General features: G+C 49.1%; 3 protein-coding genes across 14 annotated transcripts in view; all 3 read left to right on the top strand.

The window, feature by feature from the left end:
* The window catches only part of TMIGD1 (transmembrane and immunoglobulin domain containing 1), a 17201-nt gene extending 9482 nt beyond the window's left edge, over positions 1-7719 (top strand). For both annotated transcript variants that reach the window (XM_008270952.4, XM_070061165.1), the window contains exons 4-7: positions 542-820; positions 5554-5657; positions 6542-6582; positions 7152-7719. In XM_008270952.4, the coding sequence (XP_008269174.1) occupies positions 542-820; positions 5554-5657; positions 6542-6582; positions 7152-7155 (428 nt within the window). In that variant the 3' untranslated portion in view covers positions 7156-7719. The remainder of the gene's footprint in view (positions 1-541; positions 821-5553; positions 5658-6541; positions 6583-7151) is intronic.
* Positions 7720-25745: 18026 nt separating this feature from the next.
* Positions 25746-87276, top strand: BLMH (bleomycin hydrolase). 4 transcript variants are annotated; one of them, XM_070061163.1, is made up of 13 exons: positions 25746-25884; positions 29482-29623; positions 35789-35986; positions 39484-39593; positions 40302-40443; positions 41027-41115; positions 43714-43806; positions 57941-58096; positions 59443-59601; positions 59727-59794; positions 62539-62656; positions 68338-68407; positions 86312-87276. In XM_070061163.1, exons 2-13 carry the CDS (start codon positions 29563-29565, stop codon positions 86461-86463), a joined length of 1416 nt encoding a protein of 471 aa, XP_069917264.1. In that variant the 5' UTR covers positions 25746-25884; positions 29482-29562; the 3' UTR covers positions 86464-87276. The 4 variants fall into 4 exon arrangements, with proteins under 4 accessions (XP_069917264.1, XP_069917265.1, XP_002718949.1 ...); XM_070061164.1 differs by lacking the exon at positions 68338-68407; XM_002718903.5 differs by lacking the exons at positions 25746-25884; positions 29482-29623 and adding an exon at positions 35259-35548.
* A 10194-nt stretch (positions 87277-97470) lies between these two features.
* SLC6A4 (solute carrier family 6 member 4) lies at positions 97471-139089 on the top strand. 8 transcript variants are annotated; one of them, XM_008270955.4, is made up of 14 exons: positions 97471-97625; positions 111265-111691; positions 114419-114553; positions 115325-115544; positions 117921-118059; positions 119223-119357; positions 119707-119810; positions 120228-120355; positions 121330-121442; positions 122608-122739; positions 123739-123838; positions 126132-126232; positions 130401-130568; positions 138325-139089. In XM_008270955.4, exons 2-14 carry the CDS (start codon positions 111355-111357, stop codon positions 138397-138399), a joined length of 1887 nt encoding a protein of 628 aa, XP_008269177.2. In that variant the 5' UTR covers positions 97471-97625; positions 111265-111354; the 3' UTR covers positions 138400-139089. The 8 variants fall into 8 exon arrangements, with proteins under 8 accessions (XP_008269177.2, XP_008269181.2, XP_008269178.2 ...); XM_008270959.4 differs by having other exon boundaries at positions 97477-97625; positions 111268-111691; XM_008270956.4 differs by lacking the exon at positions 97471-97625 and adding an exon at positions 98328-98526 and having other exon boundaries at positions 111268-111691.
* The last annotated feature ends 2025 nt before the right edge of the window (positions 139090-141114 follow it).

Below are 141114 nucleotides of genomic sequence, written 5' to 3'. Positions count from 1 at the left end.
TTGTTGAAATCTTTACCTAGTATAGTTGGTCTTCTGTGTATGAAATTAACTGAAAATGAATCTTAATGGAGAATGGGACTGAGAGAGGGAGGAGGAGTTGGGGTGGGAGTGGGCATGGGAGCGCGGGTATGGTGGGAAGAATCACTATATTCCTAAAGTTGTACTTACGAAATCTTAAATATAAAATGTTTCTTTAGAAAAAAAAAAAAAGAAAAAAATCGCCTCCTTGGTACAGATTCATTGTCATATCTATTATGTTCACAACTATGTGCTGTTTCCCGGTTTGTCTTCACCACCACACTGAAAGTTCTAGGAGCTTTGGGATCAGATGTGCTATTTACCCTTTCCTGCCTAGCTCCCAGCCCAGGGCCTGGCGCACAGTAGGCACTCAATACTTTTCTGTCCAGTGAATGAAAGACTCGTGCCAATGGCAAATTAGTCAAATGACCCATCCGAACAAAATGGACTGGAGGCAGGTCTTGAATGTGGACAGTGGACTGCCGCTGTGCTCTAACCCAGCCTGAACCTTTGCCTCTTGCAGTCGCTCCTCTCCTAAGTGGAAATGACTTCCAAACAGTGGAGGAAAACAGTGACGTGAACTTGGTCTGTAATGTGAAATCCAACCCTCAGGCCCAGATGATGTGGTACAAAGAAGACAGCATCATTAACTTAGAGAAAGACCATCACCGGGTCCAACAGACGAGTGAGTCTCTTCAGCTGTCAATCAGCAAAGTCAAGAAATCTGACAATGGAACCTACCGCTGTGTCGCAACTTCACCTCTGAAAATGGAGACCAAGGACTTTCACCTGGTTGTTAAAGGTAACTGTCTTTGACACTCAGTACAGTACAAAACTTAGAATAGATGTTCTGTGTATTTTCACTGACAACAAATGATGATGACCATTATGATTAGTAGCTAGGGTTTTCTTTGGATAATTATCCCTACCCCAAGAAATTTCTACTAAGAATTCTACTTTTTGGATAAATATGTCCATTCCACATAGGATACTCCTTCTGTTCTTAAGATTTGTTTCCAATTTTAGTATATGTGCTGCCGAAGCAAGCACAAGATTTGTTTTTTATTTGAAAAGCGGAGAGAGAAAGAAGTCTTCCATCTACTGGTTCATTCCCCAAATGGCTGCAATAGTCAGGGCTGGGCCAGGCTGAAGCCAGAGCCAGGGACTCCATCTGGGTCTCCCACATGGGTGGGAGGAGCTGAAGGACTTGGGCTGTCTGCTGCTGCTTCCCCAGGTGCATTTGCAGGAAGCTGGATTGGAAGCAGGTGGACTGGGACTCCAACCAGCACTCAGATATAGGATGTGGGTGTTGCAAATATCAGCTTAACTTGCTGTAAGCAATACCAGCACCTGGACACTGCTTTTTGACCCAAGAACCTTTTCTAGAATCAAATGTAGAAAGCAACTCTGGTTGGCTTTTAGAGAACAGAGCTTTCATGAATTTTCCTGGGTACTAAGGTGTGTAGGAACTGAACTTCTGAGTTCACAGCCTAATCACAAACAGGAGTCAGATGTTAGGGGAGAAAGATGCAGATTAAATACCAAAATAGATCTCTAAAATTGCTCTTAACTCTGAAATTCTAGCCTGTAGCCTAATCAGATGAGGGCCTGGAAGAAACTAAGGAAAAAAAGATCTTTTTCTTGGCTTCAGATTTCCTCTCTCCAGGTTTACCACCTCTGTAATGACAGAAAACAAATGAGGCTCTGAGCGTTTTTCCCTTCTCATGTTTCCAGTTCATGCAGAAAGAGAAAGGCGAGATACCTGGGTAGCAGTTGCAGAATACACTCATGCACACATGGCCTGGGCCTGGGCCAGTACCGGCAGAGCAGCCAAACAAGCTGAGGCTCTCGTATCTTGTTAGAACAGTACTCACTTTGTCATTGCCTCCGGTACCCACTCATCACTATGCTTGCCAGTCCACAGGAAGCCAGCTGAACCCCTGTCAGAAGTGCTGGATGGTGGGACCATGGGCCATCCTGTTTTCTCCCCTTCAGAGGGGTCTGGGACATGAAGAGAGAGTCTTATGGGGAAGAAGAGGCACTGTTGGTTGAATGCCCATCGCTGTGATTTCTGGCATGTTCTGCAATTCATCCTGCAGAGCATTGACAGCTTGCCCAGGGGCTGCTTGCCTTAAAAGCCAAACCCACAAATATCCCAAGTACTTAGGGGACAGAGCAATGGAGGGGGCACCCTGTGCAAGCCTGAGGCTTTTCACCTCCTTTTCACACCAGGAAAGTGTGGTGAGGTAGGCTCTCCTGCCATGCCATCCTGATTGGCTGGAAGAGTGCACTTGGAGACTGGGGAGTCCTATTACCCCTCTTGGTTAAGGAGAAATCATAACTGCTCTATGTTACACAAAAAAAGCAATTGTGTGGCAATCAGCAATTGTGGCAATCAGCACATTGCCTTTTAGGTGGGCAGAAACTTGTTTTGGGTGGAGCTCTTCCAAACCAACTTGTTTTTCTGATTTCTCCTGGCTTTGTTACTTCCTGGACTGTTGGCTGCCTTCATGACATCAGCGCTCTGCTGCTGGTGCTCAGGCAGAGTGCCAAGCTTCCCACGAGCCTCTCCCAGCCTCGCTGCTCAGTGGGATTGCCTCCAAATGAGGCCACGCAGAGCTGGAAATGACATCATGGATCTTTCCTGAGCATACAAGTTAGCCCATGTGTTGAAATTAGTGAATAAGGTGGTCGGAGTGGGGGTGGCTACCAGGTCTGATTAAAAATAAGCACATGGCCAGCGCTGTGGCTCAATAGGCTAATCCTCCACCTTGCGGCGCCAGCACACCGGGTTCTAGTCCCAGTCGGGGCGCCGGATTCTGTCCCGGTTGCCCCTCTTCCAGGCCAGCTCTCTGCTGTGGCCCGGGGTGCAGTGGAGGATGGCCCAAGTGCTTGTGCCCTGCACCCCATGGGAGACCAGGAGAAGCACCTGGCTCCTGCCATCGGATCAGCGCGGTGCGCCAGCCGCAGCGCGCTGGCCGCAGCAGCCATTGGAGGGTGAACCACCGGCAAAGGAAGACCTTTCTCTCTGTCTCTCTCTCTCTCTCACTGTCCACTCTGCCTGTCAAAATAAATAAATAAATAAATAAAATTTAAAAAAATAAGCAAGCAAAACAGGACAAGAGGAGCCGTGCAGTTCGTTACATTTGTCAAAGTCACTTTCAACACAAACTTGGACTCCAGAGTGAGCCAGTGGTTCAGACAGCTTATTTCAGCTTGTTTATGGATGGAGATCCAGGGCTTTAGCAAAAGAGGGCTCATGGAGCAAAACTTCTCCAAAGGGTTGGCATGACCCACTTCTTTGCAGGAATCGCTTTGAGGAACAGCGTAGACAGAGAAGAAATGTAGGCTGTTCATTGTCCCCGACTATCCTGAGTAGGAGCTGCACACAAAATGATTTCAAGGCAATTGACTGGTGTGTTGTATAGATATGGGGGATGAATTCTATTCCATAATCTTGAAGCATTACAGGGCTTGAGCTTTGAAGTTAGATTGATTCAAAGAGGCTCCTCTTGGCCTTTTCCCCCTTGTATGACCCTGTCTTCGTCAAACAACTCATCTCGTCTTTAAGTTTTATATGTTTCTGTCCCCAACACCAGAATAGGAACTCCATGAAGGCAGAGGAGGCTTCTGGGTCTGTCCTGTGGTTTGCAAGGCTGACCACAGTGCCTCACGCCCATCAGTCACTCAGTAAATATCTATGTCTGTTCCTCAACCCGCACACTTGGTGGTTCACGCCTTATTTCCTTTAAATTCTCAAATGGTATCTAAGCCGTGATAGCAGCCCGTTGCTCCCTTCCTTCAGTGGCATCAGATCCCAGGTAAGGTCGTTGAAAAACTTATGGTGTGGGTCAGGTGTTGTGGCACAATGAGTTAAGCCTCTGCTGGGAGACCTGCATCCCACATCCAAGTGCCGGTTTCGGTCCAGGCTCCTCGGCTAGGCTGAGTGCCCGCCCACCATGCAGCCCCCTTCCCTGACGTCTTCTCATCTGCTTAAGGCACCATCACAATACAGGTACCAGGGACTCCACTGCTCCTCAGCCCTGTAGACGCCTCTCTCCTGCTCAGTTGAGAAAGCTCTGCCCCCTTTTTCTTGCTGCTTTCACAACCTTCCTCCCTCTCTTTCCCTGTCTGGGACGTCTCCTAATATCTTTCAGGCTTTTCGAAAGATAAGAAAAATACATTGACTCTGGCCTACTTCTGGTTTCTCTGCCACAGAACTTGTGGATGAAGAAAGCATCCATGGCCTGCTGACTTGCTTTGGGGGAGCTATTCGTATTAGAACTTAGTCTTCCGCGAAGGAGTAAATTGAAAAACTGCCTCTGCCAGTGACTGGTTCTGTATCTTTGGACAAGTAGCCTAATCTGTCAGCCCCTAACTTCTCACCTGTAAAATGGGACAATAATACCTACCTTTTGGGGTTGTGTCGCTCCCCCTCTTTGTGGAGGAACGACACTAAACCCTGCCTAGGCTTCATATCCGAGTCACGGCACCATTATGTCGCTCCCCCTCTTCGTGGAGGAACGACACTAAACCCTGCCTAGGCTTCATATCCGAGTCACGGCACCATTATGTCGCTCCCCCTCTTCGCGGAGGAACGACACAGGACCCTGCGCTGTTCTTTCGTCTGCTCGGCCCTCCCCGGGTTTGCTGCTGGTTCTTCCCGGGTTGGCTACTATCCCTTCCACCTCCGTGGAAGGGCAGTTCCCCCTGGCCACATTCCCCACTTCCGCAGGGGAGCGGCACACCGCCGGCCGGCTCTTCTCGGGGGCTGCACAGGTGTTCCTTCAGCTAGATGTTCCCCTTAGATGTTCCTGGTGCATGCCGGCTCTCTCCTCCTTTATAGTCCTCCTCCGCCAATCCTAACTCGGCTGCCCACATGCCGAGTACGCTGCTCTCCAATCAGGAGCAAGTCCTACAGTTTATTGGTTGAACTGGAGGCAGCTGTGCGGAAGCTGTTTACTTCTCTCCCAGCGCCATATTGTGGGAGAGCAGATGCATAGAATAAGTCTTAATTCCAGTAACTCAGTCTAGTCCGGTTTGCTCCCCACAGGGTTGTTGGGAGCACTTAGTTAAAGAAGATGACACAGAGGCCAGTGTCGTGACGCAGTAGGTTAATCTTCTGCCTGCAGCGCTGGCATCCCATATGGGCGCCAGTTCCAGTCCCGGCTGCCCCTCTTCCAATCTATCTCTCTGCTATGGCCCAGGAAGGCAGTGGAAGATGGCTCAAGTCGTTGGGCCCCTGTACCTGCATGGGAGACCAGGAAGAAGCACCTGCCTCCTGGCTTTGGATCGGCGCAGCTCTGACCATTGCAGCCATTTGGGGAGTGAACCAGCAGAAGGAAGACCTTTCTCTCTGTCTCTCCCTCTAACTGTCTATAACTCTACCTCTCAGATAAATAAATAAAATCTTTTAAAAAAAATGACACAAATACAGGTAGAGTGCAAGGTACTGTGTCTGGGACAGAGTAGAAACAAGTAAGTTAGAAGCATATACATATTTATTCCTTTTCTCTTGTTTGTCATTTCCAACAGATAAAACGACGAGAGTACCAATAGAACCCATTATTGCTGCCTGTGTTGTGGTCTTTCTGACCTTGTGCTTTGGAGTTATTGCTAGAAGAAACAAGATATTGAAGGTATCTGAGTATTCTAAGCTATTTAGGTTAAAAGTCACCTAAATGAAGGCAGAAACATGCTGTATAAATAACTTGCACTGGGAGTCATTCTCGGGCAAAGTTGAGCCTGATCTCAATGGTGGGAGCTAAAATGGAATCACTCAAGGGAATAAAACTTGCACATATATTATGAGTACAGCTTCACACAGAATAGAAGCACATATGGTCATGGCCTGAATGAAAATAGCTGTGGTGGTAGGGGTAGGGAGCTGGGGCTGATGTTTAATTCCTTGTGCATTTCCCTTTATTGGTGCTGTGGTGCCTGTGGATCAACAAATAACTGTAGGGTGGGACCATCTGCTCTGGACTTGGACACCTGCATGCTCTGCTCCTGACGCGGCCACGTGCCCCAGCTGCAGTGGGCTGGTGTTTGGATTGCTGAGCGGCTAGCCTTGCTGGCCAGCATGATTCAGAATAGGGACATGCACAGGTTAACGCCGTGCCCTTGACTCTGCCATTAGCCCCAGGGCCAAAGGAGGGCAGAGATGGCAGGGACAAAGATGTCCCAGGCTGAGCTCCCCACTCAGCAAGGGGCACTCGCTCTGAAACACATCACCCGATGTTATTCAGGCAACAGAGCCTCCCGAGGAGAAACCCTGCCTTCTTTTCCAGTACAGAGCCATGTTTTTCACATAAGAAGGAAATAGCCAACTGCCCACGAATCCTGGAAGCATCCTGACTCAGAGTTATATCTTCCCTAAGATCAGTGAAAACTATTCATGTGGCCAAAGAAATGAGATCTGAGCCAATGCCTGTCCCTCAGCCACCTCGGTGCATTTGGAATGTTTATCCACAGGCCTTGGAAGATCCAGTAAACTCATTGGCCTTGTTCTGCTTGTTTTCAGCTCTTCCTAAAGGAGAAGGACTCTCAGAAGGAAACAGCTCTGTGAGTACTCTGGCTGGTGTCATTTCTATAACAGTGGGGCGCAGCAGTGTGCGTTACAAAGCCTATTCCAGGCAAACTCCTCCAGAGATGGGAGGTCCTGGAAGGTGAAGGGGTTCAGAGGAGAACGCAAGGCAGAGGAAAATCGGTCTCCACTTTGGAGAAAGACAGGTTGGAAGGTTGCCCGGAACTGAGAACACCTTTGGTCTCACGCCCACTCTCTAAGCCAGTTTGTCTAATGCTTGTGCAACTGCATTGCCACACAATGCAAACAACTGAGAGGGCCTGCCCTGGGGGAAGCCGGGCGGGCGCACCCTCCCTCACAACAAGGTCAGGAGCCACATTCCTCCTCTGGAATCCCGCCTGCTCTTTGCAGCTCCCTTTAATCAGTCAGGCTCCAGCACATGGGAAGTGCGCCCTGTTGGAGCCTCCAAGAAGACAGAGATCTGTAAACTACAGTGCCTAGCGGCAGCAAGAACAAAGGCGCTCTGTCAGAGAGTGTGGATCTGGTCCTGAATTGTCTTCCTTATTGCTACAATCATCATGACAATTAATTTCTTGGTTCATTTCAGATGAGAAGGCTGAGCTGCCATCTAATACAAGAAGAGTATGACATCAAGAGCACAATGTGTATAGTCCCATCTGTATTTGTTGCTATGATTAAATTCATTCCTGTCAAATTGTCAGAGGTTACGAACAAGCGCGTTTCACTAATCACTTCCCAGTGGTTGTTATGACTAACTTGGTATACGCATGGAACGTTTTTATGGAGATAGATGCTCGGAATGAAAGATTTCCTTACCTCTTCTCCTTGAAGTATCTATTAATGAACTGAGATTGTTCCAAAGAGATTGGTAACCATTTACTATTTGGTATGGACTTTTCTAGGTAGAAGACTCACAGACATTGGGGTTTCACAAATCTGTGCAATTTCCTCCCAAAACAGAGGAGGGGACAACACAGAGTGATCAACTTTTTAAATTACCAAGAAGGCAAAAAAATAAATAAATCAACCAATTATCCTCCACTCCCACTGTCATTTCATAAAAGAAATGTTCTCGGACTAAAAAAAGAAGGTGGGATAGAAACTCCAGATATAAGGCACTTCTTTGGAATAAATTTAGAATCATGAAAAACTGCGCATATGTCCTTATTTTTCTCCTCTCATTGTGGTTGACGTGGTCAGGAGATTGGTGAGCTCTGTGCACGGTGAATGTGCGTGAGGCAGGGGAGGTGAGCTGGCCAGGATGTTCCCCCTGAGTAGCCTTTGCCACTTTCTCACAGTCACTTGCACAGCTCTTTCTGTATTGATTATGAGTCAGCTTCTACTCTTCTCGCGAATCTCTATGTTAAGCTGCAGCTCGCACCGTTCGTCTGTGACTTTCCCTCTCTCCCTTCTTTCTTCCTTCTTCCCCAATGAGAGCCCCTGCTTCTCTTTCCCACACAACTGGGATGAGTTGCGGAGAAAGGCAGCCCTGGCCAGAACTACCTTTGATGCTTTGCTCCTCCTCTATCTTCTACTTTAGCAGTAGCTAAATGTGCCACAGCAAGCGAGCGATCTGCTGCCAGACAGGTGGTTAAAAGCCTCTTATTGACAGAGAGGCAAAAAGAAGAAATGAGCAGAATGCATGAAACCTCAACAGACTTGTTTCTAAAAAGAACAGGCACAAAGCTCCGGTTAGGCTCTTGTTGCTTCCTTGGGAACTGCAGCACGGGATAGACAGAGACGGGGAGAGAGAACTCTCAAGAGTGGTTTTTCCGATTTCTCTGTCTTCCTGAGGAAGACAGAGTTTTGTGGGGAAGCCTCCAGCCATAGCCCTTGATCCAGCGATCTCAAAGTAGAATCTGGGAACTCTGTGAAAATGCAGTGAGGATAAAGTAGGAAGACTGCAAGAAATCTGCAAGCTTTGGCAATGAAGTAGAAGCTGGGAGACGGCAAAGGAAAAACAGATCTCGGGCAGTAGTGAGTCCAGGCAGTTTAAAATGGTAAGGAAACAGGAAAAATGCATGTATGAAGGTGGGCTTGGGATCCAAGCACCTGAGTTCTGCTGTTGGCTGTGCTGCCTTGAGTGAGTCTCTTTCATTCTCTTGAGCCTTGAGGTTGGATTAGGAGAGTTGTAAAGTGCACAGTAGCTTGAAAAATCTATGATTCTCAAAAGATTCTCCCATAGTTGAGTTGAATGCGGGAAGGTGTTGGCAAGACTGAAAATGTCCTATCTTCACCCCACCTAGCAGAATTATGAGTCAGCTTTGTTCAAGGACTTAGAACAATCCTCTAGAATGACAGGTCATCAGTAGAGTTTCTTCACCCTTACAAATTACTGTGGCCTTGGACATCAGTGCTGACAGATGACATCAACTGGTTTGAACAGAGCAAAGCCATGTCATAAATGGTCATTGCATTGCATTTTGCCTGCTGGCTTAGAAAAAACAGAACCTGTATTTAGAACTGTGCCTGCTATTTACATTAAAATCAGAAGTGAGCCTGCCTTAAAAGGACACGAAAGTCTGGATCTCCGAAGAGAATCTCGTTGCCTTTCTCCGCGTGCCTTCTCCACTTACTATGAGATACCTAAAATTCCAAATTCATTCTCCCGATCTGACTTTAGGATGACAAACACCAGTGGAGGGCTCATAAAGCTAGTGGCCCCATTCTCAATCTTTCCACTAGTAAGGACACTTTCGATTATTTTTCTCCTTTTTGGGCCCCATTTTTTCTCCAAGAAAACTTTTATTTAAGGAATACAAACTTCATTTATTTCATAAGTACAATTTTAGGAATATAGTGATTCTTCCCACCCCTCCTCTTTCTTCTCCCATTCCCAGTCCCATTCTCCACTAAGATCCATTTCCAATTACCTTTATATACAGAAGACCAACTCTATACTAATTTTCAGGCCCCATTTTATTTATTTATTATTTATTTATTTATTTACAGGCAGAGTGGACAGTGAGAGAGAGAGAGAGAGAGAGAGAGAGAGAGAAAGGTCTTCCTTTTGCCGTTGGTTCACCCTCCAATGGCCGCCACGGCCGGCGCACTGCGGCCGGCGCACCGCGCCTATCCGAAGGCAAGAGCCAGGAGCCAGGTGCTTCTCCTGGTCTCCCATGGGGTGCAGGGCCCAAGCACTTGGGCCATCCTCCACTGCACTCCCGGGCCACAGCAGAGGGCTGGTCAGGCCCCATTTTTTTTTTAAAGAACTGGTCTATTGAGCAAATTTCATTAAATCGTAATAATTGTCTCCCAATTTTAAAACCACTTATCAATGATATCTACTTGATAATCTGAGCTTTTTTTCTGACAGTTTCCCAGTTGATATAACTCTATCTGAGAAGAAAGAAAGCAGGTGCTTTAGTTAAGCTGTGCAGTCCTTTTTAGAGGTTATCATATAATCATGGCCATTGGCTTTTTGAATCATTAAAAACCACCAACAAACTCCCTACCTCACCAGCTTCATCCCTGTCATCGCTGTCATCATGACCATGTTCTTGAATCTGCTGTCCAGGAATGATAAACTCAAATTCTTACAAGAGCCAAACATATCTATAAGGGAAGTAGGCTGCTTGTAGGGTAACATGGAGTGGTGGGGACTGGCGCAAACAGAGAGCATATGTGTGTCTAGAAGAGAGCTGATTGTTACCAGCAGGAACAGTTTTCCGATTCTTTAAGAGAAGTCAGAAATCTGCATCTCGGTGTGTAATCCTCCTCCCTTTGAAATGGTGTGTGTTTGTTTGATTCTGTACATCTAGGAGCAGAAGAATCCTACCAACCCCCGAATATGCCTGACTGGCAGGTGCATTAAAAACCCAGTGTTGACTTCAGCTTTCATTGTCTCCTGGAGACTTCTATGAAGGAGATCTTGTAATTGTCATCCCTCATCTCCTCTCCCCCAGAGCTCAGGCTCAGTCAGACGACAGTTATGCCACACTAAGGGCTTTACCTGCATAACCGTGAGAAGTGCTTATGGTTGTCCCGACTTGGAAGAGGAAGACACTCAGGTTCAGAGTGCTGGACTAATGATAGACAGCGGCTAAGCTGGGACTGGCGCTCAGGCTCTTCCCAAGCCTAGAGTCTGGGCTAAGGGAGAGGATACCCCAGAAGGGACAAGTGCTGAGTAAAGAAGAAAATCTTTGTCCCAAAATGTGCCAGGAGTGAGGTCAGTGTCAACTCTGCAGCTGATGACCTGTAGAGAATTTGCTTTAAAGAGTAAAGAGAGTTTACAGTAATCTTTGAGCACATTTAGAAAATATTACAGAGCTCCCTGAGGCAGAGGCCATATTCTGGAGTTTTGCAGGACTGGAATCAGCAATTTGCCCTAAATATTTGCTTGCCCTCCTGATAAAAAGGATCACCAACTACTACTCTTTGCCAAAGGGTTTGCATAGCTTATTTCTTATCCTTGCAACAACCTAAAAGCTGTTGGAATCTCCATTTCACAGCTAAGGAAACTGGGTATTAGAAAAAAATGACGTGTTCCAAGTCTGATAACTAGAACGAGGAAGAGCTGGGACTCGAACCCAGGGCAGTCTGATGCTACAGTCTGTGCTCTTTGTCTACACAGCATGATTCCAGGGCGCGGGGCAAAGGGAAAGGTTACTGAACGTGACTGAGACCACCTCACTGCTGGAGGGGCCTGGAGATTTGGTCAAGATGTTCAACCTTCACTGGACACTGCGCCCTTCACACGTTGCCCTCTTGCCGCCAGGAGTCCGTGGGATCTTCTAGTTCCAGGCACTGTGGACAGAATTAATGATGTTGCTGCTGGGCAGAACAAAGCAGAACAGGTGCCTGTTCCATGTTCTTCAGGTTCTTTCTCCCCTTCAGCTGGCAGCTGTGGGGGCGACGTCAGCGCATCCGTCAGCCTGGGGTTGTGAAAATAGTTTCCGGCTCGCAGGTAAGAGAAAAATAGACCCTGGATTTCAGAGTTAACTTGTTACTGCAGCATAACTTAACCTGTTCTAACAAAGGCAGGCATTGTGATTACGAGGATTCAGGAGGAAGTTTCATCTAGTTTAATAAGGCTTAATTTCATGGGGGCAACTTCCTTAATAACCCCCATCCCTCCCACCAGGGACCCTGAATCCTATACATAAAACGCTGATGAACCTGCTGCAAAATCATGTTTTCCCATTCGAATAGACTAACTGTGGGGAGCAATCCGGACTAGACTAAGTTGCTCGAATTAGGACTTATTCTATGCATCTGCTCTCCCACAATATGGCGCTGGGAGAGAAGTAAACAGCTTCCACACAGCTGCCTCCAGTTCAACCAATTAACTGTAGGACTTGCTCCTGATTGGAGAGCAGCGTACTCAGCCGAGTTGGGATTGGCGGAGGAGGACTATAAAGGAGGAGAGAGACGGCATGCACCGGGAACATCTATGGGGAACATCTAGCTGAAGGAACACCCGTGCAGCCCCCGAGAGACCCGGCCGGCGGTGTGCCGCTCCCCTGCGGAAGTGGGGAATGCGGCCAGGGGGAACTGCCCTTCCACGGAGGTGGAAGGGATAGTAGCCAACCCGGGAAGAACCAGCAGCAAACCCGGGGAGGGCCGAGCAGATGAAAGAACAGCGCAGGGTCCTGTGTCGTTCCTCCACGAAGAGGGGGAGCGACATAATGGTGCCGTGACTCGGATATGAAGCCTAGGCAGGGCTTAGTGTCGTTCCCCCACGAAGAGGGGGAGCGACATAATGGTGCCGTGACTCGGATAGAAAACACAGGACGGATAGGAAACCTAGAACGGATAGGAAACTTAGGACGGATATGAAACTTAGGAGGGAAGAAACGGGAAGAAACGGGAAGAATTGGGAAAATACCGGAGAGAGAGACTAGCAAACAGCCTAGGGAAAAGCCGGACGAAAAGGGTGCCGGAAGAAGCTATTGAAAGCCTAGGCATAGACTCGGATACGGACTACGGGGGGAAGCTGGGAGAAATCTCTAAGGTCGAAAGCGAAAGTGAAAGCTAGAACAAACAGGCTCGGACGCGGACTGTGGGGAGAGGCCAGGAGAAATGAGGGAGGAATATCGTTGGAGGAAAGCTTGGGGAAACATACCGGGTAGAGAAAATTGTTAGGGAAATTGAAGCCGTGGGGGGCAGGCCAAGGTGGAAACGAAAGCCACTTTGGGGTTCTCAGGTTAGCCCGGGAATAGGGGGCGAAAAGTTGAAACCAGAAGCTGAGACGTAAGCCAGATTGGGATCCGTCTGATTAGCCCGGGGAGCAAAGGACGGGAAGCCAAATCGTGGGGCGGAGACGTACGCTGGGTTGAATTCGCCAGGCTAGCCCGGGGAACTTAGATTGAATCCTAGTGGCGGAGACGCAAGCTACGCTGTGTTACTCGCGGAAGCCGCCGCGTGCAGAGAGAGCACGGGGCGTGAATAGATGGGGAACGCTGGCGTAGGCCGTGGTTCAGACGCGAAAGGGTTAAGCGTGGAGACCGCGGAGCGCGCAAAGCCGAGCCGCGCAAAGCCGGGAAGCTGCGCAGATGAGAGAGGCGCGCGGGCTGAAGCGGCGCAGAGCCGGGAACCCGCCGGCGGGGCGAGGTGCCGGGAAGCCGCAGGGATAAGAGAAACAGAAGTTTTAGAAGTAAAGTGAGAGAAATAGGAATGCTGGCAGACAGAAGTAAAATGGGAGAAATAGAAATGCCCGGAGATAGAGAAATAGAGAAAAATAAGGCCTCCCCTCAACATGCCAATTAGAAGGCTTGGATTCGGTCTGCCCGATTAGTGAGGCAATGAGTACCTGGGCGGCTAGCCGCAGGTCACCGAAGACAGGCACGAATTAACATCAGTAAAGCTTCCCCACAATGCAACAATTAGGAGGCTTGGATTCGGTCTGCCTGATTTAAGGCGGTAAGCGCCAGCAAAGCTCGACCAGAGTATGAGCTGCAGGTCACCGAAGATAGGCACGAACCAACACTAATAAGTCTCCCCCACAATAAGGCAATGAGAAGGCTTGGATTCGGTTTGCCTGATAGGTTTTGTAAACACCTGCAGGCAGTTCTAGCAGAGCAGAGTATGCGCTGCAGGGCACCGAACACAGGCATGCATCAGCGCCTAAAAACCTCCTCACAATGGCGAAGAGAGGACCCGGATTCGGTTTTCCTGATTGATAGGACTTGTAAGAGCCTGTGGCAACTCTAGCAAGTACAGCAGAGTGTGTGCTGCGGGACACCGAAGACAGGCGCGTATCAACGCCAAAAAATAAAAAGAAAGGGGGATCTGTGGGGAGCAATCCGGACTAGACTAAGTTGCTCGAATTAGGACTTATTCTATGCATCTGCTCTCCCACAATATGGCGCTGGGAGAGAAGTAAACAGCTTCCGCACAGCTGCCTCCAGTTCAACCAATTAACTGTAGGACTTGCTCCTGATTGGAGAGCAGCGTACTCAGCCGAGTTGGGATTGGCGGAGGAGGACTATAAAGGAGGAGAGAGACGGCATGCACCGGGAACATCTATGGGGAACATCTAGCTGAAGGAACACCCGTGCAGCCCCCGAGAGACCCGGCCGGCGGTGTGCCGCTCCCCTGCGGAAGTGGGGAATGCGGCCAGGGGGAACTGCCCTTCCACGGAGGTGGAAGGGATAGTAGCCAACCCGGGAAGAACCAGCAGCAAACCCGGGGAGGGCCGAGCAGACGAAAGAACAGCGCAGGGTCCTGTGTCGTTCCTCCACGAAGAGGGGGAGCGACACTAACAGCTGTTGACAACACATTTTTGAGGAGATAGGGCAGCAACAGTGCAAGCAAGAATGAATTAATTGGTCTTATTTAAAAAAAAATCCAAATAATACTTGATCTCATGCCAGTGACTATAGAGAACAAAATCTGTGTGCTAACTGCAAATTTTTTTTATCATTCAGGTAATTTTTTTCCAAGAGTTGATCTCTGCAATATCAAGGTTGTTAGTGACAAATAATTTACAAGCATATTGTTTTTACTTACATAATTCTGGAAAACATGGACACACTGCTATGAATTCACACTGAAAAACTGAGTTTTCAGAGAGAAAAAAAAATCTGGAGTTCCTGCCAACAGATTCCTAAAATGTTGCTGTGGAAACTCATGAATTATTTGTCCTCATCTCCTCTGACGTTCTAGATGGCAACAACAGTGTTATCCTCTGCTTAAATTAAAGGTAGTAGGGTGGCATCTGGTGCAGTGGTTAAGATAACATCTCTTGGCACACCCATTTCATGGGAGTGCTGGGTTCGAGTCCCAGCACTGCTTCCAGTTCCAGCTTCCTGCTAATGCACACCCAGGGAGGAGCAGGTGCTGGCTCAAGTAATTGGGTCCCTGAGGGATACTCTGATTTAGGACTCCTGGCTGTTGTGGTTTGGGAGTGAATCAGCAGATGGGAGATCTCTGTCTCTGTGACTTTCAAATAAATTAAATATACAAGTAATTTTAAAATAAATTAACTAAAGTTAGCAATAGCAGTCTCCTCCGTTTTCATGTTACTTTATAGAAACATTTTCATGTTACTTTACAGAAACATTTTATATGGATGTTGTTTAAGCCTCCCAGCCCCTCTGTGAGATGGATAACAGGACCATGGTTGATGATTTGCAGCTGGATGTACTAGCGTTCAGAAAGTTTAAGTGATCTCCCCAAGGTCACACAGGCAGTAAGAAAGGTCACTTCCCCCACCTTGCCTTTCAGCCCTGAGCAGCTCTCTGTTTGACAGCACAATCACTCAAGCCTTTTGCCTCGTAGGTGATGGTGGGATCACAGTGGGCATAGAGTCGGGAGTAAGAAATTCAGCTGCTGTCACACACACCAGCTGTTCTCACTGGATACCATCGGGGTCATCAGAATTGAGTCCTCTGAGTTACCTGCAGTGGAGAGCCATCAGTAACCATCATCGCACTCCTGTAAGCGCTTACCATGCTGCCCTAAGTGCTTTAAATACGTTACAACTCACTCAATCCTCGTAACAATCACAGAACAGAGGCCCAGTTTTTATAATACCCAGTTAAAGGAGGATGAACCTGAGTGCGCAGAGGATTTAAATCGTGTATCCTGGGTCATACAGCTGCGCCAGGGCAGTAGGGCTGTTGGCTTCTTCCTTCCTTCCTTCCCTCCTTCCTTCCCTACTTCCTAAACATTTACAAGGCATTTGCTTCCTTTGGTTCTCAATCCACCAGCTGTTTCTCCCCTTCCTCAATAAAAAGCAGCCTTGTTGCACTGACTACCAGAAGCCATTTGGTCTCTGGAGATGCCCTCCTAAGGAATGTTCAAGAAAAATTTTGACTATAATCAATGTTTTGCATGGTTTTGGACTCTAATCCCTGAATAAGCCACACTCCATTTACATGTTTGAACATGGTCAGAGTCGAAGGGAGTAGCCAGATTCCTGGGTTTGTCATATGACTCTATGAATCATGGGAAAATTGCAGCTATTAGACATACATGGAATTGCTAGATGTATGAGGGCACTTCAAAACATTTGAAAAAAATGCAGTTAAAAGATAAGTTTATTTTGGTGCAAAAAGTTCTGAAATCCATGCATTTTTTTATATGCAGATTCCATGACCTTTTTGAAGCTCACATGTATAAACTGTTTAATAAAGAAAACAGGCTCAGCATTGTGGCTCAGCAGGTTAAGCCACCACCTACAAAAGCAGGCATCCCACATGGGTGCAAGTTTGAGTCCTGGCCATTTCACTTCCTATCAAGTTCCCTGCTAATGTCCCTGGTGGGAGCTGACACTGTGGTGTACTGGGTAGGGCCGCCACTTGCAGTGCCAGCATCCCATATGGGTGCCGGTTAGAGTCCTGGATGCTCCACTTCCAATCCAGCTCTCTGCTATGGCCTGGGAAAGCAGTGGAGGATGGTCCAAGTCCTTGGGCCCCTGCACCCATGTGGGAGACCTGGAAGAAGCTCCCAGCTCCTGGCTTCAGATCAGTGCAGCTCTGGCCATTGTGGCCAATTGGGGAGTGAACCAGTGGATGGAAGACTTCTCTCTGCCTCTCCTTCTCTCTCTGTGTAACTCTGACTTTCAAATAAATAAATATTTAAAAAATGTCCCTGGGAAGCAGCAGAAGATGGCTCAAGTCCTTGGACCCCTGCACCCTTGTGGGAGACCTGGAGGAACCTCCTGACTCTTGGCTCTTGGCTCCCGGCTTCAGCCTGGCCCAGCCCAGGCTATTGTAGCCTTTTGGGGAGTGAACTAGCAGATGAAAGATCTCTCTCTCTCTCTTTCTCTGTGACTCAACCTTTCAAAAATTAAATAAATCTTAAAAAAAAAAAAACTGACCTTAGGGCAGTAGTTTAGCCTACAGTTGAGATGCCCATGTCCCATATTAGAGTGCCTGGGTTCAGTACTGGCTCCTGACTCCAGTTTCCTGCCAATGCAGACACTGGGAGGCCACAGTGATGGCCCAAGTAAGCTTCTTGCTACCTATTTGGGAGTCCTAGATTGAGTTCCTAGCTCCTAGGTCGAACCCAGCCAGGTCCTGGCCATTGCAGGTATTTGAAGAAGAACCAGTGGATGGTAGCATTCTCTCTCTCTCTCTCTCTCTCTCTCTCTCTCTCTCTCTCTCTCTCCCCCCCTCCCTCCACCCCTCTTCCCCCTTCTCAAAGAAATAAACACAAGTTAAAAAACTGTTCTCTCATCCAGGCTCAGCCACTAGTGAGCTGCTGACTAATGAACTACTCATACATTGATTCAAAAAACTGAGAAATTAGATCAGAAGACAATCTGTTAGATCCTATGATCCTCAGTTTAAATGATTGATATTAAAAAAGTCAACGATAATGAAACAACTGTTAGGAGATCTTATTAATTCCTTGTGTGTCATGTTACAAACTGTTTCTTTTGAAACAAATTCTTAGTATCAGAAAGGTCTTTTTCACTCCAGCTGTTATTTGTAGATTTTATAAGCAGTTCAAGGGCATCATTAAACAGCTCCACCAAAGAGGATATAAACTTTGTTACTGAAATGGTTTTACAGTTATAGTACTTCATAAAAGTATTTAATAACAAACCTGGCTCACTTAGAAATTACCGGTCTGAAGGACTTTGCCCCAGTTTGAGATGTGAGTCATGGTGGATTTTCAGAAAATATTTAGTGATTTATTAACAAGTTTGTATTTCTGCTAAGGATTCACAATCTCTGTGGATCACTCTAAATGTAGGGATAATGCTTTTATGACCCCACGGTGCTATTAATCATCTAATTAAGGCTTCTGTCATTGACTCGTTGTTTGTTGTGTTAAGTGGTTTTCGTTATTCTCTACCTATGTTCTAAAAACGTTAAAATGGGCCAATGTGAAAACTTTGTTGCAAACATAGGTGCCAGAGAAAACCTTCATGGTTTTGTTTCACTTGTCAAAGCTTAGGAGGAAGGCACCAGGACACAACCCACAAATGCTAGCTTTGTGTTGATTTAAAAAAAATGGCACATGCCAACACTGGGCATTTTCTAAACCTGCAGGCTTATTATTTAAACTGTCATGTCTAAAGAACTTGACTTTCAAAGTACTCTCACTTATGTTGTCTCGAACCTGTGGCCGAGGAAGCTGGGAGTCTCTGGAATCAGTCTGGGTTTCTGTCCTGACTACCACGTTCTGAGCTGTGTGGTGTTGCACGATTACCCAGCCTTGCTGTTCTTGCATCTCCTCAGCTGTAAAGTGGGGCTAATGACAGAATCTTTCTTTTGACTTAGTGTTATTGCGGGGATTAAATGAGCTAATACTTGGCCGGCGCCGCGGCTCAATAGGCTAATCCTCTGCCTTGCGGCGCCAGCACACCAGGTTCTAGTCCCGGTCAGGGTGCTGGATTCTGTCCCGGTTGCCCCTCTTCCAGACCAGCTCTCTGCTGTGGCCCGGGAATGCAGTGGAGGATGGCCCAAGTGCTTGGGCCCTGCACCCCATGGGAGACCAGGGGAGGCACCTGGCTCCTGCCACTGGATCAGCGGAGTGCGCTGGCTGCAGCGTGCCAGCCGTGGCGGCCTTTGGAGGGTGAACCAACAGCAAAGGAAGACCTTTCTCTCTGTTTCTCTCTCTCACTGTCCACTCTGCCTGTCAAAAAAACAAACAAACAAACAAACAAAAAACTAAATGAGCTAATACTTATACAGATCATAGGAAAATGCCTGTGGCATGATAAGCACTCATAGATTTTGGAGTTAGTATTATTTGGAACGCCATTTTTTGGAAGAGGCATCACTCAGAGGTTAAATGGCCATACACACCTATGACTAATAGAACTAAGACTTAAAACAAAGACTCATAAACTTCAAACTTTGGCCTCTTTTCCTAACTCCATGTTGCCTGTCTTATTTAATCACATTTTCTAATTCAGGGTTTGTAGGGGACAAATTCTTTTTCTAAGTCCTAAAAAGAGAGACCAGCTTTGTCACCCACTTTCAGGGTGAGATGCGTGCTGTCCTTTTTTCTGGTTTCCATTAGCACCGTGACTGTGTCCCAGCCTATCTGATGAGTCACTCTCCTTGGAATGGGAAGGAAGAAAAAGAAAAAGGAAGTGAGAATAGAAAAATGCAAATTGAGGGGCAGGCATTTGGCTCAAGAGATAGGACAACAGCCTCCCATACCAGAGTGCCTGGGTTCGATCCCTAGCTCCATCTCCCAGTTCCAGCTTCCTGTCAGTGTCCACTCTAGGAGGCAGCAGGTAACGGCTCCAGTACTTGGATCCCTGCCATCATGTGGGAAGCCTGGTTGGAGTTCTCAGCTCCCAGCTTTGGCCCACCTGACTTGGTACTGGCCCAGGGCTGGGGGTTGGGGGGCTGGGCAGGGAATGAGCCAGTAGACTGGAGCGTTCTCTATCTGTGTCTCTTGAAAACAATTTTTAATGTTTATAAAAAGCAGAAATTGATGAAATATATACATTGGAAAAAGTGGAATTAAATTACCAACTTCTACCTATTAACTTTATTTTTTTGAGTTTTTTTATGCTTTGTCTAGAAAAGGAATTCAAAAAAATGATAATAACTCCATAATCACAGTACTCAAATATTTGCTTCAGACAGTAAAGAATGCCGTTCCCAAACAAACGAAGACTTAAAGAAAGCGCTGGTTTTGCAGCTGGAAGTCAGCCAGCCAGCAGCATTCCTAAGGGGAAAGCAGGGTCTGTGAGCACCAGTGCTGTTTAGTGACAGGCAGAGTGGACAGTGAGAGAGACAGAGAGAAAAGTCTTCCTTTTGCCGTTGGTTCACCCTCCAATGGCCACTGCAGCCGGTGCACTGGGCTGATCTGATGGCAGGAGCCAGGTGCTTATCCTGGTCTCCCATGGGGTGCAGGGCCCAAGCACCTGGGCCATCCTCCACTGCACTCCCTGGCCACAGCAGAGGGCTGGCCTGGAAGAGGGGCAACCGGGACAGAATCCGGTGCCCCAACCGGGACTAGAACCCGGTGTGCCGGTGCCGCAAGGCGGAGGATTAGCCTAGTGAGCCGCGGCACTGGCGCAGTTTAGTTCTTATTTTCTCTCCAGTCCACACTCTGGCATTTTCTCTTCCATTCGCTCTTCTTCTTCCTTTATCGTTCCAACTTGTCTGTGTTTCAACAACATGTAATTTTTAGTGAATGCGGGTGACTGTTGTATAAGAACCCTTAGCCAAGAGAAGTATTTTCCAAGTGGCCCATCCAGGATCTCCGTGTAACTACATCCAAAGAGCACTGAGGATCAGTTCCTTGTCTTGCTGTTTTTCAAAAGGCTCTTCTTTCCTTTCTGACAGAGTGTAAGAAAAATGAGGTATTTTTTCTTTCTTTCGAGATAAGGTCTCCGCTTTTCAGTGGGCATAGTTGGTCTTCCATGTTTGGCCTCTGACCTCTCTTTTATTTATTTTAAAGATTAATGTATTTATTTGAAAGGCTGAGTGATGAGGGGAGGGGAGAGAGAGATTTTCCATCTGTTGATTCACTCCCTAAATGCCTGTAACAGCCGGGTTGGGCCAGGTCTCCCAAGTAGGGACTTAACCCCCGATGCCACAATATCCATGGCTCTGCTCTCTCTTTTCATTCCAGCTAAACACAAGTGTTCTGATCACAAACAGACTTGCTGCCTGAAGATCACTGTATGAGCCATTACTTCCAACTGTATTCCTTTTGCCCAGCCATCATCACTGGACAAATTCCTAATTGTGCAAAGCCCACATGATCTGTCACGTCTTCCAAGCATGCCCTAAAGCTCCCAGCTCCCAGTCTGACGAAGATGGTCCTTCTCCACGTGACACATCACGCTGCACAGACCTCCACCACAGCACAACAGGCAGGGCTAGGCTTGGGCTGGTCCACCCACAAAACAGATCCCACATTTGTCCCCTTCTTTTCATTGCCACCACTGCCTTTTTGATCCAGGTGACAACTCACCTCTTTCTTGGACAAATGGGAGTCTCCTAAGAGGTCTTCTGTTTACATTTCTCTCTCTTTAGTGCATCAATTACACCGCAGTCACATAATTTTTTTTTTAAAAACAGATCTATTTATTTATTTGAAAAGGTAACAATGAGAGAAAGGGAGTAAGAGATCTTCCATCCACTGGCTCACTCCTCATGTGGACACAACAGCCAGGTCCCACCAGGCTGAAGTTAGGAGCCAGGAACTCCAACCAGGTCTCCTACATGAATGGTAGGAACCCAGATACTTGGACCGTCTTCTGCTGCCTTCCTAGGCACATTAGCAGGAAGCTAGATTGGAAGAAGAACATCCAGGACTTGAACTGGCACTCTGATATAGGATGCTAACATCACAGGCCATACCTTAACTGGCTTTACCACAATGCTGGCACCATGGTGATCTTTTTAAAAGGAAATATTTCATGAATACAAAAATATACATAATGTACCAAATTAACTATAACAAATAAAATGAACACCTAAGTACCCAATATCATCTTAAGAAATAGAAAACTTGGGGTAGGCATTTGGCACTGTGGTTAAGATGCCACTTGGGAAGCTCATATCTGTTGCTGCAGATTCATTCTGAGAGGAGGAGCGTGGTGGGTGCAAGAGGTGTGGAGTCACCACACAGACACCAGGAGTCTGGTGAAAGTGGGCCAGAGGAGAGCAGCCTGCAGACTTGTTTATTTCAGTTGGTGCAGCAGCTTATATAGTCGACGCAGCCAATCCAGTCAAGGGGCGGTTTATGCCCTTACCAATCACAGCCTGTTGCCAGGCAGGCTCCATTGTCAGGTGGTTTCTGTCGCTCCCCGTCTTCGTGGGGGAACGACACAGGACCCTGCGCTGTTCTTTCGTCTGCTCGGCCCTCCCCGGGTTTGCTGCTGGTTCTTCCCGGGTTGGCTACTATCCCTTCCACCTCCGTGGAAGGGCAGTTCCCCCTGGCCGCATTCCCCACTTCCGCAGGGGAGCGGCACACCGCCGGCCGGCTTTCTCGGGGGCTGCACGGGTGTTCCTTCAGCTAGATGTTCCCCATAGATGTTCCTGGTGCATGCCGTCTCTCTCCTCCTTTATAGTCCTTCTCTGCCAATCCCAACTCGGCTGAGTACGCTGCTCTCCAATCAGGAGCAAGTCCTACAGTTAATTGGTTGAACTGGAGGCAGCTGTGCGGAAGCTGTTTACTTCTCTCCCAGCGCCATATTGTGGGAGAGCAGATGCATAGAATAAGTCCTAATTCGAGTAACTTAGTCTGGTCCGGATTGCTCCCCACAGATCCCCCTTTCTTTTTATTTTTTAGCGTTGATACGCGCCTGTCCTCGGTGTCCCGCGGCACACACTCTGCTCTACTTGCTAGAGCCGCCACAGGCTCTTACAAGTCCTATCAATCAGGAAAACCGAATCCGGGTCCTCTCTTCGCCATTGTGAGGAGGTTTTTAGGCGCTGATGCGTGCCTGTGTTCGGTGCCCTGCAGCGCATGCTCTGCTCTGCCCGCAGGGGCTTACAAAACCTATCAGGCAAACCGAATCCAAGCCTTCTCATTGCCTTATTGTGGGGGAGACTTATTAGTGTTGGTTCGTGCCTATCTTCGGTGACCTGCAGCTCATACTCTGGTCGAGCTGCTTGCTGGCGCTTACCGCCTTAAATCAGGCAGACCGAATCCAAGCTTAATATTGTTGTATTGTGGGGAAGCCTTACTGATGTTAATTCGTGCCTGTCTTCGGTGACCTGCGGTGCATAAGCTGCTAGCTGCCCGCAGGTGCTCATCGCCTCACTTGATTAGGCAGACCGAATCCAAGCTCTCACATTGCAGTGTTGTAGGGAGGCCTTTTTATTTCTCTATTTCTCTATCTCCGGGCATTCCTATTTCTCCCATTTCACTTCTATCTTCCAGCATTCCCATTTCTCTTTTACTTCACTTCCAAACTTCTGTTTCTCTTATCCCCGCGGCTTTCCGGCACCTCGCCCCGCCGGCGGGTTCCCGGCTCTGCGCCGCTTCAGCCCGCGCGCCTCTCTCATCTGCGCAGCTTCCCGGCTTTGCGCGGCTCGGCTTCGCGCGCTCCGTGGTCTCCACGCTTAACCCTTTCGCGTCTGAACCACGGCCTACGCCAGCCCCGTTCCCTATCTATTCACGCCCCGTGCTCTCTCTGCACGCGGCGGCTTCCGCGAGTAACACAGCGTAGCTTACGTGTCCGCCACTAGCATTCAATCCAAGTTCCCCGGGCTAGCCTGGCGAATTCAACCCAGCGTACGTCTCCGCCCCACGGTTTGGCTTCCCGTCCTTTGCTCCCCGGGCTAATCAGACGGATCCCAATCTGGCTTGCGTCTCAGCTTCTGGTTTTAACTTTTCGCCCCCTATTCCCGGGCTAACTTGAGAACCCCAAAGTGGCTTTCGTGTCCGCCTTGGCCTGCCCCCCGCGGCTTCAATTTCCCTAACATTTTTCTCTACCCGGTATGTTTCCCCAAGTTTTCTTCCAACAATATTCCTCCCTCATTTCTCCTGGCCTCTCCCCACAGTCCGCGTCCGAGTCTGTTTGTTCTAGCTTTCCCTTTCGCTTTCGACCTTAGAGATTTCTCCCAGCTTCCCCCCGTAGTCCGTATCCGAGTCTATGCCTAGGCTTTCAATAGCTTCTTCCGGCTCCTTTTTCGTCCGGCTTTTCCCTAGGCTGTTTGCTAGTTTCTCTCTCCGATATTTTCCCTAGTTCTTCCCGTTTCTTCCCTCCTAAGTTTGCTATCCGTCCTAGGTTTCCTATCCAAGCTAGGTTTCCTATCCGAGTCACGGCACCATTATGTCGCTCCCCGTCTTCGTGGGGGAACGACACAGGACCCTGCGCTGTTCTTTCGTCTGCTCGGCCCTCCCCGGGTTTGCTGCTGGTTCTTCCCGGGTTGGCTACTATCCCTTCCACCTCCGTGGAAGGGCAGTTCCCCCTGGCCGCATTCCCCACTTCCGCAGGGGAGCGGCACACCGCCGGCCGGCTTTCTCGGGGGCTGCACGGGTGTTCCTTCAGCTAGATGTTCCCCATAGATGTTCCTGGTGCATGCCGTCTCTCTCCTCCTTTATAGTCCTTCTCTGCCAATCCCAACTCGGCTGAGTACGCTGCTCTCCAATCAGGAGCAAGTCCTACAGTTAATTGGTTGAACTGGAGGCAGCTGTGCGGAAGCTGTTTACTTCTCTCCCAGCGCCATATTGTGGGAGAGCAGATGCATAGAATAAGTCCTAATTCGAGTAACTTAGTCTGGTCCGGATTGCTCCCCACAGTTTCCAAAGCTATTCCTGAGTAACTGACGTTCCCTTGCCAGCAGCCATCTTGGCATGGCCTTCTCATTCTACCACACATATCCCATGTCAGTGTGTCTGAGTTTGAGACCTGCCTCTGCCCCATATTCTAACTTCCTGCTAATGTGCACCTGGGAGACAGACAGCCATCTTCTGCTGCTTTTCCAGCTGCGCCAGCAGGGAACTGGATCAGAAGTGGTGCAGTTGGTCTTGAACCACTGCCCACATGGGATGCTGGCATCACAGGTGGTGGCTTTACTCACTCTGCCACACCGCCAACCCTATTTTATTTTTTAGAAAGATGCGTTTATTCATTTGAAAGTCAGAGTTATAGAGAGAGAAGGAGAGAGAAAGGGAGAGAGAGAGAGATTGTCCATCCATTGGTCACTCCCCAGATGGCTGCAAGAGCTTGGGCTGTGCCAGGCTGGAGCCAGAAGCATCATCTAGGTCTCCCCCATGAGTGTCAGGGACCCAAACTCTTAAGCCATCCTTTGCTGCATTTCCTGGGCCATTAGTGGGGAGCTGGATAGGAAGTGGAACCTCCAGGACACAAACTGGTGCCCATATAGGATGCTGGCGAGTCAGGTAGCAGCTTCACCTACTTCGCCACAACACTGGCCCCTTAATTCAACTTTAATTTGCATTTCCATCATTATTATTTATTTGCCGTTCATGCTTCTTTTTTGTGAGATATCTGTTTAGTTTTCTGTTCCTTTTTATATTATGTTGTTCATCTCTTTCCTATGAATATTTAGGCATTTGTAAAATATATCTTTAAATTAAATGTGTCATTGGGCCGGCGCTGTGGTGCAACAGGTTAATGCTCTGTCCTGAAGCGCTGGCATCCCATATGGGCACCAGTTTGAGACCCAGCTGCTCCACTTCCAATCCAGCTCTCTGTTATGGCCTGGAAAAGGAGTGCAAGATGGCCCAAGTCCTTGGGCCCCTGAACCCATGTGGGAGACTCAGAAGAAGCCTCTGGCTCCTGGTTTTGGATTGGCGCAGCTCCGGCTGTTGCAGCCATCTGGAGAGTGAACCAGCGATGGAAGACCTCTCTCTCTCTCTCTCTCTCTCTCTCTCTCTTTCTCTGCCTCTCCTCTTTCTGTGTAACTCTGACTTTCAAATAAATAAATAAATAAAATCTTAAAAAATAAATTAAATATGTCACAGATACCTGCAAGGTATCCTTTAAAAACAGAAATTGAATCATGCCCTTTCATCCCTTAAAACCCTACAATGCCTTCCTGTCATACTTAGAATAAAATTTGAACTCTTGCTACGGTGCAGCAAACAGCAAGGCTAACTCTCAGTTCCCGCTCCTCCCCTGCAGGACTGCGAAGCAGCAGTGCAGGCTGGGGCACTGGCCGGCGCCCCCCACCCCCACCCCCACCCCCGGGGAAGGCCTGATTGGCATGAGAGTAATTACATTCCCCTTGCCAATGACCGGAACAAGAAAAGTCTCATGACCTCATTTTGGACAACAAAATTCAGAGAGAGAGAGAGAGAGAGAGAGGCTGAGAGGTCCCAGGAAAGTTGTTCGTACTCTTAGGAGAGACAGAGAAAAAGTCAGACGTTTTCCCACCGGACTTAAAAAACAAAGCATGAGGAGAGCCGGAGGTTGCCGCTTCCGCCATGGGAGGCTGATCCTGGAGCTGGGGAGAAGCTGATCCTGTACCTCCCTGGTGAGTGCTGCGTGCTGTGTGTTTCTGTTAAGGCCTGACACACGCTTTTCCTTCTGGATGCTTTCTCTCATAGACCCTTGCGAGCCTGGGTCTTTTCTCTCTTCAAAAAAAAATTAACGCTTTTTTACTTGAGAGGCAGACACACACACACACACACACACACACAGATCCTATCTGCTCTTCCGCCCTGCCAAATGCCTACGACGACTGGGACTTGGCCAAGCCAAAGCCAGGCACCAGAATCTGAAGCTGGGAACTCAATCCAGGTCTCCCAAGTGGGTGACCTGGCCATGGGCCATTACCTGCTGCATCCCACGGTCTGCATTAGCAGAAAGCTGGTGTCAGGAGCCAGAGGTAGGAATCAAACCCAGGGACTCTGACCTGGAACGCAGGGCGTCTTAACTGCATTCGCCTCAGGCTGGCTCCTTACTGAACTCACTCTCAGCCCAAACAGTCCCCTCTTCTCAATGGCTTTTCCAGTGACCACTACCCCTGGCCAGTCACTGTCACGTGAACCTGTTTTATTTCCTGTAGGCCACTAATATATTTGTTTATTGTTTGGGTCCACTAGGATGTAAGCACCAGAATGTGGAGGACGTCGCCTCCCTATTTTCCCTGTGTATTTCTCTACCCAGTATAGCTTAATCAGTAATTTTTTAAATTGTCTGTGTATTTGAAGGTCAGAGTCACAGAGAGAGAGAGAGGGAGAGAGAGAGAGATCCTCGGTCTGTTGATTCACTCCCCAGATGTCTGCAACAGCGGGGGCCGAGCCAAGCTGGAGCCAAGAGCCAGGAACCTCATCCAGGTCCCCCACATGAGAGACAGGGGCCCAAACACTAGGGCCATCCTCCTGCACCCTTCTCAGGCCACCAGCATGGAGCTGGATGGGAAGTGGAGCAGCCAGGACACAAACTGGTGCCCACATGGAATGCTGGCATCACAGGCAGTGGCAGCGTTACCGCTATGCCACAGTGCTGGCTCCCCAATCAATATTTTCATCTTATTTTTTTTTAAATGATGAATTTTGTTGCTTATTTTCTGCACTAGATTGGAGCTCCTTGAAGTCAGGGAGTACATCTTACTGGTCTTTGTGTCTCAAGTGTCTAGTTCACTTGCTGCCAGACGGTGGGTGTTCAGAAAGCAGTTGAGTGAATGAATCAGATGCAGGGAAGGGAGAGCGATTGGGGAGAAATAGAATCCCAGTGTATTGCTTTTGAACTTTTTTTTTTTTTTTTTTTTTTTTTTTTTGACAGGCAGAGTGGACAGTGAGAGAGAGACACAGAGAGAAAGGTCTTCCTTTGCCGTTGGTTCACCCTCCAATGGCCGCCGCTGCAGCCGGCGCACCGCGCTGATCCGATGGCAGGAGCCAGGAGCCAGGTGCTTTTCCTGGTCTCCCATGGGGTGCAGGGCCCAAGCACCTGGGCCATCCTCCACTGCACTCCCTGGCCATAGCAGAGAGCTGGCCTGGAAGAGGGGCAACCGGGACAGAATCCGGCGCCCTGACCGGGACTAGAACCCGGTGTGCCGGCGCCGCAAGGTGGAGGATTAGCCTATTGAGCCACGGCGCCGGCCAAGAATCCCAGTGTATTGCTTTTGGACAACATCCGTTGAATACAATTCTCTTTCATTTGTCTCACTGCCTGTAGGTATTCTAGTAGCCCTATAAATAAAGGATGCATGACTTTCAACATGCTTTGCTAGCTGGTAACCTTCTTTTCAACCTCATCTCTCACCTCCTACATATGTAACATTTCTTTTTTTTTTTTTTTTTGAAAAAATATTTATTTATTTATTTTGGAAGTCAGAGTTACAGAGAGTGAGGGATCTTCCATCTGCTGGTTCACTCCCCAGATGGTCTCAATAGCCAGGGCTGGACCAGGCCGAAGGTAAGAGCCAGGAGCTTTATCTGGGTCTTCCATGTGGGTGATAAGAACACAAACACTTTGACAATCTTCCACTGCTTTTCCCAAGCTATTAGCAGGGAGCTGGATTGGAAGTGGAGCATCTGGGTTATGAACTGGAGCTCACATGGGATGCCAGCATTGCAGGTGGTGTCTTCACCCGCTGTGCCACAATACTGGCCCCTGTATAAAGCATTTCTCACCCCAAATGTTGCAGGCATTCGGGGAGTAAGCCAATGGATAGAAGATCTCTCTCCTTATCATTTATTCTTTCTTTCTTTCTTTTTTTTTTTTTTTTGACAGGCAGAGTGGACAGTGAGAGAGAGACACAGAGAGAAAGGTCTTCCTTTGCCGTTGGTTCACCCTCCAATGGCCACCATGGCTGGTGTGCTGCGGCCGGCACACTGTGCTGATCCGAAGCCAGGAGCCAGGTGCTTCTCCTGGTCTCCCATGCGGGTGCAGGGCCCAAACACTTGGGCCATCCTCCACTGCACCCCCAGGCCACAGCAGAGAGCTGGCCTGGAAGAGGGGCAACCGGGACAGAATCCGGTGCCCCGACCGGGACTAGAACCCCGGGTGCCAGCGCCGCAGGTGGAGGATTAGCCTAGTGAGCCGCGGCGCCGGCCGATCATTTATTCTACACTCCTACCACAGCAATGTCTAGAAAAATTGACTTTTATGATAGGAATACAATTCTGAAGCCTTCACACAAAATTAAAAACTTCTATAATTTAGTGCTATTTTTCTCATAACATAAAATGTAGATTTACTGAGGGAAAGATACTATTTTTCTAGCTGAAATGGCTCCGCCATGTGGCAGTAACATAAATGGTTTCCAATTCACTTCAGTACCTCTAGCTCTGAAAGAATGCAATTCCTGAGAAATACTAATGCTTGTGAGGACTGAACGTTGCTTCAAATGTGCTGCATATAGTGAGGTGTTAGTAATGGTTTATAATGAACCATTTCAAGTGCGTGTACTACCAATGTAGTTGTCTTTCCACTTCATGAGTTCTGTATTTGCACAATCAATTGCAGATCAAAAATAATGGAAAAGGGAAGCAGGCATTGTGGCACTGCCAGGAAGCCCCTCCTTGGGATGCCCATGTCCCATTTCAGAGTGTCTAGGATCAGTTCTTACCTCTGCTTCCAATTAATGCTCCAGGAAGGCAGCAGATGATGGCCCAAGTACCTGATTTCCCACCACCCACATAGGAGATTCAGATGGAGTTCCTGGCTCTTGGCTTTGGCCTGGCCCAGCCCCAGCTGTTGCAGCCAATTGAGGAGTGAAACTGTGAATGGAAATCTCTCCATCTCTCTCTGTCTCTCCTTCTGTCTTTGTCATTCTGCTTTTCGAATAGAATAAATAAGCAAATAAGAAATACAAGATGCTTTAAAAATACTAGGAGAAAATTGCATCCGCACAGAACATACACAACCTTTTTTCTTGTCATTACTCTCTAAACAATATGGTATAACAACTGTTTATCTAGTACTTATATGTACTAGGCGTTATAAGTAATCTAAAGACGATTTAATATACACTGGGGGATGTGTGTAAGTTAGATGCAAAGACTATACCAGTTTGTACAAACAACTTGAGCATTGTTGGAAGGCCCTGGAACCACTCTCCCTTGGATACTGACAGAAGACTGTACTCAGAAAAGCTGACCAGATTCTCTCATTGTTCCCAAAGCACACTTTCAAGCCTGTCCAGTTCTCTGCCTTTGCATGTGCTGTGAAGTGCAAGCACCTGGGAAGCTCAGGATGGGCAAAAATGCCACATCCGGAGGCGGGAGCCACACTGTGGGTCCAACAGCATCATGTGAGAACACTGGGTAAGTTTTTCTTTAAGAGTTTTTTACTTATTTATTTAGTTGAAAGGCAGAGTTACAGAGAGAGTGAGGGAGGGACTGAGAGAGAAATGTCTTCCATCCACTGGTTCACTCCCCAAATGGCTATAATGGCCAGAGCTAGGCCAGGAGCTTCTTCCAAGTCTCTCCATGTGGGTGCAGGGACCCACTTGGGCCATCCTCTACTGCTGTCCCAGGTGCATTAGCAAGGAGCTGGATCAGAAGTGGAGCAGCTGGACTCGAACCAGTTCCCATATGGGATGCTGGCACACAAGCAGCAGCTTTATGTGCTATACCAGAGAGTAATTTAAAAAAAAAAAAAAAAAAAAAAAAACAGAAGAAAGACATAATTTATAACCGATGTCGACTAGGCTGAAACACTTAAAATCTGAATCTGAAGTGCCTTGAGCCAAGGGATAGAGAAAAGGGCTGAGTTACCAGAGAAGATAAGCCCTCCAGCCAGTAGTTCACCTGTGTTTAGATGGATGCACACTGCATTGTGGAAAGAAAATGTCCAGGAAGCAATATAGGCTCTTGTGGGCTCAGAAAGTCCCAGGATCCAGTGTCTGGAAGACTAGGCAATTCGACTCCTAATGGGGTTGCTCATCCCAGGAAAGCAGGAATTAGGAGGGTAAGGGTGAGGATGAGGGTGGAAGGGAGAGGTAATCTTCCCTGGGTTACTCTAAATCAGGGGTGGAAAAACTCGAAAGGCCACAGGCAATAAATGTAAATGAATAAAGCTAACTAGATACACAGTAGACAGGCCCCTCTGGCCTAGCTGTTGTTTCTTCTCTTGATGGAAAAATGACTATATCATGGGCAAACAACAATATTTTCCTCTTTTTAAAAAATTTATTTATTTTATTTGAAAGGCAGAATTACAGAGAGAGAGAGTTTTCCATCCACTGGTTCACTCCCCAACTGGCCGCAATGGCTGGAGCTGCACCTATCCAAAGCCAGGAGCCAGGAGCTTCTTCCAGGTCTCCCACACGGGTGCAGGGGCCCAAGGATTTGGGCCATCTTCTACTGCTTCTTTTTTTTAATTTAATTTAATTTAATTTAATTTTATTTTATTTTATTTTTGACAGGCAGAGTGGACAGTGAGAGAGAGAGACAGAGAGAAAGGTCTTCCTTTGCCGTTGGTTCACCCTCCAATGGCCGCCGTGGCCAGCGCGCTGCGGCCGGCGCACCGCGCTGATCCGATGGCAGGAGCCAGGAGCCAGGTGCTTTTCCTGGTCTCCCATGGGGTGCAGGGCCCAAGCACCTGGGCCATCCTCCACTGCACTCCCTGGCCACAGCAGAGAGCTGGCCTGGAAGAGGGGCAACCGGGACAGAATCCGGCGCCCTGACCGGGACTAGAACCCGGTGTGCCGGCGCCGCTAGGCGGAGGATTAGCCTAGTGAGCCGCGGCGCCGGCCCTACTGCTTCTTCTACCAAGCCATAGCAGAGAGCTGGATTGGAAGTGGAGCAGGCAGGACTCAAACCAGTGCCCATATAGGATGCTAGCACTGCAGGTGGCTGCTTTACCAGCTACGGCACAGCACCAGCCCCAAACAACAATATGTTCAAGAGAAGCTAGCTACCCAGATTTGTGAGTAAAACTTCCTGATTCTAAATATTGGTTCAAAAAAAGTTTAAATCACCGTGCAGGCACAATAGAACATTTAACAACAGAATGTTGTTCCATAGTCTGCCACTGTATGAACTCTGAAGTTTGCTGTCGGGTCTGATGAGATATCAAGAGGTCTTCCCAAAGCAAATTTCAGTTGGAGCAACATGTAAATGTGAATGAGTTCCATAGATTTGCAGAATGATTATTGTAGATTCTAGACTTTGATCCAACATAAAAATCTGGTCTTTTCCATCAATGCAGGAAGAGGTAACCAACACATATGAAAGACGGATAACAAAGGAGGGCCCAGAGATGAAGAGTTTGCTTTGATCCTGTGTGCTTTGACTGGGTGGAGCTTCCTGGGCACAATAGGCAGAAGACATGTTTTCAACAGCAGATGGTGCCTCTTTGCAGAATTTATAAAGATTTCCTAATAGTATGGGTTTCACACTAAAATGCTGTTTCTGGTTGCTTCGTCCCACCAAGTGTCCCTGGGCCTTCCGGCTGGAGTTCAAGGAGTAGGTCCTAAGAATTCCATTCTTGGGGGACTGCCTTCCTGGGTGGATCATTTAGGATGGACCCCCTGGGAAATCAGCGCTTGCTCTTGTGCCCACATGGGGGTTGAGTGTGTGGGTGTGAATTGCTGGGTGGAAAGCTGGCACAAAGGGTGCCACCCTGACAATGAGGGCAGAGCAGGAGATGTGGCAAAGAGGTGCTGATAGGAATCTCTGGGCATGGGGTGGGGAAGTGCAATTCCTGGCATGAAAAGGGTGGCAGCAGTTGTAAAACTGGTCCCCTCCACCTCCCTCCTCCTGTTTTCCTGAGCTCTTGTTCAAACAATTATACCCTCTTTGACACACGTTTAATCTCCCATCTGTACTGGCTCCTTCCTCTTATCTTCCGGTAGATGTAAGTTTTCCCTTTCTCCCCAGAGAGCTTCCCTAGTGTTCACCTCCCTCCCGGCTTCCTGCAGACTGGCTTCTGTGCACCTTGCCCCTCCACTGAAACAGCCCAGCTCAGGCTGCCTCTGAGCCAGCTGCCAGTCTCGGTCTTACTTGGCTTTTCTGTAGCTTGAAGTCCCATCCCCCACCTTCTCCTTGCTCCCTGGGGATTCCAGGATGCATCTCCCCAGGTCTCCGCATACTTCTGTGGCTGCTCTTTGTCTCCTAGCTCCTCCATCTTCCCCCATGCTTTAAATGTTATTGTTTCCAGAGCTAAGGCTACCCACTTTAAGAAGCAGCAAAAGGTACTCTGATTGGGCTGGGGGCGAGGCTTAGTCCACGCCCTGTGCTGTGAACACCCCGCACAGGTGCCTGCTGCAGCCCCAGGTAGCATCCCTGGTTCTCACCAACTTCTTGTTCTGTCCTCTTTCCTTCTGTAACATCCTGACTTTCATGGTTCCAGCTATAACCTATGTGTTTACCTAATCTCCAGATACCTTTTCACCTGCCTCTTGGACTTCTTTTGCTGGGTATCTATGGGTACCCCAAACTTGCCATGGTTCAAATTGAACCCAGACCTGAACATCCCCAAACTCCAAAATATCCTTTTTTTTTATTCCCTCTCTTGATTAACGACATGTTCCATCCTCTCATTCAGTTAAACACTTAGAGATTATCTGTGCCTCTTCGTTTCCACAGTTGAAAGCTTTTGTCATCTCCCAAGTACACAACTGGAATAGCCTTCTTATTAGTTTCCTTATCTTCAAGGTCTATTTCCTCCTCATTGCCACCACATTTCTTCTAAAGATTTTAAAAAATGTTTATCTATTTATTTGAAAGGCAGAGAGAGAGAGAGATCTTCCATCTGTTCGTTCACTCTCCAAATAGCCTCAACGACCCAGGCTGGGTCAGGCCAAAGCCAGGAACCAGGAGCTTCTTTCAGGTCTCCCACAAGGGCCCAAGCACTCGGGCCATCTTCTGCTACTTTCCCAGGTATATTGGTGGGGAGCTGGATTCGAAGTGGAGAAGCCGAGACTAGAACCAGTGCCCATATAGGATGCTGGCACTGCAGGCAGAGCCTTCATCTGCTACGCCACAGCCCAGATTTCTTTCTTTACATAGATGTGAGCACATTGCTCCTTTATTTAAACATCTATTCTGGTTTCTAATTAATGATAAGATAAAGTCCAGATGCTCAGATGTGGCACATAAAAACCTTCATATCCTGGTCCAAACGTATTTTTCTAGACCTACACCTTGCCTCGGAACCCCACACAGTAATGCCCTTAGCCACATCACACTATGATGCAGTCTTGAACATGACTTTGCTATGTGCTTTCATGTCTTTGTGCCTTTGCTGGTGCAGCAAATACCTTGTAAAATCCCGTCCACCCTTTAAGTTTATGCCAACTTTTCACCTCTCTTTTGAGATGCCTCTGACCCTAGTTAACTCTCTTCACTGTTTCTACATATAACACCAGCAGTATGCTAGTATGGATTGTCTAAAAGTTGCTTTGTGTCTTTTTCCTATTATATTACAAGTTTCTTAAGGGCAAGATTAGGCTTTGTGAGTCTCCATTTTATCAGCAACTTGCCCAGTGCCAGGTACATTGTATATCTTGAAAAAAACCTATGACTGGAATTGGGCAGGATGTTTGAACGTGGTTTTGTGAAAGGATTGATAATTTCTTTCAGTGTAATTTCCAGCCTGCTCCTTTTCTCCGGGTATTGGGAGAAGTTCCGGGTAAAACAGTGGATGAACCCTGTTGGAGATAGTTTGTATGTCACATTCCCAGTCCTTGGCTAAGTCTCCCTAGCAACATAAAGATTGCAACTTGTCTAACGACCGATTGGGGTCTAAGTATGGATTTTCCCAGACGTCAGAGTTTCTTAGAACCACTGATGATTTTCCATCTCAGACCTACATTCCAGGTTGCACAGTAAACGGATGTAGGACTCATCCTGGCACTGCATTATGGGATGCAGTTATGCAGCAGCTTAACCTGCGGTGCCCACTCCCACACACACCCACCCACACACACACACATATTTATATATATTTTTAATCACCTGTGGTTCTCACCCCACTCACTCATTAGGGTTCAGATTTCAGGGCACAAGAAATGATATAAACAAAAATGAAGTGTTCACTGCCTCAAAACCTCGGAAAATCACGGAGTTATCATGGAAGCTTAGAGTGGGGAGCCTGGCAGGAGCAGGGAAACCTTGCTCCCGCCAGGGGCCATTTGGATAGCTATCACATCGTTCGGGGGCCACACAACAGTACCAACTTAAGCAGCCTTCTGTATAAATTTATTGAATTTCCATTTCTGCTGCAGTTGCCTTGGTAAGGCCAGATCAAATGATTTCTCAGGCCGTATACCCGTGCGCGCCGGCCGGTGCCCACCAGTGAGCCTGACCAAGCTGTACTGAGGCCCGAGGCTGACCGCCGTCTTGCCCAGACTTTAGCCCCAGAGTTCGAGCTGGACTGTGCAGGAGGCACACCCGCACTCGGTGAAACCCGGAATACGTCGTCTTCTTGAAACGAGCAGATACACGCTCGCAGAACCAGGGTAGTAACTTCCGAGTGGGTGGCAGAGAGCGAACCATGCGTGGATTTCATTTTCATTTTTCTTGCACTAAAATAAACCTATCCTTGAATTCCATTTTCCACTAACTTTTTAAACTTAGCTCCGATGAGTTCAAGCAACAAGTTGCCGCGGAAAACGCAGCCAACGGTCAGCGAAGGATGCCCGCGGGGAGAGCCTCCGGGGCATCTCTGGTGGTTGTCAACCCACTGTAAGCGCTGGGCTTAATTTGGGAGGCGCTGGCGTCTTAACGAGGTCAGTTCTCCGATGCCAGAGTTTTCCGGGTTCGGGCCCTGCACACAACCCCTCACGCTCCCTCCTGGGAGCGACGGCCCTGAGGCCACGAAGCGGGAGCACCTATGACCGCGGGCGCCCGCGCTGCCCGAGCCGAGCGTGGGCAGCGCCGGCGACCCAGCTACGGGGCACGAGGGCCGGGGTGGCCTCTGGACCCGCCTGGGCGGGGGCGCCGGCCGCACGGAGCGCGTCAGCCCGGCCGCCCCCGTCGGCCCTCCCCCGGGCGGGGCCAGCCCCGACGGGCGCTGAGTCAGCAACGCGAGGGGGGAGTTTTGTCCCTCCGCGGACCCCGTTTCTCAGGGCCTCAGCCTCCCCGCCGCCACCGAGCCGGTTTCCTTTTTCCGGCGCTCCGGGTGCGAGAGGCAGGTCCGGCCACTTAGGCGGCGAGAGCCACAGTGCAAGCCCAGCACTCGCCTGAGGACCCCGAGAGCTAGCGTGACCCCGCCGGGCAGCTTAGGCGCCATGAGCAACGCGGGTGAGGCGCCGCTGTTCCCCGCCGAGGGCTGCCGGGGTCCTCCGAGGGGGGCTCCGCGGGACCCGTGAGGCCCGGCGGCGGGGAAGGCCGGGGCCAGGGGCGGTGGCGGGGATGGAGCGGCCTGCGGAGCGGGACCCTGCGGCGTTCCCCTCGCGAAGTTCGGCCCGGGAGGTGGGAACCCGGGACCGCTCGTCTCCAGCGTCTTCTTGGCGTTGAAAACCCGTTTGGTCTTCCCGACAGGACTGAATTTGGAGAGGGTGGCTGCGCTCATTCAGAAGCTGAATTCCGACCCCCAGTTCGTGCTTGCCCAGAATGTGGGGACCACCCACGACCTGCTGGACATCTGCCTGAGGAGGGCCACGGTGCAGGGCGCGCAGCATGTGTTCCAGCACGTCGTGCCGCAGGAGGGCAAGCCGGTCACCAACCAGAAGAGCTCGGGTGAGGGCTGCCGGCGCCCCGTTGGGGTGGCTTAGAGGAAGCGTGGGCTTAGGGGAGCGGAGGTTTGTACCGAAGGAACTTGTCGCTCCGCTTAGAGACTAGGGAAAGGCAGGTGTCGGACGGGACCCGTGTGGCTTCTTTTGGCGCTCTCTGTGACTAGTTAGCACATTTGGTCGGAGCCTTGAGTGTAACTCTTCTGTGTCTTGGTCACAAAACAGAGCGTGCCACAATTGTGCCTGCCCCACAGGACTCCCCAGAATTGCCCTGAGAGCCCTGTGCAGATGGATACAACAGAAGAGACACGGTGTGATTACATCAAAATGTCACCAGATATTTTAAAGTACGCTTCTTGGTTACGACCGGAGCTCATGGGCTCAGTTCCCACCCGTAGACCAGTTTGTAACACAGAAAATTCAGGCCTTGCTGCCATCTGTTATTCCACACCACTGTCAGAAAAAAGGCTGCGTCAAAGACTTTTTGTCCCAGAAGCTCACTAAGGAGAACATTGTCACAATGAAAGTGTGTTAAAAGGGTTTTTAAAGAAGTTTTTACCCATTTAGAAGCGCTATTCTCAGTGTGTCGACAGAAAGCACATTGCGCTTTCTCAGAGCCAGTTGACACCCGTGTATATGTTATGTATTTGTTATGCCTCAGTAAAGTTGATTTTTAAATTTTAAGGAGAATCATAACTTTATAGTAGTTAATATTTTGCCGTACTAGAGAGCCCGTGGCATGGTGTGGGCTGTCAGGCCACAAATGAGCCACTTAGTCATGTCACAGTGGTCCTGAGTAGTTCAGAGTGCAGTGACCTCGGGAGAAGCCTGGAAATGACCGTCTGGAACAGGTCAGGTCTTCTGCTGGTAATTCTGTAGTGTCGCTTTTATTTACAGAAGATATAAATAGCAGATGAACTGTGGAGTTTCTTTTCGTATTAACAGTTCATCCAGATTCCCTCCACCAAAAATATGTAGGGTGTAGGAGAAACCAGGCACAAAGATAAAGATGAGCGACGCTAAGGCATTGATAACTTTGGGAAAACATTATTTTAAAATTGTTTTTCGTGTTACAAAATTATTCTTGTTCAGCAGGGGAAATTTTCAAAATACCAGCACAAAAATATTTTTTTCTGTATATCTGTCAGGTCTTTATTCTGTGTGTATGCATGTTTCTGTATAGCTTGCACATTACTGGGTAACCTACTTTTTTCACTTACCCTAATATATTGTGTGCATATTTCCATATCAATAAAAAAGTTATACCCAAATATAAGTCAAGGTTTTTCCCTCTGAATTATCCTAGAAAAGAGTTACTGTATTCAAGGCCTTACTGAGACTTAAGAATGGTACTTTCTGTTAATTATTCTGAAGAAGAATACATTCTCGCAAAGCCATTACTCTGAAATAACTTTGGTCCACACAGGTTTAGGAACTTATAGTGAGCATTTAATTGGATCATTTTTTAAAGGCAAAAACTGGACACAGTATATTCCTAGGATTTGACCTAATGTGGAAATGTTGTACATTATTATAATAGGTCATTAAAAGATCACTTAAGTCTGTACGGGAAGTAGTGACATATGGAGTTTGTGATTATACACATGTAGGACAAATGAAGAGTATAATTGTACAGTTGATTGTTGGCATCAGCTTTTCAGGGACAACATCACGCATGGACTGAAAACTTTTCTGTGACTGAAACACTAGATGGAGGAAGGATGATGTGTTCTGACTAAAAGAGTGGAGCTAATGGTGGGAGAGGCACTGATGCATGTGCAGAGTATGCATCCGTGTGACAATGGGGATCTCAATCTGTTTATTATGTTAACATGATTGTAATGGGTGGATAATTTAGTTTCATCTATTTTTTTTAAAGATTTATTTTATTTATTTGACAGAGTTACAGAGAGAGGGAGACAGAGGTCTTCCATTGCTGGTTCACTCCACAAATGGCTGCAACGGCTGGAGTTGAGCCAATTTGAAGCCAGGAGCCAGGAGCTTCAACCAGGTCTCCCACACGGGGTACAGGGGCCCAAGGACTTGGGCCATCTTCTACTGCTTTCCCAAGCCACAGCAGAGAGCTGGATTGGAAGTGAAGCAGTCAAGACTCGAACCAGCACCTATATGGGATGCAAGCCATTGCAGGCTGGGGCTCTAACCCCGCTGCACCACAGTGCTGGCTCCCAACTATATCTTTAAATGTGTATATAATCCAGTAGACTAAATACCTCCCTTTTTTTTTAACTCATTGGGAAAATAGGAGATTGACTTATGTTAAGGTCATCTTACATTAATCCATATTAAAAGATAGATATTTTTAATATAATGTTTACCATTTCTATTTGAGAGGAAGAGAGAAAATCTTATCCACTGGTTGACTTCCCAAATGCTTTCAAGAAGCCAGGGACTTGAAATTCAGATCCGGTCCCCCATGTCGGTGGCACAAACCCAGTTACTTAGGCCGTCATCACTGCCTCCGCGGAGATCTACATTAGCAGGAAGCTGGAATAGGAGCTGAAGCAGGGGTGGAACTCAGGCACTCCAAAGTGGAATGTGGGCATCCTAACCAGCAACTTAACCGCTAGGTCAGACACCTGACGTCGGTATGGACTTGTTAAAGCTTTAGCTAGCAGCTGCCAAATTGCGTCAGGTATTTTGCACCTATTTAGATCCTTATCCAGAGTGATAATACTTATTTCCCTTAGTCCTTGCCAATTTTGGGCATTATCAGTAAAAAAAAAAAAAAATTCCCCACTTAACAGGTACCTCATGATGAGCTTTTTTAAAAAATGTTTCTTTGGAGGCCAGCGATTTTGTATAGCAGGTTAAAGCCACGGCCTGAAGCACTGGCATCCCATATGCACTCCGGTTCAAGTCCCAGCTGGTCCACTTCTGATCCAGCTCTCAGCTATGGCCTGGAAAAGCAGTAGGAGATGGCCCAAATGCTTGGACCTCTGCACTTGTGTGGGAGACCTGGAAGAGGTTCCTGGCTCCTGACTTCAGATCAGCACAGCTCCGGCCATTGTAGCCATTTGGAGAGTGAACCAGCAGATGGAAGATTCTCTCTCTGTCTCTGTCTCTGTCTCTGTCTCTACCCCTCTCTGTAACTCTGTCTTTCAAATAAATAAAAAAAAAAAATCTTTAAACTAAAAAAGTTTGTCATCTGTATCTATTTTAGTCACTGGATGATCTGTTTGTGATTTCTGCTCATGTTTTTCTAGTGGTGCTTCCTTTTCTAGTATGATTTGTAATAGATTCTTTACATGATATATAAAGAGTTTTTATATACATTAAAGGTATTGAGCCTTTACACATACATTGCAAACAGTGATTGCTACCTGTCTTTTCTTTTTAATGTTTCTACTCTTTCTGATTTAGTCATAATTGTCCAATTTTCCAAATCTCCTCTTGGGATCAGTGTTGGGAAATACAGTTGGATTGTGTAATCTCACGTGAGTGTGAACACTCATTATGCTTTCTTGTTTTGCTTTCTTGTTTCAGGGCGATGCTGGATCTTTTCTTGTCTGAATGTTATGAGACTTCCATTCATGAAAAAATTGAATATTGAAGAATTTGAGTTTAGTCAATCTTATGTGTTTTTCTGGGACAAGGTATGGTACTGAGCTTGCATAACTTTATTTTCAGTAGCATTCTTGGTAGGGATGGCCTCTGTTTTTCTTGCTTTTTCATCTCTAGTCTACCCTTGCATTGTAAGTGGGACACCACTTATACTGAATTTTAAAACATCAGAAGTTGACTCTTTGCAAGGGTAGAACTGCTTTTAGTTAGCAGGTGGTTGCTCTTTGCAAAGAAATAAGATGTCTACTGACTCGCCTTGCTACTTGCTTATGTATATTTTAAATTTTGTTTTCTATAATTTCCCTTTTAATCGTCTTCATTTAGGTTTTTTGGTTATTCTAGAATCTAATTTCCTTTCTGTAATTTTGTAATTTCTGTAATTTACTTGTTCTTGAACAAGTAACTTTCTTACTTGTTCAAGAACAGTAATAACTTTACTCCATTTTAAATTCTCTAAGATATAAGTGTCCCTTTGATATTTGTTGGTTGAAAACTTGAAATACATTTCACTTCATTATTGGGATGTGTAAACATACACACTATGTAGGAATGTGTACACAGGTGTAACAGACTTCAGCTGGTCCTACAAACTATTTGCTGATACTTAATCACCAATTTTAGTTTTAAAAAGCCTGTTACGTTGAGTCCATGGTAGTTCCAAGGCTCTCATTTCATTGATAATGCCAATAAAGTTATTGACTCTGTTTTCCGTTCATCTCATTTAACTTCCTTTGTTCTAGGTTGAACGCTGTTATTTCTTCTTGAACGCTTTTGTGGACACAGCACAGAAAAAGGAACCTGAGGATGGGAGGCTGGTGCAGTATTTGCTTATGAACCCTACAAACGACGGTGGGCAGTGGGACATGCTTGTCAACATTATTGGTAAGAGCCTCTCACTAACAGAACTGGTACAGCACAGTTGAGCGTGGCTTGGTAGTTAAGAATAGGCCATTTCTTTGGTGTTTAAGTACAGAGTTAATTGGTTTCCAAGAAATTGATATAGTTGGGTATAAGAACCTTTATTTCCCATTCTTACAAATAAAGTGCCTTTCTCAAATGAGAGATTGGGAGATAGGTACTTTGATGGGTGAGTTGGAGAAGAAAATACGAACTAGAACTAATTTTTCGTGAAAAAGCTTATTCTTGTATTATTGAAGCAATGAGGAAACATTAAAACAGCAACTGTTTAAAAATGTCCTTATCCAAAGCAGTATCTTTTGAGAAAACTTTATCATGCTGAGCACTTCACAACATGAAGTATAAAAAGAATAGAATTAATTCTAGGATAGGTATATAAATATGCACATTTAAAATCTATTTAATAGTAAGAAGCAAAAGATTTTCTGAATTAAAGTCAGCAAAGTATAACCTGTTTTAATTTAAAAGCAATAGATATTTTTAACAGAGTTCCTAATACTGACATATACTTTCACCTTATTGAATGCTAAAATTTGTTTTCTTCTAGAAAAATATGGTGTTGTGCCAAAGAAATGCTTCCCTGAATCACATACAACAGAGGCAAGCAGAAGGATGAATGACATTCTGAATCACAAGGTATATATACAGAGTAGGGCGCAGCTGACTTTACAGTACTTGCCTGAAAATTTCTAACTGGGTTCTTAAAGGGAATGTACACAGATTATGTATGGAATAGCTGTTGTTGCCAGTGTCTATCAAAAGCAGTGTAGCTACATATTAATGAAAAAGAATTGAGGTTAGGGTTAGGTTTTTTTTTTTCTTTTTAAATGCTTTCACTTAAAAAAAAAGTATTTTCATATACTTGAAAGGCAGAGCAACAGAGAGAGAAAATGAGAGATCTTTCATCTGCTGGTTCAGCCCCCCAAGTGCCCCCACAACAGTCAGGGCTGGGCCATGCCAAAGCCAGGAGCCTGGAACTCCGTCCAGGTCTCCCATGTGGGTGGCAGGGGCGTAAGCACTTAAGACATCATTTGTTTGAGCAGGAGACTGGGTGGGAAGTTGAGTAGCCAGTATTTAAACCGGAACTCTTTTTTTCTTTTTTTTTTAATTTATTTGACAGAGTTATAGACAGTGTGAGAGAGAGAGACAGAGAGGAAGGTCTTCCTTCCGTGGGTTCACCCCCGAAAAAGGCCGCCACGGCCAGAGCTATGCCAATCCGAAGCTCGGAGCCAGGTGCTTTCTCCTGGTCTCCCATGCAGGTGCAGGGCCCAAGCACTTGGGCCATCCTGCACTGCCTTCCTGGGCCACAGCAGAGAGCTGGACTGGAAGAGGAGCAACCAGGACTAGAACCTGGCTAGAACCTTATGGGATGTGGGTGCTGCAGGGGGAGGATTAACCAAGTGAGCCACGGCACTGGCCCCCCTAAACCAACAGTCTTATGTGGGATGTGGGTATCCCAGGAGATAGCTTAACCCATTATACCCCCAACACGCATCCCTAAAATCTTCCACTTTTATTTCTGTTGATATGAATGTTTTCTTATGGGTACTTGGGGAAAAATGTCCCATGCTCAATTAATATGGGCTGAAAGTATGAAAGTACACCAGGTGCTGTGCCTCTTGCTTGGTTCTTGTAGAGTGATGGGCTGGGACAACTTTATGTCTAAGGAAAACAAAACAGACAAAACTACTTCCAAGACATCCTTGAAGAGTACGCTGAGTTCTGAGACTTCCCTGGACCACATCAATGGGCCTTACCCACCCACTGGAGACTTGATTTAGTCACTGAGCTCTTTTTATTGCTTTAGTTGCCTTAATGAATCATTTTCTCTTTTCTACATAATCCATTTTCCCAGAGAGGATTATAAATCCTGTAAGGGTGCTGCTCTGCTATCCAGATAGCATTCTGGGGGGAACTGGAAACTGGGAGAATCTGCTATGAGGCTGAAATGAAATCTTTCATCCCAGGGAGAAAAATTACGTTTTGAAGTAGATATAGATGTGTTTCCACAATACTAGAAGTAGGTTATTTTCAACCCTGGGGATTCTTAACACAGACTAAAAGATCACAGATAGTATAGCATTAGATTCCATTTTTAATGGGAGCAAATCTTCTTTAGCACCATATTAAAGTTCAGATTTGCCTGTATATTAAAATTGAAAGCAACAAAAGTAGAAACTGTTGGAGACTGACATAGGCATGGTTATAGTGAGTTGGCAGAGAAAGTGCTGGGGACAGCTAATAGACTCTAAGTAAAAAATCTGGAGTGACTCCGTGTCATAGTCCCCTTGTCTTCTATGTTTTCTAAAGGTGACAGGCATTACGGAGTCAGGCGTTTTCCCCACACCCAGATGCATAATGTCACAAAAGAAACTATCAGTTGGAGAGCAATAACCATTCCATCTAGTGTTCTTTAGGAACAAGCCATGTCTCTTCTCTTCATGGACAGTATTTTGTGCTGTGTATTTAAGTGGACTGCTGGGGGAAATATATTTGCTTTTTTTTTTTTTTTTTTTTTTTTTTTTTTTTTTTTTTTTTTTTTTTTTTTTTTTTGACAGGCAGAGTTAGAGAGAGAGGGAGACAGAGAGAAAGGTCTTCCTTTTCCATTGGTTCACCCCCAAAATGGCTGCCACAGCCGGCACGCTGCGCCAATCCAAAGCCAGGAGCCAGGTTCTTCCTCCTTGTCTCCCATGCTGGTGCAGAGCCCAAGGACCTGGGCCATCTTCCACTGCAGTCCCGGGCCACAGCGGAGAGCTGGACTGGAAGAGGAGCAACCAGGACAGAATCTGGCGCCCCAACCAGGACTAGAACCCGGGGTGCCGAGTTATAGACAGTGAGAGGGAAAGACAGAGAAAGGTCTACCATCCACTGGTTCACTCCCCAGTTGGCTGCAATGGCTGGATCTAAGCCGATCCAAAGCCAGGAGCTTCTTCCAGGTCTCCCATGTGGGTATAGGGGCCTATGCACTTGGGCTATCTTCTCCTGCTTTCCTAGGCCACAACAGAGAGCTGGATTGGAAGAGGAGCAACTGGGACTCCAACTGGCATCCATACAGGATGCTGATGCTGCAGGCAGAGGACTAACCTGTGCCACAGTGCCAGCCCCCACATTTGCTTTTATAAACTTTGCTCTGGGTCTTGGTGGAGTTATCTGCAGAATGGTACTAGCATTGGTCTGTTAGGTTCGTTTACAGTTTGTGCAACTATTGGAGTGCTGAATACATTTCTCCCATAGATGAGAGAATTCTGCATACGACTGCGGAACATGGTGCACAGTGGAGCAACCAAAGCAGAAATCTCAGCCACGCAGGATACCATGATGGAGGAGGTAATGACAATTAACTGGATTTTGTGTGTGAGACCTTTCTAAAACACTCTCAGAATACTCCATTTATTAAACTTATTAGGAAGCATAGTCATTGTAATGAATGTTAAATTGAATGAAAACTACTTAACAGTGCAAGTGAAAAAGCTGAGGCTTAAATGTACTTTGCATTTTAATATGGGACTTAGGCTTGAGTTTTGGTTTCTAATTCCTGGTTTAGTGGTCCATACATAATTTATTCTTTTATTTCTTTCTTAAATACTGAGTAGTAGTCGCACTAGGGCGACCACGGAGAAAGAGTCTCTGCTGTCAAGGAGCTCAGTGTCTGGGGAAAAAGAAAACATGTGAATAATTACAGTAAATCCTACACTACGTGTGTGAGAAAGGATTTGGTGATCACAGAGAATTACGAATTCAGTGAGCTGATAGTTGCACAGGGAAGAAATCTGGACGAGCTCCTGAAAGAACAGTAGGACTTTATTCAGGAGATAGCAGAAAACCATTCCAGGCAAAGGGAATTGCGTGTGCAGTGGCATGAACGAAGGAAGAACCTTCAGAGAATAGGGTGGCTGAAACGAACTTTTTGGGGGTGTGATTGGTAGCCAGTGGAGCTAGAAAGGCAGAGATGTGAGGGATCGATCAGGGGTGGATGCCAGAACTTTAGGCTTCATCTTGTAGGAATAAAGATGGAAAGCTGTTGATAGTTACATCAGTCAAAATAATGTATGTGAAAAATTTTGGAATGCTCAAGAAGTGCTGAACAAACACAAGGTGGTAACAGTATTTATTATCAAAAGCAGTTTAGAATCGAATACTATCCATATCCAGAATGAGTATGCATAAAGCTGTGAAGTTGCTTTAGAAGAGAATAAGCAATGTCCCTTTTCAGCCAGTGGGCCCATTACTAGGCCTCCGGTGGATTGTGGAGTGAAACTGGCCTACATTTTGTGTTTTTACTATAATGGAGAACACTAATGTTTCATGTTTTCCTTTAAACTGCAGAGGCAGCATGGTGGGGGAGTCGAGAGAACGGTCTGTGGAGTCAGACTGAGCTTCAGTCTTCTTACTTAGGGGCCGTGTGACCTGATACGAGTCCCTGGAGTTCTCAAGTCTCAGTTTGTTCACGTGTGACGTGTCTGGCTCAGTACTTGGCACAATAACTGTTTCTTAAATACTTGTTGAGTAAATGATTTTATTTGGATTATCTCATATTTACCTTGTGTTGAAGAGACTTAGTGTAGCAGGAAAAACAGACTTCGGAGTCAGAGCTACCTGGGTTTAAATTCTGCCTGTGTCAGTAAATAGCCTGTGGTCTTGGGTAGGTTACTTAACCTGAAGTTTAGTTTGGGATTTAAAATACCTTCCTCATTGGGATTTTTGGACATCAAATAAGGTAGTAAATACAAAAATGCAAGGCATAGTGCCTGGCATTAGTGGGAATCCAGTGAATGTTAGTTCCTCTCCCTTCCTGCTCGCAGAGACCTTTTTCCTACATAATTTGCCTTTATTTATGTTTAGATAAAGATGGTGTGGTGTAGAGGTGAAGGTCCTGCAGTGGTGCATAAGTTTCCAGATAATACTTCTAACAGATTACAGGCATCATATTGGCCTCTGATGTTTGCTTTAATGATCCTGGGATTAATGTTGTGTCTAAAATCCAAGTCCTGACCATGAGGTTGGTAGAGGGTGTTGAGTGGCTGGTAAGAATTAAGGCAGATCTAGTTTATGGTGTTTTTTTTTTTTTTTTTTCCTCTCATACCCCTACCTTGGAGAAATAGTAAGATACTACCAAGTTGTTAGTATGGATGTTTTACAGGATTATTTACTTAATGACTGTGCCTAAGCTGCTCACTGCAGAATTCTGTGTGGTAGGTTTTTAAAGTTTTACAATCTCCCAAATGACTACTCTTTATTGGACCTGACTCTTTGGTAATGAAGAGTCTAGCTGTGGTTTGAAAACCACAAATTAGTACCTATGCTTTGCCTTGCCTTGTAGGCAAGATAAAATGATGACTGAAATGAACAGCCATGAAGCTCAGGTGGCTTTGAATGAAATGTGTTTATGCTAAAGGCTTTTTTTTTTTTTTAAAGACTTATTTATTTATTTGAGAAGTAGAGTTAGTTACAGACAGAAAGAGGGAGAGAAAGAGAGAAAAGTCTTCCATCCGATGGTTCACTCCCCAAATGGCTGCAACTGCCAGAGCTGGGCTGATCTGAAGCCAAGAGCCAGGAGCTTCTTCTGGGTCTCCCACGCTAGTACAGGGGCCCAAGGACTTGGACCATCTTCCACTGCTTTCCTAGGCCATAGCAGAGAGCTGGATCGGAAGAGGCATCTGGGACTCCAACCGGTGCCCATAAGGGATGCCAGTGCTGCAGGTGGAGACTTAGCCCATAATGCCATAGCACTGGCCTCCAAGACATTCTTTTTGAAAGAAGAGAATTGTAGGTTGTGTGTTGGGTTGAAAGTTGAGGCAGATCTGTTTTGGAAATGTGTAGTCACCTCTGTTGCAGTGCTTTCTCAATGTGTCCCCTCTTCTTTTAGCCTGCAGATCCTCTTAGAAATAATGTATTCTCTACTAAAACAAAACAAAGAGGAAAACCAGCATTTTTCAGTGCTGTGAAAAGGACAGGAAGCTGTTACGATTGGCTTAGGAAATTCTATTACAGTGGTCCTCAGCTGAAAAAAAATATATAGGCCTTGCCGCACCCCTACATAATCAATTTCCCTGGAAATGGAAACTCGATATCTGTATTTTTATTTTTTATTTTAAAGACTCCTTTGATTAAAAAAATTTAACATCAAAAATATAACAAAGTATACAGTAAAATGTAGCTTTTCCACCCTGTGCTTCTTCCTTCTGGTTCCTACCACACTACCAAAGGATTAGTTTCTGTTAGTAGTAGTAGCTGCTGGTTATCCCTCCACAGATCTTTTTTTTTTTAAATCCAATGCAGCTATATACTCTCTTCCCATCTGTGTTTGTACAGATGTTAGTATATTAGTCAGGTTATTCTATACTATATTTTAAAAGTTTTTATTAATATGTTTTGAAAATTTTTCCATGTTGCTACATCATGAGTTCCTAGAATTAAAAACTATTTCCAGACTTTTGCATTGTCTAGAGGTTCTGAAATTTAACTAGTCAAAAGACTTATTTTTTTTTACTTTTTCTATTAAAAAATACTGTAATGCATAATTTATGTCATGTACATATGCACATTATAAGTATATACCTGTTAAATTTCTAAAAATAGAATTTTGAGTCAGAAAGATTATGCATCTGTAATTTTGATATATAATGCTAGATTATTCTAGGGATTGTTATTTATACCCTGATCAGCAGTGTCTGATAGAGCCTTTTTCCCTTTAGCTTTATCAAGATAAAGTATTTATCAAGCAATTAGATTTTTGCCATTATGGTAAGTAAACACGGCTATCTCACAGTAGTTTCAGTTTGTATTTTTCTAGTTGTAAGGCTGAGCATCATTTCTGTGAACTATATTAATATCAGTTACAAGTTGTTCCCCAGTTTGTTAGTTGTTTATGACACATTTTTTTAACCTATGAGAAGTTTTTGCTTCTAGTTGTATTTGAAGTCTTTTAGAGTTTTTAATTAGACTTTTCCTACTCTAATTATTAAAGTTGTCTTCTATTGGAATTTAGGGTTTTGGTTTTTAGATTTGATCTGATTTATCCTGGCCTAGAGTATATGGTATGGATCTGACATTTTTCCCAGTTGGCCTCCTAGTTGACGCATACCTTTCCTGAATAGTCCCTCCTCTCCCTGCCCCTCAGTCTGATAGGCCATGTGTAGCAGAGCCTTTGAATTTCCAGTTCTTTTCTATTAGCCTGTTTATTCTTGTGCCAATAACTATTTTAATTATTGAGGCGTTTTATAATGTTCAGTATTTGTAGGACTTGTCCCATATTATTGGTCTCTTATTGTTTTCCTGAGTTATTTTATATTGACATTTGTCTGAGTTACTGCATCTGTACTGTACAAACATCTGTTTGAGATACGGCTAAAATTGTGGTAAAGACACACCGTTGCTAAGAAATAACATTTTCTTTTTTTTTTTTTTTAATTAATTTATTTATTTGAAAGAGTTACACAGAGAGGAGAGGCAGAGAGAGATAAAGGTCTTCCATCCAATGGTTCACTCCCCAGTTGGCCACAATGGCTGGAGCTGCGCCAATCCAGAGCCAGGAGCTTCTTTTGCGTCTCCCGGGTGGGTGCAGGGGCCCAAGGACTTGGTACATCTTCCACTGCCTTCCCAGGCCATAGCAGAGAGCTGGATCAGAAGAGGAGCAGCCAGGACTAGAACCGGCACCCATGTGGGATGCCGGTGCTTCAGGCTGCTGTGTCATAGCGCCGGCCCCAGAAACAACATTTTCTAGTGTGATCTTCTCTGTTGTCTTCCATGAGAGAAGGGGGTCATCCTTGACACCGCATCTGCTCTGAGAAGGTCCAGCTTATGTTCAGAGTGGGTGTCAAGGCAACATAAAGCTGTAGAAATTCTCTGCAAGATCCAGGCAGCCCAGGGTTCTGTTGCTGGTGGTGGCACCCAAGGGGCATGCTGTGTGACGACGCATTCTGGACCTCTACAACATTAACTCAGATAGTTCTCATGTCTGTTATACAAGAGGAGTTGCAAGGTAACACATGGCAAGTGGCTTTTGTCCAGTAGGGCAATAAAATAGGTAATACAGGCAGAAGTAAAGTGTCTTCAGAGATGTACAAGCAAAATATCTAACTTCAAAGGTGGGGTTGCTTCCTGGAATCAAGGCTTCCTGGAGTGATTTGCATTTGAGATGAACTTGAGATGAAGGGAGGTTGCAGTGGGAAGCGTTCTAGATGTGCTCCAGGCAGATTTGGTGTTCAGTGAGTAGTTTACCTGGAGCGAATCTCGGGAGGCTGATTTCTCAGAAAGAGGTCTGAAGTCCGTACATTAGAGTCGCCAGATGCTTGTTAAGATCGCAGATTCCTGGTCTCACTCCAGATGTCCTGAATCTGGGTCTCTGGCTGAAGTCACTATAATCTGCATTTAAATTAGTGATCCTGCTGGCGCCGCGGCTCACTAGGCTAATCCTCCGCCTTGCGGCGCCGGCACACCGGGTTCTAGTCCCGGTCGGGGCGCCGGATTCTGTCCCGGTTGCCCCTCTTCCAGGCCAGCTCTCTGCTGTGGCCAGGGAGTGCAGTGGAGGATGGCCCAGGTGCTTGGGCCCTGCACCCCATGGGAGACCAGGAAAAGCACCTGGCTCCTGGCTCCTGCCATCGGATCAGCGGAGTGCGCTGGCCGCAGCGTGCTGGCCGCGGTGGCCATTGGAGGGTGAACCAACGGCAAAGGAAGACCTTTCTCTCTGTCTCTCTCTCTCTCTCACTGTCCACTCTGCCTGTCAAAAAAAAAAAAAAAAAAAAAATTAGTGATCCTGAGGAGGAAGGTTTAAAACTAGAAGAGTAACATAGAAAGTTAGAATTACTCATAAATAAGAAGAGTTTTACCAGCACCATAGTTTGTCCTAATTCAATGTACAATAAGAAGTTAAGGTTTTTGAGCAGAGGGGTAACATGAAGCAAAGCTGCCCTGTGGGAGCTTATTTTATTTTCTTAAAAATGATTTTTTTAGTCCCAGTGTTTTGAGAGGCAGAGACAAAGCTGCCATCTGCTAGTCCCCCCCCCCCCCCACCTGCCAGCAGCCAGGATTAATTAAACAGGTGAAACTAGAGGAGCGAAGGTGGGAGGACCAGTTGTGAAGCTGTGGTGGTTTAGGTGGTACGCACATGGCCTGGAGAACGATGGTGCCAACAGAAATGCAAGAGGATGCGTTCTAGTCCCGGTCGGGGCGCCGGATTCTCTGTCCCGGTTGCTCCTCTTCCAGTCTGGCTCTCTGCTGTGGCCCGGGAGTGCAGTGGAGGATGGCCCAAGTGCTTGGGCCCTGCACCCCATGGGAGACCGGGAGGAAGCACCTGGCTCCTGGCCCTTTCTCTCTCTCTCTCTCACTGTATAACTCTGCCTGTCCAAAAAAAAAAAAAAAAAATCATTATTGACTATTAGTCATCATCTATACGAGCTCATTCCTTTTAACATCACAGAAGGGCACATACCTTGTAAGTGTACCTTTTATGTCCTTCTCTTCCAGAAAATATATTTAATACTCCTTGAAGTTGTTTACTTCTCTCCCTGCTTTTGCAGGCTCAGATGACTTTAAGACAGATTCTTGTCCTTTTGGTCTCCAGTAGAGAGCAGTAGAGAGCTGTCTTCTCTCCCCTTCTGATGAGCAGTCACCCAGGTCTCCTGCTCCTCCTCGGTTAGCCCTGAGCTTTCTTTGAGGTTCACCTCTTTTCCTTGATCACGTTAGTGATCTCATAGCCACCTTTTTTTTTTTTTTTTAATATTTATTTATTTATTTATTTGAAGAGTTACACAGAGAGAGGAGAGACAGAGTTCTCCCGTCCACTGGTTCACTCCCCAATTGACTGCAATGACCGGAGCTGTGCTGATCTGAAGCCAGGAGTTCCTTCTGGGTCTTCCCCTTGGGTGCAGGGGCCCAAGGACTTGGGCCATCCTCAGCTGCTTTCCCAGGCCATAGCAGAGAGCTGGATCGGAAGTGAAGCAGCCGGGACTCGAACCGGTGCCCATATGGGAAGACGGCACTGCAGGTGGTGGCTTTACCCACAGCGTCTCATGGCCACTTTTTTTTTTTTTTAAAGATTTTATTTACTTATTTGAGAGGTAGAGTTACAGATATTGAGAGGGAGAGGCAGAGAGAAAGGTCTTCCTTCCATCGGTTCACTCCCCAAATGGCCATAACAACTGGAATTGTGCCAACCTGAAGCCAGGAGCCAGGAGCTTCTTCCAGGTCTCCCATGTGGGTGCAGGGGCCCAAGGACTTGGGCCATCCTCTACTGCTTTCTCAGGCCACAGCAGAGAGCTGGATTAGAAGAGGAGCTGCTGGAACTCGAACCAGCACCCATATGGGATGCTGGTGCTGCAGGTGGAGGATTAATCTGCACCATGGCTCCGCCCCCCAGGGCTGCTCTTCTTGATCATTTTACCTTTGGGCCTAGTTTTCTTCTTCAGTAAAACTGAAAAGTGGGGGTAAATTATTTCTTAAGGGCATTGCAGCTTTGCATTTTTGTGAGAATAAGATACTGTTGTTCTTTATCTGTCACTATACAACTAACAAAAACTATTCTGTATTCCCAGTTATTTCCAATGAAAAGATCATTACATATTTTGATGCCAATCCAGGGACGGATGTAAGCAAGTTACAAGATTGCATAAGGCTTAAGATAACAATGTTATCCTTGAATTACATTATTTATATAACTAGTTTTTACCACAGATAATTTCATGTGTCCTGAATACTAGCACCTAGAGCCTAGTGTAAAAATCACAAGGGATTTTCTTAGGGTAACCGGGTTCAAAGTAGGGTCTTTTCCCACCCACATTGCTAACAGTTCCTCTTTAAGTCATCTGTCACTCACTTAAGACACCTATGCTGGATTAAGTTATTCTATACCAGTTCATGTAGAGGTTCCACTTCCACTGCTCGGTAGAGCTTGTGTATTGTTCACAGGTGGCTTCACTCATTAGCTCATCTAGTTCTGTAAGGCTCCTCAGGGTCATCCTGATGAGCCAGCTGTCTTCACAGCAAGATGTGAAGTCCTGGATTCTCTACAAGGGCTTCATTAATTTCAGTTGCTTCTCTTGAGAGAGAAGAAAGTTCTCTAGCAGCTTTCACACTTTGCAAAGCGCCAGTCTCATCTTGTTTTTTCAATTTTGTCCCAACTTAAGGCAGGGTACAATAAACAACATCTCCCCAAGCTTCCTGTGTAAAATTGCGGATTCCCACTGTTCCAGTGCCATTTCTGTTGTTATCCGTTCGTGTTCTCTGAATGTACAGTGAGGGAAGAGCAGGTCCTGATGCTGCCAGCGAGAGGCAGCAGGGCGGGGCAGGCGTGAGGCTGCGCACAGATGCAGCCACGTGCAGCAGCCTGTTTGCAGGGCCGGCCTTACGCTTCCAAGTCTCACCTTGTGAGTGCTTGTGGCAGGCTTTCACTGCTGCAGCCTTCCTCCCCTCTCTTACTGTCTCCGCACTGAGCTGAGCGTATGGGAATTGACTCAGCTCCACGTCCTTTGTCGTTAAGTCGGGAGCCACACGTTCTCTCCCCGTGTTAAGTGTCCTTTTCCTTTCCCTGTTCTGATTCCATTATTTACTGCTTTAGACTTGTGAAAATCACTTAAACAAATCTCTTTGCTAGAGGACAGTATCTTTAGAGACCAGTTACAGTGGGGCTCCTTTGTAAAAGTAGGCCTGAGAGAACCAACCCTCTTTGTAAATCACACTTTTCCTTCTTACACATATATTTAAACTGGAAACAGAAAAAGAAACTTTCTGACACCACTTGTAGCTTTTCTTTTCTTTTTTTAAGATCTTTATTTGAAAGAGTTACAGAGAGTGAAAGAGAGGTCTTCCTCTCTGATTCACCCTCATTGCTGATTCACTCCCCAAATGGCCGCAGTGGCTGGGACTGGGCCAGGCCGAAGTCAGAAGCTTTTGGGTCTCCCACATGGGTGCAAGGGCCCAAGCAGTTGGGCCAACTTCCACTGCTTTCCCAGGTGCATTAGCAGGGAGCTGAATTGGAAGTGGAGTAGCTGGGACAATAACGCCGGCCCCTACTTGCACCTCTTCTGATGCATTATAGATGAGTAGAAAGGGTTTGCACAAATCTATATTGAAAGGTTGGTTTAAATTCCTGATTTATGGGGTCAGCACTGTGGCTTAGCAAGTAAGGCAACTGCCTGCAATGCTGGCATCACATATGGGCTGGTTGGAGTCCCAGCTGTTCCAGTTCCCATCCAGCTCTCTGCTATAGCCTGGGACAGCAGCAGAAGATGGCCCAAGTCCTTGGGCCCCTGCACCCATTGTGGGAGACCCAGAAGAAGCTCTTGGCTCCTGGCTTCAGATCGGCCCAGCTCTAGTCATTGCAGCCATCTGGGGAGTGAACCAGCAAATGGAAGACCTCTCACTCACTCTCTGCCTCTGCCTGTCTGTAGCTCTGCCTTTCAAATAAATAAATCTTTTAAAAAAAATCCAAATTTAATTAGGTCCATAAAATCACAGAGGCCGGCGCCGTGGCTCACTTGGCTAATCCTCCACCTGTGGCGCCGGCACCCCAGGTTCTAGTCCCGATTGCTCCTCTTCAAGTCCAGCTCTCTGCTGTGGCCTGGGAGAGCAGTGGAGGATGGCCCAGGTGCTTGGGCCCCTGCACCCGCATGGGAGACCAGGAGGAAGCACCTGGCTCCTGGTTTTGGATCGGCGCAGCGCCGGCCGTAGCAGCCATTAGGGGAGTGAACCAATGGAAGGAAGACCTTTCTCTCTCTCTCTCACTGTCTATAACTCTCTCTCTGTCTCTCTCTCACTGTCTAACTCTGCCTGGCAAAAAAAAAAAAAAAAAAAAAAAAATCACAGAAGCCACATTACCCCACAAGGCTGGTGCAGATGCAGCTTCCCTTGGCAGCCCTCCCACAAAGGGAACAAGGGGAGGGTCTCAGTGTGCCAAATTGTTGAGCTCAGTTTTGGGCAGTGCTACTGCCCTTTGAAACTTGAGGCTTGTATCGCAATTTTAGGACAGCTTTCTCTAATGATCTATATTTAAGGGAATAATTACAAACATTGGCTTCTGCTATTTTTTTTTTTTTAAGATTTATTTATTTGTTTAAAAGGCAGAGTTAGAGTAGAAGAGTCAGAGAGAGAGAGAGCTTCTACCCACTGGTTCACTCCCCATATGGCTGCAACAGCCAGGGCTAGGCCAGGCTGGGTCTCTGACATGAGTGCAGGGTGCCATCTTCCGCTGCTTTCCCAAGCGCATAGCCAGGAGCTGGATGGAAAGTGGAGAGCTGGAACTCAAAACTGGCACCCATATGGTGCCCAGACTTGCATCACAGCTCCGGCTGCAGCTTCTACTGTTTTTAAAAAATCAAATGGCTATAGTAGCAGAACCAGGTCCCAGGTGTCACTGTCTTGTGTGTGTCTCTGCCTTTAGGTTTCTAGTGTTTTGGAAAGCCCATATCTGTGAGTCTACCCTCTTAACTTTATTTTAATACCTTTTAACCGGCTGCGCCAGAGTGCTGGCCCCAATTTTAGTAATTTTTAAATCAGATTGGTTCTGACACTTAAGTTTGGTCTGAAATCACAATTTCACCTTGTGTGTTGAATAAATATTTTTTTAATATATATAAACCTGGCACTGTTCTAGCCTTTAACAATTCAGCAATGAATAAAATAGATAAGGATCCCTACTTTAATATAGTTCACTAATAGGGAGAGACATTAAAATATGTAAGAAGTATTACATGCCACAAGGTAAATGCTAGGGAAAAAAATAAAGGAGAGAAAGATCAGAAGAATTAGAATGAGAGTGAACAATTTCAAGTCAGAAATACATTTTCCTGAAAAAACTGTGTTCTACTAGGTGATTCTATTCTGAGGATTCTGATTGTACTGTTACCTTATTCAGTTCTGCATAATGACATGTGTACAATGTTCAGCATCTTTTTCTGTCCTGAATGCTGAGTGCATCCTGTAAGAATCAGGTGACACTCCCGCCTTGCCCACCAGAGAGCAGGCTGGGCTATCCAAAGCTTGCTGCTGTTTTTGTACCTCTGGGAACAGGGACTGCTATTTCAGAACGGCAGTCTCTCATCAAAAAAACATAATATCAGGGACCCTTAGAGATTATGCTTTGGAGAATTTTTTTTCAATTAGAGCTCATTTAACTAACTTTAATTATTTGGCTTAGAGCCAAATACTCCTTCCAAAGTGTTGCAGACTGACTTAAATGTGAATGACTTTGGATAATTTATAATCATGGTAAACAAATAGCTTAAAACATGCCTCTAATGATAGTTTTATTAAAATCTAAGATGAAAGAGATGTCACCTTTACCTTCATTTATGTGTTAAATGTGTATTTGATAAAATTCAAATTTATAAAACATGAGCAAGAGGGCTTAAGTATTATTTTGCAAAAAAGATTCATCACAGAATTCATTTAGATAACAGAAATGCAGATTTCCTCCAGTGTATTTTTTGGGAGAAGGAGGGAATAGTTTAACACTTTTTACTTCAGATAGAGAGAGTCAAATGTACAGTTAGGTACTATGCAACGTGTAGCATAAAACATTCATGTTTATCTCTAGAATATGCTTAAAAGTAATCCAAAATTGCTCTTGTTATCTTAATGTTCATTGGACCCAGCTGCCTCCTTTTTTGTTCCGGGCCTTCCTGTGCTGGATTCACCACCTCTGGGTAACTGAGAATTGACCAGCACGGATCCACTGGTGTATGTACAGACACATGTGATAACAGTTAGTAGTTGAAAATACACATTATTCAAATCTATAAAACCTTCCTAATCTCAGTATCTTGTGGCTGTACTCCCACACCTTCACTGTGATTGTCTTGCCCATGATTGCCAGTGCCAGTATCCTTCTGATAATATCAGATTCCTGGAGTTACCAGTTGTAGCCTTGGTGCTAAGCAAACAAAAAATGCCTCTGGTTCATGTGAGTCTCAGACTCATTCATCTATGCCCATAATCAAAGCTCATTAATCTGGCCAGAGTAACTCAATTAAGATCACTTCTGTGTTGTCTTGCTTTTTTCTGTGCTAGACACAAACCTGCCAGTGATACATCATCAGTAGAAAGGTGGTTAGAGGACCAGCTCTTCAGGCTTATAAAATAAATAGTAAATCCAAGTGAAGAGAGATTCTCTCCTAGAAAACAACAAAGCAAGAAATTAAAGGCAAGCATAACCTGTTTTGTAACTTAACCTACTTCTGTTAAATAGTTGAATCACAGCAATAAAGAAAAAAAAATTGTTCATACCCACAGCAATAAAAATGAATCTTATGGATTTTTGTGTCGGCCAAAGGCAGCCAGGCACAAAAGAGTATGCTCGATGAATCCATTTATATGAAGTTAAAGAATAGGCAGAACTGATCAATGGTTTTAGAAGTCAAAATGGTGGTTACCTTGGGGAGAGTGTAGGTTATTCTCCTGCGGGGCCGAGGAACCTCTGGAGTCCAGGAAGTATTCTGTATGGTGATCTAAATGGTATTAATTATGTGGATCTATACTTATATATTTTTTAAAGATTTTATTTATTTATTTGAGAGGTAGAGTTACAGACAGTAAGAGAGAGAGAGACAGAAAGGTCTTCCTTCCGTTGGTTTACTCCCCAAGTGGCTGCAATGGCCGGAGCTGCACTAATCCGAAGCCAGGAGCCAAGAGCTTCTTCCCGGTCTCCCATGTGGGTGCAGGGGCCCAAGCACTTGGGCCATCCTCCACTGCTTTCCAAGGCCACAGCAGAGTGGACTGGAAGAGGAGCAGCCGGGACTAGAACCAGTGCCCATATGGGATGCCGGCGCTGTAGACAGAGGATTAACTTATTGCGCCACTGCGCCAGCCCCCTGTACTTATATTTTTAAAAGTTGCATTGAGCTGTACATTTAGGATTAGTGCATTAGTGCATAACAAATGTTATGCCTAAGTAAGAAAACAGAAATTAGGTCATGGGGTTGGGTTTATTGTAGGAGATAATGGGGGAGAATTAATGATCTTCAACGGGGGAATCACTTGAAGAAAGTGGTGCTACTAGAATGATCCTGTGGTAATGTGGAGAATAGAAAATGTTCAAATCAGTTGGTATATCTAGGGCCTGTGCCCAGAACTGTGCAGATCCTATAGAGGAAACAAAATAATCCATAAGGTCCTTATCCTTAAAAAGTTTAGAATCTCTTGTAGGGGACAAATTATATGAAACCCCAAAATCCAGAAAATACATGATATTTTGGAAACAGCGTGGAAGTCAAGCCTGAATTAAAATCTTTATTTTTCATTTACTGGCTTTGTGACTTCAGACAGGTTATTTGTTTCCCTGATTGTTGGTTTTCTTGTATGTTAAATGGGTGTAATATGTACCACAATTTTTAACAGGACTAGCAACATGATACAGCATTTAGTACAGCACAGTAGGCATTCAGTAAATGTTTCCTTTTTAAAACCTGTAGCCAAGGGCACACTTTTTTTTTTTTTTTTCCCCAGTATGTGACCTCAATTCAGATCGCATTCTGCCAGTTACTGGCATGTGATCTTAAGTAGATTATTTAATTTCTTTGGGTCTTGACCTCTTCTGAAAAAGAAAAGGGTGAAGGATGGGGACTGTACCTCGAGGGCATGTTTTGAGAGGTAAACCTAGCAGACTTGCAGTATCTAGCACAAAATAACTGCCTTAATACATTTAAGATTCATTTGTCTTGAATGTAATAGAGTATCCAAACGTGTGGTACAAATAATGCAGGTACTAAGTGATGAGATTAAGTCAGGGTAGTGACTGTGGAGGGGAGAAAAAGATTAGAATATTACATTTTTTCAAAGACATAAGGAAATTTAATATAGAAGAGAAATACTTTATTTTTTCTGATCTCATATAAAGTATATATCTTTATACTTCTATTTTTCTTTGTATAAGATGAAAATACTATAAAAGATATTCTTGGAATATAATGATGGTAACCTGAAAGTATTGTGATTTCATTAGAAAAACAGGTTGTTTTTGTCTGACAACCTAAGAATTAGTACCTTATTACCAAAAATTACTCCTTTTCTAATAGTACTTTTTCTCTAGTAATAATCTACATAAAAACATTTTACATAAAGACTCTTGTCACAATAGAAGGAAAACCACAATGCATAAAGGGAAGGAAATCCATTTATAAAATATGTCATCCTTTGTCACTTGAAAAATAACCAGCCAGGCACAACCCAGATCTTGTTGGGTGTCAGTGGTGGGCAGTTTCTTGCCTGAGGAAGTGTAATTTGCAGGACAGGTGCTAAGGACTAAATATTAATAGATTTGCATTGTTCAGAGTGTTTATTTGAGAACTCACAGCTGATTGGTATCAGACCCCGCACAACTTTCTGATTTTTGGAGCCATATTAGATTTCTTGTAAAATTTCTGGATTGAGTTCAGCCGCTCATTTCTTAGGTTTCCCAAGCTTGAGAAAAATGAAGAAGTACAACAGAACACGTCCCTTAACCATTGCTCATCTGTCTTTCTCTCTGCAGATATTCCGAGTGGTGTGCATCTGTTTGGGCAATCCACCAGAGACATTCACCTGGGAGTATCGAGACAAAGATAAAAACTATCAGAAGATTGGCCCCATAACACCCTTGGAGTTTTACAGGCAACACGTGAAACCACTCTTCAACATGGAAGATAAGGTTGGAGACTGGTGTTGTCAACCACTGTTTACTTTCTTTTCTTTCTTTTTTTTTTTTTTTTTGACAGGCAGAGTGGACAGTGAGAGAGAGACAGAGAGAAAGGTCTTCCCTTTTGCCGTTGGTTCACCCTCCAAGGGCCACCAGTGCCGGCGCACCACGCCAATCCGAAGGCAGGAGCCAGGTACTTATCCTGGTCTCCCATGGGGTGCAGGGCCCAAGCACTTGGGCCATCCTCCACTGCACTCCCTGGCCACAGCAGAGAGCTGGCCTGGAAGAGGGGCAACCGGGACAGAATCCGGCGCCCCGACTGGGACTAGAACCCGGTGTGCCAGCGCCACTAGGTGAAGAGGTGGAGGATTAGCCTATTGAGCCGCGGCGCCGGCCCAGCCACTGTTTACTTTCAAATGCCTCTAGATTGTATGGAAGGGTATCAGATTCCTGAGTTAACACGCATGATCATCAAACTAGACACTAAACAAACTTTTATTTTCCCCTCCTCTCAACTATTTTCTGTATCTAATGAACAGTTGATCATGCCAGGATCAACCTTCTCCTAGTGTTCCCCTTTGGAGACTTCTGACTGTAGGCCAGCAATCTTTTTTTTTTTCTTTAAAGATGTATTTATTTTTGAAAGTCAGAGCTACAGAGAGAGAGAGAGAGAGAGAGAGATCTGGTTTACTCCCCATATGATTGCAGCAGCCAGGGCTGAGCCAGGAGCATCATTCAGGTCTCCCATGTGGGTGCAGGGGCCACTAGCAGGGAGCTGGATCAGAAGTAGAGCAGCTGGGATTCCAACCAGTGTGCATATGGGATGCCAGCATTGCAGGCAGTGGTTTACCCACTGTGTCATAATGCCGGCCTCCAGCACTCCTCTGCAGACTTGCTTGTGTCCCCTCTGGCTTTTCCTATTCCCTTTGAGTCTCCCGTCTGCTGAGCCAGATAAGAGAGCTTCTTCCTTTGATTGGCTTAGTGACTCTTCCATTTTCAGATGCTGAGACTATGTTGTAACCTGAGAACAGGGTTCTTATAGTGATGCGCACTCCGTCTTGTCTTTCTCAGTGAATGCAGTTTTCAGAATTAGTTTTGGGGCAGGTCTTACCTGTGGGAAAAACAGGTAGGTACAGCAGCCAAAGATATCCCTCTTGCTAATTAGGGTATGCAAGGACCTGTCTCGGGGATATTTTGCCACATCTTGTTTCTTTTTTATTTAACAGTGTGGCTGTAGTGCTCCTTCTCTTAGGCAGAGGTGAGGAGCTGGACACAAGCATGAACCTAGAGGAGAGGTGTGTACCTTGTTTGACATTCGTGGTTTTGTGTTGTAACCAGCATGTTCTTGATCTCAACAGATTTGTTTTGTGAATGACCCTCGGCCCCAGCACAAGTATAACAGACTATACACGGTAGACTACCTAAGCAATATGGTAGGAGGGAGAAAAACTCTATATAACAACCAACCCATTGACTTCTTGAAAAAGATGGTTGCTGCTTCCATCAAAGATGGAGAGGTTGGTTGGTTTTTGTATCTTCCACATTGGGGTTAAAATGCCTTTTTTTTGTTTTTACTTCTTTGGTGTAATAGGAAAATAGGGTTTATGTTGACTTTCTTTTTTCCTCTTTCCTTTATTTCTAGGCTGTGTGGTTTGGCTGTGATGTTGGAAAACACTTCAATGGCAAGCTGGGCCTCAGTGACATGAATGTGTGAGTGTGAGAAATTTGAAATAGACATTATATGTGGGTTGTTGCTGTTGGAGCTCACTCTTGGTATGAAATGATCCTTCTGGGAGTCATCCAAAGATTAAGGGTGGATCTTTTTCTTTGCATACAGTAGAGTTTGCTCTAACCCAGGAAATCAAGGTCATACTTTGTATCTGAATAGAAATTGTTGAATATTCCTAAAAAGCCATCCTGTGTGAGAAAGGTGCTTTAAAACATAATTGATTACTGTGTAAATTTACTTAGTGCATTTGAGAATGCCATGGAAGGTTTTCCAGAACTCTTGTTTGCTATTTGACCTTTCTTAAACTGCTAGTCTAACTTTGGTGACTTTATGACAAGCAGGACTAATTTGCGTACATACTTCCTGTATTCTTCCTGGTTTTTTTTATGACAGTGAAGGCTCATTTGCACAATAAATTATTTGAGTCCGTATTTTTTTTAAAGATTGGTTTATTTATTTGAAATACTGGAGCCAGTATTGTGGCATAGCAAGTAAAGCTGCTGCCTGCAGTGCCAGCATCTCCTATAGGTGCCAGTTCATGTCCCAACTGCTCCACTTCTGATCTAGCTTTCTGCTATGGCCTAGGAAAGCAGTAGAGATGGCCCAAGTGTTTGGGCCCCTGCACCCACTTAGGAGACCCAGAAGAAGCTCTTGGCTCCTGGCTTTGGACTGACTCAGCTCTGGCAGTTGTGGCCATTTGGGGAGTGAACCAGCGGATGGAAGACTTTCCCTCTGACTCTCTGTAACTCTATTTCTCAGATAAATAAAATCTTAAAAAAAAATTTTTTTTTTTTTTTTTTTTTTTTTCAAAAAAAGAGTGAACTAGAGAATGGAAGATCTCTCTCTCTCTGTCTTGCCCTCTCTCTCTGTAGCTCTGACTTTGAAATAAATGAGTCAGTCTTCTAAAAAGAAAGATCTTCCATCCAGTGATCCACTTCCCAAGTAGCCACAATGGCTGGCTAGACCAGGCCAAAGACAGGAACCTGGAACTTCATCCAAATCTCCCACATGGGTGGCAGGTGCTCAAGTACTTAGACCATCATCCACTGCTTTCCCAGGTGCATTAACAGGGAGCTGGATGAGAAGCAGAGCAGCCAAGACTCTTAACTGGTGCTCGCATATGGGATGGCCATGTCGCAGCTATGGCTTAACTCATGGCACCACAGTTGTCCCCCTCCCCCCAATTTTTTTTTGTTTTAAGAATTATTTATTTATTTGAAAGAGTTACAGAGAGGCGGAGGCAGAGAAAGAGAAGTCTTCCATCCGCTGGTTCACTCCCCAGTTGGTTGCAATGGCTGGAGCTGGGCCGAACCGAAGCCAGAAGCCAGGAGCTTCTTCCGGGTCTCCCACACGGGTGCAGGGGCCCAAGGACTTGGGCCATCTTCTGCTGCTTTCCCAGGCCATTTCAGAGAGCTGGATCCAAAGTGAAGCAGCCAGGACTTGAACCGGCACCCATATGGGATGCCAACACTGCAGGCTGTGGCTTGACCCACCTATGCCACAGTGCTGGCCCCTCCCCCCAACTTTTAAAATATACCATATTGTAGTAGTTTGTAAGAAGTTGTTACCTGGAGTAAGCTGGGTAAATATTTTCATAGTTAACAGGAGAAAAGAAATTTACTAAAAGAATTAATGGATTTAAAAAATTTTTGAGAAGGGCCGCAGCTGTGGCTCAGCGGGTTAATGCCCTGGCCTGAAGCACCTGCATCCCATATGGTCGCTGGTTCAAGACCTGGCTGCTCTACTTCCGATCCAGCTCTCTGCTGTGGCCTGGGAAAGCAATAGATGTTGGCCCAAGTCCTTGGGCCCCTGCACCGTGTGGGAGACCCAGAAGAAGCTGCTCCTGGCTTCGAATCGGCGCAGCTTTGGCCGTGGCGGCCATTTGGGGAGTAAACCAACGGATGGAAGACCTCTCTCTCTCTCTGTGTAACTCTGACTTTCAAATAAATAAATAAATCTTAAAAACAAATTTTTTTGAGAATAGTCTCCAACATTTTTGGCATTATTTATTTAAATTCTACAGTCAACAATGGTTTAAATTAATTTAGAAACTGGATGGTTCCACCAGTTCAAAAGAGACTTTTTTTTTTTTTTTTTTTTTTGACAGAGTGGACAGTGAGAGAGAGATAGAGAAAGGTCTTCCTTTTACCGCTGGTTCACCCTCCAATGGCCGCTGCGGCCAGTGTGCTACAGCCGGCGCATCCCACTGATCCGAAGCCAGGAGCCAGGTGCTTCCTCCTGGTCTCCCATGCGGGTGCAGGGCCCAAGCACCTGGGCCATCCTCCACTGTACTCCCGGACCACAGCAGAGAGCTGGACAGGAAGAGGAGCGACTGGGACAGAATCCGGCGCCCCGACCGGGACTAGAACCTGGTGTGCCGGCGCTGCGGGCGGAGGATTAGCCTGGTGTGCCGCGGCGCCGGCCTTTTTCTTCTTTTTTAAAGTTAGCAAAATGACAGGACAAACTCATCAACTTCTAATACTGTAAATTTATGTTTAGTCATTTCATATTTCCCTGCATACTCTTGTGACACATAGAGAACAGAGCCCCATTGAGAGACTGAACTCTCCACGAACCGTATTCTCCTTTAGGAGCCACAGCTACAGCCCATATTTATCTGGAGTTGTTGAGCCACTCCATTTTCTTCTGTGTTCCTTTTATAACCAGAATTCAGTTTTCTCCCTTGATTGTATTCCTTTCTTTTGTGCTGTCATTCTTTTTACAGGTATGACCATGAGTTAGTGTTTGGTGTCTCCTTGAAGAACATGAATAAAGCTGAGAGACTGACTTTTGGTGAGTCGCTTATGACCCACGCCATGACCTTCACTGCTGTCTCGGAGAAGGTATGACCCCCGGCATGCCTGCCGCAGTGTTTGCACAGGTGGACTTCCATCCATGTTTACCCAGCAGAGCTTCATGCCTGGTGTGCATGCTTTCTGTTCAAAGCTAGATTCCAAATAAGACATTGTAGTGCATCACTGGGGGCGTGGCTGCATGTTCAGAGGAAGTGAAAATAAGAACTTCCCATGAGGAGCAGAATTTGGGTCAGCAGAGAGTGACCGATTTTCTGTTAACTTTGGAAGGTCTTGGTCGGTAGAGAGGTCAGCAAAGGCACTTCAGAGGAGATAACTTCTGTTTTATAAAGAAAGAAAATGCGTCCTAAGAGTGCTCACGTCTTGATGACCCATGTTCGGACTTCGCTTCCTTTCACTATTATCAGCTTTTTTCTGTAGTTAAATGGCAGTAATTTGCAGATTGAATGTGCATTACTGGATTTATGCAGAGCTTCTGGAAATTGGATGTAAAAGGTATTTTGAATTTGCTATGAAATACTCTGAATATAAATATCACAAGTTCTAGGACCCAGTGTTGGGTACAACAACTGAAATTTTATCTTTCACAAATAAGTGTCCCACCTCCAGGCTGTAGAAAGGCTAGCTAAGCAAACCCTCTACTCGGAGGTCTTAAGCAAGAAGAACTTCTTGAATTCTTTACCACCACAAGCTTCCTGCCTAAATAACTACCTTGTGTAGATTGTTTTAGGAAATAATTTGTTAGAAAATTGTTTTTGCTATGTTACCTACTAGATTTATGATCATTAAAATGTTTAAGAATATCTTAGCATGTCATTGTGCCAAATTTCAGGCAGAGAGAGAGCAGAGAGCTCCCATCTCCTGGTTTGCTTTCCAGATGCCTGTAATGACCAAGGCTGGACTGGAGCCAGGAGCTGGAAACCCAATCCAGGTTTCCTACGTGGGTGGCAGAGACCCAGCTGCTTGAACCATCACTTGCTGCCTCCCAGGGTCTTCACTGGCAGAAAGCTGGAATCAAGAGCCGGAGCTAGGATTGAATCCAGGCACTCCAGTATGGGACACAGATGTCTTAACTGCTAGACCAACTGCTCATCCCAAGGCTAGGTCTTTAAGTAGTAGAACTTGGAGAAATTCTGTTTGATGGGGAATCAAACACAGGACAACATTAACAGTACTCTGAACTAAGCAGGCCTCCTGTGCTGATATTCCTGATGGTGAGGTAATTTTCGTATATAAACATAGAGATTGAAATCTTGTAATTGAGCTGCTTTCCTCATTCCTTGGCAGTCTCAGCTGTATAGTTAGTGAGAGTCCCACACCAAGAAACAGAAGAATATGTGAAGTTTTATTGGTATTACCTGGGTAGAATAGGAAGCACCATTGCATGATGGCACAAGATGATTTAAGTTTTGGGACCAGTATTGTAGCACAGCAGCTTAAGCCACTGCTTATGATGCTGGCATCTCACTTAGGAATGTTGGTTTCAGTCATGTCTGCTCTGCTTTTGATCCAGCTTCCTGTTAATGTCCCTGGGAAGGCAGTAGTAGATGGCCCAAGTACGTGGGCCCCTGCCACCCACATAGGAGACCAGGATGGAGTTTCTCGCTCCTGACTTCAGCCTGGCTATTGTAGCCATTTGAGGAGTAAACCAGCAGATGGAAGATCTCTCTTTGTCTCCCTCTCTCTCCATTACTGTGCCTTTCAAATAAATAAATCATCTTTATAAAAGAAAATTTTTGTCACCCTACAGGTGGACCTTGTGATGCAGTGGGTCAAACCACCATGTAGGGCATCCACATCTTAAGAGTGCCTGGTATCTAGTCCCACCTCTGCTTCTGATCCAGTTTCCTACTAATGTTCCTGGGAGGCAGTAGATGATGGCCCAAGTACTTAGATTCCTGCTACCCATGTGTGAAACATGGGTGGAGTTCCTGACTCCTGGCTTCAGCTTGACCCAGTCCTGGCTGTTTTGGGCATTTGTGGAGTAAACCAGTGGATGGAAACTCTCAATATGTTTCTCACTGTGTCATTCTGCCTATCAAATAAATGAAAAATTTTTTTATCACTTCAATTTAATTCTCATGCTTGATATAATATAAACAAAACATAAAATTAACTGATAAGATATTTTAAATGAGAGTGCCTTTTTGACATTAGAAGCAAAACACTGGGAGGCGTTTTTCAAGAGTAAGTGGAATAATTTGTTCATATTTATGTTTGGGCCAGCTATATTGTAAAATTCAGTGGATTTATAATTATAGGTCTTTAAAGTTAAACTTTTAAACTGTATTTAAGGCTATTTTTTTAAAAAAAGATTGATTTGTATATTTGAAAAATAGTTACAGAGAGAGGAAGACATGTAGAGAGAGATCTTCCATCTACTGGTTCGCTTCCCAGATAGCCACAAAGGCTAGAGCTGGGCCAGGCCCGAGTCAGAAGCTCTTTCAGTTCCCCCAGGTGGGTGGTAAGGACCCAAACACTTGGGACATCTTTCACTGCTTTCCCAGGCCATTAACAGGGCGCTTGATGGGAAGTAGAGCAGCCGAGATACAAACTGGTGCCCTTATGGATGCTGGCATTGCAGGCAGCAGCTTCACCTGCTGTTTCACAGCGCTGGCCCCTGAAGGCTAATTTTTTCTTTAAAGATTTGTTTTATTTATTTGAAAATCAGAGTTGCAGAGCGAGGAGAGGCAGAGAAAGAGAGAGAGAGAGGTCTTCCATCACTGGTTCACTTCCCAATTGGACGTAATGGCTGGAGCTGCACCGATCCGGAGCCAGGAGCCAGGAGCTTCCTCTGGGTCTCCCTTGCAGGTGCAGGAGCCCAAGGACCTGGGCCATCTTCTGCTGCTTTCCCAGGCCATAACAGAGAGCTGGATCGAAAGTGGAACAGCTAGGACTCTAACCAGTGCCCAAATGGAATGCTGGTGCTGCAGGTGGCGGCTTTATCCACTACGCCACAATGCCAGCTCCCCAAAGGGCTATTTTTAAAAAAGCAAAATGACCTCTTGTAATTTGCAGGAGACATTCAGCTTTTTGCTGTTTTCCATCTTTGTTGTAGAGTATTCCTATTTTTCAGAAATAAAAGTCATGAGTACTCTCTCTGATTTTTTTTGGAACTTCCATTCTTTGGCACAATTTATTTCCTCAGGGAAGTAGAATGACTTTACATGCTAATAATATAAAGCAGAATTTATATTATAGCTAGGATTTTGTATTGAAATCATCCCCCAAGAGTTTTGACCACTAAAACTAGTTTGAGCTACATTTGAATAATAATATAAACATATACTAGTAGCTGTATTTCTACAGTGTTCTTTCTTGTTGCTGATTTCATGGAGCCCCTGCAAAGAGGTCTGGTATTGTCATTCCTAACTAGTGGATGGCCCAGAGAACAATTTGATCCAGATCATGCAGGAATTCACTGGCCAGGATAAGGCTTCTTAACTGTAACAAGTAAATGACTTTAGGTGATATAGATTATAACAGTGATAGTAAAAAGGGATAATAAAGACAGACTACAATGAAGGGCATGAAAAAACCAGACATCTAATATGCCAGCCCTAGAATGTATAGTTCAAGGTTGTTTGTAGAGTTAAGAGTGTTTGAAACTTGGAGCTAGGTTTGTTGGCTATTTCCAAGACTGAAAATTGCTGAGATCCAAAGAAACCGCCCCGAGTAGAGTGTTCAGGTCAGCAGAGCCAAAGGGAGTCAAAGCCCATGCAGAAGAGACTCGTCAGGCAGTGATATGCAAGTGGGAGTTGACAGATGAAATCATTAGGAGATAATACAAGGGTCAGCACTCTCTCATGCTACAAAGATTTAAGTTGTTTTGACATCAGCCACTGTCCTGGGTAGACGTGAAGGAGGGGAGTCTTTTCCCAAATGGAGCTTCCTCTTGTAACTCGCTGTAGTAGAGGCTATAAGTGAAAACCATCACGATAAACAGCTCTCTTTTTAAGAATTTTTGTTTATTTATTGATTTGAGAGACAGTGAGCTTCCATCTGCTAGCTTACTCCCCAAATGCTCTCAACACTTCAGGCTGTCCTGGGCCAAAGCCCAGAGCCAGTTCTCCCACATGGGTAATAGGAACCCAATTATTTGAACCATCACTGCTGCATTTCAGAGTCTGCCTTAGCAGGAGGGGATCCAAGTGTAGAATCAAGGTACTATGTGACATGGGTGTCCTAAACACTGGGCCAAATGCCTGCTCCTCACTCTCTCTTTAAGGAGATGAAAATTGAGCTTATTTTATGAGTGAAGATAGAAGAGAAAGAGCAAAACTGCCTGGGCTTTGTTTTGAAATGCTCTTTTTACTTCTGCTTTGCCATTCAGTCTCTTGTATATTAAATTCAGTATTTGTGTAACTGAGTTAAGTAAAAGAACACATTTGGAGAGTATCATACTTGGTTTCCCTAAGTAGAAAATAAGGCAGTATGATGGAATGTGTTTGCTTTGTTTTTTTTTTGTTTGTTTGTTTGTTTTTTAAAGATTTATTTATTTGAAAGGCTGAGTTACCCAGAGTCAGAGAGACAGACAGAGACAGAAGTCTTCCATCCATTGGTTCACTCCCAGATAGCCGCAATTGTCGGAGCTGTGCTGATCCAAAAAGGAGCCTCCTCTGGGTCTCCCATGCAGATGCAGGGGCCCAAGGACCTAGGTCATCTTCCACTGCTTTCCCAGGCCATAGCAGAGAGCGGGATTGGAAGTGGAGCAGCCAGGACTTGAACTGGTGTCTGTGGGGAGCAACTGGGAGCAACTCGGACTAGACTAAGTTACTGGAATTAAGACTTATTCTGTGCATCTGCTCTCCCACAATATGGCGCTGAGAAGGGAGTAACAGCTTCTACACAGCTGCCTCCAGTTCAACCAATAAACTGTAGGACCTGCTCCTGATTGGAGGAGAGCAGCGTACTCGGCATGTGGGTAGCAGAGTTGGGATTGGTGGAAGAGGACTATAAAGGAGGAGAGAGACAACATGCACCAGGAACATCTATCTGAAGGAACACCTGTGCAGCCCCCGAGAGAGCCGGCCGGCGGTGTGCCGCTCCCCCGCGGAAGTGGGGAAAGTGGCAGGGGGAACCGCCCTTCCACGGAGGTGGAAGGGTCGGTAGCCAACCCAGGAAGAACCAGCAGCAAACCTGGGAAGGGCCGAGCAGACGAAAGAACAGCGCAGGGTCCTGTGTCGTTCCTCCACGAAGACGGGGAGCAACAGGTGTCCATATGGGATGCTGGCACTGCAGGCAGCAGCTTTACCCACTATGCCACAGCACTGGCCCCTTGCTTTGCTTTTAAAAAGTCAGACTAGGTCTTTGACTCATACCTAAAATAAATACATTGGGATGCCTTTGCAAAAAGTACCAAATGATGAAAAGTGGGTCCTTGGCTTCAAATGCATTCAGTGCCTTTGGTAATTTCAAAGATTTCATTTTCCTTCGCTAACTAGCATTTTTACTTGCTTATTTTCTGTGTAGGTTAGAGTGTGAAGAAAATATGTTATTTACTGCTGTGTTGTATTTTACCCCAGGAGATTCAAACTCTGCTTTATTGAAGGATCCCTTCATGGTGGTAGGGGATGGAAGGCCTCCTCCTGTGCATGAGGGCTGTGCAGAGCAGGCTGTGTATTCTGAGTTGCTGCAGACGAGCTGGTTACATGATGGCCCTCAGGGGCACTGTAGCTTCAGACTGTACCCTGTCGTCCACTCTCTTGCAGGATGATCGGGATGGTGTATTTGTGAAATGGAGAGTGGAGAATTCGTGGGGTGAAGACCATGGCCACAAAGGTGAGCTTGATGTGGTAATACCAACTTCAGCTGACTTGGGTCCGCTCCACCACCTGCCTCTGAGTAGAAGCCACTCCAGCATGGAGGACTTCTCACTAATTGATGCCTTTCACTTAGATTATTTGACAGGAAAAAAAAAATGAGTATCTGGGTTGCCCCAGGGTTCCTGCGGTAGTATGGCATGCCTGAACCCCTGGGTTGACTCTGGGACCAGTACGTGTTTGCATTTGTTCCAAACCATGCTGACCCTACTATACCTCCTGTACCAGAGCCACTCAGCTGTGATAAGGTTGAGGGCCCTTTGCCAGGAAGCTTGCTCAATGCCATTGAGTGTGTTTTTAACTGTTGCACCAGAGCTCTGGAGAGTCAGAACCCCTCTGAGCAAGAGAATGGAATTTGTCAGAAACATTCTTTAGACATTTATTTGAGACCTTGTAGAAGTTGTGAAACCTGAAGAGAAGAATGCTCTGGTTACTATTTAGAACATTTTTATGCTGGTAAGACAAGCCCCTGGCAGAAATTATGAATAAATAATAGTAACACAGGCCGGTGTTACTGCACAAGTGAGTTAAGCCATGGCCTGCAGTGCTGGATCCCATTTCGGATGACAGGTTCCAGTCCCGGCTGCTCCGATTCTGATCAAGCTCCCTGTTATTGCGCCTAGGAAAGCAGTGGAAGATGACCTAACTGCTTGGGCCCTTGCCGCCCACATGGGAGACCAGGATGGAGTTCCTGGCTCCTGGCTTTGTCCTGGCCCAGCCCTGGTTGTTGTAGTCATTTGAGCAGTAAACCAGTGGATAGAAGAGCCCTTTCTCCCCCTCCTCTCTTTAACTGCCTTTCAAATAAGTAAGTCTTTTTGAAAAATTATAGTAATTAGGCTAAATAAAATGGCACAGGTAATATGTGAATTGTAGAAAAATTTAAACTATAGATAGCAAAAATTAAAAAATAAAAATCTAAGAATCTGACATCCTGAGATCACTGTTGATTTAACAGTTTAATATAAATATTCTTGAATTTTTTTAGACCTTTTAGACTGTTGTTAGTAGTAGGTAGAAGCCTTTTTTTTTCTTCAGATGTTTGCTTTTTTTTTTTTTTTTAAGATTTATTTATTTGAAAGGTAGAGTTACTGAGAGAGAGAGGGAGAGACAGAAAGAGAGAGGTCTTCCATCTGCTGGTTCACTCCCCAAATGGCTGCAACAGCCAGAGCTGTGCCAGGCTGAAGCCAGGATCCAGGAGCTTCATCTAGAGCTCCCAGGTAGTTATAGGGACCCAAGCACTTAGACCATTTTCCCCTGCTTTTCCAAGGCACATTAGCAGGGAGTTAGATCAGAAGTGGAGCAGCCAGGACTCAAACTGGAGCTCATTTGGGATGCTGGTACTTCAAGTGGTAGCGTAACCCACTGTACCACAGTGCCAGCCCCAATAGAAGCCTTTTAAAGGAGCTTTTATGCTTTAATTTTTAAGATTTCCAACCAAAAGTGGCAGCTACCTTGGTGTATGTGTACATGTGAGTTTGTTTATGTGCAGGTGCTATGTGCTGTTGGCATTTGCTAGGTATTTTGTAACCAGCTGTTTCCTAGAGTCTTTTAGGAAGACAGTAACCACAGTTTACAAGGCTAGTTAAAACACTGGGAGGGAGTAGATGGGGAAGCCAGAGAGGTGAGATGCACAGTCACTTGTAACCAAACTTCAGCATACATCTCAACGTCAGGAATCAGCACCTGCTTGAAAACAGAGAGAGAGAGAGAGAAGAAGAGGGGAGGGGACGAGACGGGAGAGATCTTTGCTCTTTGCTGTTGCCTCTCTGTGTTTGGAGTAGAGATTTTCCACCCATGCTCCTCAGAGCATCAGGATTTCCAGGGGTAAAAGGTAGAAGTGGTGGTGTGCAGGTACAGATGGGGCTTCTGTCACTCATGTTTAGAAACTCATGTCTTAGAAGAGCCTGAGTTTTGAACTTGACTTGCTGACTGAGCAGCCCAGGCTCTTAAATGAGGCCCAGAATCTGACGGCCACTTAGTCCGTCATTGCAAGTCTCTTCATCTCCACATGAAGATGGTCACAGGTGCTGCTGGGAGCAGAGTGGCTCCATGTCTGCAGGCAGACACCAGCGCCCCTTATGCATTTCCTTCATCGCCATGGGCTCGCGTGTCCCCTGTCTGTCATTTCTGAACTTGTGGGGTTGCAGAGGTGCCTGTTACATGAACTGTTCTGAAGTAGAGGAAATGTCTTTAAATTAGTGTTAGAGGTGGATTTCATTTTAAGACAAACACGTTGGAATCTGGTGGAGAGGGTTTTAAATCTCAACAAAGCTAGTGGAAAGATTAAAAGTAACTTAGAGTTTAGTTAGACCTGAGAAAGATGGATTGTTTATAGTAAACATAAGATACTGAATGAAAGTTGTTTTCTTGTTGCTTCAGATGAATCTGAGGCTTATGTTTATTTTCTGGTCAGATTCAGTCCCTGTAATTGGGTATATTGTACAGGTTAGCATCTAGTAAGAGAGCAGGCTAAGATTATGGTGTATTTAGACAAGCGTGGATCTATCCGCTTGCTTTTTTTTTTTTTTTTTTTTTTTTATGTTTTTCCCTCTATAACAGCCGCTGAGTGTGTAGATGTTGTAAGGATGGACACTTGTAAAGTTAGGAAAATGCTATGTTTTATGTGTCCCCATTACTCTGAACCTTTTTACCTGTTCTTTAGGAGGGTTCTGGGCCACCTTGCTCTTTTTTTCTTCATCTTTACTTATACTCAGCAGAAGGCTTGCTCATTTCATTATTATGTTGAAAGGACTGGGGCCTTGGTCCTTGTAGTCTGCCTATATTCCTTCCTGGTGAAATCCACAGCTCTTTAGTCAAGATTAGACTGACATTTTTTGTTGTTCTCAAATTGCTGAAATGCCTGAGATTATACAGAGCAGAGTGGTTCAGTAGAGAGCCAAAAGATAAGATGTTGAACTGGATTAGGTGTAGGGAATAGTCCATTCAAAGCCAAAATAAATTATTCTCATGCATATCTTGGTAATGGTCTTTCTGACCATTACCAGGAAGGAAGGAAAGAAAACATGATCTAATTTAACTGGCTCAGCTGTCCTGACCTTAGGAGAGCAGGTAGTGTGCTGTTAGGTTGGGATCTGTGTCTCCCCTAGCGGGACCTCATCCTGTTGGGCGTCAGCTGGCATGACTGAGGCAGGACCTCTCTGTGTGCTCTCTCAGGAAATAGGACAACCTTAAACAGCGTGCTGGTGTTTTGCTTCCGTAGATAACATTGTTAACAGTTTGTTACTGTTCTCTTTGGGATTTCTGCCTGTTAAGATTGACATTTCTGGAAAAGCAATGTTGATATTACAGGCTGGAGGTAAACAGAGCAGAGATACCTGGGCAAGCTGCCCTTGCCCTCTGCCCAGTCCTGGCTCTGGTCTTCCCCCTGAGTCATGTTCACAGCCCGTCCTGCCCAGAGACTGTTAGGTAAATCAAGTAACCTATTCCATAAAATGGATGAGGTTGCTTCTGACAAGGAGAGACATAAAAGGGAAAATAAGTTCTTTATTTTACCAGTTGAGTTATCTCATGTTGGTGAATTCTGGGACTCATAGTTAGATGTACTGAAAATCAAATGTGTATCTAACATGTATAATTACATGGCTTTCTCTTTGCCCCTGATTCCTTTTTTTTTTTTTTTTTTAAGATTTATTTATTTATTTGAAAGAGTTACACAGAGAGAGGAGAGGCAGAGAGAGAGAGAGGTCTTCCATCTGCTGGTTCACTCCCCTGTTGGCCACAACAGCCAGAACTGCGCCGATCTGAAGCCAGGATCCAGGAGCTTCTTCCAGGTCTCCCATGAGGGTGCAGGGGCCCAAGGACTTGGGCCATCTTCTACTGCTTTCTCAAGCCATAGCAGAGAGCTGGATCGGAAGTGGAGCAGCCAGGTCTTGAACCGGTGCCCATATGAGATGCGGGCGCTTCAGGCCAGGGTGTTAACCCACTGCATCACAGCGCCAGCCCCCTCCCCCCTTTAAGATTTATTTATTTATTTGAAAGTCAGTTACACAGAGAGGAGAAGCAGAGAAAGAGAGAGAGAGAGAGGCCTCCTTCTTGAAATACTTGAATTTTGTGCCTTGTTTATAGATCATATCAGAAGTGGATTACATGGGTAGATGAAAGGGACACCTTGGGACTCCTTAGACTATTTGTCATTTTGAAAAGGCCAAGTGTTCCTTTCATCCTTAGTTAGAAATTAATTTGAAGGCTGGCGCCGCGGCTCCTAGGCTAATCCTCCGCCTGTGGCACCAGCACTCCGGTTCTAGTCCCAGTCAGGGTGCCGGTTCTGTCCCAGTTGCTCCTCTTCCAGTCCAGCTCTGTGCTGTGGCCCAGGAGTGCAGTGGAGGATGGGCCAACTGCTTGGGCCCTGCACCCGCATGGGAAACCAGGAGGAAGCACCTGGCTCCTGGCTTCGGATTGGTGCAGTGCACCGGCCGTAGCAGCCATTCGCTGGGTGACCCGACGGAAGGAAGACCTTTCTCTCTTTCTCTCTCACTGTCTAACTCTGCCTGTAAAAAAAAAAAAAAAAAGAAAAAAAAAAAAAGAAATGAATTTGAAAAGATCATAATCTTTAAGTCAAAGCTACCTGCATGCTTCCTACCTAAGTGACAGAGTCACAGTTATCGTCTGGATAGTCTGACACCAGAGCCAGTCTTCTTAACCACTGCACTGTGTTTCACTCAGCCTTTCTGTTCTTTTTTCTTTTTTTTAAGATTTATTTGTTTATTTGAAAGTCAGAATTAGAGAAGTCTTCCATCTGCTGGTTTACCCCCTGTGGCTGCAATGGCCAGAGCTACGCCGATCTGAAGCCAAGAGCCAGGAGCTTCTTCTGGATCTCCCACGCAGCTGCAGGGGCCCAAGGACTTGGGCCATCTTCTGCTGCTTTCCCAGGCCATAGCAGAGAGCTGGATCAGAAGTGGAGCAGCCAGGACTTGAACGAGTACCTGACCCAGCCTTTCTGTTCTAATAACATCCACTCCACTCGTAGAAATAACGGGTCCGATTGTGATCATTGTGACCAGACATAGTAACTGGAAGGACATTAAACCGTACGAAAAATCCAGACATGCAGATGTCTGAAGTCAGGAGAAAAGGCCCTGAGAGTATCACTGTGACTGGGATCTGTTCAGGGAGTGGCCTGTGGAGAGTCTGTGTCTAACATGAGCACATAGTGAAGGGGCACGTAGAAAACTATGCAGCCACCTAGATTTCCCTGAATTATTTTGTCCATGCTACATTATAACAAAATGTTTTGGTTTTCCCTAACTTTTTATCATGGGTGAATTCAAACCTATGCAAAATGAACAAGAGTAGTGTTAAGGAATCCACTCCACCATATGCCTGTCACCAAGAGTTAGTAGTTACTGACATCCTGCAATGCATAAATCAAAGTGTTTTTCATAGTTAATAAACTAAGTTCTTGGGGCCGGCGCTGTGACATGGCAGGTGAGACTGCCTCCTGCAGTGCCAGCCTCCCATAAGGATACCGGGCAAGTCTCAGCTGCTCCATTTCCAATCCAGCTCTCTGCTATGGGAAGGCAGTGGAGATGGCCCAAGTGCTTGGGCCCCTGCACCCACTTGAGAGACCTGGAGAGGCTCCTGGCTTTGGATCGGTGCAGCTCCGCCATTGCAGCCATCTGGGGAGTGAACCGGCGGATGGAGGACCTCGCTCTCTCTCCTCTCTCTGTGTAACTTTGACTTTCAAATAAATAAATAAATCTTTGAAAAAAATAATTTAAGTTCTTGGTTGATCTCTCTAATGAACTATTCTTATGGAATTATACTTATTTGTGATTGGTTCACTTAGTAATGAAATTGTCTTTCATTGTAAAGCTTGCACAGCAGATCTCTGAATGTGGTATTATCATAACAGTTATTTCTAAGATTTGATTGACTAATTAATTCATTTGAAAGGCAGAACAACGGGCTGGGGGAGAGACAGGGAATTCCTGTCTGCTGACTTACTCCCCAAATGGCTTCAACAGCCAGTGCTGGGCCAGGCTGAAGCCAGGAGCCGGGAACCCAAGTCTCCCATGTAAGTTGCCAGGACCCAAGTACTTCCGCTGTCATCACTGCCTTCCTAGGCACAGTAGCAGGAGACTAGATTGGAAGCAGAGTAGCTGGGACTTGATGGACACTCCAGCGTGGAATGCAGGTTTGCCAGCAAGCAGTGGCCCCGACACCAGTCCCCTCAGCACATATCTTAATGCTGTTGAGTTTCTCGTATTTTCAGTAACACAACTTTTAAGTGAGGGTGGAGGGTGATAATGTTTTCTACTTCTGAAGTATTCACTGAAGAAAATCTTTCTCTTTAAAGAAGTCTCTCTGTTGGTTTTCATTTTGAACTGAGGTGAGTTTTTCATTTTTCAAATTGGCTTTGTACCTTTCAGAAACACGAATATTTGAAATTCTTTTTAACCCGTGTTTTTGTCTTTTCTTACAAATTACCCTTTCTATTCCTGATTTCATTTTAGTAAAATTTCCAGACTTCCTCCTAAACATGGGCCTCTTGATGATTTCAAAGAGACTTTGGCACGTTAGAAAGAAATTTAGTGGTCAGTTCATGTTACATCTGGGTTTCTGCTGCTTCCTAAACACCAGCATTGTGGCCTTTGATTGCTTCGCCAGCCAAACTACCACGTGTGATTTTTTTTTTTTTTTTTTTTTGACAGGCAGAGTGGACAGAGAGAGAGACAGAGAGAAAGGTCTTCCTTTGCCGTTGGTTCACCCTCCAATGGCCGCCGCGGCCGGCGCGCTGCGGCCGGCGCACCGCGCTGATCCGATGGCAGGAGCCAGGAGCCAGGTGCTTTTCCTGGTCTCCCATGGGGTGCAGGGCCCAAGCACCTGGGCCATCCTCCACTGCACTCCCTGGCCACAGCAGAGGGCTGGCCTGGAAGAGGGGCAACCGGGACAGAATCCGGTGCCCCAACCGGGACTAGAACCTGGTGTGCCGGCGCCGCTAGGTGGAGGATTAGCCTAGTGAGCTGCGGCGCCGGCCACGTGTGATTTTGAAGACAATGTACAAAGCTCGGCGTGAGACTCATTATATGGGGCAGGTGTTTAGATGCCTGTATCCCACATCAGAGCACCTGGTTTCCTCACCCAGCTTCCTGCCGGTGCAGACCCTGAGAGGCAGCAGTGATGCTCAAGTCACTGGGTCTCTGCCCTCCGCTGTGGGAGGCCTGGGTTGAGCTCCTGACTCCCAGCTTCAGCCGTGGCTGTTGTAGGCATTTGGGGAGTTAATCGACAGCTAGGCGCTTTCCATCTTTCTTTCTTTCTCTTTCTCTGTCTCCTTTTCTCCTTCCCCTTCTATGTCTCAGATAAAGAAACAAACTCATCATATTCTTTGTATAATGTTGCATTGCAAAATCAGGTGAGTTGAGAGACAAGTTCATACTTGCTCTTGGTTACATATCTTGGATAGTAATTTATTCCTTGTGGTGTCACATTTCTGTGTATTAGTAATATGGGTAATTACTCTGTTTTCCTTTTGAGATCCCACAGTTTTGTCTATATATAGCTGTCAAATATATGGAAGCATTTTCAAACTGTATACTGTTCTACAAATCAAAGAATTTTATGGTTTTTTTGCTCTATATTTTATTTGAAGGGCAAAGATAAAGATGGAAAGAAAACTTCCATCATTGATTCACTCCCCCCCCCCCCCCCCCAATGCCTGTAACAGCCAACACTGGGCCAGGTTGCACTTAGTCTGGGTCTCAGGTGTGTAATTAGCAGGAAGCTGTTTTGGAAGTGATGCAGCCAGAATTTAAACCAGGCAATCTGATATGGTGTGTGGGTGTCCCAGGCTGGAACTTAACTGCTGTACCAAACATCCACTCCAAATCAAAGAGTTCATTGAATATTCCATGTTTCTGTCAGAGGTGCTCAAGACATAGTTACACAGCTTCTTGTTTCATAAAAATTTAGTGTTTGCTAATGTATTTGTGTTTACTTCACCTCCCTTCATGATGGTAGAATAACTCAGGATGTGCACTTGGTAATTATACCCCTGCTTTGTGTGAAGAAACTGAAACTTGGGGGGTTTTGCTTACTCAGTTGTACAGTAGCAGAGATAGGATAGGAATTCAGATTTCTTAATTTGACACAGGCAGCTTCCTTAAAGTCTCTACTGTAAAAGACAGTCACTTATTTGCAAATCTGTTTGAGGTTCAGGTCTGGATTTGTAGCAAAATATCAATTACAGGCAGATCTGAGCTGAACTTGCTGAAGCAAGAGTAAACTTAGGAGCTAACAGCAGAGGTTTCTGATTTCTTGGAAAAGGACAAGATACAAATTTGTTGTCACCTCTGAGGGTTGCAGGCCTCTCTAGGCTGGGGAAAAGCGCTGCTGCCATCCCATGGGGAGGTCGGAGTTTTTTCAGGAGGACTCTGCGTTGTCCGTCGCTGTTGACTGAGTAGCCTGCATGATGCTGGTGAGAACACGGTACCTGGGAGTAGACTAGAGGAAGAAGCCTGTGTTCTCCAGTTCCACAGCATTTCCTTAGCAGAGTGTGATGGGGGGACGGTTACCACTGTGAGAGTGGGGACAGACTGTGGCTCAGAGACTGCTAACACAAGCAGGCTTGGTTAGAGGGAGGCAGACCCTCATCTCTGGTGTAGCAGGACGTGTGAGTGCATGTGTGTGTGCATCACCCACCCACGCACACTTTCTTCTGTGGAGAGGACCCGCAGTTTTTATCAAGTTATTCCCAACGTGTGTTTGCACTGAACCTGGAATCTGCTTCCTGCCTGTCCTATGGTTGACTGTGTAACCCTCAGGCATAGCATGTAACTTTTTTCACTTAGCTTTCTCATCTGTAAAATGGTAAAAATTTTATCTACCTGTTAGGATTGTTGTGAGAATCGTGCCAGGTGTGTAAGATACTCAGAAGTAGTAGCCATCATTGCTCTGCTGTTAATGTTGTGTGTAGACTGACGTGAGCAAGGACATGAGAGCATGAGGAGCCCCAACCTTCCCTCCTGGAGAGGAGCTGCCTCTCTCGCCCCGTTGTTCCAACCTTAGATTGCTAAGCATTCAGTCCCCTCGTGTGTACTGGGTGGATGACCTGGAGTGTGGACTTAGTTCTGTGAGAGAAGGCAGTGGAGGTGAATGGACCCAGTGCTGAGAAAAAACCATTAGCAGGAGCGTCCACTCCCATTTATTGACGGGATGCAGGGGACCGTGCACAGGCTGTGGAGGAGTGAGTGTCTCTGACCCTCAGAGGGATTTATACTTACTCACCTGGGACACAGGAAGGGGATTTGAGGAGGGCTGGAATGTGACCGAAATGGCATTCATGGTGTGCTCCTCAGACTGTAAGATACAGGATAAATAGACCGAGAAAAGCAAAGAAGGCAGATGATGGAGAAAGAGGAAAAACAAAACCAGGGAGGACCCTGAGTTGGGGAGGCAGCAGGAAGACATTGAAGCTGAGGTTACTGAGGAAGGTGGGGGTGGAGAGAGCACCCCCAAAGCCAGGGGCTGGACTTGCAGGTGGTTTGGGAACCTTGGGAAGGGGGAGGGGTGTGGCTGTATGGCATCAGCAGCATGCTGGGTGCCCAGCGGGGGAGGCAGGGAGTGAGGCTGTAATGCTGCCGCCTGTGGTGGCTATGATACATTGCAGGAGCCATGTTTAAGTGCAGAATGATACAGGGGAAAACTACCCGAGCAATTTGGAGCCGTGAATGTTCCTTAGGGGTTCTTCACGAGTGAGTGGAGTTGGAGGAAGTGTTCTGGGGCTGTGGCATTTTTTAGGAATGGGAAAAGGAGGACACCAAGGATGTGGTTGTGGAGAAGGGCATTTGGAATGTGCTTTGGACAACTCAGAGAAGGGAGGCCAAGAAGGACTGTGGCTTCCGTCCGTGTGGCTCTTGCGGGATGACCACAAAGCAGGCTTGGCCTGAAACAAACAGGAATCGTGACAGTTTGGGGGTGAGAGAGAAGTCACTGGGTTTGAGTGGGCAGACAGACCCTTGGATGACATCCCAGGTGTGCTTTCCGCTCCTGCTCCCACATCAGAGATCCCATCAGAGGCGTGTCTCTCGGGCTTCCCTGGTCTGCTCACTGGCCCAGGCAAAGGAGAAGGCAGCCTGAGGGGTACAGGTTTCTTCTTGGCTCCTTAGTAGGAGGCGACCCTTGGAACAGGTTTCCTTCTATCTGAACTGTTTTGTGGTTTGATGGTAGAAAAGAATACAAGCCACAGATCCAGACAGCTCCTTTCCCTCCCACATTTCCACCCTGCGTTTTTCCTGGTGTATTGACCAGGGAGACAGTACCTTTACTAGCCTTTTGTTTCTGAAAGAGGCCACAAGTAATATCCGGCTCCAGGAGTATCTCTTATCAGCACACAGTTCACGATCATAAACATGCCCTCACCACATAGCCAGGCTTTTATCTGTACTCTGTGAGAAAGAAGCAGCCTCTCAGGTCTCTGTCCCAGCAGCAGTTGTGGTCACAGGAGGGTGCTTTGGTCCCTTTTTTTTTTCTTTTTTTTTTCTGACAGGCAGAGTGGACAATGAGAGACAGAGAGAAAGGTCTTCCTTTGCCATTGGTTCACCCTCCAATGGCCACTGCGGCCAGTGCATCGCGCTGATCCAAAGCCAGGAGCCAGGTGCTTCTCGTGGTCTCCCATGCAGGTGCAGGGCCCAAGGACTTGGGCCATCCTCCACTGCACTCCCAGGCCACAGCAGAGAGCTGGCCTGGAAGAGGGGCAACCTGGACAGAATCCGGCGCCCTGACCAGGACTAGAACCCGGTGTGCTGGCGCCACAGGTGGAGGATTAGCCTAGTGAGCCGCGGCGCCAGCCGCTTTCCCTGGCTTTTTTACACGCTGCTCAGCATGTCACCCATCCTTTGAAATCCACACACATACTTAGGACACATGGCATCTCTTGAATTGAGGATACAAAATACCCCATAAATGGACCTTGCAAAAGCTGGGTACCTGGGCCTGTGTGGCATTGTGAGTGCATGCGGTTAGGTCCAGACACAGAGGCACCGCGTTTACCTGTTGCTGTCATCACTCCCTGCCAAGTCTCTGCCGCCTAGCAGCCGAGCCCTATGGGAAACTCCAAACTTGAAGTTAAGAACAGAGTTTGGCCGGCGCCACGGCTCACTAGGCTAATCCTCTGCCTTGCGGCGCTGGCACACCGGGTTCTAGTCCCGGTCAGGGCACTGGATTCTGTCCTGGTTGCCCCTCTTCCAGGCCAGCTCTCTGCTGTGGCCAGGGAGTGCAGTGGAGGATGGCCCAAGTGCTTGGGCCCTGCACCCCATGGGAGACCAGGATAAGTACCTGGCTCCTGCCATCGGATCAGCGCGGTGCGCAGGCCACGGCGGCCATTGGAGGGTGAACCAACGACAAAGGAAAGACCTTTCTCTCTGTCTCTCTCTCTCACTGTCCACTCTGCCTGTCAAAAAAAAACAAAAACAAACAAACAAAAAAAAAAGAACAGAGTTTGATGTAGCTGCCTGACCTTGGCAGTGAAACCCAATCCCGCCTGCCTCAGAGTGTTGTGAGGATTAAGATCTAAGCAAGGGTAGAGCATGGGAAATTGCATTGTGGAGTGTAAACTCCTGATAGGATCGTCAGATTCTTGTATATGGGTGAGTGGGTTTTTTTATTTTAATTTTCTAAAGTGTCATTCTTTTAATAAAAAATAAAGTTACATTGTACAGAGAGGGAACTGTTTCCACCCTCCTCCACCAGATTCCATATCTGTTGGTTTCTGGGTCTCTCCCCTGTTTAGTAGCCTCCTTTCACCAGGTAGCACACAGCTCATGCCTTACTCTGCAGCTTCCTCTTAGCTTGCTCTTGGAGGTACTTCCTTGTCAGGACATTCCACATTTGTCCAGCCTCACTGTCTTCCATTGTCTGGACGCACCGTAGTTTATTTAACCAGTTCCCTTACTAACAGAACTTGGGTTGTTTCCAGTGTTTTGCTATTACAGTGTTGCAGTGAGTTAATATATACAGTGCTTAGGACATCCTGTTATCCATCCTTCTGAACACGCAGGGCTGGGAGAGGGGGCGTTGAGTTGCCACTTAGGACTCCCAGCATCCTCTATCAGAGTGCCTGGGATCAAGTTCTGCCTCTGCCCCCAACCCAGCTTCCTGCTAGTGTCCCTATCAGGCAGTACTTGATGGCCAGCGTAGCTGAGTTCCTATCACCCATGTGGGAGACCCGGATAGAGCTTCAGGCTCCTGGCTTTGGCCTGGCGCAGCCCTGGCTATTGGTGGTCATTTGGGGAGTGAATCAGCAGATGGAAGATCTGTCTCTTTCTCTTTCTCCCTTCCTTATCTTCCCCCGTCGTCTTCCGTCACTCTGCCTTTCAATTAAATAAATATCTTTTAAAAAGGGGCCAGCATTGGGGTGCAATGGGTTAATAAGCAACTGAGCTTTACTTGCAGAAATGTTTATAACAGCTTAATTTTTTAAAGATTTATCCGTTAGAGAGACAGAGGAAGTAAGAATTCTTCCATTCGCTGGTTCACTCCCCAAATGGCTGCAACAGCCAGAGCTGGGCCCTTCCAAAGCCAGGAGCCTGGAGCATCTTCCGGGTATCCCATGCAGGTGCAGGACTTGGGTCATCTTCCACTACTTTCCCAGGCCACAGCAGAGAGCTGGATCATAAGTAGAGCAGGGGTTAGCACTGTGGCGCAGCGGGTTAACACCCTGGCCTGAAGCGCCAGCATCCCATATGGGCAACGGTTCGAGACCCAGCTGCTCCTCTTCCAATCCAGCTCTCTGCTGTGGCCCAGGAAGGCAGTGGAGGATGGTTCAAGTGCTTGGGCCCTGCACCTGCATGGGAGACCAAGAGAAGCACCTGGCTCCTGGCTTTGGATTGGCGCGGTGTGCCGGCCGCAGCAGCCATTGGGGGGGTGAACCAATGGAAAAGGAAGACCTTTCGCCTGTCCAAAAAAAAAAAAAAAAAAAAAAAAAAAACCCAAAAAAAAAAAAACAACAACAACAAGGGGCTGGCGTTGTGGCTTAGTGGATAAAGCTGCCATCTGCAGTGCTGGCATCCCACATGGGCACTGATTCAAGTCCCCACTGTGCCACTTTGATCAACTCCCTGCTAATGCACTTGGGAAAGCAGTGGAAGATGGCCCAAGTGCTTGGGCCCCTGCACCCGCGTGGGAGACCTGGAAGAAGCTCCTGCCTGCTGGCTTCAGTCCTGCCCTGTCCTGGCTTTTGTAGCCATCTGGGGAGTGAACCAGCAGATGGAACATCTCTGTCTCTTCTGTTTCTTTCTCCATCCCTCCCTCTGTAACTGTATCTTTCAAATAAATAAATCTTTTTTTTTTTAAAAATACAACATTTCAGAAATTTGAGGGGAAAAAAATCACCTACCCATAAAATTATCGTTACTGCTTTTTATGTCTTTTTTTTTAGTAATGTAGTTGTAATTATACAGGATATTGTCAGTTAAACATTTCTCCATGTTGCTACACAGGCTTTGCAGTTTTATTTACATGACTGACTAATGAGTGCCCTGTGAGTGGTTTCTCTTTATTTGGGAGGTGAAGACATGAGACAAGTGCCAGGAGGTTTTTGCTGTCTTTTCTGGGAGCCGTTTGCATCCTTGAGCCATGGCCGTCAGGTGAAAGATCAGCAGTGACTTAATGAGGTCTTGGGAGCCCGGCTGCCTCAGGACCACGCTGCAAGGCAGGTGCATCCGAGCAGAACACACAGCTTGTTTTGTAGGGCCTTTTTACAAATACTAAACACCCCCCCCCCACACACACACACACACAGAGTAACCATGAATAGTTTGTTAGGTAGAATACTTCTTAGAACAAAGACAACAAAAATACAAGCTGTTTCTAATTCATGAATAAGTACATTTGTCCCCTTAATCTGGTCTGAGAGGTTTACATCTTAGCTCTGTAGGATTTCAGAAAACCGTCTTCACCAGTGAAGTCCTTCCTTCCCTGAACTAACTGTCGGAAGCTCACCAGGCTCTCTCCAGCACATTCCACAGACGCTGCTTTTCCCTTTACAGTGGCCCTGCTCTGCCTTCCAGCTGCAGAGGCGTTGCCATGTGCTTTAAGGGTCTGTTTGCTTACTTTATTTATTCCTCGTTGCATGTAAATGAGGCATTAAAATTCAAGCAAAATTTAACATCACCTTAGGTTTTCTAGAGTTGACTTTCTTTATCCACTTTTCTGTTTCCCTGAGTGTAACCCGGGGTCCCTGGAGCAGGTTTTCATTTTGTTGCCTTTGCCTTTGCCTACGGGGGATGCCTGTGTTGGCCTGGGCCAGGGGCTGCAGCTCTCCTCAGATCCCAGTGGCCACGGGTCCTGCCTGAACTTCTCCCCCAGCAGCACTCCCTCCCTCAGACTCCTCAGATGCTAATGTTCTCAAACTCCATCTCTCCCCAGTCAACAGTTACAGCAGCCGCAAGTCCGTTATCTGCTCTGGGTGCAATTACTTGGCCGCCACCTGGACTGGGAGGTTTTCGTGAGCCCCAAAGAACTCATATCCTGAAGAGAGAGACTAATCAAGGCAGTCTCTTGGCAGGGACATTGAAAGGGTGGATTACAACTGATAGGGGTTTTAATTTGTGAGGACTTAATCTGATCTGCCTTGGGAACAAGATAGTGTAGATGCACTTATTGTCCATTTTCTCGGGACAGTCTTTGAAGATTCATTTGATTGCTTGGTGATAGTATTGTGAGAAGGACACAGAACTTTATTACACGAGGCTGCCTCTCCCCTTTACCTGCCTGATGCCCAGAGGCCCTGAAGGACCCAGTTAGCCTGCGGTGTGCGAAGGGCAAGGATGACTAATGTCTCAGAGGGCGCCGTGTGTGGCAGTCTGGTCTTCTGCTCGCTGAAGGCTCCTTTTGAGAAGGCAAATGCTGAGTTCCCCAGAAGCACTTAGGGAGCAGTGGGAAGTGGTACTGGTTGGCCGTTCAGCTGACAAGAACCTGATGATGCTAGAGTGGATTCTGCCTGACTAACACCCGTGCAGCCAGGGGCCTAAGTGGATAATCAGGACAGAGAGCAGAAGAGCGCAGACCCCAGGGTCAGCTGTGTCCTCCCTGCCTGTGTCCCCCACTGAGAAGAGGCTGTGGGATCAGTCCCTCAGGCTGCATTTCCTGTCTAGCATCTTTTCAGGGCATATTCTTTTTGAACATAAACACACTGCGCCACCCTAGGGTGGGCTGTCCTTGGCTGCAGGCAGAGGTGAGAAGCTGAATTGGGCACAGGTGACCTTACCCAAGCAGTTGTTTCTTTAGGTTAAGTAGTGTCCTCTGCCACACCATTTAGATTGCAAAATTGGATGTACCATTGTGTTGCCTTTTAATTATTTTAATCAGTCTTGTCCTAAAAGCAGCAGGTGTCAAAGTATAGACTGGGTACCCCCAGAAGTCCCTAGGGCCCTTTTAAAGGGTCTACAAGATCTTTCCTTCAATAGAGGGTCTGTGTGACGCCAGGTTGTCTTTATGTACTTCAGCCAGAACAATGTGCTGCAATGGCGTGTACACAGATATGAGAATCCCACTATCTCCTACAAAGCCAGACACTGAACGTAAGCCAGTGTCACTTTCCTAACTTAAAACAAGTTTTTGTTTTAGAAAATACATTTTCCTTAAAATATACTGTTTATATTTATATTTTTAATTTTATTTTAAATAGGTTTTTAAATTATTTATCTATCTATTTATTTAATTTTAAAGGCAGAGAGAGCTATCCACTGGTTCACTCCCTAAATGCCCACAACAGCCAGGGCTGGGCCAGACCAAAGCCAGGAGCCAGGAACTCAGCCTGGGTCTCTCAGGGGGTGGCAGGGACCCGAGTACGTGAGTCATCACCTGCTGCCTCCCAGGTTGCTAGCAGGAAGCTGGAATGGAGAGCCAGAGCTGGGACTTGGACCCAGGGACTCCAGAGTGGGATCCCAAGTGATAGCTGAACCACCACACCAAATGCCCACCCCTGAGGAACATGTTTAACTTTCTTTTGTAATTTCTGATGTAGTGTCAGTAGATACAGCCTACCTTTTTATTTTCCTAAGATTTATTTTTGTATTTGAAAAGCAGAGTTACAAAGAGGCAGAGAGAAAGAGAGGGAGGGAGAGGGAGAGAGAGGTGTCTTCCATCTGCTGGCTCACTCCCCAGATGGCTACAATGGCCAGAGCTGGGCCGATCTGAAGCCAGGAGCTTCTTCTGGGTCTCCCACACAGGTGCAGGAGCCCAAAGACCTGGGCCATCTTCCACTGCTTTCCCAGGCCATAGCAGAGAGCTGGATTGGAAGTGGAGCAGCTGGGACTCGAACTGGTGCTCATATGAGATGCTGGCACCGCAGGTGGTGGGTTTACCTGCTACGCCACAGTGCCAGCCCCGATACAGCCTACCTTAACGTTTAGGGTTCCTCAGTAATTTCAAGACCCTTAAGGGACCTTCAGTCAAGAAGTTGGAGGATGCTGCACTGTCAGACCCTCTGGAGAGAAACAGCTACATCCTCTACCTCTCCCTGGGTCTTCCCCTGTGGGACGTGGTAGTAGAACACAGGCCTAGATTCACACAGACACTTGGAGAGAAAACGGGCTGCAGTGTCTCACAGATGCAGCAGGTGCCAGACATGGTAAGATGGTGGTGGCTGCAGGGAGGGTCCTGTGAGTCCTTGGTGTCTGCGCAGTGCTCCTTGTACACAGTTATGTGCTCCGTGTCCCCGCCCTGGCCCAGTGACCCATTCTTCTTTCACATAGGCTCACTTTATTTAGTCTCGCATGTTGATTTGGCTCTTCATGTTAGCAGCAGCTTAGGTGAAGTATTTTTACCGTGTGAGTTTTTGAAAGTGTTCCTGAAGGGAACCTGTGTGGCTGGGGTGGAGCCGGGGACACCGGTGATTCTTGTTGATGGCAAGAGGCAGGCTACTCAGATGGCGACCTGATGATGCTGCACTTCTCTCTCAGCCCAGTTCTTCCCGTGGCGTTAGCACAGGGCTACTGTGGACAGCTCTGCCCACTGGAGAAATCCCTAAATCCTAAATCCTAGGGCCGTACTGAAAGGACGACGTGCGCAGCTCTCTGCGTCTCTGGTTCTGCCTGATCCTTGTCAGATTTCCTCCTGGCAGAGCAAGCACTGGTGATCATTTGGCCCACACAGTCTCATCTGAACAAAAGTGTTTACCTAGGAATGATGACGTGGCCCCATCTAGATGGCTCTAGCAGCTTAGCCAGTTGCCACGGGAATGTAGGATAGAGAGGGAGGGAGGAGAACAGCCAGTGTCTCTGGGAGCAGGGGAGAAGATCCCGTGTGCTTGCCCTTGTCACGCTCAGGAGGCACCCCCAGGTGTGGCTGTGTGAACAAGAAGCATTTCCACCTGCCTGCTGGCACTGGGTCACGGTCAGCAAGCCCGACTCTGGGCACGTCAGCTAGTGACTGCACCCCAGCCATGCCCGTCCTGTCTGCCTCACAGACTTGCAACTTAGTTTCGATGAGATTACAGATGGACAAGCTGAAAAACACTGCAAGTGCTGGTTTTGTAAAAGGTTTTCCCACATCTTAGTTTATTTGAAAAGCTGAGAAAGAGCTCTCCATGCACTGCACCCCCGAAACGTCTTCAGCAGGGGCTGGTCCAGGCTGAATCCAGGAGCCAAGAACTCAGTCTTGGTCTCCTGTATGAGTGACAGGGACCCAGGTACGTGGGCCAGCCCCTCCTACCTCCCGGGTTGCACATTTAACAGGAGCCAGGGTTGGGAGCAGAGCTGGAACTCCGATATGTGGGCACCTGTGCATCGTCTCAGCCCCTGCGCCAAGCACCCACCCCCGGTAGAGGTTTCTTCGTAGCAGCAACAGGATCCTGCTCTCTGTCCGTTTCCCTCTGGACTCATGTGGCTTCTGTTCTTTCCTCCAGGTTACCTGTGCATGACAGACGAGTGGTTCTCTGAGTACGTCTACGAAGTGGTGGTGGACAGGAAGCATGTCCCTGAAGAGGTGCTAGCCGTGTTAGAGCAGGAGCCCATTGTCCTGCCAGCATGGGACCCGATGGGGGCTTTGGCTGAGTGATGCTGCCCCTGACTCTTGCCTCCTCCCTTGGGACCTGAAGTTGCTGCAAAGGACATCCAGGGGCTGACGCCAAAGTTACCGAGGTGACTGTGTGTTCCCACAGGACACGTCAGACTTTTGGATTTCCAGTCTCCTCCAGGAGCCTCTTCGGGGAAGTGTGCTTTATGCTGAAACAGAATATTCATAAAAAAAAAAAAAAAGGGAAAGATCAGGTCATTCTATCTTCTCTCTTCACCTGAAACAGCTCAGGATCTCTTAGCATTTTAATCAGATGTGAGCGTTTGTCTTCACTCTGGCGAAAGGGTTTGATTCAGTGTCTGTGTTTTAATAAGACAGGCGAGGATGAGAGTGAGGTGTCTGGAGAGGAAACAGACCTAATGCTTCTTCTTAGCATACAGCAGGGGGAGGGTCACCTGCCGTTTGAGCTCACAGCACTGCACGCTGCCTGGCAGTAGCACTGTCCCCCCCCAGAAGGCAGTCACTGAATTCGGTTTCTTCAAGGTAACTTCATGTGCCTCTAACAGCCCAAGAGTGGGAGGTTGATCAGGCCTGACATGATTCCTTCCTGTTGTTCTGAACTGCGGGGCGCTCAGCTCTACTTGGGTTTAAGCAGAAGCTTAGAGAAAGCTGGGTGAGAGAACAGCCGCAAACCTTATCATGATCTCAATTATAATCCTTCGGGGGGCTCTAGCCACGCGGTTTAACTCTGCCTCTGATCGGGGGTCGGGTGGGCAGGAAAAGGCGATATCCATTCTTTCTGACAACTGGATGGTGCTGAGAAGCTTTTGAATAAAACACTTTACTAAATGAGAATACGCTGGCTGGATCTGTCTGAGAAGTGCGGGTTAGCTGTGAATGGAAGCAACCAGGTGGCTCCTGATCGTCAACGGGGAAACACGAGAGGGCCCAGGGCTTGCCTGCCTCAGCCTCTCTGCAGGGCATTCGCTTCCCAGCCTGCAGGTGCCCTCGCGGCTCCTGCAGAGGGCTTCCCAGCACCGTGTCTCAGGCCTGTGCCTTGCCGCCTTGTCATTCTTCTGCCCAGGTCCAGGGTCCCTGCAAGGGTGGAAGTGAGACTCCGTTGGGCCTGGCCTTCATTAACCTGGGGCCAGAGAACCCGTATGGTGTGAGACTGGGTCTCCTTTCACTGAAAGCAATAGAGCACCCGGTCTGCATCTCCCAGCAGCACCCGTGCCCCTACCGTTCTGAATCTAGCCCAGCTGGAGATGCTCCCATCCCAGCACTGCCTGAGGCAACGTTAGATAAAGGCTCAAGCTTCAACCAAAGGGCTTATAATATCCCGGTAATTTTGTTCCATTTCTGAACACATTATAGTAAAACTGCAAAACACATCCTAAAAGCATTCAAGAAGGAAAGAGTGTCCTGTGTTGTGGCACAGCAAGTTAAGTGGCTGCCTGCGATGCCAGCTTCCCACATGGGTGCCACTTCAAGTCCCAGCTGCTCCACTCCCAATCCAGCTTCCTGCAATGCACCTAGGAAAGCAGTAGAGGGTGGCCCAAGTACCTGGGTTCCTGCCACCTATGTGGGAGACCCCAGTGGAGTTCCAGGCTTCTGGCTTCAGCCTGACCCAGCCTCAGCTATTGAGGCCTTTTGGGGAGTCAATCAGCAGATGGAAGTTCTCTACTCTAACTCTGCCTTTCAAATAAATAAATAAATCTTGAAAACAAAAGATGATATAAAGAAAAGACAATTAGATTGATAGCTAACTTCTCATCAGTAATATGTGCTAGAAGATGGTGAAATATCCTCAAGGCACGATGAGAACTTAACTGTGAATCTAGAATTCTGTACTCAATAAATTATCTTCTAGGAACAGGGTGAGATAAAGAACATCTTCAGGAAAAAACTGAGTGTGGGTGGGTGTTTGGTGCAGAAGTTGGGATCTTTACTTCTGATTCCATCTTCCTGCTGGTGTAGACCCTGGAAGGTATCAGTGATGGCTCAAGAAGTTGAGTCCCTGCCACCCACGCTGGGGACCCAGATTAGATCTGGACTCCTGGCTTCAGCCTGGCCCAGCTCTGGCTATTGCAGGAATTGGAGGAATGGCAGAGGATCTTCCTTTGTGTCTTTCTGTCTCTGTGCCTTCCAAATAATATGAAAAATAAAGTGTTTTTTTTTTTTAATCCAACTTGAGGTGCTACAAAGACTATTTATTCTACAAGCAGCACCCTGAATGACCTCTAAGTAATACCTATTTTTAAAAAGATTTATTTATTTGCAAGAGAGGAGAAACAGATCTTCCATCTTCTGGTTCACTCCCCAAAGGGCTGCAGTGGCCAGAACTGGGCCAGACCGAAGCCAGGAGCCAAAAGCTTCTTTTGGGTCTCCCACGTGGCTGCAGGGACCCAAGGACTTAGGCCATCCTCTACTGCTTTCCCAGGCCCTTAGCAGGGTGCTGGATTGGAAGAGGAGCAGCCAAGACTTGAACGTTTACCCATATGGGATGCCGGCTCTGCAGACGAGATACTAACCCTCTGCACCACAGTGCCAGTCCCAATGGTTTTTTAAACTGGGCTTCTGCCGAAAGAGGTGAAGTGATCCCACATGGAAGGTTTGAAATGTGTCGGGCGGCGCTGGCACACCGGGTTCTAGTCCCGGTCGGGGTGCCGGATTCTGTCCCGGTTGCCCCTCTTCCAGGCCAGCTCTCTGCTGTGGCCAGGGAGTGCAGTGGAGGATGGCCCAGGTGCTTGGGCCCTGCACCCCATGGGAGACCAGGAAAAGCACCTGGCTCCTGGCTCCTGCCATCGGATCAGCGCGGTGCGCCGGCTGCAGCGCGCTGGCCGCGGCAGCCATTGGAGGGTGAACCAACGGCAAAAGGAAGACCTTTCTCTCTGTCTCTCTCTCTCACTGTCCACTCTGCCTGTCAAAAAAAAAAAAAAAAAAAAAAAAGTGTCAAAGACTGTGGAGCAAATAAAGTGACTAACACGTGGCTGACCTAAGCAGCCAGTGACCACAAGTTAAGTCTTGCAGGGTTCAGAAAAGGAGAAAATGAAGACATGAAAGTAGCAGAAGACGAGGGAAGGCGGTGATTGGAGTGAACATGTTCTGAGGACCTTGGTGTAGACTTAGGCATGTTGGCATGTGTTAATTTCTAGATTAACTGCTACAAAACAAGCAGATACTAATAGCTTCCAATCAAGAATAAATAGAACAAGGAAATATAATCAATCTTTAAGAAGTTAAGATAGGGAAAATAGAGGCAGGACAAACACAATGTCCAAAACAAGATTGTAGAAGTACACTTAAATGTGTCAGTAATTACTAGATGTATAAATATGTAACACCAATGATGACTATATATCTATATCTATATATCTCCCTTTGGGTTGATTCTAGGACCCTCTGAGGATTCCGGAATCCCTGAATGTTCAAATCGCCTGCATAAAGTGGCACAGTGTTTGCATGTGACCTGTGCAGGCCTCTCATGTTACCTCTTAAGTACTTACACTACCTGCCTTGTAAATGTTAAGTAGTTGTACTGCCTTGTGTTGGAAGGAACGTCCAGGGAAAAGTCTGTACACTCTGAGTACAGATGCAGTTTTCTTTCAGATTATTTAAAGATTTATTTATTTGAAAGGCAGAGCAACAGAGGAAGAGAAAAAGAGAGATCTTCCATCCTCTGATTTGGTCTTCAAATGGCTGGGCCAGGCCAAAGCCAGGAGTAAGGAACTCCATCCACGTCTCCCACATGGGCGGCAGGGACCCAAATACTTGAGTCATCATTGACTGCCTTCCTAGGCTCATTAGCAGGAAGCTGGCTTGGAAGCAGAGGAGCTGCTACTTAAACCGCACTGCAGTATGAGATGCAGATGTTGCTAGCGGTACCTTAAGCCGGTGTGCTACAACGTCCACCCCAAAATGAATTTTCTAAAAGAAGCAAATTAAATCTCTGGCAAGACAGAAAAAAAAAAAAGCTCACAGAATGTAAAAGGATATTATAGGTGCTTGCAGATATTTGAAAAATAGAAGATACTAAGAACTTCATCAAAAGCAACAGTAGAGGACTGTTTAGGAGATACCAGTCCTCATGTGCAGGAAGAACCGAAGAGGCAAAAACACAGTGTTGGAAGCAGGAAAGCAGAGGGGGTAACTGAAAGACTGAGCAGAGATGAGAAAGTTGAATAATGAGTCAGTCGTGGCGAAGGTCAGCAATAAGAAGTCAAGTTAACGTTGCATAAAACCCCTCAAATTCAGCTGTGGTCATGCCAGATAGTGTTGCCTATGGGTTTGGGGAAGAGAAGGGTGACTACAAGGGCGCCCGTCTCTGGGATTCTCCTGTGCCAGGCAGCTGGTGAGCAGGGCAGACCCTGTGTGGTCTGGAGCATGGGGGGCAGTACCCGATGGAAGGACAGGAAGACTGAGCACTCTGACTGCAAATGTCCCTGCCAGCCCAGGTTCCTAGGACCCCGGTACCCAGGAGATGCCAGCTCTTCTCTGGACAATCTTGATTGGTCCAAAAGGAAAGGCAGAATAATTTTGCAACCTAAAGAATTATGTTATGAGACTGACGTAACTTTGAGGATAGGTTAAAAAAGTTAATCTCACCCAAAACAGAGATGAAAAAGTCCTCGAGCAGATCCAGCACAGCAATATTTAAAAACAGTCTGGGGCCAGCGCTGTGGCATAAAGGGAGACTAGGGTTAAGTCTCTGCCTTCGTGTTCCCGGCGACCCAGCTTCCGATCCAGTTCCTTGCTAATGCACCTGGGAAAGCAGCAGCAGATAGCCCATGTGGGAGACCCAGAGGAAGCTCCTGGCTTTAGTCTGACCCAGCCCCGGTCATTGGCGGCCATCTGGGGAGTGAACCTGCAGATGGAAGATTGATCTTCTATGCCTTTCAAATATGTAAGTCTTGGGGCGGGGGATGATAATCTTTATAATCAAATACTTTTTTTAAAGATTTATTTTATTTATTTGAAAAAGTTAACGGAGGTAGAGACAGAGAGAGAGGTCTTCCATCCGATGGTTCACTCCCCAATTGGCTGCAACGGCCAGAGCTGCACCGATCTGAAGCCAGGAGCCAGGAGCTTCTTCCAGGTCTCCCACGTGGGTGCAGGGGCCCAAGGACTTGAGCCATCTTCTGCTGCTTTCCAGGCCATAGCAGAGAGCTGGATCGGAAGAGGAGCAGCTAGGACTAGAACTGGCACCCATATGGGATGCCGGTACTTCGGGCCAGGGCGTTGACCTGCTGCACCACAGTGCCAACCCCTATAATCAAATACTTAACAAAAGTCATTTTCAAACCAAGTCAGGATCCAGGGAGGACAAACAGGTGGGTAAGCTCTGCTGAAGACACATGGCGACGGGCAGAGGTTCTCCCCAGTGATCTGAACTGGAAAAGTGTGGGACTATCTGGGTGAGCACGGAGCTGCCCTCCCCTGTAACTCCGGATGACTGTCTCCGGAAGGCAGGCCCGATGACTCTGACCTCTGGAAGGTCCTGGCCGGCCCCGGGCCTGCTCCGAGGCGGGAGAGTCATGCTGAGCCCGTGTCCCAGAAGCCGAGCTCAGATAAGGAGACGTGCCTCCAGGATGTGGTCACGGCCCGTGCGCTCGCCTCGGCCTCCCCCCAAGAACAGAACAGCTCAGTCTGCTGCTGGCAGCGCCAGGGCCCTGCACTGTAATTCCCGTTCCCGCAGCGTGGTGGGGGTGAGCGCTGCTGCCGGCGGCTGTGGTCGGTCGCTGGTGAACTCGGCGATTCCAGGTGAGCCTCTAGGACACAGCTGACTCAGAACCATGAGCTGCTTGCTTGCGGGGATAACGCTTCCTCCTTGGTGTCCATGACACAAACGGGTTGGAATCCACTGGTCCTCGTCCTGTACACGTTATCACAGAGGAGAGGATGAGGGCCAAGGAGACAAGGCTCGGTTCATTCCAGCTGCGCTTCCGGCCCTCACAGAATGTGCGTCGCTTCCTCTCTCACCGGCTCCTCCAGAGAGCTCTAGATCAGTAGCCATCTCTGCAGCCAACTCTCGAGCCAGGGCAGAGCCACGAAGAACACACCAGGGTGTGCTTGCCCTGGGATTGTAGCCCCCCCGCCATCTCACCTGGCTGGCATCCTGTGGGTCACCCCATCCAGACTCCTCCAGAACAGATAAGAAGTCCTTGGACATCTCCTGGGACACGGGCAACGGTGGAACACGTGGCCTCCAGGCCTGGGCCCTGCCCGCCTCTCTGAGTCACCCCCTTCGTGTGCGCGCGTCCCTCAAGCACACCCTGCCCGTTTCTGCCTCCCTTGCTCTTCCTCCTCAGGACTTTGCATGGCTGGCTTCTCGCTGTTCTGGTGGTGGCTCCAGTGTCAAGGCCATGCCCAGTCGCCTGCTGGCAGCCAGCTTCCCCTGCCCCCACTCCCTCTACCACCCCCACACCTGCCACTGTCCATACTGTTACCAGAATCTATTTTCTTCACAGAGCTTAGCACATTCCGAGATTATCCATTTATTTATTTATATGTTTACTGTCTGTTTTTCCCAAAGTCAATACTCTGTCAGCTTCCCCAGAGCAGGAACTTGGTCTTGCCCACCAGGCTCCCTGCGAACACTGCCGGGCTGACTGACTGAGCCTGCCGACTCCCTGACAGCTGTCATCAGTTACGGGTGTATACACAGATCAGAAGTCTGCCTCCCTAAACTCAGAGGGGCCAGTGGAGCCCTGCCGATCCTCCCACTTCAGTGCTTAGCCCAGGCGCAGGGCCACGCCGGCGGCTGGTGCTGGGGAAGCAGGTGCCGTGGAGAGAACTCACTTTCTCGCAGCTGGACCCTTCCCTGCTTCAGATCAGCCCCCGACGTGGTGAGAACAGTGGGGGTTGTGGGCTCAGAGCTGCACGCTGGGAGCATACAGAAGTCACTTAACCCCACTGAGCCTGTTTATATGCTGTCATTATTGAAATACTGTTGCTGAATTAAGCAAGGGCAGGAGATGCCAGCATTTGGCCTAGCAGCAAAGATACCAGTTACAACACCAGTGGGAGGTGACCTAGTGCTTGGACCCCTGCCACCCGCATGGTAGACCTGGGTGAAGCTCCCGGCTCCTGGCTGCGGCTTGGCCCAGCCCCAGCCCCTGCTGTTGCAGCCATATGGGGGGTGAGCCAGCGGATGGAAGATCTTTTCCTCTGTCTCAGTCTCTCCTTCTCTATATAACTCTGCCTTTCGAATAAATAAATCTTAAAAAAATATATAACCTGTGTCCCAGAATGGCGTACCTGGGTTTGATGCCTCCTCTAGCTTCTGACTCCCGCTTCCTGACCCCAGGAGGCAACGGTCGTGGCTCAGGTCGTTGGGTTCCTGCCTCTCACATGGGAGACCTGGACCGAGTTCCTGGCTCCCGGCTCCCGGCTCCCAGCTTTGGCCTGCCAGGGTCTTTGCAGGCCTTTGGGGAATGAATGAGCAATGAGACTCTCACCCTCATTCTCTCCCGCCCCCCACCCTTCCTCTCAAATACATTTTATAAAGGAAAACTCACAGCTCGAAAAGGAGGAAAATGATTTTATTTTTAATAACATATATAGCAAACTGTGGCCCAAGGGTCTCTGTGGCACATTAGCCACGTGGTATTAAAGGGACAGATGAAAATACCCAGGATGTGCCAGGCAGAAGCTCGGTCAATGGAGCTGTTAGCACAGAGCCGTTCTCACAGAGTGTCTCCTCTGTCTCCGCGTGGCCCCTGCCGTGCTGGGCCCTGGGGGGCTGTAGTTGGGAAAACAGGATGCACATAACACCAGGGGACGAAGCCGGGGCCTGGGATGAGCGAGGTCCTCCCCCGCCTGCCGTGCCGGCTGGGAAAGGGCTCAGAGCTGGAGAAGGAGGCCAACTGCCAGCATCTCAGGACCAAGGACCAGCTGCAGGGGCTGGGGCGGAGGGGTCTGTCTCCACTTCACAAAAAGCCTTGGCTCAGGGTATGCTTGCTGCAGCGTCAGAACAAGCGCCTGCTGCCTTCCTAAGTGAACACAACAAAACCGTCCTGGTCACTCTCAGCCACGCGTGATCCCGCCTGGCTGGGAGCAGCCGTGTCTCGGGGAAGCGGGCTGTGCTCCACGCAAGTCCCAGGGTTCTAGACCTGGACAGCGCATTGCCCATTCCAGTGTCTTTCCTACACTTTTATTTCTTTTTTATTTCTTTTTGTTTCTTTCTTCTTTCACTTTTATAATTTCTTCTTTTTATTTTTTTTATTTTTGACAGAGTGGACAGTGAGAGAGACAGAGAGAAAGGTCTTCCTTTTGCCATTGGTTCACCCTCAAATGGGTGCCAGTGCACCGCGCTGATCCGATGGCAGGAGTCAGGTACTTCTCCTGGTCTCCCATGGGGTGCAGGGCCCAAGGACTTGGGCCATCCTCCACTGCACTCCCGGGCCACAGTAGAGAGCTGGCCTGGAAGAGGGGCAACTGGGACAGAATCCGGCGCCCCGACTGGGACTAGAACCTGGTATGCCGGCGCCGCAAGGCGGAGGATTAGCCTAGTGAGCCGTGGCGCCGGCCATCACTTTTATAATTTCAAAGGTTGTTTTCTGGAAAACTTCTGCAGGTGTCTGGCCTTCACAGGACAAATACAGAAGGAGTGGGGAGGGGCTTCCTTCCTTCCCACCTGCTGCTCCCCGTCCCCCCACCCCTGCTTCATGCACCCGCAGAGACAGCCGTGCACACAGCAGCACCCAGGCTCCACCCTTGCACCTCACAGTGGCACCTGCCCTGCACCCCGATCCACTGCAACAATAAATCTTGCCATCTCCCTCAGTCGGCCTGTATGAGGCCACCTTACCCTTGGCTACTGTGTGCGACTCCAACTCACTTTCCTGTCTCTGGGGCCCTGGTTTACTTTGCTGTGTTTTGATAAGACAATGGCTGTTGCCAGTGAGAGGCTTCTCCCATCAGTCATTGCCAGTCTATGTGTTCCGGAGCCTTCTGTGTGCTGACATAGCAGAGAGAGGCAGCCCTGTCCCTTGGGAGCCAGAGCCGGGAGGAGGACAACAGCATTCATAGGGCTCTAAGTGCATGGGGAAGGGTGTGGGCGGTGTCTGGGGGGTCAGGGCTTCTCCAGTCCTCAACTTCTCTGCCAGGTTGGGTGGTGAAAAGGCTGCCCTCCAGAAGGGCCCCGCCTAGGGGTGGTTAGTGAGGGAGACTCCCGCAGGAAGGAAGTATGTGTGTGTGTGTGTGTGTGTGTGTGTGTGTATGTGTGTGTGATGTTGACCCACAGCTGGGATGTTGGCAGCCCATAGCCTAGTGCTGTTTGAGTCCTGGCTGCTCCACTTCCACTCCAGCTCCCTGCTAACGCACCTGGGAGGCAGCCAGTGATGGCCCAAGTCCTCAGGTCCTTGGATGCTCCTGCCTCTCAGTGTGCGGCTTCCACCTGACCCAGCCCTGGCTGTTGTGGGCGTTTGGGGAGTGAACCATGGGATGGAAGATCTCTCTCTCTCTCTCTCTCTCTCTCTCTCTCTCTCTCTCTCTCTCTCTCTCTCTCCCAAATGAGAAGTTAGAAAGTTACTGCTCCTTCAGCGATGGTAGACAGAGCCTGGGCAGGGTGAGCCACGCGGCTGAGCCCTCCCACTGTTGGCATCCTGCAGGCTGGGCCTCCCCGCCTCCCCTCTTGGAGAAAAGCTGCCCGTGGAGTCTGCAGAGCCTTGCGCTCAGGGAGGGCAGCACCCAGACCTGTACCCACCCCCCTCCAACGAGTGCCCCATGACTTCACACAGGTGCTACGGGTGTCCTGGCACGCGTGGGGAAGCAGCGGGGGCTGCGCTGAGAACGGAGTGCGTAGGTACCCCCGCCCAGCATGAGCTGCTGTTGGGGCACAAGCCTCTGCCCAACCACTGCCCGAGCGCTAGGGCTTGGGGGCCGGCCCTGCGGGGGTCGGTGATGAGACTGCCAACACAGGACCTGAGAGAGACCGAGGAGGGGTGAGGGAGGGAAGCAGGTGGGAGCGGGGGACATATTCGCCAAGGAGTGGGGAGAAGCATCCCCCAGGACAATATCCACCACTTCCACGTGCTTGGGGGGGGGGGGTGGTGGTGGCTGCACCTCCCCTCCGCCACCACACCCACAGCAGAGTCACCCCTACACCCACCCAGGGCCCTCCCTGGATTTCCCTCCTTGCCGGATGAGTGGGCGGCTGCGGGACGGGAACCTGAACGCCGTGGCCACGCCAGGTCCCAGGAAAAGCAAGTGAGGGGAGCGACAGGGAAAACCGGGGGTCTTTCCCTGGACCTGAGAGGAAGCCCACAAGAAGAGGTGGGCCTCTGTGTTCCCTCGGGTGTAAACAGGGTAGTGGTGGGGCGGACAGACCGACAGACGGCGGGGAGGGGGGCATCTGCAGTCCAGGCCTGGAGTCACACAGCTTCGTCCAAGGCTGGAGGGGGCGGGGGTAGGGCGGCGTAGGTCAGCATTTAAATGTGCTCCTTACTCCCTAAGGGAACCGTGCACAGCAGGCCCGAGCCCCGCTATTTCTAGGCCGGATTTAACCCAGGTCCGTGGGATGTCCAGCGATCGAACACCCGCACAAACGGGGCGGTAGGAGGAGGGGCTGCGAGGCCGGGCAGGACTGCACGTCAGAGGCTAGAAAGTTCGTGAAGGACGCTGAAGAGCCGCACGGGGCGGCGTGAACGGCAGCCTGGGCAGGGGCAGGGGCTGAAGCTACCCCCACTGCCCCTGCAGCCTCCGTCCCCAGGGCTCCCCTCCTGGAGCCCGCGTCTCTCCTCGGGCGGCCCACAGTCTACACAGCTCTTGCGCCATCACGCAGGAGGGAGGAGGGATGCAGCGTCCAAGCGCGCGGATCTGAAAGGAGGGGACGCCCCAAGCGGGCCGTGGCTCCAGGGCCCCGGGCCGGGACGCTGGGCGCCCGAGCTCGCCCAGGATTGTCGGCCCGGGCCCTCCCTCGGAAGCCAGCCGGCCCTCCGCGGAGCGCGCCCGCCCGCCTGCAGTCTCCGCTGTGGCCTCGAGGGGGCACCCAAGCCCCACATGCTGCCTCCCCGGGCGGCCGCCCTCACCTGCCACACCTGCGCGCCCGAGTTCACCTCCGCCCCTCGTGGGCCTGCTCGGCTCTCTGGGACCCGCTCCTTCACGTACAAAAGGGCTGCAGCTGCCCTGGAGCCGCAGTCTCCCGGTGCTGTCTCCTCCACGTCTTCCATGTTGCCCCCGCCCCTGGCCGCCCACCCGCAGAGGTAGGTCGGTGACCCCCTAGTCCGCTGGTCTCTGCCCCAGGACAGTGCAAAACGAGGGGTGCACCTGCCCTTTGGAAGGTTTCAGTGTAACTTTAGTGAAAAGACGAGGTCACAGTGAATTCATTTTTAAAACTAAGTTTTAGAAATTAGGACAGCCACGTTTGCCTGGTCCGAAACAGCAGGCTTCTGCGGGGCGACGGCGGCACGGCGCGCTCCGAGCGGGGGAGAAGGGGGTCCTCCAGTCCCGCGGGTTCGCTCGGGCCGAGTCTCCCCAGCGGCCGAGGCGCACAACACGCAGGAGAGCCCGGCGCCGTCGGTGCCCGGAGGAAAGCCGGGCAGGTGTGGATGGTGGGGAAGCGAAGTCCCACGACGGTGGGGGCGCCTGGCGTGGGAACCCACGGAGCTCCCCGTGGCGGTGCGGCTGTGTGCGGCTGTGAGCCAGTGTGCATGAGTTGTGGGTGTGGGACTGATTTGTGGACAAGTGTGCGTGTGTGACTGGGAGTGTGTGAGCGGTGAGCGTGAGCTGCGCGTTCGGGACTGTGGTATGTGCGGATGTGCGCCCGGGGGTGCGGGTGGGGAGGGCAGAGCAATTGAGTGTGCAGGCGTGCGGCTGTGTATGCGAGTGCGGGGTCCCTCCCGCGCCAGCGCTGGGCCGGGCCGGGCGCGCCAGCCCCCGCCCCACACTCCGGGCGCGGCGCGCGGCGGTGCCGCTGGAACTCAAGTTTCTCGGCCCGCACGTGACCCGCAGCGCGGCGGCGGCTATCGGGCGATCAGACCATGTGAGGGGCCGCGAGTACAAATAAATAGGGCGGCGCGGGCGCAGCTCGGCACAGGCGGCGGCCGCCCGGGTGCCTCGAGGGCTCCCGGCGCGCGGGACCGGCCTCCACACGCCCTCCCGCAGGTGGGTCCGCTCTGCTCTCCGCCTCCCGCCCAACTTCTCGCGGGCCCCGAGGGCGGCCGTCGGCGCCGCGCAGCCTCGCCCAGCCGGCGCCCGGCTCCGGAGCGCGCCGCCCGCACCCTCCACTCCCCGCGAGAGCAGGTGCCGGGCACTGGGAAGAGGGACGCGAGGAGAGGCCGGGGTCTGGCGGGGACCGGGAGGGCTTGTCTTGGGGCGCGCAGGGGCCGTCCGATGTCTCCGAGTGCGAAAAGTTACTTTAGTTGCGGCGCGTGTTTTGGGCTGGGTCTTGGCTGCCATCGCTTGCGGGTGGCTCCAGGCAGAGGCGCTGCGGGGCGAGCTGCTGTCCCCAGGATCGTCTGTTCCTGACTCCCTGAGGCTCGCTTGGGGGGCGAGGCGCGCGCAGACACCTGCTGGGCCGGCGCAAGGGGCGGGCACTGGGGAACGCACGCTCTCCCCTGCTCTGGGAGCGCATCTCCTTTGGCGCCGGGGCTTGTGAATCTTGAGTAGTTCTCTTTCCAGTGGGAGTTTTGAAGCACTGGGGAGTGGAGTGTCAGGGTCAGACTGCAAAGGGTTTGTGTGTATGTGTATTTTTGATCAATTTTGTCCAGAGAAATGAACCAGGTCAATGGATTATTTATGAACCTGCTAGCTCTCATCATAGTAAGACGAGATCAAATATTTAATGTGTTTTGCCTTCAGTCACCCAGGAAAAATGCCTAAGAAGGCAGCGCTGGGATTCGTGCCTAGCGGAACTCAGGAGAGCTACCTTCGGCTGGCCGCATCCGCGTTTGGGTTTTGAGGAGCGAGGGCCCCGCTGCCTGCGCTCTTTGTCCAGTGGCCGAGCTGTGAGGTGCAGGGTGGGGTGGGCACGACTGTGGGCCCCGCTGAAAGGCTGGTCCTTTGTGGCTTGTGCGAACTGGGCAAGCCTTGTGGGCGTGGCACTCTTCACTGAACCTGAATAGACAGATTGGGACCGCCTCACAGCTAACCAGAGTCCCTGTCACCGCGCTGGTCAGCTGTGGGAGACATGCAGCCTGGTGTCTCAAGCTCACTCCTGTCTCCTGTTGAAGAAATACCTAGGCTGGGGTGGGGGTGTTTTCACGGAATTGGCACGGTCTCTGAGAGTCCTCTGATGGATTCTGGAATCATCTGAGCATCCTGAGGAAGGCTCTGGCACAGGGCATGTGCCTGTGGGGTGGCGATGCAGGTGGGCGGGGTTGAGGGGCTGGCCAGGCACCCCGGTGTCCCCCCCACCCCCCGGGAACAGGCAGGTGATCCCCGTAGCAAGCCAGGGTGTGGCCGTTCTCTCCGCTCCTCCACTGGTGTCCTTGGAGAGAACGCAGAGGCAGGGCTGTCTGAAGGAGGTTAATTTTACTTGGGTTGAATGAATCAACAGGATATGGTCATGACTTGACTCTTCCCCCATAGACGGCTCCATGGCCAAGGGCGAAAATGACATCACTTTTTGCTGGTGTAGAAAAGGTAACTCAGACCTTGGGTATGCCCAGTGACACATCACCCCCCAGGGGGCCTCACAGTCCCTGGCCAGGAGGACCTGTCAGATATGACAGCCAAGCCCCCAGCCTTGTGGTCTGCAGCCACCATTCTAAGCTCTGTGTTGAGAAAACACGAGTTGAAACGATGGTGCCCTGTGCCTGGCAGCTGGGCCCTCCTCCCAGATGTGGCCAGCGAATCAGGGTCTTGCCGCTTTAACACTGAGCCAGACGGCAGCGAGTTGCATCCTGTGCCTCCCCCGTGCCCAGCCAGCACGGGCCCATGCCTTTACAAGGTGCCCGGGGCGTGTGCTGGTGGGAATGGCCTCCACGCAGTGCACTGAGCTGTTGGCAGCGGGTTGCAAGGCCCTGAGACTTCGGTGTTCACAGAACGGGCATGGGTGTGGCTTCCAGCAGCAGCCCAGCTGCCTGTCTGCATGCCCCTGGCAAGGGACAGGGCTCAACCTGCTCTCCTGAGCAGGGCTTAGCTGTCACTATCAGGAATTTTTGAAAACTCTCCTCTCTGTAGGAGGTAACAATAGATGGGAGGAGCCTTTCAAAGAAACCTGGCATAAATGGTTTCTCCTAAGCACGGGGGTGAGTTGCTTTTCTAGGGCAAGCACGAGACCAGGACCAGTGCAGCCCGCTTACTTGTGGACAGTGCTGAGCTGTCGCCGTCGGGCTCCTGTGAGGAACAGCGCTTGCGGCAGCCGGGCCTCTGGCAGCCTTGGTGCTGTGAAGATGCGCCCCTGGGTAGTGACTGTGCACACCGTGCTTTTACACGGAGCAAGCGTTGCCCCGGCCCTGTGTGCAACAAGGGGACACGAGTAGACGGAAGGTCTGGGGAGGCCACTGGCAGCTGCAGCGTTTGCTCCTTCCTCGGGCCCCCCAGAACCTCACTGCCGCCCCCTAGCTCCCACCCAACCCAGGCCCAGGGCACGTGTTCCTGGCCGGAGGCCCAGAGACGTGGAGGTGACGGCCCCGGCCCCAGGCACTGAGGAGCAACAGAGGGCAACCGGAGATCTCCCTGGTCCGGTTCTAAACGCCATCGTTCGCGGCAGGGAGGGTAGAAGTGAGACGGGTTGTGTCGTGTGCTCTGGGAGAATAGAGTCCCAGGCTGCGGCACCTGCAGGAGGCACAAGTCAGTGGTTCCTGTGTTCTCGTGTGGTCTTTCTGGGCAGATTCAAGGGACAAAGTGTTTCTGACCTTTGTCGCTGAGCTGCTGAAGAAAATGAAGTGATTTTTTTCCCCTCTAAGGCAATACTGTCCCTCCGAACTGGAGTTAACCAAGGGACCTAGGATTAGGGAGCGGGAGAGCCACAGGGCCTGGGAGGCGCTCTGCCCAGCTCCCTGGCTTGGCGGGGCTTGCCCACGCCCCCTACTCCCCCCAGGCCACAGCGGGCCTGCAATTTGAGTCTTGCACTTGGGTCATTTGCTTTATCCCTGCTAAGTGTGTTGTCCTCAAAACACCAGTCGCATCAGCTGGCCCTGTCGCTTAGCTCAGAGGAAGGTGGCTGGGAAGGGACCGGAGGGGACGGCGAGATAAGCTATTCTGGGCGCTCTCCCCGGGGAGGCTGAGCTGACCGTCCGGAGGTCTCCCCGCACCCATCCAAGGGCTGGGAGTTCGTTCTTCCTCCAGTTTTCGCTTTTGAAAAACTTGGATGGAACGTCAGAGATGCAGTTAGGTTTCAGCGGTTGTTAAGGTTTTGTTCCATTTGTGCCCAAGATGCTGTCTCTATACCTGTCTAGCTTCTGTATGTGGATGCACATGGACTTCAACATTCTTGACGCCAAAATAGCTTTTCTTTGCGTTTCATTTAGGGTGCTTCAGAAAGTTCATGGACAATGAAATTAAAAGAGAAATTTATTTTGGTGCAAACATTTTTTGAAATCCTTGCGTAGTTTTTTTCCCTAATGCTCATTCCCCTGAGCCTTTTGAAGATCTCTCCTCCATAGCTGGGCACACCATGTACCACACATGTACATTAATGCAGTGATAAGCTTATGTATCTGTGTGTAACTTTTCTGTGCAATCTTTGCAAACAGCCAGATAGTGCACCCCTAAACACTTCCTTAGGTTTTCCCCAGGAAGAAGGACTTTGCCCTACAGACCACAACCCCATTATCCCACTGGGGAAACTTTACATTGAAACAATGCTGCTGTCTGATACATAACTCTGTTCAAATCAACCCTACTGCCTCAGAGTTGCCTTTTTAGTTCATGTTTGTTTTGTTTTTTTTTAAAGGAGGACAGACAAACAGAGATATCTTTTATCTGTCTATTCGCTCCCCAAATGCCCACAACATCCAGGGATAGGTGAGGCTAAAGCCGGGAGCCACGGACTCAGTCCGCTGGGTTGCCAGGGCCAAGCACTTGAGCCACTGCCTGTTGCCCCTCGGGACACGTTAGCAGGAAGCTGGAGTCAGAGGTGGATCTGGGACTTGAACCCAGACACCAGTATGGGATGTGAGGGTCCCAAATGGCCTCTTGTAAAAATTTTTTACTTTAATATTTTGAAAGGTAGAGTGACAGGGAGAGACAGAGGCTTTCTATCAGTTGGCTCATTCCCCAAATGGCTGCAACAGCCAGGGCTGGGCCAAGCTGAAGGCAGGAGCCTGGAGCTCCGTCCAGGTCTCCCATGTGGGTGGCAGGGGTGCAAGCACTTGGGCCATCCTTGGCTGCCTTCCCAGACTCCTTAGCAGGAAGTTGGGTTGGAAGTGGAGTGGCTGGAACTGGGACGCCAGCACCCCAGCAGCATCTTGACTGGTGTGCCAAGCACACGCCCTGGGGTCACCTTTGACACTGTAAACTCTGAGATTCCAGAAAGTGCCCCGTGACTCATCCGAGCGCAGCCGTGAGCCCTGGGCCTGTGCGGTCTGCGAAGAGCTGCTCTCCCAGGCCTGGCTTTCCATCTCCCCAGGACTTGGTGACCCAGGGCGGCGTGGGGAACATCTGGCCTGCAGGAAGTCTAAGGCCCCTGGAGCCATTTGGGCTGGCCCCACCCGAGGCACCCATAAGTGGGATGCAAATTCAACCCATCTACAGCAGGCCGGTTTTGAAGCTGATCACTGTGTGTGGCCTGTGCGTGCTGTTGGTAACACCCAAATAGCCCTGGGTGGGAAAAAGGCTCCCCAGCCTGGCCGAGAGCACGAGCGTCTTCAGGCCACCCACCACTGGCTGCCTTGCCGCTTCCAGCAGCTTCCCCGCCGTCTCGCCCTCCTCACCCTGCCCACAGCCGCAGGCCCAGTGCCCGCCTTCCTTCTCTTTACCATTCGTCCTGTGTGATTTATTGATTTATTTGAAAGGCAGAGCTATAGAGAGATGGGGGGGGGGGTGGAGAAAGAGAGACAAAGAGATCTTCCATCTGCTAGTTCACTTCCCAAATGGCCACAACAGCTAGGGCTGGGCCAGGAGCCAGGAGCTTCGTCCAGATCTCCCACACGGGTGCAGGGGCCCAAGCACTTGGGCCATCTTCTACTGCTTTCCCAGGCCACAGCAGAGAGCTGGATCGTTAGTGCAGCAGCCAGATCTTGAACCTGTACCTGTATGGGATGCCGGCATCACAGGCCGTGGCTTTATCCGCCACGCCACAGTGCCGGCCCTCACCTTTCATTTTTAACTCTGCCCCCTTTGTCCTCTCCTCTCTCTTTGCTTGCTCTAGCTGTCGCAGGCCTATCCACTTTGTTTCCTTTCTGCCTCTGCCTGAGGCTGCTCTTCCCCCTCCCCCCTCCCTTCCTCTGCCTCTTTTGGTTCCTGTGTGGGTCTCTTCGTGTCTATTCCATCTAAAAGCAGACTTACAATATTCCTATTAAGAAGGAGGGGGCCAGCGCTGTGGCGTAGTAGGTTAAGCCTCTGCCTACAGTGCCGGCATCCCACATGGGCTCCAGTTCAAGTCTCGGCTGCTCCACTTCCTATCCTTTGCTCGTGCAACCGGGGTGGCAGTGGCTGACGGCTGAAATGTTGGGGCTCCTGCCATCCGTGTGGAGACCGGGGTGGAGTTCCATGCTCTTGGCTTCGGCTTGGTCCAGCCCCAACTATTGCAGGCATCTGGGGAGTGAACCAGTGGATGGAAGATCTCTTTGTTACTCTGTCATTCTACTTTCCAAGTAGATGAAAATAAAAAATAAAATCCACATTAGATAATTTGATGCCAGAAGAAATTTTGCAATCCATGCAATTTTTTTCCTCATTATACATTTTTCATGCAGTTTTTAAAGCCCCCTTGTATGTTACAGCAACGGAGTGGAAGCAGTTTTGCTCACTTCAAATTGTTCGGAGTTGTGGAATTAGGTTAAACGGAACGTGGAGTTTGTTACTAAAAGCCCTGAAAGCCGCCTCCCTGGGCCCTAGGAAGAGTCTGCTTCCTTGTCCTGTGTTCACAGTAAGCTCTCCTCGGGAGCTGGGAAGCTCAGATGCATGAATGGCTTCTGAGCTGCCCCCCACTTCTGTAGTTAACATCACAACGCTGGGTTCTGCAGCTTTAGATGTGGTTTATAGCAAGTACTCGGGATGGGTAATAACTCTAGTCCACACACACACACACGCACACACACCCGGCTCACAGCGAGCACTGGGGAGCCCAGCTGGCTGATGGCCCCGGCTGCAGGTGCTTGCTTCAAAATCCAAAAGCATGTCCTGTGTTCTTTTTTTTAAGATTGATGGATTGACTTGTGAGGCAGGGTGACAGACGTTCTCTCTGCTGGTTCACTCCGCAGAGGGCCGCAGCAAGCCTGGAACTCCATCTGGGTCTCTCACATGGGTGGCAGGGACCCAAGTGCCTGAGCCATCTTCCGCTGCTTTCCCAGGTGCATCAGCAGGGAGCTGGATCAGAAGTGGAGCAGCCGGGACTTGAACCTGGCATTCTGATATGGGCGGCTAGTGTCCCAGGCTGCAGCCCAACCCCCTGCACCACCAGGCCGGCCCTGGGCTCTTAAACCCTATGTGTGTCAGTCTTTCCCATTAAAGTTGCTGTTGGGACTCCCTCTTTCTGCTGCACAGAAGACCTTTCTGATAGATGAGACAGGAAGGGCCTGCTCCTTAGGGAACCCCGACCCCATTGGACTTAACCCCTGGGGAGAAAGACGGGGCCTTTCCTGGGGCTCAGGCCTGCCAGCAGCACAGGCTGCAGACCACCGGCCCCACCCAGGGAACCCAGAAGAGGCGATGGTGCTGAGAGCCACGCAGAGCTGGTGCCAGCTGGCGGTGCGTGAGAGCAGGGCTCTGTGAGTCACGGCCCTGCTGCCGCAGGCACACAGAGCAGCCATGCGTGGAAAGGCAATTAATGATGCATGATGACCAACGAGTAATCGTGGAGTAGCGGGAGGACTCTCCGTGGAGAAGGTGCCCGGAACCCCAGCCAGGGCTTGGAGGGTGCAGGGACTGAGAAGGAGGGAAGGCACAGCTGGGGCCGCACAGGCCGTGTGGCCCACTCACCCCTGCGTGACCAGGAGCTTGTTAAGAAGGCAGATTCCTGGGGGGCCCACAGGGATCTGAGTGAGAATCTCGAGTCTGCTGTGTACCAGTGACGCCAAGCGGCTGATGGAGAGGAACGGGCGTGAACCCGCGAGGTCAGAGCTGGGGGCCACAGGTCGCTTCGGGCCTGTCTCCCGACCACAGTGTGAGGGGGTGGTGGTGGCAGCCAGATGCCTCACTGTCTCTGAGGTTTCCACGCGGCAGATACTGGGTTAAGCACTGGTCATACGTTTATCTAATTCCCACAGCAGGCTTTAGGAAGTAGGCTTTTAGTTTTTGTTGTTGTTGTTGTTATTGTTTTTTTTTTTTTTTAAGATTTATTTATTTATTTGAAAGTCAGAATTACACAGAGAGAGAGAGGAGGCAGAGAGAGAGAGAGAGGTCTTCCATCTGATGGGTCACTCCCTGATTGGCCATAATGGCCGGAGCTGTGCCAATCCAAAGCCAGGAGCCAGGAGCCTCTTCCAGGTCTCCCACGCGGGTGCAGGGGCCCAAGGACCTGGGCCATCTTCCACTGCTTTCCCAGGCCACAGTGGAGAGCTGCATTGGAAGTGGAGCAGCCGGGACTAGAATTGGCACCCATATGGGATGTTGGCACTGCAGGCCAGGGTGTTAACCCACTGCGCTGGCCCCCTTTGGTTTTTTTTTTTTTTAAGAGACAGAGTTTCCATCACCAGTTCACTCCTCAGGTACCTGCAACTTGTCGGCTGAGGGCCAACGCTAGAAGCCAGGAACCCATCCCTGGTCTCCCCCGTGGTGGGGAACCTAAAGTGCTTGAGTTATCACCCGCCACCTCCCCAGCTCTGCATCAGCAGGAGGTGGGGGTCAGGTGCTGGAGCTCGGAGTCAAAGCCGGGCACTCCAGGTGGAATGTGGGCACACCCCAAACTCCTGTCCCGTGAAGTGGGAATTTGTTAAAAGATTGATTTATTTGAAAGGCAGAGCCACAGAGAGAGGTCCTCTGGTTCACTGCCCAGATGGCCGCAACAGCCAGGGCTGGGCCAGGTCGAAGCCAGCAGCCAGGAGCTCCATCCAGGTCTCCCACATGGAGGCAGGGGCCCAAGCACTTGGGCCACCCTCCGCTGCCCTCCCAGGCACATGAGCAGGGAGCTGGATCGGAAGCGGAGCAGCCAGGACTCGGACCAGCACTCTGATGAGGGATGCCAGCTGCAAACAGTGGTGGAAACTTTCACCTCGAGCCCCGTGGAGTGGGAATTTCCAGGATGTGCTCTCCCACGGGAGGAAATGGAGCCTCAGAGAGTTTAAGTCACAGAGCCAGCAGGTGGCAGCCCCGGGTTCCAGCGGAGAACTGTGGGGTGTAGACATCCAGGAACAGCGGAGTGGTGACTAGGAAGGCGTTTCAGTCTAGACATGGCCGTACGCGCCTATCTAAGCCAAAACCGTTTATTTTCATTGAAATCAAAATAAATAGTACACGGGGCCAACCTCTGCGGTGACCCCAGCGCCGTCGCGGGCGGCCAATCCTCTCCATGCTGTGCTGTGCAGGGAGCGGTGCCCAGGGCTGTCGCCTCCCAGGCCGCCGACGCTCAAGTGGAGTCTCCTTTCCCTGCTGCCCGCAGCCCTGAGGAGCTGAGCCTACGTCATGCCTCTCAGCGAGGACTCCCTCGGATAAAGCGATGGCTGTGATGGTGGAATTGTACCCGCTACGTCCCCCGGACGAGCATGCTGTCTCTGCCCACTTCATTTAGATCCTGAAGTCAGTTTCAGCTGACGGGTGGGAGTCCCCGTGGCTTCTGACCCGTGACACGGCACGGGGGGACACAGCCACACGCCAACACGTTTCGCGCCAGCAGCCTGCGAGGAAGAGTCAGGGCCCCATGGCAAACGGAGCAGTAGCAGGACAAGGCAGATGTTTTAAAACTGAGGGCAGGGCTGGCAGTTTGGTGCAGCGGTGAAGATACTGCTTGGGATGCCTGTGGACTATATCCAAGGGCCTGGGTTCAAATCCCCGCTCTGCTTCAGAACCGGCTTCTGGTATACCCAGGAAGGCAGCAGGTGATGATGGCTCAAGGTCTTGAGTCCCTACCACCTTTGTGGGAGAACCGGATGCAGGGCCAGGCTCCTGGCTTCAGCCTGGCCCAGCTCAGAAGCAAAAATTTACAAAAGCAAATAAGCCCCGAGTGCAAGTCTGGACTTGGAGTCACGAGAAGGCCGGCAGAGGGCCAGGGTCCGCGGGAGCCCACCGGAGCAGCCGCCGCCTCCGGGACTGTTTCCTCTAGCGCTTCCGTTGTCTTTGTCAGACTCTGGCCTGGTCCCACGAGCTCCACATAGACAGGACTCTGCCTGTCTTGTCCCTTGTAGGCACACCTTCAGAAGGTTTCTGGGAAAATGGAATTACCACCAAAGGAAGCATCTTTTGATTCCATTTTCCCACGGGCTCTCAGAGGCAGCCTGGGCTGAGTGAGTGCTTGTCGCGGCCCAGGGCCACGCTCAGGGCTGGGCGAGGTGGCTCCGGAGCTCTGTGGTCGGGGCCTTGGGAACTTTAGACTCCATGTGCAAGTACAAATTGCCGCTTGGCTCTGTGACCTGTAATTAATCTTATCTCCGCGTACAACCTGGAACTCACACTGGTTTTTGTTTTTGTTCTGGAAATGAAATTGAGTATTCTGAGGCAGGAACTGTCTTTGATCTTGATGAGTGAAGGCAGAGTACAACGTCGCCCGTAGTGCTTCGGCCCGGACCAGCCGCCAGGCGGCCCCCAGAGCGGGAGCGCCCTGGCATCTCCGGCGGCAGGTGCCTTGTCGCTAATCATCGTCATGCCGGACCCCTCAGCTACAGAGACAGAGTTGTAGAAAGAGCAACGGAGATTGGATCGGGGATGCTGAAATAGAGACTTCTTTTTTTAACTAGAGGGGAAGTGGAGTGGATTAGCTCACTCCAGGGGCAAGACGGAGCCAAAGTGTTGCCAAAAGGCCAACCGCCGCCCTCAGTGGTCACCTGCACCACCACGCTGCCCCTCGTGTGCGGAGCCCGGGGGTGTCAGGCTGCAGGCCCACGGCTGAACCGGCACCACACACAGCAGGTCGCCTGCTCAGCCTGCGACAGCAACACATATTCCAGGTGCAAGGGATGTGTACAGATGTGCAAGGGCTTCTGGGAAGTTTTCTGGCCATTGAGAAACTCGAAGGCTGCCTGGAAGAGATCACAGCTATAATAGTGACCTCCTTTGTCGTCTTTCTACCCAGCAGGATGAAAATATCTTTTAAAAAAGAAAACTTTCCAGAGAGTATCCTCAGAAACCAACCTTCTTACAAACGCGCACTTCTGTAGTTGTGGGCCAGCTCGCTCTCGCCCATTATTATCTGCTGGTCTCAGCAGAAAAAACCTGTCCATGTGCTCTGTGTGGAGCAAAGTGGGGAGGGAGTCCCGACTCCACAGCCGGCCAGGAACACGCAGGCCCACGGCCTCTGCCCCTGGACGGCTGGGGTAGGAGCTTGCTTGGGACTGGGAGTGGCAGATGAGTGCGTGCAGGAGGGGACTTCGGCCCCCAGGCCCGTGCCAGGCTGGGGGCACAAATGAACCCCAGAGAACAGAGCTTCGAGCAGAGAGCTATCCCCTGGGGGCGGGAATTACCCCAGGGATGCTCCTAAGAGGTGGTGTTAGCCTTGGGCTGTTTCGACTTCTTGATAAAAAAAAATTTTTTTTTAAGCTAAAAATACCTGGGGATATTTCAGGAAACGAGACCCTCGTGATAGCTCGGAACAAGAATAGCAAATGGCGTGCGTGCTTCCAGGAGCTGCTCCACACGGGCACCGTCGCCAGGAAGTCTCGGGGAACCAACAGCTGAGGACACACTTGCCCCCCAAAATCCACCTCATTTCCCATCCCCCTTGCAGCATTCCCCAAGGGAGAAGGGGCAGGGGGGAGCAGGCCACTGTTGTGGCGCCCCCTCCTGGAGTGCCCGCGCTGCTCCTGGAGCCCCTCAGGCTGGCCGGAAGGAAGGTGGCCACCGGGAGGACAAGAAGTGCCTGTGGGGAACAGGGTGGCGGCAGGGAGGAGGAGTGCGGGCAGGGACCCTGGTCGCACGCGTGTCCGGGCTCCCTCCCTGCCATCTGCTCTTCCAGTTCCGGTGTTTACTGCGGGGAACTTGCGGCCGATGCGGACGGGCAGGAGCCCAGGGGCCTTCTTGGCTGCGCGCCCGCCCGCAGACCAGGCTGAGACCTAACTTAGTGTGTATTTAAATACACTGATGTACTCCTTTCTTCTCAGAAAAAGGTCCTCTGCCTGATGAATGGGCACTTAGGGCGGAGGAGGCGGTGCGTGGTTACGTCTCTCACCCAGTCCCTGGGGAAGAGGGGAGGAGGGAGAGCCCCCCCCCAGCACCAGATGAGCTTTTATCTCAGAAATTCACCCTCAGGATGGGGGTCATAGCTGGACAGGGTAGAACTCCGGGTCCCCCCCCCCCCACCCTTGTACCATAAAGCTGTCCTGTCTCTTGTAGATATCATTGGCAACAATCAATGCCTTTAACATTTTTATTTTTGACTTTATAGAAAAACAGAACTGAAAGAACACAAAACTCTAATTACTTAGGTCCCCTGGTGTTCGGGTCTAAGCCTGGCCAACATGTGTATCCAGAGGCATCAGTGTTGAAACTACTGCTAGGCGTGCTGTTGGCGTGCTGTTTCCGCAGCACGGGCTGGTCTTCACATTCGTGTGCCTGGAGAGCTGGGTCAGAGGCGTGAGCCCCAGGAGCAAGGAGTGCTATTTTTAGCAGCCGCCTGTCCTGAGCCCGCCCTGCCCCTCCTGCGGGATGTGTAGGCTGGGGCGTGGCCACCTCTGGCCCTCGGCTCCAGGGTGGGAAGTGACCCAGCCAAGCAGGAACGTGGCATCACTCCCAAACTGTTCCAGGACTTGGGAAAGCCAAGGCCCAGAGGAAGCCAAGTGGGCTGGGAGTCTTGGCTGCCTACAAATTTATAACAGTCCTTAGGTTTAAAGTCCAAAAGGGCTCAGGTTTCTGCTCCGTGTTGGATGGCTCCTACCGTGGTCGTGAGGAGAGCGAGCCGGCACCCTGTTCCCCAGCCTGTGGCGGGGAAATGACAGCACGGCGGCCCTGGGCTCCCCACTAAGACGCTCAGGGACAGAGGCCCCGGCCACACCACGCACAGGGACTCTTCTCTGGGCTCTCCCTGCCTGCTGGCTGCTGGGGAGAGGCCGGGGCACACATGGTGAGCTGGGGAAGCCCCCGTGGGACTCGCGGTACAGAACAGGGATGCAGAGGGGCCAAGTGCACAGGGCCTCCAGTCTGCCCAGAGCGTGCCTGACATGGGCGGAAGGCAGCGGGAGACCGCCCAGGGCTGGGGTGCCTCACCAAGGGTGGCCCTGTCACCTCTGCCCTCTGTCCTTTTCCTTTTAAAACCCTGGCTGTAGTTTATAGAAAATAGCCTGGGGTACTGAGCCGAGGTAGGGGAGTGATCACTTCCTGCCGCCTGGGGCCGTCTTCCCAGCCCGGCCCGGACAGGGCCAGTGCTCGGTGAGGCTTTGGAGCTGGCTGCTGCCTCCTTTGTTCCGGGCTGCTGGTCCCTCGTGGGGAAGCGGATGCTGGGGTCTTGCAGCCTGTGCAAGACCTTGGTGATTTGCTGTCTACTCTGCTTTGTTTTGTTTCCTTTTCAAATTGAATGCGATTGGACACCTGCATCACAGGTAGGAAAATATTTTATTGACATTTCACAAGTGCGTTTGTAATCCTGATAACTAAGCCCAGAGGCAAGGAAAAGGCCTGCGTTTACTCTGCTTTCTCTGGGTGCCTTTCCAGCAGAGCTCCGGGTCCTGGCGAAAGGAAGCTGCGAGGGGCTCCGTCCGGGCCGCGGCAGATGGGCGTCGGCACCGTTCACTGAGCAGCAGCATGGAGACCACACCCCTGAACGCTCAGCCCGGGCGCTCAGCCTGCAAGGACGGAGAGGACTGCCGGGGCAGCGGGGTGCTGCGGAAGGGCGTGGCGGGCGACAAGGCGGAGCCCGGCCAGCTGTCCAATGGGTACTCGGGGGTGCCCGGCCCTGGTGCTGGAGACGACGCTGGCCACGCTATCTTGGCAGCCACGACCACGCTGGAGGCGGAGGCTCATCCAGGAGGGCGGGAGACCTGGGGCAAGAAGGTGGACTTCCTCCTCTCGGTCATCGGTTACGCCGTGGACCTGGGCAACGTGTGGCGCTTCCCCTACATATGTTACCAGAACGGAGGCGGTCAGTACCGCGCGCTGGGCCCAGGGCGGGCTGCGGAGCCTCCTGCGAGGGCGGCCGATGGGCCGTGGTTTCCTTCTGTGCAGATTAGCTGACAGTCTGGGAGCGTGGCCGCTGGGCCTTTCAGAGAGCCAAAAGTGTGTCCGAGGCTTTCTGGGGTGTGAGACGGGACGACAGCACGCCCAAACCTGACCTCGCAGGTCCCAGCATCCTCCGAGCTGCCTTGGTCACCCCATGTCCCCTAGCCCCCCACGTGGGGGCCTCCACTGTGCCTTCACTCCTGCAGGCAGCCTCTGCTCCAGAGAGTGCAGAGGGGCTGGAGCCGCGTCAGGAAGAAGTGGGAGGCGGCTCCAGGCCCTCCTGGGCTCTCACACACATCTGTGTGAGGTCAGAAGGGAGTTAACCCAGGCCCCAAGCTTTGGTTGCCAGCCCCAGCGAAATCCCCAAGTGAGCCCGACCACAGCGTGCCAACCCCAAGCCATGCGTGGGATTGGACTTTTGAGGCCAGAGACCATATCTTGTCCCTCTTTGCACTCCTCAAGCCTCTAGAGCAGTTAACTTGTAGATGAGCAAAAACCCAAGTAGCTGACAATGGCTGTGAGTTTGTGAACCTGGTGGGAGCAGGGTGATAGCTGAGCAGGGAGAGTGCAGCAGGTGCAATGCCTCTGTGATGTGATGGCACCTGCTATCCGAATAGGGAAGGGACATACACTGGTGTCAAAGCAGTCCTTTTGTGTTTTGCCAGCACTGGTAGCAGGCTTGGGGAGGCCACTACACTGAGGTTTGAGGGATAATTCATTTGTGTCGCCCCACCTCTTCTGTGGCCGGACAGACTTGGCTGGATTGGCTGTACCTTTAAAGACTCCTGTCCGTGTGGCTGCAAAGGCAGTTCCAGTGGGGCCCCTGGGAAGCTCACGGCTTCCTGCCTGGGAGGAGCGGACGTGGCAATCACCTTGGCTCTGGTTTGGGAGGACTCCCCTTTAGCCTGAGCATTACAGGTCCCTGGTGGTGTCTCCACTCTGCTTGCTCTTTCCCGGAAGGCTGACCAGGCCGGCCCGCTGGATGAAGGCCACAGTGGAAACACGATGTGGTTTTTATTCTCAAGCCAGGTTCACGCAGCCTGACTGTAAGTTATGTGGACCTTTCTGAGTCGCCCGGACTTCAGGTTTCCAGGTTCAAAGCTTTTCATGGGAGGGAAAGCTGCAGCTGACCCAGCTGTGGGCTAAACCTCTGGCTGCTCGTGAGCAACCCTCGGCCAGCCGCAGGCGCGAGACTTAGGGGAGCGGCAGCTTCGTGCTTGCTTGTTTGGAAAACTCCCTTTAGCCACACCTGGAAAGCTGGCCTGTGAGGAATCCCCGAGATACAGCCACGTTAGCAGTGAGCTGTGTCTGGAGCCATGGATAACACCAGTGAACACGCACACGTTCAGCGCCTCGTAGGTGGTCACAGCAGTTGCACAGGGTGCGCCAGGCGCTCTGTCCCAAGGGGCCTTGCACTGATTGCCTCAGAATCACCTGGGAGCTAGGCCAGTGCCGCGGCTCAGTAGGCTAATCCTCCGCCTTGCGGCGCCGGCACACGGGGTTCTAGTCCTGGTCGGGGCGCCGGATTCTGTCCCGGTTGCCCCTCTTCCAGGCCAGCTCTCTGCTGTGGCCAGGGAGTGCAGTGGAGGATGGCCCAAGTGCTTGGGCCCTGCACCCCATGGGGACCAGGAGAAGCACCTGGCTCCTGCCTTTGGATCAGCGCGGTGCGCCGGCTGCAGCGGCCATTGGAGGGTGAACCAACGGTAAAGGAAGACCTTTCTCTCTGTCTCTCTCTCTCACTGTCCACTCTGCCTGTCCCCCCCCCAAAAAAAAATTTAAAAAAAAAAATCACCTGGGAGCTTCAAAAGCATTTGTGTCACCACGTGGGAGACTGCTTTGGAGGTCTGGGTGGAGCTGGGAATCTGGATGTGAGGGTCTTTCTTTCTTTCTTTCTTTCTTTCTTTCTTTCTTTCTTTCTTTCTTTCTTTCTTTCTTTCTTTCTTTCAAGATTTATTTACAAAGTTACAAGTTACAAAGAGGTAGAGGCAAAGAAAGAAGGTCTTCCTTCTGCTGGTTCACTCCCCAAATGGCTGCAATGGCAGGAGCTGGGCTTATCCAAAGCCAGGAGCCAGGAGTGTCTTCTGGTCTCCCACGTGGGTGCAGGGGCCCAAGGACTTGGACCATCTTCCGCTGCTTTCCCAGGTGCATTAGTAGGGAGCTGGATTGGAAGTGGAGTAGCCTGGACTTGATCCGGCGCCCATGTGGGATGCCAGTACTGCAGGCAGTGGCTTTACCCGCTACACCACAGCACCGGCCCCTGGGTGTGAGTTTCTAGGCTCCCCAGCAGAGCATGGCAGGTTGAGAACCTCGGCTCTTCTCAGCCTTTCCTTGTCTGGGGAGGAAATGGAGATCAGAGAAGGGAAGCATGCCAGCGTTCCCCAGACGCCAGGAGTGACGGTGCCCAGCGCCTGTCCGTTGGCTCCCAACGCAGCTTCCTTTCCACTAACTCCACGGGCCTCTCTGACGCCTCCTTTTATAAAGCTGTGGAGCTCTGTCTACCTCTGCTGTGGCAAGGCCCCAAGACAGGGAGCACAGGGGGCCCGTGCAGCAGGTGGCCCTGTGATTCCTGGCGGGGCTCCCTGTGTGCAGAGCTACTGGACTGTCCTGGGACGGGGTGGGCAGGACTGAGATTGTCTTTCCTCTGCCTCAGGAGCGTTCCTCCTCCCCTACACCATCATGGCCGTTTTTGGGGGGATCCCACTCTTCTACATGGAGCTTGCGCTGGGCCAGTACCACCGAAATGGATGCATTTCCATATGGCGGAAAATCTGCCCGATTTTCAAAGGTAACTGAAGGGCTTGGGTGCCTGTGTGAATGAGGCCTTCCAGGAGGTAGTGTTGCCCATCCCTGGGCGGGAGCTGGGGACCTTCCTCTGGAATCCACCTGGGTCTTGGGTATGTCTGGGAGATAACTTGAGTCCATTTTTGACCAAATTGCATGAAATTCTTAAGAGCATAAGTGGCAATTAAAAGTAAACTAAAGCAGGCCGGCGCCGCGGCTCACTAGGCTAATCCTCCGCCTAGCGGCGCCGGCACACCGGGTTCTAGTCCCGGTCGGGGCGCCGGATTCTGTCCCGGTTGCCCCTCTTCCAGGCCAGCCCTCTGCTGTGGCTAGGGAGTGCAGTGGAGGATGGCCCAGGTGCTTGGGCCCTGCACCCCATGGGAGACCAGGAAAAAGCACCTGGCTCCTGGCTCCTGCCATCGGATCAGCGCGGTGCGCCGGCTGCAGCGCGCCGGCCGCGGCGGCCATTGGAGGGTGAACCAACGGCAAAGGAAGACCTTTCTCTCTGTCTCTCTCTCTCACTGTCCACTCTGCCTGTCAAAAAAAAAAAAAAAAAAAAAAAAAGTAAACTAAAGCAGAACACTTTAAGGCATGAGTAACACACACATTTTCTAAAACATGACACTTTGGAAACTCCCACGGGTGACTGATGGCGCTGGCACTTTCCTCTCCAACTCCCAGACGGATGGATGGCAGTCCCCCCCACCCCCCACCCCCCCCCCGGGTTGTGGACTCTCGGGCCCCGTCTCAGCCTGTCACTGTTGGGCTGCCCCAGGGATCGGCTTTGCCATCTGCATCATTGCCTTCTACATCGCCTCCTACTACAACACCATCATGGCCTGGGCCCTCTACTACCTCATCTCCTCCTTCACGGACCAGCTGCCCTGGACCAGCTGCGAGAACTCCTGGAACACTGGCAACTGCACCAACTACTTCTCAGAGGACAACATCACCTGGACGCTCCACTCCACATCCCCTGCTGAGGAGTTTTACACGTAAGTGGGCCGGGGTGTGTGTGTGTGTGTGTGTGCTCTGTTGTGGGCAGGCCATGCCCCTCTTGGCAGGTGCTGAGAGAGGAGGCTACCCAGGGGGAGGGGGAGCCAGTGTGAGGAAGTGGCAGGGCTGGCCCCAGGCAGGTTTTGGAGCTGGGAAGCTTCACCTCAGGTGCCCCATAATTGGGCTTCCCTGATCCCTTCTCATGTGCCGACGTGCCCAGTCCGATCCCTGCCCTCACGGTGCAGAATTACTCCCCTACAGCAGAACCACCTCCTTCCCGTGCCCCCCTTTTGGCTAACTGTTGTGGAAACAGAGTCTCCATGCTTCTTCAATAGTTTGGAACTACTCAAGTAGTTTTTGGTTTATAATGTGACTTTATACCCTTGGATGAAGATGCCAGGAGGAAGTATTTTCTTTTTCTTTAAAGATTTATTGAAAGGGCCGGCGCCGCGGCTCACTAGGCTAATCCTCCGCCTAGCGGCGCCGGCACACCAGGTTCTAGTCCCGGTCGGGGCGCCGGATTCTGTCCCGGTTGCCCCTCTTCCAGGCCAGCTCTCTGCTGTGGCCAGGGAGTGCAGTGGAGGATGGCCCAGGTGCTTGGGCCCTGCACCCCATGGGAGACCAGGAGAAGCAGCTGGCTCCTGCCATCGGATCAGCGCGGTGCGCTGGCCGCAGCGCGCCGGCCGCGGCGGCCATTGGAGGGTGAACCAACGGCAAAGGAAGACCTTTCTCTCTGTCTCTCTCTCTCACTGTCCACTCTGCCTGTCAAAAAAAAAAAAAAAAAGATTTATTGAAAGGCAGAGGTACAGAGGGAGAAAGAGAGAGATATCTTTCTTTTTATTTATTTTTTTAACTTTTTTTTGACAGAATCCGGCGCCCCAACCGGGACTAGAACCCGGTGTGCCGGCGCCGCTAGGCGGAGGATTAGCCTAGTGAGCCGCGGCAACGGCCGAGAAAGATATCTTTCATCCCCTGGTTCATTCCCCAAGAGGCTGCAATGGCCAGAGCTGGGCTGAGCGGAAATTAGAATCCAGGAGCTTCTTCTGGGTCTCCCATATGCGTGCAGGGGCTCCAGCACTTGGGCCATCTTCCAGCTGGCAGAGGAGGCGGGCCCGTGTCCGTGGTGCACATCACCTCTCTGCCGGGGGCTGAGTGGGCGCAAGAACCTCCTGGCTAAATGGCACGCTCAGGCCTGCTAGCCCTGGCCCCGCACTAGAGGCTCCACGGGGAGGGACTGGAAGCACTGTTTTCCCCGTGAGAGGTGGGAAGGAGAGTGGGAGAGTGCAGGTGGAGGAGAGGTGTGGCGGGGTGACGGTGGCCAAGGCGGGCTCTTTTCTTGGGTGTCTGCACCAACCCCATGGCCCTGGGCTGCAGAGCGGAGCTGCGAGGAAGAGGGAGGCAGAAGGCCCCGCCCTCTGGGGGGGGGGGGCAGCGGCAGCCGGGGCACAAGTCCAAGGGGATCGGAGATGCAGGCAGTTGTTGGGCGACCTTGTCCTCAGAGCTGGGGGGGCTTGGCTTTCTCCGGACCAGGAGGAAGAGGCCAGGAGGACCCGGCCCCGGCGGGGGAGGCCAGGGCGTGGTCATCCCACTAGGTCAGTTCCACGTTGTTGGCACAGGCCCCGCCCCCGAGCTGGAAGCGGCTGTCGTAGAGCGTGGGGCCGAGGTGCCAGCGGTTGGCGCGGTAGATGCTCAGGTGGGTGTACACATCGGGCTTGTAGGTGAGCAGGCACTTGATGTCCGCCGCGCGGATGGCCGAATCTGCCTCCAGGACACCCAAGAGGTCCGTGAAGTCGTCCGTGTAGACACAGATCTTGCGCAAGAACCCTGTGTTCTTGCCCCCACTCAGCCTCCAGCAGAGAGGGGATGTGCACACGGACACGGGCCTGCTTAGCAGGGAGCTGGATCGGAAGTGAAGCAGCCAGGACACGAACTGGTGCCCACATGGGATGCCGGCATCACAGGCAGTGGCTTTGCCTGCTAAGCCACAGCTCTGGCCCCAGAGATGGTCTTTTTTAATGCTGGAAGTTCACTCAATGGAAGTCCCAAAAGAGGTACTTCCAGGTATGGGAAGGTACCTGCAACCCCTTCCTACAAACCTTCACGTAACCAAAGACCAGCTGTCGTGTTGGCCAGAGGGACTCGGCTCCCAGCCAGCAAAGGAGAGACCAGAAAGTGTGCCTTGGCCCGAGCACTGTCAATGTGCTGCTAACCCTGTCCATGGGGCAGGGCCAGTGCCAGCCCTTCCTGAGGCCCTGTGTGACCACTTGGTCCACACAGCACAGTGTCCTTTTCCCCTGGCTACCTTCCTGGACGTGCCAGTGTGTGTGTTCAGGTCACTGTCCAGATCTCTCAGGGGCCTTTCTTTCTCACTCCAGGCGCCACGTCTTGCAGATCCACCGGTCTAAGGGGCTCCAGGCCCTGGGGGGCATCAGCTGGCAGCTAGCCCTCTGCATCATGCTGATCTTCACTATTATCTACTTCAGCATCTGGAAAGGTGTCAAAACATCTGGCAAGGTGAGGAGGACCTAGCTGCCGATGCAGACAGGCCGGGGCACAGCCATTGTTTCCTTCATACCTAACACATCCCATGATGCTCCGTCTCTCTCTCTCTCTCTCTCTTTTTTTTTTTTTTTTGACAGGCAGAGTGGACAGTGAGAGAAGAGAGAAAGGTCTTCCTTTGCCGTTGGTTCACCCTCCAACGGCCACCTCGGCCAGCACACTGCGCTGATCCGATGGCAGGAGCCAGCTGCTTCTCCTGGTCTCCCATGGGGTGCAGGGCCCAAGCACCTGGGCCATCCTCCACTGCACTCCCGGGCCACAGCAGAGAGCTGGCCTGGAAGAGGGGCAACCAGGACAGAATCTGGTGCCCCGACTGGGACTAGAACCCGGGGTGCTGGCGCCGCAAGGCGGAGGATTAGCCTAGTGAGCCGTGGCGCCGGCCCTGTCTCTTTGACCACGTTAGAAAATTCTAGAAATAGGTCAATTCCAAGAGCCATTATCTGATTGATTGATTGATTGATTTTTAAAAAGATTTATTTATTTGAAAGACAGAGTTACGGAGAAAGGTAGAGCCAGAGAGAGAGACAGGTCTTCCATTCTGCTGGTTCACTCCCTAAATGACTGCAACGGCCAGAGCTGAGCTGATCTGTGGCCAGGAGCCAGGAGATTCCTCCAGGTCTCCCATGCGGGTGCAGAGGCCCAAGAACTTGGGCCATCTTCTACTGCTTTCCCAGGCCACAGCAGAGAGCTGGATCGGAAGAGGAGCCTCCAGGACCCGAACTGGTGCCCATATGGAATGCCGGCACTGCGGGCTGGGGCTTTAACCCGCTGTGCCACAGCACCAGCCCTAATTTATTTTTCAGTTTCTTTAACCAGTGGGTTCTGCTGTCACAATGGTGGTGACAGTTTACATGGACATGCTCAGTGCTTTCCACTGGCTAACACTCTTGTTTCCCACTAGATCTTATCCCCATTTCACGTCTGAGTGCAGCCTCTGGCCATGCTGACTCTGCTCTCTGTCTCACGCTGAAGGCTGTGGCCTCTCCTCCATACCACCCTGCCTCCTGAAATGACAGGAAGGGACAGACCTCCTCACCCGAACATCTTCAGGAATGACGCTGGCATGCGCCCTCCCTGCAACAGCGTGGTGATGCCCTGTCCGCTCTCCTTCCTCACAGGTGGTGTGGGTGACAGCCACTTTCCCCTACATCATCCTGTCCATCCTGCTGGTGAGGGGGGCCACCCTCCCCGGAGCCTGGAGAGGTGTTCTCTTCTACCTGAAACCCAACTGGCAAAAACTCCTCGAGACAGGGGTAAGATGCGCAGGGGAACAGAGCCTGTCATTTTCCTACATGAAGCTAGTCCTTCTCTGACAGCAGGGGCAGATGGCATTTAGTTTCAATGTGCACATCTGCAATTGAGCCAGAAATATAAGCATTAAAAACTACAGTTTGAGTCCACTGGATGGGTTTATGCTAAATGACAGGGAGAGAGACTGCACGTGTCTGTACTTGCTATGTGGCCATCCTGGAATAAACCTTGAATACTGGTTCTCCTCTCTGCACATCTGCGCCAGTGTGTGAGGTATGCGGGGTCTGCTGTGCCCAGCGGTGGCCTGAATCTCAGCCCTCACCCCTGCACCCCTTCCCTGCTGTGCTCCAGGTGTGGGTGGATGCTGCCGCTCAGATCTTCTTCTCTCTCGGGCCGGGCTTTGGGGTCCTGTTGGCCTTCGCCAGCTACAACAAGTTCAACAACAACTGTTACCAGTGAGTATATGCAGCCCCCAGCAAAGGCTCAAAGTCAAGTGAGGATAGGTCAGCTGAAGGCGGCGTATTGAAATGCCCTAAAAAAAAAAAAAGAAAAGAAAAGAAAAAGAAAAGAAAAAACCATGGCCTCAAACCTGACTGGGCCCACGTGATGATTGTGCCCCTCGGTGGTGTCACAGGTCCCTGGCCAATTCACCCATGAACAGAGCACCCACCCCTCTCTGCTCTTGCCCCCAGGCCATGCATGTGGTCACAGCAGTGTGTGCTTCTGACCAGAGAGGCTGGGCTGTCGCAGGGAAGGGGCAGGCTTGAGTTCCTTTGAGTGTAGCCTCTGGCCTTGCCAGGTGGGCCCTGCTCAGCAGGGTTGGCACAGGTCCCACCTCGGAACTGTCTCAGCCCTCCGGGTTTCCACTCCAGAGACGCCCTGGTGACCAGCGTGGTGAACTGCATGACCAGCTTTGTTTCCGGATTCGTCATCTTCACAGTGCTCGGGTACATGGCGGAGATGAGGAACGAAGATGTGTCTGAGGTGGCCAGAGACGCGGGTAGGACCCCAGGCTCTCTTGGGCTCCTTGCTCCTGCTGGACTGCTTTGCTCCTGACCAGTATCTGATTTCTGAATTATTTCTAAGTGTTCCTATACGAGTCCAGAGGTTTGAGAGAAACATGCTGTGGGGATCTCGCCCCTTTCCATGTGTTCAGGCTGTGGTGGAGGGGGGCTGGGGGCTGGGGGCTGGGGGCTGGGGAGGGGAAGCAGCTCCCTGTGGCTCCCAGGACTGGGTAAGGCCTTCCAAATCCCATGGGCTGGAAAAGATGGCTAGGATGATGGCTTTGAATCCAAGTTTGGGTCCTGTAATGGGTCCAAGTCTGGTAAGCAAATAATTATTAGACCTTAAAACTGTGCTTGCAGAAAAATAAAATTTAGCTGAAACGGCTGTTTTGCTGCACTGTGAGGTTTAGAAAAAAGAGCAACAAAGTCTCAGGACTCCTTTGTCAATACACCTGTGTCTTTGGCCTGCTGTGGTGCTTTGACCCACCTGGCATCTGTGACAGCAGTGCTCCTGGCTGGCCCGTGGGAGCGGAAGATGTGTCCCTCATGTCACTTTACAATAGCAGGAGGTCCTGTTCTCTGCCTTAGGCCACTGTGACACTATGGAAAGCAACATCTATTCTGGAACAAACGATATCAAAGGGGGCTGAATGCCATGGGATTTCAGAGATTACCAATCTTGGCCCGATAAAGTCCCCTCTGGACAGTCACACGGTGGAAATGCCTAATCTTGTGTGCAGCATTGCTGGTCTTTGGGTCGTGGGCCGGTTTCCTTCCCCTGTGTTAATTGCAGAGTAGATGCCTCCCAGAATGTTGGGGTGGCCAGGAAATGTGTGTGGAGCACAAGGAAGCAAAGCACTAGGTTCATGTTAAAGCCTGGGTCACGTGTGTTGTAGGGGTGGCTGTTCTGTGGTGACATCTTTGCAGGTCAGGTCTCAGCGTCCACGTCCTCCTCTCGCCCCCGTCTCAGGCCCCAGCCTCCTCTTCATCACGTATGCGGAAGCCATAGCCAACATGCCAGCATCCACTTTCTTTGCCATCATCTTCTTCCTGATGCTAATCACACTGGGCTTGGACAGCACGGTGAGTGAATGGGGAGGGAAATGGGCTCTGGAGAGGAGAAGAGAGGAGAGCAGGTGGCTGTACCCATCCCCTCCCACTGAGTTGGTCCAGGCCTTGTCGGCCACCTCTCCCGGGCATTGCCCAGGTGCACCTGGTAATGGAGCTTACCACCTCTAGTACCTTAACACATTAGATCCCATTCTCTCTCTCTCTCTCTCCTCTCTCTCTCTCTCTCCTCTCTCTCTCCTCTCCTCTCTCTCTCTCCTCTCCTCTCTCTCTCCCTCTCTCTTTCCTCTCCTCTCTCTTTCCTCTCCTCTCTCTTTCCTCTCCTCTCTCTTTCCTCTCCTCTCTCTTTCCTCTCCTCTCCCTCTCTCTCTCTCCTCTCTCTCTCCTGTAAAAACCTAAAGGGAGGGCACAGGCATGGTGGTGCAGTAGGTTAAGCCACCATTTGCAGCTGGCATCCCATAGCACAGTGCTGGCTTGAATCCTTGCTGCTGTTTTTCTGCTCCAGCTCCCTACTGATGCACCTGGGAAAGCAGCAGCGGCTGGCCCAAGTGCGTGGGCCCCTGCCACTCACATGAGAGACCAGAATGGAGCTCCTGGCTTACGCAAGGCCCACATGTGGCTGTTGCAGCCATCTGGGGAGTGAACCAGCCCATGCAAGTTCCTTCTCCCTTCTCTCTCTACAGCCTTGCCTTCCAAATAAATGTTTTCTTTTAAAAAGACAGTAATAAATAGATTACTTATGGTAACTATGAAATATTATTGAAACTTTTGCTGAGTTAAAAGCTTGGGGCTTAATGGGTTAGACTCTAATGGGGTGATGCTGGGGAAGCATATGTGACCTGTCACTTTCACGGTCCCTTGATGGCATGATCCACCCACCAGCCAAGGTGCAGTCCCACCCAGCATTTAGCTCAGTGCACTGATGCATGTGGAGTGAGTCTCAGCACTGAGTTGGCCTTCATGGTGTAAGCAGTCTCCCACAGGAGCTCACATCCCAAGCTTTTCTTTCCTGGATGTCCCTAGTGATGGGCTGAGTGACAGCATAGAGCAGGATGTCTCCGTGGGCCAGTGCATCTGGCCAACTGGTCACGATCCGCTGGACCGCTCGCACGGCAGTCTTGCCCTCCTCCAGTCCGCTGTCCCAGAGCCGCCCCGCTGACCACCTGTGTGTACCTCCCAGTTCGCAGGCTTGGAGGGGGTGATCACGGCCGTGCTGGATGAGTTTCCGCATACCTGGGCCAAGCGTCGCGAGTGGTTCGTGCTCCTCGTGGTCATTACCTGCTTCTTTGGCTCTCTGATCACACTGACTTTTGTAAGTACCACCCCCCTCAGCTCTGAGCCGACCTCCCCTACGACAACAGAATGCTAAAAGAAGCTGTTTCTTTCTGCCCTACGCAGTGCCCTGGCTTTGGGGCTCAAGGAAGGGAAATGCTACTGCTGTTAGAAGGTTTTGCATCTAGGAGACGAAAGTTCGTTCTGAGCTCTCTGTGGTATCCAGAGGCTGTCAGCACTCTACGGTAGACCTCACTCGATTTCAGGCATGGCCAAATACCTGCAGAAACACCAGGGTGTGTTTGTCCAGTCTCTTTCCACTCCACAGGGCTGCTTTCGTGGGAATACTGCCCTCACGGCCTCTTAGGCAGAATATCTGGAGGCTGGCGTGTCGTGGGTAAAGCATTTGTCTCCTCTAGAGATTACTATGGTACAGACGTGAGACCCTTGCTGGTGATTTTTTTTTTTAATTGTTAGTAACTGAGACAAATACTGTACAGTGCGCATCAGATGTCCCTGCGGGCTGTGTCCTCCTGACTCACTGAGGAGTTTATAGCGAGGCATCTTCAAGCCATGACTGCAACTACTCTGGGGCTTCAGCTGGAGAAGGAGCCAAGGCAGTCAGACAGGGTTAACAGAGAAGACAGACCATGACCAAGGTGCCCAGTGTACCTGGAATCGCGTTGTCTTCCTCTCTCTAGAGGCGGGAAGTCTCGCACATAGGGTATACAGGAGGTGCTCAGGAAACTGAAGAGAGTTGGAAACAGACCCAGGGGCCCTTTGGCGCTCTCTTAAAGCTTAGTGAGGGGAGAGTACAAGATGAATGTGCTCCTCAGGGCGGGTGCAGCTGCCTGGTAGGGTGCAACCTGGCCCACGCTGCACAGGCCAGTCCTGCAGGCAGGCTCTGGAATATTTAGGATAACAACAATTCTGGACAACCCATACCTTGGACCTAAACCAAGACACACCTGCAGGCCCCCATGGTAAGGAGGGGCAACGCCTCGGAGGACCTTAACCAGGTTCGCGATCTCGTCCCCAGGGGGGCGCCTACGTGGTGAAGCTGCTGGAGGAGTACGCCACAGGCCCAGCCGTGCTGACCGTCGCGCTCATAGAAGCAGTCGCTGTGTCTTGGTTCTATGGTAAGATGGTTCCTTCAGCCAGCAGAGACCCTTTGTTTTTTAAAATTTTATTTATGGGTTTTATTTATTTGGAAGGCAGAGATCTGTCTTAAATCCCTTGATTCAATCCACATATCCCACGGGGACCCAACTCCTCGAGGCATCTCACCTACTGCCTCCCAGAGGACACGTCTGCGGGAAGCTGGAATTGGAAGTGGAGCTGGCACTCGAACCCAGGCGTTCCAGTATGGGTTGATGACGTCCCACGCGGCAGCGTACCACTGTGCCAAATGCCTCCTCCACCAGAGATCCTTCCTCCACCCTCCTCAGCTGGCACCCAGTGAGGAGGGCTGGTTTCACCAAAGAAAGGCAGGGAGGGGCGATTCAGAAGGTGTGGCTTTCTGATGGGTGCGCAAGACAACCTCACCGGGGTGCCTTCTTGAGACACAGCATTGCCCCTGCGCTCTGTGCACAGATTGCCTGCACCCGGAGGACTTGTTTTCCCTGCTGAGTTTGAAGGTTTACCCAGTGGAGACAGTAGAGGGGTTCCACATAGCTCATCTGTGGCAGTGGTTTAAGATCTTGAGGGGCTCTGAGACTTGGAGAGACAGCATGGAAGGAGTGTGCAGCAAATGCACTTGCTAAGTACACAGTAAATCTGCTGCTGAGCGGGTCTTAGGAGCTCATCTCCTAGGGAAGAGGCGAGAGTGCTCTTACCTGTGTTATTTGCCCAGTAAAATCCTCAGTCTGCCTGCTCTGGCCCTGCACTGGCATTTCATCAGAGTGAAACCTCCAGGAGCATGGGGTTGAGCTGACATGGGCCCAATGGCAGAGCTCCCAAGAGTGCCTGGGCAGGGAGTGGGAGGGTACAGGCAACTGAAATGAGGAAACCAGGTTCAGAGATGATCCTCTGAAAACCAAGAAGTGACTTTTTTTTTTTTTTAATAAGGTTTATGTATTTGAGAGGCAGAGTTAGAGAGCAAGGGATGGGTAGAGGGAGAGATCTTCCATCCTCTCCATCCTCTGGTTCACTTCCAAAGTGGCTGCAGCAGCAAGGCCTAGGTAAAGCCAAGAGAGTCGTCTGGGTCTCCCATGTGGGTGGCAGGGGCCTAAGCACTTGCGCTACCTCCCATTGCCTTCCCGGGCCATTAGCAGGGAGCTGAATCAGAAGTGGAGCAGCCGGGACATGAACTGGCACCCATATGGAATGCTGGCATTGCAGGCGTAGGCTTAACCTGTTACACCATAGTGCCAGCCCCGACTGTTTGATTTTTAAAATGTGTTTATTTACCCCCTTTCTATGGTAAAGCCCCGTTAGCATGGTAGACATTACACATACTATGGAGAAGGTGGGGGTGGGGGTACATTCAAGTTGCACACAGGCCTGGTATTGTTTAAACAAAAGAAGTCCTCTCTCTGTCCTCAGCAACTCAGAGGACAAAGTTCAGAGTTTGTGAATCAGTGTAACGTTCACCCTGGGAACTGCTGGGAGCTCTCGGGAAGCAACAGCACACACGGCACCTTCCTCTTCTCACTCACCGCCAGTCAGAGCACACAGTTCTCACCATGGCACCTGTTACTTTCTGTAGAAGTCTGTTCTAGATCTGTACATGAATGTGCAGTATTATGGCTAAAACTTCCCTTGAAAGTCTCCAGTAAACAGTCAGTCTCTGTTAGGAAGGGTCGTCATTTTTCTTTTCTATAATAACAATAAAACCCAGTGCATGCTGAGGTTTTATGAAGGCAGTGTGGGCATCAAATGGGCCATTAGGTCGCTCTCCAGATGTCCATCAGTCTTCCAGGTCTGTGTAGAAAGTTTTGTTTGTTATAAAAATGCAGTTTTAGGGCAGGTTATGCACTGCCTGTGAAGCCGGCGTCCCATTTGGGTGCCAGTTCAAGTCCTGGCTGTTCCACTTCCAACCCAGCTCCCTGCTAATGGCGCCTGGGAAAGCAGCAGAGGATGGCCCAGGTGCACCCAGTTCTCCACATGGAGTCCCAGCATCCTCACTTCAGCCTGGCCAGCTGTAGTGCCATTTGGGAAGTGAACCAGACGATGGAGGATCACTCTAACTCTGCCCTCAAATGGATAAACACGTCTTTTTAAAAATGCAGTTTTATGACAAATCCTCCAGACCCACGTTAAGACCAGGTTAGTGTCCTTGAGAGCCTCCTCTGGGGAACTTCCAGACCTGCTACAGTAGTCCACAGCAGGAATTCGGCTCCCTTCCTCCTGGCCGCTGCTAGTGCTGGTCCTGAGATGAGGGGTGGGAGAACAGCCCGTGCACTCTCTCCATCTCTCTGTTTTGGGCTTTAGGCATCACTCAGTTCTGCAGTGATGTGAAGGAGATGCTTGGCTTCAGCCCTGGATGGTTCTGGAGGATCTGCTGGGTGGCCATCAGCCCCCTCTTTCTCCTGGTGAGTTGTCATCGCCCTTTTCCTTCTCATGATTCTGCAAACATTTAGCAAAAATCAATTTTATTGAAGTGTAACATAGGGGGTACTTCAAAAGGTTTGTGGAAATGACATTTTAGAAGTTCAGACAGCATAGAGTGTAGCAGCTAAGATATCTGCATTGTACATCAGAGTGCCTGGGTTCATTTCGTGGCTCCAGCTTCTGCCTCCTGCTAATGCAGAGCTGGGAGGCAGCAGTAGTGGCTGAAGTAATTAGGCTCCTGCCTCAAGTGGGCGACCTAGATTGAGTTTCTGGCTCGTGGTTCTTGCCAAGGCCCAGCCCTGGCTGTTGCAGGCATTTCGGAAATGAATCAGTGGATGGGCGCTCTCTCTCTGCCCCTCAAATACATTTATTTTGGTAAAACAAATTTTTGAAATTCATGCATAATGAGGGGTTTTTAAAAAGTTCATGAAACTACATATTATGGGAACACTGTATCTCAGAAATTTTTGTACCAAAATAAACTGTTAATTCCATTTTTTACCAATATTCTCAGACAAGTATGAAAATCATATGCACATCTTCAAGAAATTTTCTAAGTTGAGCAAGCTAGTGTAGACAAAATCATTTCAAGAAGCAAAAACATGACCAGCGTTTCCGAAGTCCCTGTGCCCTTCCCTCCTCTGACTTCCGACACCTGGGGCAGTCTGGTCTTCAGTCACTTTACTGCATCACTCCCCTGCTCAACAGTAGTGATGAATGACATGTACGGAGACGCAGTACTAGTCCAGGCTGGCTTTGTGTTAAAACTTCCCCCGATTGCTCATTTAACTTTCTTAATATTCTTATGAAGTCAGTAATAGTTCTGGTATTCCCCTTCGACATTTAAGGAAGTTGAGGCTTAGTGACATCATGTGAAGGATTCAAAGTCACCTAACAAGTCGGGAAGGATTTTCTGTGCTGCTGAGCAAAGCCCTGGGGAGGGTCCTCATGATCTCCTCTTTGTAATTTTGCGTGCATCTTCTAAAAGAGGCCCACACAAAGGTCCTTCAGCATGGATCCACGTCACAAGTAGCATCCATTTATTGCCAAAGGGCCTGGGTGAGGAAGCGGAGATCCAAGTGTTGTCTGCTGGCTGAGATGTGTTCAGTCCTCACTGCATCCTTGCTTATGGGCCCTGGCCTCCCTGCTGGCGTCCACGTGAAGAGACATTTGCCTCAGCATGAGTAATTCCCTGCTGGCCTCCACACAGGCACCCGGTGCACATCAGCAGGGACTACCCTTCCATTCTTTCATTTACGTGTAACTTCACGGGGCAGGCGGAAGACTTTTAGAACTTTCAGAGGTCAGAAGGTTGTCGCGTTGCTCCTTCAGTCTGTCTCCAACTTACTAGGGTTATCTGGCCATCCCATTTTGTCTTAGGGTAGCTCTTTGACATACAGCTAGCTACCTTTACCGCTTCTTGTGCTCTGGGTTTGACTTCCTTGGGGCCAGCCCTTTATTTCTGTACTTTTTTTGTGATTGCACATCTCAATACGTGTACAATGTTTATTTTTGTCTCCACGACACTGCCGGTGTGTCTCTGTACCTTACAATCCCTCCATAACTTCCATTCCCTTGAATCCCAGAGGTCTCCAAAGCCAGTGCTCACCTCAAGCAGCTGTGGTTCAAGTATTGGGCTCTAGCGTGCCCTGACATCTTGGCCTTGTGGTTCCTTACTACTTTATCAACTTGCTGATGCTTTTAGGTAAAATTAGAATACTTTTGTATTCTTTTGGTGAGGGTTGGTCTGAATTGCCTGGCTTATAGTACCAGAAGCAGAAGTCCTAACAACAATGGGTTATTTATTGAGAAGCGCTGATAGTAATATAAATTATCTACATTTAATCCTTCCATTTGTTTTTCAAAAGAAGAAGGGACACTAGGTTTGTCATTCCTTGAGAGTGGAAGCATATTTGTTTACTTTTGCATATCCATACAATGAAGAAATGATGTCCAGGGCCCAGACTTGGGGGAGGCAAGTGAGAATGTCACCATGGGTATACAATTAAAGGGGACACCCAAAAACTCCGTCCTCATTATAAATACTATTTTAATGCAGTATTTTAAATTGCATGCGAAAATATCCATGATGAACAAAATACCAACATTTTTCCTAAGCACAGGAACAAACCCTGAACCTGGTGGCTCACCTTACTCTGGCTCCTGTCTTTTTTTTTTTTTTTTTTTTTTTTAAGATTTATTTCATTTATCTGAAATGCAGAGTTAGAGAGGGAGAAAGATCTTCCATTCACTGGTTCACTTCCCAAATGACAGCACTGGCCAGATCTGGGCCAGGCAGAAACCAGGAGCTTCTGGTCTCCCTTATGGGTGCAGGGGCCTAAGCACTTGGGCCATCCTCCGCTGCTTTCCCTGGCATATTAGCAGGAAGCTGGATCAGAAGTGGAGCAGCTGGGACTCGAACCTGCACCCATATGGGATGCAGGTGTCACAGGCAGTGGTTTACCTGCTATGCCACAATGCCGGCCCCAGGATCTTGTCTTTTTAAAATTGCATTAATTTATCTGGATGACTGAAATTCTGGCTGTCCCTTAAACATTGGGCATGAGGTGAGAACCTCATGGCCTTACCCTCATCCTGGCAGGAAGGCTTTCAGTATTTTCATTTCTGTGAACTTCGGGCTGTCTAGTGGCAGCCGGGGGTGGGGGTGGGGGGCTTGGGGCATGGTCACCGGGTTCCTTGGCCCAGCAACACTGCTGTAGAGATGTGGGGTCTGGCACAATCCCCGTCATGTCAGCTTTACTCACCTCCTCAGAAGGCAAGTGCTCTAGTACCCAATTAACAGAAGGCAAATCTGTCTTCCACTTCTGAGTTTACTTAACAGGCCCCCTGCTCAGGGCTTTTTAAGACTGCTTTAGGTAAACAATGAGTAGCTTCCTATAAATACTCTTTTTCACTGAAGCCAAGTTACAAAAGAAGAACATGTTGTATATGAGCACCGAGAAGCTGGGATGTGCGGGGCCGTGTCACAAGCTACACCTCTGGCAGCAGTGGAGCGTGTGCCCTCCCTGCACCGCACGTACCTTCCACCTTCCTTGAGATGAGCGGAGCTGGGGGGGGTGCCTCCTTATCAGTCCCACCCCTTCCTGTCCCCAGGTGATCTTCCTTAGCCTCCAGGTCTGAAGAAGGTTTGCAGCGGACCAGGCTGCTGCTCCGAAGGCCTCCTCCTGGACTTAGGATAACACTGCTTAGAAGATGGATGAATGTTTAACAATTTCCCACTTTATTACCTGCAGACAAAGAGAGAAAAGGATATAAATAGATGTTTAACCACACAAATAATTTACATTACTGTCTTTTTTATGGCTATGAAATAATAAAGTAAAATTAAATCAAGAGCAGTAACGAATTCAGCACACGGTTACTAGGCAAAAACTGCTATTTACACTTTCTCTGGAAACCAAACTGAAATAAGGAAACTCATAAAGTGGGGGATGGGACACACCGCGGGACTTTTTTTTTGGTCGAGTTTTCAAGCAAAGCGTGTATTAAGCTGCTTTCTCCCTTCCCTGATTCCTTTCATTATGTGGGCCTGTGGCGGGCAGTCATTCGTTGTTGAGAGGCCTCATGGCACAGCTGCCCTTGCTGAAACCCGAGGCGACGATGGAGCTTAACGCAGAGAGCAAAAGGGGGGAAGGAACAGCCCCAGGAACCCGAGTTCTCAGCAGGTCTTGAGAACCTTGAAATCTTCCCCTGACATAAGGTGGCTTCCATCTGACCAAAAAATCATGGCTGAAAAATACGGGGAAATGAAAACAAGAAATAGGAAGCCCCACGCCTGGCAGGGGCTTGGAGAGGGCCCCCAGCCCCTTCTCTGGAAGTATCTCTTCTCCTTGGCACTGGGCTGTGCTGAAGAGGGTGCCGGAACGTCCCTCACTCTAGGGATGCTGCAACATCGCCATTTAGGGGTTGAGGAAGAGGATGGAGAGGAAGATCAAGCAAAAGCACACGGCTGTTCTATAGACCTGCAGCTTGGGGTTAGAAGGCGGTGACTCAGTGCATTCAGTCTGGGATATAGCAGAGTCTGGGAATCCCCCCAAAGTTATCTTAGCTTTAGCACTTCGGGCTTGTGCTATCAGAGCTGCCTGGTGTCATTAAGATTTTTAATATTTCTTGCAATTTCTGCTTTAGTTTATCATTTGCAGTTTTTTGATGAGTCCACCACAGCTACGACTTTTCCAATATAATTATCCCCACTGGAGTATCATCCTGGGCTACTGCATTGGAGCTTCATCTATCATCTGCATCCCCACGTATATCATTTACCGGCTGATTATCACTCCTGGGACGTTTAAAGAGGTATGTACTTGTGTGTGTGTTTTCAGACTGGTAGCTGGAGGGAAAAAGGATTCTCTGATACTCTATTCAAAAGAGATATTTTGACCACATGAAAGTCACCAGGAAGTTTCCAGCCTTGTATTCTTACACACCTATACCATGGTGTAAACCTGTTGATGGCTGTCACTGTCATCTTAGCACGTCATCCACAGTCTCAAATACAATGGCAGGAGTGAGCTGATCAGTTGGGTGCCCGGCAGCACTCATCGTGAGTTGGATATCGCTTCCTAAACCTACTGGACAGCTGCTTTGCCTGCTCTGGCCACTGGGCATGGACATCAGATCTGTGATGTCTGGTGTGATAGACACAGTTTAAGTGAAGATTATGGTGAAAATGTTCATGTGCAGTATTTTGAAAATCGTCACAAAACAATATCATAGTTTTGGTTCAAGCCATTACAATAAAAAATTGCCATGTTAGCAAGATTCATTTGTAAAAATTATAAGAACAGTACCTTATAATCTGTTTAAGAGTGCATACTTGGCCGGCGCCGCGGCTCACTAGGCTAATCCTCCACCTTGCGGTGCCGGCACACCGGGTTCTAGTCCCAGTCGGGGCGCCGGATTCTGTCCCGGTTGCCCCTCTTCCAGGCCAGCTCTCTGCTATGGCCCGGGAGTGCAGTGGAGGATGGTCCAAGTGCTTGGGCCCTGCACCCCATGGGAGACCAGGAAAAGCACCTGGCTCCTGGCTCCTGCCATCGGATCAGCGCGGTGCGCCGGCTGCAGTGGCGGCCATTGGAGGGTGAACCAACGGCAAAGGAAGACCTTTCTCTCTGTCTCTCTCTCTCACTGTCCACTCTGCCTGTCAAAAAAAAAAAAAAAAGTGCATACTTTGCAAAGCATCTGCAGTGGATGATCTTGTTTTGATATTGGGGTAGATGGACCAGGACACCGCGGCTGGGGTAGTGCTGCTCAAGTTCTCACTTCAGTAACTTGCACAAGAACACGCACTACAGGGAGGCTCCTGAGCTGAGCTCCAGTGTTCTTCTCACATTGGGGGGAGCTTCCCCTTTGTCCTTGGGGTAACGGGTTGTTGATGTAGAAATTGGTGCTAGAGGTGCTGCCACAGTTAGTGGCTCAGCCACCAGCATGCCAGCAGTATTAGATTTTACCTTACCAGAATTAAGAATACTTGAGTTAGTACTTGTGGGCTGTGTTTCTCGCCACAGTAAGATTGCTACAATGGAGAGGAGCGTGAAGAAGCAGTCACTTATAAATCGTAGTTGAATGCTTTTGCAGGGGATGGGCTCAAAGGAAAAGGGTGGAATTTAGGGACAGCTAGGATGCTACAATCTACAGTGTCCCAAGAACTGAGGTGGACTAGCTGTGGGTTTTTACAAGCAAAAGTCAGACATGAGACCATCACATTAATCTTCCTAAAACATTTTGTAAGAAACAAGAAGGGGAAGGTGTTGTGAAGCAGGGTGAGCTGCTGCTCGGGGCTGTGTCCTCTTCTCAGAGTATCTGGGGTGAGTCCCACCTCTGCCCCCAGTCCAGCTTCATGCTAATTTTCCTGGGAGGCAGCAGGTATTTGAGTCCCAGCCCTCCCACTTGGGAGACCTGGATGGAGTTCTTGGCTCCTGCCTTCAGCCTGGCCCAGACCTGAATGTTGAAGCCATTTGGGGAGGGAACTAGTGGGTAGAAGAGATTCTCTCTCTCTCTTCCTCTGCCTTTGAAATAAAAATGAATAAGCATTTTTATTTGACAGGTAGAGTTACAGACAGTGAGAGAGAGAGAGAGAAAGAGAGAGAGAAAGGTCTTCCTTCTGTTGGTTCACCCCCCAAATGGCCGCCACGGCCGGCACTCCACCAATCCAAAGCCAGGAGCCAGGTGCTTCCTCCTGGTTTCCTACGTGGGTGCAGGGGCCCAAGCACCTGGGCCATCCTCCACTGCCCACAGGCAGAGGATTAACCAAGTGAGCCATGGCGCTGGCCCCTAAACATTTTTTAAAAGAGAAAACAGCAGCTCTGAGAACAACTGGGTTTCTTTACCTGGGATTTACTTTTCCTTTTTAGGAAGACAGAATTTTGAAATGACTAGTTTCCTCACCCAAATCAGTTCTCTTCTGACCTTATTCCTCCCAAAAAGCCTTGGACCCTGGTATTGCCTGTAATACCCTCTCGGTCCTGAGGCCACGGAGTGATCCCTTCATGTTCTCCTTTATGGTAGGTGTGATGATTCAGATCCAGAGAGTCAGGTCAGGGGTGGGAAATCTAGTTAATAAATGCCAGGATTCCTTAGTTGTAGACTGCACCTCAAATCCCAGCCTTTTCTTAAATTCCTCCAGTTGGTCACAAGTGACTGTCTCCCAAAGGTGTGTAACAGAGCTCATAACCATTAGCAGAAGAGGTAAAGGCCGGCGCCGCGGCTCACTAGGCTAATCCTCCACCTTGCGGCGCTGGCACACCGGGTTCTAGTCCCGGTCGGGGCGCCAGATTCTGTCCCGGTTGCCCCTCTTCCAGGCCAGCCCTCTGCTGTGGCCAGGGAGTGCAGTGGAGGATGGCCCAGGTGCTTGGGCCCTGCACCCCATGGGAGACCAGGAGAAGCACCTGGCTCCTGCCATCGGATCAGCGTGGTGCGCCGGCCGCAGTGCGCCAGCCGCGGCGGCCATTGGAGGGTGAACCAACAGCAAAAGGAAGACCTTTCTCTCTGTCTCTCTCTCTCACTGTCCACTCTGCCTGTCAAAAATAAATAAATAAATAAATAAATAAGAAGAGGTAAGACGGAGGGTAAGCATGTCTTCCCCCTCAGGCTGCCAGACAGGGAGCAGCGCGCCACAGCCTGTTAGAGAACTGGGAGGAGGAGATCTGCGGGGCGACAGCAGTTCCCTTACCTTGTCTGTGCCTCAGTTTCCTGATCTTTAAAATGTGCTCGCTGGACTCTATTTACAGTTTCCAAAGCGTGTTTTGAGGATGTTCCATGGGCCACCCATAGGTGTTACTGCTGGAGGAAGAGGTTATAAGGTTCATTCATGGAGAACACTTTTCAGTTTTCTTTATTGTAAGACTTCCCAAAAACCTTCACTATGCCATGAACATGGTTAATCTCTTAGGGGGAAAAGTATGCTGTGGTTTTCGCAAGGTACCCTAAGGGTCTAAAAATGCTTTATAATACTCAGAATATTACAGACCGTCAAGTCCAATATTCAATCTGTGAGTGTCGCTCCCCCATTCGCGGAGGAACGACACTAGACCCTGCGCTGTTCTTTTGTCTGCTCGGCCCCTTCCCGGGTTTGCTGCCGTTCCCTCACTCGCGGAGGAACGACGCCATCCCGGGTTAGCTGCCGGCCCCCCACCTCCGCGGAGGGGTGGCACCCCCCCCCCCCCCCCCCCCCCCCCCGCTTTCCCCGCTTCCGCGGAGGAGCGGCACACCATCAGCTGGCTCTCTCAGGGGTTGCTCAGATGTTCCTCAGGTGTTCCTGGTGCATGTTGTCTCTCTCCCCCTTTATAGTCCTCTTCCACCAATCCCAACTCTGCTGCCCACACGCTGAGCACGCTGCTCTCCTCCAATCAGGAGCAGGATCAGCTCCTGCAGTTTATCAGTCAAATTGGCGAGACAGCTGTGTAGAAGTTGTTTGGTCTCTCTCCCAGCGCCATATTGTGGGAGAGCAGATGCATAGAATAAGTCTTAATTCCAGTAACTTAGTCTAGTCTCAGTTGCTCCCCACAGTGAGGAAGGCAGGTATCATAAAATTTTGGTTAATAAAAAAGAAGAGGCCGGCGCCGCGGCTCAACTGGCTAATCCTCTGCCCAGCGACGCCTGCACACCGGGTTCTAGTCGCAGTCAGGGTGCAGGAATCTGTCCCGGTTGCCCCTCTTCCAGGCCAGCTCTCTGCTGTGACCCAGGAGTGCAGTGGAGGATGGCTCAAGTGCTTGGGCCCTGCACCCCATGGGAGACCAGGATAAGCACCTGGCTACTGCCTTGGGATCAGCGTGGTGCGCTGGCCACAGTGCACCGGCCGCGGCGGCCATTGGAGGGTGAACCAACGGCAAAGGAAGACCTTTCTCTCTGTCTCTCTCTCTCACTGTCCACTCTGCCTGTCAAAAAAAAAAAAAAAAAAAGAGACATGAGAGATGGGAGCCAGCTATGCTGTAGCATAGCAGGTGAAGCCGCTGCCTGCAGTGCCAGCACATCCCATGTGGGTGCCGGTTCAAGTCCTGGCTGCTCCACTTCCGATCCAGCTCTCTGCTATGGCCTGGGAAAGCAGTGGAAGATGGCCCAAAACCTTGGGCCCCTGCATCTGCATGGGAGACCCGGAGGAAGCTCCCGGCTTTGGATCGGTGCAGCTCTGTCTGTTGGGGCAAGTTGGGGAGTGACAAGTGGATAGAAAGCCTCTCTCTCTCTCTCTCTCTCTCTCTGCCTCTCCTTCTCTCTCTAACTCTTACTTTCAAATAAATAAATAAATATTTTTAAAAAAGGAGAGAGGTCAATTTCTTTTTTTTTCTTTTTTTATTATTTTTTTTATTTTTTGACAGGCAGAGTGGACAGTGAGAGAGAGAGAGACAGAGAGAAAGGTCTTCCTTTGCCGTTGGTTCACCCTCCAATGGCCGCCGCGGCCGGCGCGCTGCAGCCGGCGCACCGCGCTGATCCGATGGCAGGAGCCAGGAGCCAGGGGCTTTTCCTGGTCTCCCATGGGGTGCAGGGCCCAAACACCTGGGCCATCCTCCACTGCACTCCCTGGCCACAGCAGAGAGCTGGCCTGGAAGAGGGGCAACCGGGACAGAATCCGGCGCCCCAACCGGGACTAGAACCCGGTGTGCCGGCGCCACTAGGCAGAGGATTAGCCTAGTGAGCCGCAGCGCCGGCCAGAAAGGTCAATTTCTTAATGCTGTTGAGTCCAGGCCATATGCAGATTCTCCTCAGTTTACAATGGGATTATGTCCCAGAAAACTCAATATAAATTGAAAATATCGCAGCCAGTGTTGTGGTACAGCAGGTTAAGCTACAGTCTGTGATGCCAGTATTCCACTGCTGGTTTGAGTACCAGCTGCTCCGCTTCTGATCCAATTCCTTACTAATATGCCTGGGAAGACAGCAGAACATGGCTCAACTACTTGGACTCCTGCCACCCACAAGGGAAACCAAGATGGAGTTCCTAGCTTTAGCCAGGCCCAGTCTTGACCATCATGGCCATTTGGAGAGTGAACCAAAGGACGAAGATCTCTCCCTCTCTGCCTTTCAAATAAATAAAATCTTTCAGGAAAAAAATATCTTAAGGGGGCAAGTGTTTGGCAAAGTAGTTGAGTCACTACCTGGGATGCCCCCATCCCATATTGGAGTTCCTGGTTCCTCTGCTTCAGATCCAGATTCTTGCTAATTCTCACCCTGGGAGACAGCAGATAATAGTTCAAGTACTTGGGTCCCTGCCACCCACCTGGGAGACTCAGATGGAATTCTGGGCTCCTGGCTTCAGCCTGGCCCAGCTCTGGCTTTTGCAGGCATTTGGGGAAAGAACCAGCAATTGGAAGATCTCTGTTTCTCTGCCTTTCAAATAAAATGAATATAGAAATTAAAATATTGTTAGGAATACAGTTAAGGAGAGGCATTTAGCCTAGTGATTAAGGCTCTCATGTTCCACATCATCGTACCCAGATTCTATTCCCAGCTCCTGACTCTAGCTTTTTCCAGTGCAGACCTTGGGAGGCAGTGGTGATGGCTCCCATGGTTGGGTTATAGCCGACCATGTAGGAGACCTGGATTGCACTTTGGCCACCCCAGTCCCTGCTGGAATTTTGGGAATGAAGTAGCAGATGGGAGCTCCATTTGATGGACTCTCAAAAAAAAAAAAAAAAAAAAAAGGCATTTAATACACCTAACCACCTGAACACACAGTTTAGCAACACAAATCACTGTATAACACTGGTTGCTTACCCTCATTAGCATATGGCTGACTAGGAACTGCATGCAGTGTTCAACAGTATCAGAAGATATTGTTTGTCCTTTCACTAGGAAATCACTAAAATTCAATTCAAAGTATAGTTCTTCTGAATGCATGTTATTTTCACACCATAATAAAGCCAAAAAATTATGAAGCCAAACCATGTGTAAGTCAAGGGCTGTCTGTACAACACTGGAGGTTTTGAAGTGAGCCACCTCTTACTGCCCTAAGTTATCACATGCATCTGTATCCAAGAAGTCTCAAGGTTGGACTTGTCTACTGGCTTAGGACATTGCTGCAGAAACCCCTGATAACCTGCACAGATTCTGGAATATGTTCCCTAATCCATATACTCTTATGAAGATATGAGCTGTGATCCATTTGTGCTGGTTTCCAACCTGCACAAGGCCAGGGCATGGCAAATTTTGAGAGCAATCAAATAGTAGTTTGGCAACTAGAATGTTGCCAAAATATGGAAAACAAAACTAGGCCTGATATTTGGGGAGATAAGCAGCCAGAAGGACAGCATGTGGGTAGGGGTGAAGGCACAAAAGCCAATGGTTTTACTTTATAATGTTCATAATTGGCCTTGCCTCCACCATACATCTTAGTCATCAGTCTATGTAAGTCATAGCCTCACAAGACTAGTTATAGTGACACGTATCTATTTTCCAATTAGCAAGATATAATTCTGTTTAATCAGGGTTTACGTAGTCATCAGTGGGAACAGATGGCTCTGAAATGTTGTTCAAAGACATGGCATGCCTTGATAGCTAGTGGCACTACAACAACTTCTTTTTAAATGGATTTCTATTGTGAGAATACAGTACTCAGATACAAAAGTCATGATCAATGCAAAATTCTTGTGTAGAATTTTGTGAATGTCATTAACTATAGGAATGGAACTTTTCTGAATTCTATAGACTCTACCCCTTGAAGGACAACAAACTCTCAGAATGCAAAAATAGAAAAGGGTGAAGAGACTACATACTTTTCAATTCAGAATAAAAAGAGACAGTAGCAGTGCTTCATCTAAAGTTCAATACATCAAAAGATGCTTTCATATCCAATTTTGCCTACTTACATCAAAGATTTTACTAATCAACTTAATAAAGATTTTTCTAAGCCTTTTGCAATGCTGCTTTGCCTCTTCCCCCCAACCCCAATATCCCTGAGCTGCTTCATGTCACTGATGCTAAGTTTTACAAGGCAGGTTGTATATTTTATACACAACCAAAGCATATTTCAGATCTGCCTTACTATGTAACCCAGCTGTTTCCATGGTAGAAATTCTGTCTCCTCCTCATGATGAGTACTACATCATACCAAGATTGCTGTAGAGGTGATGATTTAAATGGTCACATCTTTTAAAATTTAATTAGATGATGATTTATCCTCTTACATGAACTGATACTGCTTCTCCGGAGGCTCCAGGCATTGTGCACACTTGCTGTAATGTGAATGCAGGGCACAAGAAGCCTAGCTGGGGAGAGCAGAGACCGAAATCTAGCACTTACTCTGTGCCTCAAGCCTTGTGTGGCCATGGGAAGTCTCTGTCCAGTCATTCAAAAGCATGTTATAGGCCAGTAAAGACTCCAGTGACGATTCAGCATTTTCTCCTATTAGGATTATAATTTTCGATTTTCTTAATTAGTTTATAATTCCTGAATATATCTTTTTTATCCATATTTAAGAACTGAGAATTTCTTATAGAAAGTCAATGAGATTATTCCAACTTATTTTAAATATTAAAATGCTAAGGTTTATTATTGTTGAAATGTATCTGCGATTTCATTAAATTACAAGAATGCCTATAACACTGTGTTTTCTTCCCAACAGCGTATTATTCGAAGTATCACTCCAGAAACCCCAACAGAGATTCCCTGTGGGGACATCCGCCTGGACGCTGTGTAAGACACTCCGGAAGAGGGAAAAGGCTTCTCAGCCTCCGCTTCCGACTCTGACAGGTCGCACCTCACCCTCGCCCTCTCCGTGGAGACTTTCCAGCCAAGCCTGCTGGTAGAAGGGCCGTCAGAGACACAGCCCCAAAAGACCATGGTGCCCAGACTCTCACGGCTTTCAGCCACTTCTTTCCCTGGAATCTCCTGGACATGATGTCACACAAGACTGTGACAGAAGCTGGACTGGCCTGTTTGAGGCATGTGAGGGTGAATGTGGAGGTGAAGAGAATCACCTTATCAGTTAGGATTAGGTTGAAAGTCAAGTCTGTAAAAGTCTCCTGTATCATTTCTTGTTAGAATCATGGATATCTGACATCTGTTGATTTCTAAAGGTTTCACTGTTCATGAATGCATAAACCAAGTAGGAGAAAACAGGGATGCTGTCTTGTTAGCCATATATTTTCAGCGTAGCATAGAATTCTATAGCTGGAATCTGCTAGAATCCTCTAATCCATATGCTGCTGTGGAGTCAGGAAAGGAAGATGTAAAAACTAAACAAACATAATGTGTACGTGTCAGCACATGTGTCTGTGTGCATTGTTGTTTCCGTGTATTCTTCTCTATTCCAATACTTCGGGCCCATTACAAACGATGTGAATTTCCTCTAATTGTTTTTAACATTAACACATTCTACCTACTCACATATGCATGTATGTAATTATTTGAAGGGTACAATTACTACAGGATGCTCGGTCACTGTCTCCCTTCCCAGTGACAGTTTTAGCTCGCACACCCTCCTTTATGGGCCAGCCTTTGGCATTTGCTGCACTTCACTGCCATCTTCCTATCTCTTTGCTAAATATTTGGGAGACTGTTCCATGGGCAAATCCAGCACACTGTGGCTTGGCTTGAACTACTTTGAAGATCAGTGTCAACACCTGCACCTTCAGTGTTCAGCCTCCCATCTGGTCTAAACTCTACTTCAAATGGCTGGCTTTGTTCAGGTTACTTTGAGAAGAGAAGGTGCACGCAATTCTCGCTCAACCTTCGGCTGTACTGATGATCCAGCACCTTGATCTGTCAAGGGCATCCTAAGTTCAAGAGCAGGTGGAGACCCTGTGTTAGCCTTAGACGACTCCTCTGCCTTAATCCCTCATGGTGGTCATGATTGTGAGGAGTCCTCCAGATAATTTTCTAGACTGAGTCTAAGGAAAGCTGACGGGGAAGCAGTCAGTTAAGTGAGTGGCCTTTCATGCTATGTAAAGTCCTTATAATATGGATATGGAATTTGGCCCTTGGTGGCTTGTGACTCAGATCCGTGGGCAGAGAAGCAAATTTTACTTTGTAGCATGGGATTTCCTTATCAAAATGAAGGGAATAAAGTCTCATTAATGACAACAGGACTTAGTCAACTGGCCCCATTATCACTTCAGTGTTCCATATAAATCCAGTTCACTTCTAACAACCTTATAGGAGGTACATATGGCAAAGACCTGGTAATCACAGGTCTCTCTCACTTGGCTTACTTCCAACTTCCAACCCCAACACACTTCCCCAGCCACCTTCCTGTACTCTGTGCCATTCTCCGATTCTTTGCTTTTCTTAGCATGCTATTTTCCTTACGGATGCTAGCTGCTGAGGAGTTTCCTGAAATACCAGAGGCAGAGGGGAATTCTACATTTGTTACTGACTTGACTTCACTATCTTCACTCCTCTTCTTGCTACCTTGTTTCCATTCTCTTTGCTTTCTAGCATGCTGAAAAGAGAAGTTACAAAATTGGCAGTGTATTTAGTTGTAGGATACCTTAGCGAATTTTAAGAAACTTGCCTTATAAAGACATTTGGATATGGATTCTTCCCACCCCATGGACACTAATATATTCTCAAAAAGATACTGGTTTTTTAAAAGCGTATTTTCATTTTATTTGAAAGGCAGAGGGAGAAACCATGCAAGTGCAAGCTTCCATATGCGGGTTCACTCCCAAATGCCTTCTTAAAAAAAAAAAAAAAGACAAGCTAGGAACTCCATCCAGGGTTTCCACAATGATAGCAAGGACCCAAATACCCACATTAGCTCTCATCTGCTGCCTCCCAGGGTGTGCATGAGCAGGCAGCCGGATCAGAGGTGGAACAGCTGGGACTGGAACCAGGCACTCCAAAACAGGATGTAGGTGTCCCAAGCTGCAACTTAAGCTGCTGTACCAAAGCCCCACCCCAAGATACCACTTTTTAAAAAGTACTTCTTCAAATGGAATTACAGCTTTGCCAATCTATGTGTTCAAGGAATTACACAGGAGCTTTGAAAATTTCCAAACTTCATTAAATGGAAAAAAAGAATGCAAAATCTTTCTTCAGCATAATTTGCATTTATTTGATACCTGCTTATCAATACCACCATGGATTTTCTTTCTAAGGAAAATTTATTAGGTAGGCAGGCAGGCAGAGTTCAAGATAATCTTTTGGGGGTCATCTTATGGCACAGTGTTAAGCCATGGCTTGTGAAGCCACATCCCACATCAGAGTGCCAGTGTGAGTTCTAGCTACTCTGCATCTGATCCAGCTTCCGGCTAATGCACCTGGAATGGCAGCAAATGATGGCTCAAGTCCTTGGGCTCCTGCCACCCACATGGGAAACCCAGGTGAAGCTTCTGTCTCCTGGCTTTGCCCTGGCCTAGCCCTGGCTGTTGCAGCCATTTGGGGAGTGAGCCAGCAGATGGAAGATATAGTC

The sequence above is a fragment of the Oryctolagus cuniculus genome, chromosome 17 (assembly GCF_964237555.1).
Source record: "Oryctolagus cuniculus chromosome 17, mOryCun1.1, whole genome shotgun sequence".
NCBI classification, from domain to species: domain Eukaryota; kingdom Metazoa; phylum Chordata; class Mammalia; order Lagomorpha; family Leporidae; genus Oryctolagus; species Oryctolagus cuniculus.
This window is presented reverse-complemented; position numbering and strand designations above follow the sequence as displayed.

Coding starts and splice junctions, on each gene's coding strand:
- BLMH (XM_070061163.1), top strand. CDS start 29,563: ATGCCACATCCGGAGGCGGGAGCCACACTGTGGGTCCAACAGCATCAT. Junction 43,807..57,940: donor AGGATACCATGATGGAGGAG/GTAATGACAATT, acceptor TTCTCTCTGCAG/ATATTCCGAGTGGTGTGCAT. Junction 58,097..59,442: donor TCTTCAACATGGAAGATAAG/GTTGGAGACTGG, acceptor TGATCTCAACAG/ATTTGTTTTGTGAATGACCC.
- SLC6A4 (XM_051824592.2), top strand. CDS start 111,048: ATGCTGGGGTCTTGCAGCCTGTGCAAGACCTTGGTGATTTGCTGTCTA. Junction 111,153..111,264: donor ATTGGACACCTGCATCACAG/GTAGGAAAATAT, acceptor GTGCCTTTCCAG/CAGAGCTCCGGGTCCTGGCG. Junction 120,356..121,329: donor TGAGGTGGCCAGAGACGCGG/GTAGGACCCCAG, acceptor CCCCCGTCTCAG/GCCCCAGCCTCCTCTTCATC.